We start from the raw sequence: 144,179 nt of genomic DNA, 5'->3' as shown, positions 1-144,179 counted from the left end.
CCTGTTCTTTTTCCTTCCTTTGTAATGTCTTCCTTCCCTTCCCTTCTTTTCCCTTCCCTTTCTTGCCCAATCCTGTCTCCGTTTTCCCCATCCTTTTATTCATTCATTTGTTCAAAACATATGGGCTTCTATACCATGCCAAGCCCTGTGCTAGAGGCCAGGATTCATCAGTGAACAAAACAGACAAGGGCCTTGACCTTATGTAGCTGAAAGTCTAGCAAACAAGAACAGAAATGTGTTCAAACGGAGACCAAGGGGCGTTGGGAGGCAGGCAGCAGGGAGGTAGCACGTACGGAAGGGGTGCGTGCTTCGTAGGGAGGATACCTAGTGTTTAAGTTGCCAGAGTAAGGAGTATAAAAGATTTCAACAAGCTGGAGCAGTGGACCCAAAGCCCTTGTTGAAATTAAACAGGAATAAATGTAAAGCCTTTCATTTATCAAGATATAATTACAGAATTGGGAGGACATGATTTAATAGGGTTTCGGGTAGGTTTGAAATCCCAGCAATATGAAGCAATGGTTTAAAAAGCATGTAGTCTTAGGCTCTATCTGGACCAGCATGGATTCCAAAACAAAGATGCTGGTTAATCCATGTCACATCCATAACTCTTAACAGGGCTTTTCTATTTTGAGGGCAACACTGATTACTGGATAATAATGGGGAACTTTTGGCTTTCTGTGTAAGAACTAGTGGGAGAAAATTAGTATCCCAAAGTAGCTGATTTTCCTTAATAATAGCCAGCAATGTCTACTGCTCGAATGTTGAGAAAATACTTTCCTAGGATTTTTCTTTTTTACTATTTTAGTCTGATTTAGTCTTTTAGTCTAATAACAAATAAGATAATTAGTTTATGAAGGCATTGGGAAGAAACAGAGAAGGGAGACTATGAGGAAGTGGAAAAATACTGGCATCAGAATTAAATGTATGGGTTTGAATACCAACTACGCTTATGTTTATTGTGATATAGACAGTTCACTTACCATCTCTGAGCCTTAATTTCCTCATGGTAAATTGGTGCTACGAATATCCACATCACAAAATTGTTGCAGTGATTAGAAATAATGTTAGTAAATCCCCTCCCCCCCCCACAAATTGTCTGGCACATTGTAGGTGGCTAAGTAAACCCCCGAGAAAAGAAAGCATTAAAGAAAATAGGAGAAGTGAACAAAGGATTCTTGGAAGAAATGCTTTTTGAGATTCATCCTTCAGAAATCGTGGGCATGGATTTAGTTTTAAGAAACCCATCACAAGCAGAAAAAAAATGACAAACTGCAAATATAAGGTCAAGAATTTGTATAGATGGTATTGTGTTTTCTCTTTGGTCAACCAGGCTGTTATTTGATAATGTGTTTTCTTGAGATTGAAATTCATTGACAGCTGGATGTGGCTGGTGATAATCCCTGGGTGTGTGTTGATTTCCCTGCTCCTAAATCCTCCCAACATTTGGGAAATGGTGTTATTTTGTTATTAACTTGTTTTTCTCATTTTAATTTATAAAACTGGCTATCATTTTAATGCCATGAAGAATGTCAAGTATTTTTCATGAGAATTTGCATGAAATACTCTTCATGAGTATTTAGGAAGCATTAGCTTCTTGTAATGCTTCCTGTAGCATTAATTTCTTCTCCTTTATCAGTAATATCTGACAAGAGGACAGAGAGTTTTATTTTGTATTCTTTTGTCAGAAATTACCGCCCCTGGATGCCTGGGTGGCTCAGTTGGTTAAGGATCTGCCTTCAGCTCAGGTGATGATCTCAGGGTCCTGGGATCTAGCCCCGCATCGGGCTCCCTGCTCAGTGGGGAGTCCACTTCTCCCTCTCCTGCTGCCCCTCCCCCTGCTTTTGCTCTCTCTCTCAAATAAATAAAATCTTAAAAAAAAAAAGAAATCACTGCCCCATTTATTAGTGAAGAGCAACTTAGTTTACATTTATTTTAAAGAGAGCTAGATCATATGTTCACTTTGGCACCCTAAAATCTAAGACTGGAGAACATCAAACTCATTTAATAAACACAACTAATAGTTTAAAATATTGTGTAATTCAAGTTTTTGGGTTAATTAAGAAGAGGGTATGGATGAGAACGAAAAGCGATTGGAAAGGTGGAGAGGAAGGGAAAGAAGAAGAAAGAACAAAATGTGGAGCAAAGAAGGGACAACAGGGGAGGGATGCAAAAAAAGAAGAGAAAAAAAAGCAAGAAAAGAGAGACAGAAGAAATAAGGAAGAGGAATAGAGGAGTGGGTGGGGACAGTGCAGAGTAGAGGTCACTAGACTTCCTGCCAGAGGCCCCGCTTCCCCTCCCCCATCCAAGTCTTGACCCCGGTTGGGGGTAAGTCAAGATCTGAAGGCCAGCGTCAGGGGTTTGTTGTATGAAGCCATGGTGCACAAATCTCTAACACATCACCGCATACCCAGAATTGCTCGGTTTTATGTATCACCTAAAAATTCCTTTGTCATTAACCATCTAGGCTATGTTCCCTTCCTGTGTTGCATTCTTCTTCCTTTTTTATCTTCCCCTTCTTCCTGATGATAGTCCTGACTCATTCAAAACCCAAGACCACAGTGGAAATCTAAATTTAAAATGTCATATGTCCTTTTATTAAAAATTAATATTTCTAGTCTGTTGGGTCTTGAAGTGCAATAATATAAGGACCCCTGAGAAGATCATTTAAATTGCCTGAATGAAAAATTTTTTGCATCAGTGGCCCCAACATTGTCAGCACATTTGAATCTCCTAGGGGCTATTAAAACTCAAGGTGGGGGGCGCCTGGGTGGCTCAGTCTTCGCTTGGGTCATGATCCTGGGGTTCTGGGATAGAGACCCGGTGGGGCTCCCTGCTCAGTGGGGAGCCTACTTCTCCCCCTGCCTGCCGCTCCCCCTGCTTGTGCGCTCTCTGTCTATCTCTCTCTGACAAATAAATGAATCTTTAAAAAAAAACAAAAACAAAAACCCAAGGTGTCTTGTCCCACCAGTTGAGGGCGGTCTGAGGTGTGGAGTCCTAACATTGTTTTTTAAGCACCTTGGTGATGGGATATGTAGCCAATACTGAGAATCATGCCTTTGAGGAGATGGCAACAGTGTGTGTGAATCATGGTTCCAGCACTTACTAGTATGGGATTATACAGTTATGGTTCATATAACTGAGATCGTGTGGTTTTGCTAATTGCTTTTATCTATCTATCTATCTATCTATCTATCTATCTATCTATCTATCTATTTATCTAGAATATATTATATTATATGTGGTAGAACCTTTGGGTCCCTTGAAAATGTTGCAAAAATACTAGCTCCCAATGAACGAGAGGGTACTGGTCATGTGGTACAATTGTCATGTAAACAGTGTTGGAGAAGCTTCCTGTTGAATTTGTACCTGCTTATCCAGCTGTCAGAGCACTCTGCTCATCATGTTGCCCCATTACCATCTAAGGTAAGCCCTGACTCCGTCCTTGGAGCTTTCCTCCATTTTAATTCTCTGCTTCCTGGAACCCTGGCTCCAGCCAAACTCAGCCATGGTGCACTTTCTCTTCTGGGCCTTTTTCCAGCTATTCCTTTAAACTGGAATAATCGATAACTCTCCCAAACCATGCCCCCATTATTTCATCATTGCCTATTGAAATTATAGCTGTCCTTTGAGGTTCTTCTTCCATAAAGCAATCTTAATTCTCTTGCCAACAGATGAATTCCTTCTTGTCTTCAAAACCCCACTGCATGTTGTTTTGTCCTCTCTCTCTCCTTTTTTCTCTCTCTTTCATTGTCTCTGCCTATCTGTGTTTGTTTTATGGTCATGAATATTTTTATCTTATCTGTCTAAAAAGCTGAGTGAAGTTTTAGAATATCTTATGTATCTTTGCATCCTTTGTTGTACCTACTTAGTCCTGTGTTTGTCACAGGAAGTGCTCAACAAATATTTATTCAGTAGAATTCAATAAAATCAAAAAAGTTGTTGATTGAGATATAAAACTAAAATTTAAATTTTATAAATAAAATTAAAATAAATCAGCAATTTTAGGAGTTGCTTTTCTGCTCCGAGACATCCAGACTTAGACAGAAACAGCCAGAAGAAGCTCATGATCTAATACATTCCAATCAACATTGACTAGAGATCTGTATGCATGTTTCTGGGTACATTAGGTACATACAAACTGAATGAATAGGTCATGTTTTATCCAACCCTAACTTAATGACTGCCACACATCTCTCTTTGTGAAACAAGACAGTTACTTATTCATCTTAAGTCATTTCCTCTTGGTTCACTCTGACACTCATGTCTTAAATTGTAACGCTGGGATTTATTGTCTTTTGTTTCAGAAGAAAGACAAAACATTTATGCCTGTGAATACAACAATTGCCCTTCTGCCCACACACAAAAAGGAATTATAATTTTTAAGAAATCTCCAAGCTCGAGCTCATTCTTTGTGATATTGCTTTGCATAACAGGCAGGCCTGCCCTTCCCCCTTTCTGCACCTTCCAAATACCCCCAGTTGTACAGTGAATAAAATATAATTGTTGTCCTTAGGCCATATCTCTCTCCTGCTGCATACGGTAACCACAAGTGTGCATTTAAAAGCAGAATCTAGCCTTGAGTTTACCAGTTAATTTAATCAACTCTTTAAATTACTTAAAAAAAAAAAAAAGAAGAAGGAATGAAAGAACAGAAATCTACTTTAGAAAAAAGAAGTGTATCTGTGCAGCTTCCTTTTCATGTGGAAGACAAAGAATCTTTCCAATAGGAGGAACAGAATGACAGTTCCACTTATCTTGGCTGCTCGGAAATTAGATCAGTGACATATTTTCTGTTGAAGAAGAAACCTTATCTCAGTGGCCAAATTTCAGAATCAATCATCTGAATTTCTGTCCTGCCTCTTCTCACAAGCAGGGAGCATTATGCAATTTGTACATTTCAATTAGGTTGCGATAAAAAATGAGTAGCTCAAGGGCATTAGTTTATTACTGGTATCCAGCCATGTTTTCCTTTGCTAAATGACATTCTGAAAGCCTCCATTCTGAGCATAATCACCTTAGGGTGCCCACAGAATGTGGCCCCGAATGATTCAATTATGGCTGAAAGTCATTCTCTTCCCAGAACACAAGACTCTAGAAGCACATCTGCAATCTTTTGCAATTGCAGGCTATTTTTTCTTTCATAAATGTTCCTGCAAGGATGTAAATGCAGAAGAGGATTGTGTTCTGTGTGATTTCTCACTATTCTCTCTTTTCTGTCTGATCTGCTTTTTTGAGGTGAAGTGTCACATCTTAGGATAAATAATCCTTAGTTTACCAACAAGTGAGTTTATAAATGAGTTGATTCAAATGAGGAACATTTCCCCCTAGAATCAACAGTCAAGCATGCTAAATTTCCTACTGACCCACAATAACCTGTTTAACTCACAGTGAAACTCAACTATACAGTATTACTAGTAATCTACGATTTTTAGGAAAAGGGAGCTGATGTTTCAAATAACTTGAAATGTCTGGAACTGCCTCTGACATATGACACTCTCTTCCTCTCTGCTAGTGATAAGGAGATTCCTTCTCTCATCAGAGACAGCTTGATGGGTGTAGAGATGTATCAGTTATCTTTTGCTATGTAACAAACCACTCCAAACTTAATGACTGAAAACAATAATCATTTATTGGTTCACAATTCTGTATGTTGGCAATTTGGGCAGGGCTCAGCTAATAGGTTCTTCTGCTGGTCTTTCTTGGGTTCAGCCATGTGCCAAGAGTCATCTGGAAGCTTGGCAGAGTCTAGTGACCGATGCTGCCATGTGCCTGGTGGTTCCTTTTGTTTGTCAGCTAGGCTTGTTTCCATGTGTTCTCTCATCCTCAGGGGAGCTAGCCTGGGCTTCTTGTCTCACAGTTCCAAAAGGGTCAGTATGGAACCTAAAAGACCTCTTCAACCCTAGGCTCATATGTTGCACAATATCACTTCTGCTTTGTTTGCTGGTCAGAGCAATTCACACCACCAAGCCCAGATTCAAGGGCTCTTTTGATAGAAGGAGTGGTCAGGTCAAATTGCAAAGGAGCATGCTTCACTGGGAGAAATTAATGCAGCCCTCTTCGTAAGTCTATGTAAAGAGTGGACTATAACGTATTGGAGTGGAGAGGCGAGAAGGTGAGGAGTGGCGGAAGGGGTGAGAGGGTGACTAATGACTTTGAAGTTCAGAGAACCTGGATTCAAATCCCACTTTACTGCTTCCTAGTAACATGATCTTGGAGAAATTATTAACCTATTCAAGCTTAAATTCCTCATCTCCTGAGAGTAATGCCTCCTTATCATGATTGTTATGAGTTAGAGGCAGCGCTTATAGACCCACTTAGCAAAGTGCCAATTATATAGCAGTTGTCAGTCAGTGATTATACTAATACCTCCTGTATTCTCTCCTCAACCCCAGAAGGGCAAGCAAAAAGGCATGGACTTCAGGTATCTTTATCTGGCTGCTCCTCAGGCATCTCAAAATCAGCTCATCCACAGAGAAATCACTAATTCTCCTCCCTCACCTCCCTCATCCCTATTAGCATCTTTCACTTTATCACCTTTCCCAGATAAAGGTATTACCATCCAAATAATTGCCGAAGTTAGGAGCCTTGGAGCTATGAACTCTATTTCTCTCTACCCCATATCTACCTTGTGGTTTCCTGCCTTCCTTCCCTAAACAGATGTCTCTTAGACCCCTGAGACGTCCTGGACTTCATGCCAGGTTTGGGTTTGACAGGTAAATGAGGTCAATGTGGTTCCCTGCTCCCAAAGAACTTAAAACCCATTGATAATATGAAAATCGACAAGCTCTGTGGAAGAAGATGTGAGAAAAATCAAGGGAACTGGGGAACCTGATTTTGCCCACCCTTCCACAGCACCCTGCCAAGTTTGGGCTGCCACTGCCCCTATGGCCTAGCTACTAGTGGCCCACCAATAAGGGTTTTCCCTTCTTTATGGTTCAGCCTCCACACTGTTGCTAGACATGTTTTAGAAGAAAACAATTCATCTCTAATTCTCTGGTCCATGGAATTAAAATACAAACTCCTCATGGTGGTCTAAAAGACCCTTCATTCCTGTCCTCAATCTAGCCATTCTCCCACACAGGACCCATCACCCTCGTAAGCTATGTTCCTCACAGCACCTTGAATTGGCCATACTCTTATGAATCTGTGACTTCACTTCAGAGAATGTCTCGACTCTGAAATATATCTCTTTGATGCTTACCTCTCCCTCAACGACACACACAAAGTTTCTATTTGATTTTGTACTTCAAAATTTTAGAACATAGGAAGTGCTCAATAAATGTTTGTTGAATGAATGTTTGTGGGTCTGGTCAAAGGTAGGAGATGGTGTGATTCAAATGAAGGATAACTGAGTATGGTCATGTCCATCAATGAGTACCATGAGGAAGAAGAGGAGGTGCTTAGCACTGTAGGGGTGGAGGTTAGGAATCGGATGACAGGGGGCATCATTCCATCTTATCTCTGTTGGCAAAATAGCAGTAGAGAGGAAACAGGAATTCCTATAAGCAGTAGATCAGAAAGAAGTGTTAAATGGTGAAGTATTTTCTGAGGCTCAATCCATGCTTCCAGAAACCAGCAGTTTGGAAGAAATTGGTGTAATTTTTGCTGTGCAGTGACTAGTAATATGCATCTTCTAACTTAGAGGGATTAATAGGTCTTGCAATATCCAACAACAGAAAAACAGACAGACATACCAATTAAACCTCTGAATACATCAGACCTAATACATAAAAAATAAAAGGTGTTTTTAAAATAGTTTTAGCCATAAAACTATTATTAATTTAACATATATAATTAATTTAATCTTATTTCTTTTCCATATATATATATATGTGTATATATATATATATATATATATTCAGATAGGAATCACCTAGAAAATGTGTCTGAGGCAGTACCCAAAGTTATTTTATTGCAAGTCAAAGCTTTGTTTTAGTTTAACATCAATACAAAGTTTAGTTTGCAGTTGTGTTCTATTACTCCACAATAACTCTGAAGGTCCAAGTTATTTCTAACCTAGATTTTAAACATTCAATAGATTCCTTTTACTCATTTTGTTGTTTTGTCTTTATCAGCCTCGACTAGTCCTAAGAACTAACTTAAAGTTTATTTACGATGAATGGCAGTCTGTTCATCGTCTGTAGAAATCAGTGGCCCTAAAGTAGTTTATAAAACAATTTTATACCCATAAGCCATGGAATCCTCACAATAATGTCATAAATCTGAAAGAACACAATTTCATCATTTGTAATATATTAATAATAGCACTCTACCAATGCATCCAAATTAGAAAGAAGTAAAAATATCTCTATTCACAGATGACATGTTCTTATATGTAGAAAACCCCAAGACTCCACACACACAAAAACATATTATAACTAATAAATAAATTCAGCCAAGTAACTGGATACAAAGGCAACACACAAAAATCAGTTGCATTTCTATACACTGTAGTATAATAATGAGCAATCCATACAGGAAATTAAGAAAACAGTTCTCCTTATAATAATATCAGGAAAGAATAAATGCCTAAGAATGAACTTAACCAAAGAGGCAAAAAATTTTGCACACTGAAAACTATTAAACATTGCTGAGAGAAATTAAGGAAGATATGAACAAATGGAAAGACATCCCATATTCATGGATTGTAAAACTTAATATTGCTAAAATGTCCACACTACCCAAAGCAATCTGCAGATTCAGTGCAATGTCTATCTTTCAAATATAGAAAAAAATCAGTCTGAAATTCACATGGAATCTCAAAGAACTCTGAATAGTTGAAACAGCCCTGAGAAAGAACAAAACTTGAGACCTCACACTTCCTGATTTCAAAACATAATACAAAGCTACAGTATTTAAAATGTATGGCACTAGCATAGAGACATATAGACCAGAAACAAACTCTCATGTGTATGGTCACAAATGATCTTCAGTGAGGGCACCAAGACTACACAACGGGGAAAGGATACTCTCTTCAACAAATAGTGCTGAAAAAAAACTGGATATCTGCATGCAAAAGAATGAAGTTGGACCCTTACCTTACAAAGTATACAAAAAAATAATTCAGAATGAATTAAAGACCTAAAAGTAAGACATGAAACTGTAAAACTAGAAGAAAACATAGGGGAAAATCTTCATAGCTTTGGATTTGACAATGATTTCTTGGATATGACACCAAAAGAGCAGGCAGCAAAAGCAAAAATAGACAAATGGGATTATATCAAACTGTTAAAACTTCTGCACAGCAAAGGAAACAGTCAACAGAATGAAAAGCTAACCCATGGAATGGGAGAAAATATTTGCAAACATGTATCTGTTATGGGGTTAACATCCAAAATATATAAAGGACTTCTACAACTCAGCAACAAAAACAACCCACCTGATTAAAAAATGGCAAAGGACTTGAATAGACATTTCTCAAAAGAAGATCTACAAATGACTAACAAGCATATGAAAAATGCTCAACATCACAAATCATCAGGAAATGCAAATTAATACTACAATGAGATATCACCTCACACCCATTAGGATTACCATTATAAAAAATAAAAAGGCAAAACAAAACCAGAAAACAGAAAATAACAGGTGTTGGTGAGGATGTAGAGAAATTAAAACCCTTGCACAATGTTGGTGGGAATGCAGAATAGTGTATCTACTATGGAAAACAGTATGGAGGTTCCTCAAAAAATTAAAAATAGAATTACCATATGATCCAGCAATCCCACTTCTTGGTATATATCCAAAAGAATTGAAAAAGGATATCCAAGAGATACGGCACACCCATGTTTATTGCAGCATTATTCACAATAGCCAGTAGGTGGAAGCAACCTACATGTCCATCAGCAGTTGAAAGGGTAAAGACAATGTAGTATATACATACAATGGAATATTATTCAGCCTCAAAAAAGAAGGAAATCCTGTCACATGCTATAACATGGAGAACCTTGAGGACATGATACTAAGTGAAATAAGCCAATCACAAAAAAAGAAATACTGCATGATTCCATTTGTGTGAGGTACCCAGAGTAGTTAAACTCACAGAAACAGAAAGTAGAATAGTGATTTCCAGGGGCTGGGGAGGGAGATAATAGGGAGTTGGTAAAGAGTTTCCAGTTTTACAAGATGAAGAGCTCTAGAGATGTGTTGCACAATAATGTTCATATAAGTAACATTCATATACTGTATACTTAAAATGTTTAAGATGATAAATTTTACGTTATTTTGTTTACCACAAGAAAAAAAAATTATCCTACCTCATGGGGTTATCATGGATATTAAAGTGCTTAGAACTGCACTTGGATCATAATATGCACTTATATGTTAGCCATTATTATTGCCACAGATTAATCAACTGAAGTCTAAGGATATTGAGGGCCATTCTCAAGGTCCCACAACTACTAAATGGCAGAACTGGACCTTTAATTCAGATTTTCTCACCCCAAAGTTCATGGACTTTCTACAATTTTTTTTTTTCTTCCTAAAACTGAAACTTCCCTCTTCATGGCAAAATTTAGGTCCTGGAATTCTAAGCCAAAAGTTCAAAACCACTAGTCTATTCCTTACTAAACATAAACATAAACATAATAATAATAATATTAATAGATGATTGATTTTAAGGGTATGCTCTTTTCCAATGTAAAAGTTTTTATCACTCACTTTACCTTCTGGGGGCAGTGTATTCATTTTCCCCAAATCATTTAAACCTCATCTGACCCCACCTATATTCTAATCTCTTGGGGAGGCTATCATAGTCCAATATAGTACCTCAGGACTATTCAGTCTTTAATCTTCAGCTAAATCTTTAGTCTTACCATCTGCTTTGCCTTTGTAACTAGCCAGGAGTTGAACCAACAAAGAAAAATTCCAGGGGAGCTGGGATTGTGTTTGTTGTATTCACTGTTGAGTTCCTAGGACTTTATGTGGTGCTATATTTGTATATGAGTGAGTAAGAAAAAGGTAAACGCTCTTTTAAACAGAAGCTTAGAATATCTGAACTGGAAATAATTCAGGGTTGCCCACAACTAGTCAGTGGTCTCAACATATTTCTACTTTCTACTGCTATGTTCGTAAATAATATTAATCAGTTACTCTGTATGGTTTACATAAGATATATTTCTGAAAGACCTTATTTGGTCTATTTCTTCTTGTGAAAATGCTGTCAGTGCTACTGCACGGTTCTCTAAGCCTGGCTTAGTCTGATTTTTATCTCCAGATAGGATGTTTCATTTTATTTTGAGCTACAAAAGATTCTTTTCTAACCCAATTAGTTAGTTTATGTTAAAGGCAAAATTTTTTTCAGAAAACATTCAGTGTCTCCCAAAGTATCAGTGGAGGTTGTGGCAGGCTTTTTCTTACAAGATTTTGACAAGAGTGATCAAGTGGGTCTTGCCAGGTTGGAGAGAAGAAGGGGAGATTGGGAATTTTTGACCAAAGGATCACACTGCTGAGTGGTGTGATCTAGGAACATTTATTTAGCACCAAGATATGGGATTGCCTGGAGAAGCAAGAAGTTGGAGATGGAAAGATCAGAAAAAGGTCCATTGCAATAGTTTAGGCAGGAAGTAAGGCCACTCCAAAATGTGTCAATGGTGGAAATGGAAAGGAGAAATAAGTTATTATAAAATGAGCCTTATTTACCCTCTAGAAGGCAAGGACCAAGTCTTACATGACCGACACTGATGCTGTGCCTTCACCTGGCAGGTATTCAATATATAGATGTGTTATGAATTTATGACCTGAGTGAAAGTGAGGGCCAAAAAAATAAGGATTACAAGATGGCCTCATTAGATATTTTGCTTGTTTTACCTAGTTAGCTGAGAATAGCAGTTCTAATAAGAATATCAAATATGTCAAGGAGACAAATGTAGCTCCTGGAAAAGACACTGAGTTCAGTTGGGGTAGGGGTCAATTTAATAGTCAGGTAGTAGTTGGAAATATGAGACTGGGACTCAGAAAATAGACAAAGGTGGAGTTTCGGGAGAGGTTCAGAGTTTAGAGAGGGATTAGGATATCCCCAGCAAGTGCAGGAAGTTGAATTCCTTGGGGTGGAATGACTCTATAGAAGGCTGGTGTGGGAAGAGAAGAGAAGAGGTCAAGGTGCAGATGTTTGGGGAAAGCATATACATGAGAAGATGGAGAAGGAAGAAGACGAAGCAGAGAAAATAAAAAGTGCTTTAATAAGAGTATATCCATGCAAAGAAAGACTTTCAGTCAGAAGATAGTAGTCCAAAAGTATTAAACTTTGCAAAAGAGACTGAAATGTTCAGGAGAAGCGAATGAAGTTGTGCTGATCTCAAAAGATGCCCATAAATTAATTTCTAAAAATTATCGCATTAAAAAATAAATAAATAAAATAAAAATAAAAATTATCGCATTGAGGAAGAATGCTGAAGAAATCTCTTTGGTAACTTCGGTGAGCCAGAGAGTTAGTAAGGCACTGGCCTTGAGAAATTGAGGCCCAGGTGGTCCTTGGTGGCCCTGGCTTCCTATCCCCTCAAAGTCAAGCACTAAAATATCACCAGTACTAGAGGATTCAAGTTAATAAAGATTCTTTTCTCCTGTATTCTAATAGATGCGACTTCCTGACTAGCTTCCTTATTATGCTCAGCATTGGACCAGCATATTGCTAAGGAAATAGGGGGCCTCCCAGAGAAGATCATTGCTGAAAGCTTCTGATTTAGTCCTCAAAAGTTTGGAAATCTCTGCCTGTGTACAAAGGCTTAATGGGATTAAATGGAATGAAATACTGAGATCTTTTACTCAGCAGAAGAGATTTTACTCAAAATCTCTAACACTCAAAAACCATGAGCTTTTACCACACCCAGCGGTCTTCACACCCCTCATCCCTTCCGACTCTTCTTCAGGGAAATACTGTCAGCTCGTGCGAGGTATTCCCTGCTCAGTGTGAATGCAAAGGAGAATGTAGATCAGAATGCTGCCAGGGATTTTGGGTTATGCTCTACTGGCCAGTCTTATATTTTGTCTTCTGAAAGAAATGATGTGATTCATTCTTAACAATCTGAAACACTGCATAATAGAATGATTCAGTGTTCAGAAATCAAAAGGCATTGTGTGCTCTCCATAGGGTAAAGAGAAAGCCCAAATTATTTACAGTTCAGTGTGTTTTCATCATTCTGAAATTATGGAATGACTGGAAGATCTATCTATCTATCTATATATATATATATATATATATGTAAACTGACTGGTTTGGGTTGGGTTTTTTTATTACCCGAGTTGGGCCATTTCTGTACTTTTTCATGTATACTGAGATTGGCCTGATGTTAATTTGGGAACTAAACATCCACATGCCCTAGCACAACTAGTTTTGCTTTTGGGTCATGCACTACCGAAGTGGTTCTCAAAGTTGAATGTGCATTAGAATCACCTGGAGGCCTGGCTAAAACACGAGTTATCATGCCCCACCCCCCGAGTTTCAGAGTCAGTAAGTCTGGGGTGGGGCCTAAAGATTTGCAGGTGTAGCAATTCTCATATCAGAGGTTTCCAAACCAGAACGCCTGGGTGGTTCAGTCGGTTAAGCGTCTGCCCTCGGCTCAGGTCATGATCCCAGGGTCCTGGGACTGAGTCCCACATCAGGCTCCTTGCTCAGCAGGGGAGTCTGCTTCTCCCTCTGCTGCTGCTTCCCCTGCTGGTGTGCACGCTCTCTCTCTCTCTCTCTCTCTCTCTGACAAATAAATAAAATCCTTAAAAAAAAAAAAAAGATTCCCAAACCTTTGGTTCATTGGACTCTCAATGTCTTAGTAATGTTTTCACTGTGCCCTTAGATACAGTGGTCTAAAGAAATACCTAACAGCTCTGTTTATTGAATAGTTAGATCCAAACAACTTAATAAGCATTTTGTCCTAACAACTCAATAGGTATTCAAACAACAATAACCTTTAAGTTGAAAAAAAAAAAAATTAGTTCATTAACAACCACAACTACTTAATAATGGGATGTGTGCACTAGTTGGTCAGTGCACAGATTTGCAAACCTTGGACTCAGATTGGATATCACCACCCTTATTTTCTGTTCCACATTGGTTTTCAACATGGCCTTTGCTTTTTTATCACAGCAAATGTTAAAAACCCGCCTTCGCAAGGATATGGCATTATAGAAAGGACTGCTGAGCTCATGTCAAAACTGTAGGCCACCTTGAACTAGTAATTTGCTCAGTGTCTGACAGGTGTCCAGTGTTGCCGGGAGTCCCTTGAAATTTTGAGATATTCCAAGGTGCCCCTGTGAGTTTACCACAGTGCCCCATTGCACCTTGGGGCACATTTTGGAAACTGGGTCTCAAGTGTTGTTGATAGCTCTAGTTTGAGGATTCCGCTTTGAGAACCATTGCACTGATGTCTCAGGGAGATCACAAGGAGGTGTTTTCCGAGCTTTTTCTCATTTTCTTTGGCAATACTTAACGTCCTTAAAATGTTGAAAAGCAAGAAATGCAGAAAAATACATACAAATTTACCATTAATGATTCATTTTTGTAGCAGAAGACTCGAGTAGAGCAGAAATCAGAGAATGAATAAAGGTTCCATGAAGAGAATTGTATTTTGAAGTTAGAAGCACTTAATGATTATGTACATTTGTTGTTATGGAGCATTTACAAAGCAGTTGTTTGTTTGTTTGTTTTATGGTGTTTTTCAGTCAGAATTAAACTGGGCAATCCCAGTAAGCTACGTAATGATTATTGTCCTTGCTTTACACACAGAAACTGATAGATGTATCAGATTAGGTGATTTACCTTAGGCCAAAGAGAGCTTAACTTGTTGGAGGCAGAATGCTATAATCCCAGTATTTTAGCGCTCCTTAAAAAACAAGTTATAAGAAACCAGCCTATCATTTCACTAATGATTCCCTCAAGCTTCATTGTTAATTTTCTCAAAAATCTTGTAAGGTGGGTGAATAACAAAGAGTCCCATTTGACTGACAAGAAATCCACGGCCAGTTGTGAAAGTGTGCATGGGAGATGAGTTACGGAAGCATTTGCCAGAATGAGTGAATTAAAGAGGAAGACCTTGTGATAAGTTTGAAGACATTCAGCTGTAGAGAGGGGAAAGCTGGGGGTTACCTTTGAAAATAACTGGGCCAGGTCCCTGTATATCCTGAGGAGCACTTTCTCAGAAGAACAAAATTCAAAGCTCCTCGAGGACAAAGGGGCAGAAAAATCAATTTATGGCAAGAAAAGCAGGTAATAGTCAATAGTACTTCATCTTGAGGGGTAGATATTCAGCTTCTGCTTGATGCAATCACTCCTTCAGCGGGGGCCCAGAACCAAGAGGTCAAAGAGAGTTTATTCAGATACACTCAGCCTAGCAAATTTTTCTGTGTGTACATATAATTTTAAGCCACGCATATGTATAAATGTGATTGGTCCTATCTTTGTTTGGCTCATTCACAATGCCTCAAAGAGCGCCTTGTGCATTCAGTGGTACTTGATATACATTGTGAAGGTTCTGGAGGAAAGGAGAAGAGACAAGTGGTTATAGATTGAGTGATTGCTTTTTTATCTGTCCTGGAGTCAATGAGATTTAATATACTAACCAGTGATCTAGATAATTGAACAGAATACACTTGCTAAGATGACACTGAATCATTAGGTTATTAAACTCTTTAAAGTTTCAGATACAGTCATCTTAAAAATCTAGAGAAATGGCCCTGGCTCTGGAGTCAGAAAGCACAACCGGCGATTTGAATCCCATTTGTGACTTCTGGCCATGTGAGCAAGGCCATTCTTTCCTCTTTCAGTGTCCTATGTCATGAGTCTGTATAAGGTTCAAAAGTGAGATAATAAATGCGAGAGCATGCTCTAAGTTTTTTATTAAGCTCCCTTCAATTCAAGATGCTTGCTCAGGGTCCAAAATACAAGTTCCCAACTCCCTAAATCTGCTCCTCCTTTAAGTCGCACGCGTGCATTTTTGGAGTCCCAGGACGGTAAAGTAGTAGGATACATGTCCGGTCTAAAGAGAGCTGCTCTGACCAGCATCTGTGTGCCAGGCCCTGAGCCTTGTCTCTGTGGTGACTTACACAATGTGCTGGGCAAAAAAATAGACACACCGTGAAAGGCTGGGTCTTGCTGCCCTGCCTGATTATCTTGACCCCCATCCCTAGGACCTTATGCATGCCACTGAGTCAGCTTGGCCAGCCCACTCATCACCACTCCCAGCCTACTGCTGTTGACACTACCCCTCACCATGTCTTACCCTTGAGATAAATGCTGAGTTCTGATTGTCCTTTATAGTTCAGTATCCAACTAAAGGATTTCAGGGGACCCAAGACTTTTGGTTTAAAACTGGATTGATAGATTACTCTACACATGACCAACTTAAATTCTGTCTTCATCAAAACTAATGTCCCAACCTTCCAGTAGGAATCAGGAATTATTTTTTTCTCTTCCTTATATGCCTACAGCATTCTGATTACACCTCTATCTTAAGTGTATTAGGATTAGGTATTAGAATTTTTTCCCAAGTGTTTCTGGTTTTTTTCACCAGATTTTTAGCATCTTACAGTTGTGGTCCTTGATTCCTCCATCGTGCCTAGCTGTTGCTTTGTACATCAGAGATACTTAAAAAAAGTACTTTGCTTGAACTGCAGAAATTAATCATTCAGATACAAAATGAGTAGAGGCTGACCCTGGGCATCATAATGAACTAAATAAACAATGCTTAGAAGAGATAAGGCGATTCTCAGATGAATCAACATGAAATGAACAGGAAATAGGCTGAGATTTCAGCAAAAGAGAATTCTGCATATCAAAAAGCAGGCAGTCCTTGACTGGAAGGATGGTGGGGAAAAAATAGTGGGTGTAGCTTACAAGAGGAAATTATAAATTCTCCACTCTCAAAATCATTCAATGCTGACCCACCGTCCATGTGTCTCAGTTTAAGATGAAGATTTTCTTGAAACAAGGGCCAGATGAGGTAGGATAGTATTCAGACGGGCATCTCCCTGAAACCCAGCGAGCCAGGACTAGTATTTGCCATATTTCTACCAGAGGCACCACATAGGTTTTTTACTGTGGTTAACACAGTAAGATGTGCAGGAACTGGCTGATTTCTGTGAAAGTTGTGATTTTTTTTAGGTTTAGAATTCAGGAGTGTGACAATAACGCTGTCAAGTTATCAAGATGATACTATCACATTATAGTTTAATACTTTTTACACAAAGGATTTATTTGGGCACACTAAGACTCAGTGAATTATCATTTGCCATGGTCTTCACTGAAGAACGATAGCTCTGAAATTCTTCCTCCACCGTGTGGACTGACCATCTGTTCACAATAATTGCAAATTCACTTCCAGGATTCATAAAGTCTCCCTGTGTTCTTGCACATCTTTGAAATGCCTCAGGCAACTGCTCTTCCCTCCGAGGGAGAAGCCACAACAGCTGTGGGATTCACCAGGGCTTGTCTCTGCTCAATTTCTGGCAGCCGGCAACACCCGCCAAGCCACTCTCCAAAAAAGCCAGCAAATTGTAAACCCATTAAGGCTTAACTCCTAGGGGACAACAAAGAGAGCTGCCTTTGAATGTGAGCTCTGTGTGGGATCACAGAGGCCTCTGGCACCTGGGCTTGTCCTCAGGGCCAGGGTGATCTGTAGGGAAAGTTACAAGCTGCTGAGGGACTATTTTCACAGGTTTTCCAAACAAAGAGTTCTTTCTTCAAACCTCATACAACTCCTTTCTGATTGCTAATTAACCAAACCTAGGGAAAAACAGGCCATTTCTGTAAATAGAATAGAAGCTGCGCGCGTGTGTGCGTTCTCGCGTGTTTCTGTTTCTGTTTTGGGGGGGATGCAATGACACGAGGCACTGTTTAGTTTGAGGAGATGGTAAGATGACTGTCCGAGGCATCTCATCTCTTCTAGCAATTTTTCCTGTGCGCAGTTTCGCAGCTGTGTTCGTATATCCAGTATGTTTCATTGTTTTGCTTTAACTCACCCTCTCTCCCCTGCAGCTGAGAGTTCTCACCTTTGGGTCTGCTTCACTCTGTGTCCTTACACCATACCTCATCTGTCTCCCCTGTTTACTTCCATGGAATCACTGTTTAGGAAGTCCTTTCTCGGCCCATCTGTCTTAAATTACTGCTTTGTTTACTTTCCCAGACGTTTTCCCACCCAGGAACCTTCCCTCTGAGTTGCCTGCCTTTTGTAGTTAGTATGCCCTTGAAGATCTGAAAGACCCCCTTTCCCCAGAAGCCCCTACTCCAGGCCCCTGGCAATTTTTATAAGAGCTGCTTCACCCCTTGGTGTACACTTCCACCTAGTCAGAGCCTGCCGGAGCCTGGTGGCCTTTTGGAATTGTTGCTGAAGCCTTCAAAACCCTACTTCCTTCAGCTCTGCTCTTCCCATGACATACGGAGTTTTACAAGCATCACAATTTCAGTATGTTGGCATTTTGTAAGACCATTGCATTGTGCTTATTTTATCCACAGTTTTGGTGCTTGTGGTGAGGTTACCTATCCATTCAATCTTTGCCTTACTGATGTTTGATCACCATTTCTTAAATTTGTGTTAATTCTGGCCTTTCTGGTTATGAGCCTGTGGATGGGGGAGAAAAGCTCTTCACAGGCCTCTAGTGGACACGCCGTGGAACTGCAGAGATCTTGTATTCAAATGTGTGAAACTGTGGTGTGACCTCGGAGAATTAGGCAGTCCCCAAAATATGCTCTTCATTTGATTTTTCATTTAATAGTATAATAGTGCGTTTGAAGGCAAGGGAATGAGGAACAGTCGTGAAATTTTCGTCTCCGTTGTTCAGTTTTACTGCCTTGTGCACGTTCAGTCACACATTCAAGTTGCTAGTACAAGTTGGCTCCCAAAGGGTCTGTTTCTGCCTCTGGCCTTGAGCTCCCAGGGAGCCCTGCGCGGTACTGTGTTTTGCAGAGTTACCATCATTTGACCCTCGCTCCCTGCCACAGCTCCTGGCACTTAGTCAAGACTTGTTGAATTGACAGCTGTTCTTTGTGGTGCTCGTCCTAGTTAAAACTGGGACTTGGGGAAATATGCCACGTTTTGTCTTTAGTATCTCGGTGTGTATCCAGCATCCTACCTCCCTTCCTGCTTCCTCCTGCATGGTCATTTCCAAATGAAAGTGATTTTAAGGCCTGGATTACCTTTTCCAGGGTACTTGAGATGTAAACCTTATCTTGATTCAAAAGGAAATGTTTTGCCCTGGTTAAATCAGAACAGAAATATCAGGCCACTGTGCTGATGAGAGAATTGGTTGGGGGGGGGGGGGTGGCATAGACAGAACTCTGTATTTGGAATTCTCTTCTCTTCTCCCTAAGAGTTAGGCCAGCTTCACTCTTTCACAGGGAGGCTTCCTTGCCATCTTTTGGATTAAACCTGCAAAGTATTTTCGGGGCATTGATGTGGAAAGTAATTCTGGGACAAATTAGCCCTGTGTTTCAATCTAGAGAGAGTTGTAGCAGCTGGGACCATATTTTGAGTTGTAGATGAGGACAGTGAGATGAGTATGATCCCTCACTACAAGACGGACCTCACACTAGGTTAGAGAGGACTGGTAATAAAACTTTAAAGAGGGTGACTTGACGGGTAGCTGTCTGATGTTACCTCAGTGAGACATCTGAGACTTCACATTGGAGGGTTGAGCAGAGCTCCCAGGTCGTGGTTGAGACGGACTAAAAGCAACTGGTCACCGAGGCATTTTCTTGTGGCCTTTTAAGGGTATTGAAGTGGATGGAGTTTGCTTTGCTGGAAGAGCCTGCTTAGTAGTTTTTGTTTCATTGGGGGTAGGTGGGGCGCTGGGGTTCTTTATCTGGTGACTTCTTTTCTCTTTAAAACTTCAGAAATTATAAGAAAAAATGTTTATACATATGCTTAATGTTCTGGAAGACCTGTGGCAAGATTCTTGAAAACCTAGAGAAGGTTAAGAATGACTAAGAGGTGGTTGAAAGGTAGTGTGTTTTATAGTATGGGTTAGATCAATAGACTTTTTGTCTAAACATTACCTGGACTAGGCTGGTATTACCTTTACACATATTGTCCAGTTGTTTGTTTACGGAATTCTCTTAGTTGAATAATAGAATCAAATTTCAAAACTAAATATCCTAACACTTTTAACAGTAACCTGGCAGTAGCCTTTTACTAAAGACTTTCTATACTTTTATGAGACAGAAGTGAAAAACTTGGAACAATTAGTTGGGTCGAAAGAATGGCTTATTTTTAAAAGAATGAAAGAGCACAAGTAAAATTCATCTCTAAGGATGAGTTGTTCAGAGATTGAACAAGCCATGTGGGGCAAGGACACCTTCAGTTGTGGTTTTCGAAATTTGTGATCAAATATTACCATTAGTCATAGAAAGATAAAAGGAAGGATACGATTAAGCTATAGATCTACACCTTTGAAAATACAAATTTTCTTGGCAAAATGAGGCTAGAAGGAGGACACATACTAATATGAAGGGATTTTTTTTTCATTAAGGAAAGGATTTAGAGAAGAACACAAGGCAGTATCTTATAAAACAATGAAAAGATCATCATGCTTAAGGAAATGAAAATGCTGCATGTTTAATACCTCTCAGCTCATAACACATTGATACTTCACTTATCCAAAATCCACTGATGTGTCCACATCAGCTATATGGAAAAGGCCGATAAGCAAAGCAGCATAAATATTATGCACCGAAGCTCTTGGGTTTTATTCATAGAATAATACCAGAGATCCTTCCAATGCTGCTTATTTACTCTCGTTTCACAAATAATTCTTTTTTAAAAGAAGATTTATTTATTTTTACTTTTAGAGAGACAGAGAGAGAGTGAGCATGGGGAGGAGCAGAGAGAGAGAGAGAGAGAGAGAGAGAATATCAAGCAGACTCCCCACTGAGTGCAGAGCCTGATGGGGGATTCAATCATATGACCCTGAGATCATGACCTAAGTCCAAATCAAGAGTCGGATGCTTAACCAACTGAGCCACCCAGGCACCCTTCATTTCACAAATAATTCTATTCATTTAGAATTCTATTCTAATTCATTTAATTTCCAGGATTTTGAAGGATTAAAAGCTAGAAATGGAAAACAGAAAAACTCTTTATGTATAAAAAAAATTTATTTTATAATAATAAAGAAAAAGCCCATTGAAAAGAAAACTCCAAAAAAAAAAAAGCTAGAAATTAGAAGGAAAAGGGGACTACTGATGTACAGACAGTAGATGGAAGTGATGGCTGATTTGTCGATAGCAATGAGAAGGAAGAAAGTGATTATCAAAAGCCCTACACAGCACTCTGAGATAAGGGCTATTCTTACTCCTCATGTGTTTCCAGTACTGACACGTATGTTTAATACATATTTACATGTGTATTTGTTGAATGAATTAACATTTTATTTGATAAAGGTATCACCATATTGTATCTGATATTTATACTGATGATCTTTAAGATTAAGAAAATGTTAAATTATATGTGCATATCCCGTTTAAAAAGAAGGAAAAATATGTAATCATTCAAAAAATGCTGTCATCCCAAAATGTTGGGTTTTTTAGAATTTTTTTAAGTTTAGAAGCTGTACTGTTAAGTCCTTAGGTTCGCACATGCAAAAGCCTCAGTTATCTTAAAATACCTAATTTCTGAAATTTTCAGCTTTTAATTCTCATTTGTTTTTCAGGAAAAGAGTAGGATGACTTAGATGACTGTCTAGGGAATCAAAGTTCCGTTAAGTTACATGTCTACACAGAATGGGGAAGATCTGCTTAAGAGATTCAGGAGAGCATAGTTTTGAGAAAAATATGCAGGAACAAGGATATTTTATATGTGTGCGTGTATTCCTAGCAATGTTATTTTCTGAAGAAACAGAGACTCATTTAAACTGGCCCAACCATAAAAGGAAGGATGCAGTACTCATTAGGGCCTATTTACAAGATATCATAATGTAACCCTCCTTCTAGGCACATGGTGGAATTGTACATCCTCTTTGAGGTCACATTGCTGATGAAATGTGGGGTAGAAATGATGTGGATCACTTCCAGGTAGAAGCTTTAAAAGCCCATGTGTGTCTCTTCTGTGTTCCCTTACTGCAACTGTGATGATTTTTCAGATGAAGTCTCCAGTAGTCTGTGTTTCTAAGGGACCAAGATGAACCAAACCCCATAGCCAATGCTTAGTGGACAGTTGGAATAAACAGTACACTTTTGTCGTCTTGAGCTGCTGAGATTGGGGGTTATTTGTTACTAAAGCATAACTTAGTCTATCCTGACTGATACAGAATTGACTATAAAGATTCAGAGCTATTCTCCAAATCTAAGACCAGGAAATAAGATATAGCCAGGGTTCATGGGAACTGAAATGAAGATCTAGAAAAATCAGAGTTCTCTCCATGCCATGGCTGCATGGTCTTTTCTGTCTTTGCTTTTCTCAACAGGTTGTGGGTTATTTTCAGTCAACTGGTCAAACAATGTCTTTTGCTTCCTCGTCCTAGACAGTATCAAGTATAACTGCTATCTTTTCTCCCTACCATGGACTCTGACTGTGCTTTGGGACACCCAGTTTAGTTTCCCTATTGTAGGAACATGATTGATTCAATGAAAGCTGTGTTATGACCTCTTGAGTCAGGTATCCTTCCCTATTTCAACCCACCATGGCCATTACTAAGCAAGCCTATGGTTTATATGATTTAGGAAATTCCTAAGTCTAGAAAAAATAATGGTTAGTATTTAGTGACCATATCGCATGTACCAGCAACAATTCTAAGTGCTTACATGTGTTAACTCATTTACTCCTTTAACAACCATATGACATCTGTAGTATTATCACGCTCCTCTTACAGACGTGTAAACTGAAGCACAGAGAACTGAGTAGCTTGCTCATGGAGTGTTCGAGGCAGGATTTGAATACAGGCACTATGGATCCAGAGCCCACATTTTTAACTACTCTATATGGCATTAAGGTTTTATTTTCCAAGTGTATTTGTCCTATATGGCCAGAAATGTGTTACATATAAGCTTTTAAAAAGTATCCAGGTTGTTTTTAGTTTTGATTTGTGACAGCAGTATAAAAATACTATCCTTGAAGAACCAAGATTAAAACAAGGTATTAACCTTGCAGTGTATTGTGTGCACCATTGTCCTCTGGTAACTCTTTTAACATCTTTCTTCAGATTCCCGGAACTGCCAATAAGTGCTGGGTAATCTAGGACAAGTTGGATGACTCCCACCTAAGTTGTTTTGTTGACTGTCAGATTTTAACTAAATTAATCTGTGGCCTGTTTTCAGAAATGAAATTCTGTAGTAATCCCAAAGTAGAAAATAGATTCCTAACCCCTCTTTCCCTTTGAAAATCATTGTATTTATCAATCATTTAATTATCAGTGTTTCACAGACCAGTGATCAACACAAAATTAATTCAGTCTTAAGAAGAGTCAACCTGGGAACAAATAAGAATTATGGCAGTTAGTCTCAGGACCCGGTTTCTTGAGATTACTGATGCGTTCTCTCTGTGATGTTATTCATTACCTAAGAGGAATTTCGAACATTTTCCTGGTTGCTAAAAATTTCAAATGGATGAGAATATTTAGGACTTTGCCATTTATATGTTATGTGGATAGCACATATAGGTAGCTTATTCCTTCTTCCTCCCTAACATAGAGAACTATGAAAAACAACAAAAACAGAAACCCAATAGAAATGGGCATTAAGTGTGCTGTGGGCAAAGGGAGCAGAAGGCACTTCTGGAAATGTTCTATATCTGCTAATATATATCGGTCTCATTATAAGTACTGGTAAGGTTTTTTTTTTTTTTTTAAGTCAAACATAATTTGTGAGTAATGTAATCTGTAGCAGGAATTAATTCAAGAGAAAGCATTGACTACTTTCTACTATCAAACACATGGGAGATGATGCAAGAAAATGAAAAATGAATAAAACTCTGTTCTCACGGAATTCACATTTTAGTGGGAGGACACCCCCACATGTAGATCAATAGCGATGAGTACTCTAGAACTGTGGTCAGATAAGTACCATGAGGACACAGAGGCAAGTCCCCATGCTTTGAAGGGGCTGGCCCTAGGTTTAATATTTGGCTGTGGCCATCTTGAGATTATTAATAATTTTTAAAATGTGATAAAATACACATAAAATTTGCCAGCTTAACCACTTTTAAGTGTGCATGCAGTTCAGTTGTGTTACATATATTCACATTCTTGTGCAACCGTCACTGTCATCCATCTCAAGAATACTTTTCGTCTTGCAAAACTGAAACTCTAGCCCCAGTAGACAACCCCCAGCCTCTGGCAACCACCATTCTACTTTGTCTCTATGAATTTGACTACCCAAGGTAGCTCATATTAAGTGGAGTCATGTAATATTTGTCCTTTTGAGACTGACTTATTTCACTCAGCATAATGTCCTCAAGCAAATGTTTTAGCATGTGATAGAATGTCACTACCTTTTAAGGCTGAATAATATTCTGTTGTATGTATTTACCACATTGTGTTTATCCATTCATCCAGCCATGTGCTAGGAGATGCTTCCACCTTTTGGCCACCGTTGAATAATGCTATTATGAATGTGGATGGACAGATATCTCTTTGAGGCTAAAATTATTAATAATTTTTGAGCAGGGAGCCCGCGCTTTCATTTTACACTGAGATCCACTATTTACATAGCCAGTCATGTGTGGGGAAGCTGAATGAGAGTGAGCTGGAGCTCCAAGGAAGAGTTGGATTGGCCAAGCAGAGGAGCAGAACGAGGGCTCTATTCAGAGGGAATAGGGTGGACCTGACCCAGAGGGAGGAAAAGCCAGATGTGCTGAAGGACAGTGGGGACACGCACCAAAGACAAGTTGATGAATCTCTGCTCCAAGATCAGTTTTCAGTCCTAATTAGTCACAAAAGTTGATGATGACATTATTCAGCCTTAAAAAAGAAGGAAACCATCACATGCTACAATATGGATGAACCTTGAAGACAATGTGCTAAGTGAAACAAGCCAGTCACAAAAGGATGAATAATGTATGATTCCACTTATCCAAGGTACCCTGGAGTAGTCAAACTCATAGAGACAGAAAGTTAGAATGGTGGTTGCTAGGGGCTGGGGGAGGAAAGGATGGGGAGTTGTTTAATGAGGACAGAGTTTGTTTTGCAAGATGAAAAGCATACTGGAGATGGGCGGTGGCATTGGTTGCACAACAGTATGGAAGTATTTAGTGCTACTGAATTGTATCCTTAAAACTGGTTAAAATGGTAATTTTTTGTGTATTCTACCACAGTTAATAAAGAAAAAAAGTTGATGATGAGTGTTTTCATGTTAGTAGTCCATATGCTGTTGCACATTCTTCCAGGGCCTAAATGGTTGGGGGAGGGGGAGTTTGCCATGTCAATGGATATGAAGACTACTGTGAATCCATCTAACTGTATCTCTGATATTCATTCAAATTTTTGTCTGTTCTTGCAGCCTCTATAAGAATTTTTATTCATAGAGGGCACTTTCTGTTAATATAAAAATGCTGTTCTTTTATATGTGTTGTTCATTGCAGAAGAGACGAATGATGGAGTAATCTGTTAGAATCAGAACCTAGATAACTTTCAGTCATCTGTTTTCTAAAGATACTATATTTTAAATACATTAATTTTTATAAGGGGTCATTTTCATTCTTATAGCTAATGCTCATTGTCCACAGCCAGCTAATACGCAGTATCTAGAACCAGCTAATACTCATTGTCTAGTATGTAAAATAATAAATAATTACAGATTTTTTTCCCTGAGTTTCAGATGGATATGTTTCATGACCTCGAGGAAGCTCATTTCCCTATTCTTTCTAAGCGTTTGCTGGCCAGTAAGTTTGTTCCCTCATCTAGTTTCCACATGTGTGCATCAGTTTTATGATTCATTTATCATTTGGCTTACATTTGAGGAACTACCGTGTGCTAGGCACTGTTCTAGCCACTAAAGATGTATCAGTGCACAAAAGAGAAAAACGAAGAATCCCTGCCTCATGGAGCTTTTATTCAGAGGAGAGATGGACATTAAACCAAATAAGTGTGCCAAGAGTGTGGCAGAAGGTGAAATGCGACCTAGAGGAAAAAAATTAAAGCTGGGGCAGGAGTCTGATGATAACTTGTTGATATGGTGCTACAGGTGTGTGATTTAAAGTGGTCCCTCTGCCCATCGGTATTTCAGTGTGGAATCTTGCAGCTGTTTCTTTTCTTAGTGGACCCTTTGCCAATTCCCTACCCTGCAGTCACACCCCTGAACTGGGATGTACCACGGGGTCATCATCTCCCTCACTCCATGGAGAGTTATTTTGAGGTTTCTTTTCATTTTTCTCATATCGCAGCCCTCTAGCTTCTTACATAGTACTCTGTTGTATTGTGTAATTTTATAATAGGCATGATAAACACATGTCTGCTATATTTTAAAAATTAGGGAAGGAACATATTCTGTGTATTTCTGATGCCCTTATTTTTAGAGCTATCCAACTTCTAGGTTTGCCTTTCTTTTTAAAGACATCACCCAAAACACATTCTCAGGTTTTTCACCACCATATTGTTTAGCACAACCAAGCATAGCGTGATGGGACCTAGTCCGTATTTATCACAAAGTGTCCTTCTCCGTCTTTTTAATATCAAAATCTCGAAGCCAGGTTTCAGGAATACAGAAACTGCCATCTGCTCTTCACAGACAACTAAATGGAAAATAAGTAGATATGTTACAATAATGCCATCCTGAATTTATATAGTGACTCTGTGGGTGTTAAGCTATTTGCAGCATTTTTTGTATTTTATTTAGCAAAGAGAATAAACAGGTTGCTGTAAGTCAGACAGTGAAAAACAGTATAGTGTAGGAACAGCACAAGCTTTGGAATTGCATGCTTTGGAATAAGACCTAGTTTTGAATAGAGTTGGCAATTTCTGTGTAGCCTTTGACCCACTCACATCTGAGCTTCAGTTTTGAGCTTCAGTTGCCTTATCTGTAAAATGGGGATAAAATGAGGGGCGTGTGTGTGTGTGTGTGTGTGTATACTATAGCCTGTTTCAAGCTTTGTCATTAAGTAGACAACTTCATAAATGTTCATCTCTTTTGGTCTTCTCTTTTGAAATAAGCACTTTCTTGATTTACCTGCCTTGCTAGGTGGAGTGCTTCCTTGCCTTATTAATCTTTGGCTACAGCATAGTTCCTGGGCTGGAAATTTTTCGGTAAAGCTGCATTTTGTAAAAAAGTAATGTTAAGCTTAACTTTGAAAATATTTTTTAATGAAAATGTTCCTTATTTCTTTTCTTTTTTAGAGAGAAAGAGAGAACGTGCATGAGTCGGGGGTGGGAGGAGGGGCAGAGAGAATTGAGCCCAACAGGGGGCTTGCTATGGGGCTGGATCTCACAACACTGAGATCATGACCTGAGCCAAAATCAAGAGTTGGATGCTTAACTGACTGAGCCACCAAGGTGCTCTGATGTTCCTTATTTTTGGCTCGGTGGTGTTCTTCTCAGCAGGGGCTGCACCGTCCTCCCTCACTCTCTCAGAGGTGTCCCCTTGAATCTTCTTGTTTTGGAAGAGCCATCAGATGATGGCCCTGTTACCTAGCATAGCAATGAGTGGAAAAGTCTTGATGGAGAGGCTTCTCCTTGATGTGGATGGCTCTGTGGTCTGCTGCTCCTCATGAATGTCATTGTGCCCTCACAGCGGCCACACTGGCTTCCTGCCCAGAAAATAAATGGTCCTTTTCTCCCTGTTGCTCAGCCTGATAAGAGGCACATTTGGCAGGAGCAGGCTGGAGAGAGAGAGCTTTGGAGAGACCAGACAATGGTGGTAGGAAGTAGGAGGCTCTAACGTCATGAGGGTGGGGGTGTCTCCGGTTTGCCCTCCCCTCCCCAAGTGCTATGTCTGTACTCAGTTTGCACATGTCACCAAAAATAACGAGCTGGGGGAGATGGGAGCTGTCTTTTCAAATCTCATGTTCCATGAGTTATGATGGATGGCATATGATCAGATCTTACTACCAATCATACTGTTCATCCCAAGAAGCTTTCTGATCCATCTCTGTTTTTGGAATGGTCTGCACTCACATACTTTAGGGAAATGGTACCTTATCTTCCTTTAAAGACACCTAGAAAATGAGATTCCTCAATTTCCCATAGTCTTCCAATCCCATAGGTCTTCAATCATGTCCAACCCATGAAGCAGCTACATCTCCAAGTGATGAAACTAACCTCAACTGTGATGAGCATTATTATGTCCAAACATTATGGCTCCAAACTCTGGCTGTGATACGATCAAAAAAAAAAAAAAACCACAGTGTCATCAGGTTCGGTATTTTAAAAAATCATGATAGAATACAAAGTGAATGTTTAGAAGTTACCTGGAAGACACCATCTGGAGAGTTGGCTGAGGATTGAAATAGAAGATGAGCCTTTACTGGTTTGGTTTGGTTTTTTAGAGGTAAAGCTAATACCAGCTTTGTGGCATTAAGATGAGCTAGGAAGAACAGAGGCCATGCTTCTGACATGGGAACTTCAGTATGACTCCAACAAAGAAAGCATAAGTAAGTCGGCTGATGAAGCATGTGGTCTTTTTAAGGAAGAGTCCCTTAAGTGAAAGCAACATTCCACCAATCAGAGACTAGCAGGGCTCAGCTTTAGGTACCCTCCCCCCTTTTTTCCCCCAGAATACTCATTCTATTCCTGAATTCTCTGATGCACTCAGATGCACTTCTGAGATGGCAAAGCATTTTCTTGTTCTCTAAGTATATTCTTTCCCAAGGAGCAATGCTTTGTGTGTCTTACGGGAAAAACTACAGTTAGACTAATGCTTCCAAAGGATTTAAGCAAGGTTTAGTTTCCCTGGAAACCAGGCTCTTCCTGATTGTTGTACACATTTTTCTTATGAGATCAGTAGCACCTGAGTCTCTTGACAGTAAAGGCCACCTCGAAAATCAAAATATGGGTGGTGTTTTAAAGAACATTCTATTGTTTAAACAACTTACACAGTGTACATCATTATGAATTTTTCATCTTAGCTACTGTCACAGGAGAAAGGGGTGTGTGTGTGTGTGTGTGTGTAAGGTGATAGAAAAGAAAATCTGGGATTTATTAAAAGCTAAAGTTTTTAATAAGGTCTGAAGTCATTGAAGGTCAGAGCTGGCTTAGGCAGTTATCACTCCATGCTGACGTTCCTGTGTTCGGATTATGGGGAGCATTACAGTAGAGTAGCTAATCTTTTGTGGCCAGTGCTGCTTGCCTGTGTTGATAAGTATGATTAACAACTTTAAAAGTCAAATACATTAGCAAATGCCTTATAGCCGCCAGGAATGCTCATGGCCACCCACACTTCACAGCAAAATGAAAAACAAGTTCAGGAGTCTAGGATTCCTGAACCTTTTAGATAAGTATGCCTCCAAATTTGGTTTTGAAGTTGGTTTCAATCAAATCATGTAGAGCTGTTGTTAGAAAGCAGTCAGATATGAACAAAAAAAAAAAAAATGAGGAATGTACTATTTAGTTTGGGAGGTTGTAAAATTATGATGTTCATTATAGTTTCAGAATCTACTTTAGGCCTGCTTTTTCCCTGAAATTTCCAAGTGAACTTTAAAAGAGATACTGGATTTTTTTTTTCAGAAAATGCATTGCATAATCCAATTTTTGATGGTAATCCCGAATAAAAGCCAAAAGTCTAGGCTACACATTGGATGAGGCAATGATAGGTGACATAATCTTCAAAATAGTGGGAGAAACTCAGTTTAGTTAAGTGCTCAGCCTGGCTTGCTGTGTGACCAGGGGCTTTGTTCCTCCCAACTGGGGATTCATTGTGGATGTCCATTAGCATCATAATTAAAGCAAGCCTCTGTGCTAAGTGTCTTACAAAGGAATTCTGGATTTCTCTGCCCAGAATTAAAGATAACGCCATTGAAATTGGAAACCAGTATAAGATTTGATGTTTACAGTTCAAGGGTTAGTAGATAGTCAGGGGTGAAAGGAGAGCTGGAGTAGGGAATTAGGGTAGACAATCCCCAAGAACAGCGGTGCCAGATTCCAAGAGGCAAATCCATTCTTGTCGAACTGTCATGAACACAGTGCATGAAATTGGCATCTCCCCAGCAGGTAGTTGATACTTTCTGCCTGGCTGTTGACTTTCTGTGGTCTGTAGCTGCTGAATGCCAGAACTTCACATACCTTCCCTACCACGAGAGAGCCAGAGTAGGTTTTGTTCCTTGGTAACAGAAACCTCAAGCCAACTAGCTCTCCAGAGCATCAGATTTGTAGGAAAGATGTCAATGTGATGGAGCTTCCTTTTTTTTTTTTTTTAACTTTTCATCATTTATCTCCTTCTGAGCCTATTGTGGACACAGTTATTCTTGCTCCATATAATTTTATTTTCTCTGTCTTTAATACAACTTCCCAATGTGCAGTTGACTTTTGCTGATGGAAATTTTCCCCCTATTTCTCTTTCTCTCTCTCTCTTCTTTTTTATAAGTAATGTAAGCCAGAAGGTTGTAACTTTTGGAATTTTACAAATACTGAAATAGAAATCCTATATATACGGTGGAACATCCACACAGATAACATGGTGCTGACATTTTGAAGCTGTACGTGATGTGGAATTAATTCCTATCATTTGAATTCCATGTACAGCGGTCATTACTCCTCCAGTTCATTTTGAGAGTCCTCATGGTGCAGATAACACTGTCAGATGTTTCTTATGTAATCTTTTTAGGTAAAGAAAGCTCAGAAAATCAGGGTCAGTAATCCAAGCAGCCAAGCCCATTACCTTGACTTGCTTCAGAAGAATATATCAGAGGTGGGGGTAGGTAGCTTCACTCTAAAAACCCAATGGCTTCACAAAACTTTGCATTTTAAACCACATTTACTAAAAGCAAAGTGACATTTTATAATTTTATAATTTTATAGTGAAAAGTAACATTCTTCTCTAGAAATAGAAAGGAGATTAAATATAGTAAACGTTATGTGATAGATTGTTATACCTGTTTAGGAATGTCAAATGCTGGAAAAGGGATTTGTGGAGAGTTTGTTTTTAGAGCACAGTAAAAACATGGGCTTGTTTGGTTTTCAACATTACCTGGAATGTTTGCTACTGAAGTTGTGTTGGAGGCATACACAGCATTCTGAGAACCTGAAAACCACAAGTTGCAACTTGAAAATGGGCTCCATGACACTAGAGACTGTCGGAAGTCACAAAGGCCTTATTGTGCACATTGCACCTGCCTCAACGTGTCTTGTGGGACCCCTGCAGATGAGTACCTGTCACTGCTCACTTATGCTTTCAGCACATGTGCAGTGTGAGCAACCCAATATGCAAATCTGGAAATTTGACATTTCCATTGCCATAAGGAAGACTAACTCAACAGTAGAAGGCGGTATTTATTTTCTGCTTAAAATGGGGTAGAAAAGAGGCAGACATACTCCAAATACCTGTGTGTATGCTAGAGGGACAGTCAATCACCTGAAACAAGTAAAGGAATTGAATTCTACTCAATTAATTGTTTCATTTATGAGTTCGTGTAGTTACTCATTTATCCATCTATTCTACTGTGCTGCTCAGGATGTAAAACTATTAGAGAAGAACAGGAGGGACAGATCTCTCAGGCTCAGGTGGACAAGTGACGCACCGAGAAAGGCCCTGGATGTTTCTGACTCCATTTTGGAGCCTTGCTATGTGGTCTAGCCTCCCTGGTACCAGACTTTTGACTAAATAGTCTTGGGTTCCATCGGATTCAGCTGGTAGCTTTATTTGTTCATTTGAAGATCCCCAAGACATATGATTAAGTAAACAAAACAAGGCTTTGAATAATACATCTAATATGCTTTTGTTTATATAAAAAGAATTACCTAGTGGGTGTTCAACATGTGTGTATATGTACATATATGTGTAGACATATATAGGTATGTTTTACTCATATAAAATATATGTATATATATGTGTGTATGTATAGGATGTATATATATAAAGATACCTATATAAAGTTTGGAAGATAGACACACAACTGTTAATAGTGATAACCTCTAGGAAGGGAAGCAGAATTAGGAGTTGTAAATAAAAATAGACTTTTGTTTGAATTTTTACAATGAGCAATATTTGGTGTAATTAAAATTATTTTAAAGAAAAATATTTTAAAAGTTTTTATTAGTTATTAAAATGTGTTAGACAGTCTTTGATTTCTTTCTGAAAATGAAAAAATAATTTATTAAAAAATGAATGAACCCATCTTATAGGATGAGAACCGTGTTTTCATATTTATAATTATATTCATAGCATAATACAAATAATGTGTTGTACCTTTCTGGGTTTTTTTCTGATTCCTTTTTTGCCAAGAAATTGGTAAGTTTCTTAGAATCCAATATCTAAAGCAGATGTGACCAAAATAAACATCTTTGTCCTCGGCTCTTTGGTCAAGCAAACTTTGGAACTTCTGTTGATCTTCTTAAATGTCCTACAGGTTCCATGTCTCATGCTGCCTTTATTAGTAAATAAAATGATCACATTGGTCATGTGCAACTGTTAGTTTCTTTTTGCTAGATAATAGTAGCCAAAGAAGAAATTTTGAAGCAAAGGAGGGTCAACCATTCTCCCCAAAACCTCATAAGCAAGTCCTATCAATAACCAAACATAGGACCAGGTTTGGCCGGATATACAGACATTTCTTAAGCAAACAAACACCCCCACATGTACATCAGTTTGCATAACTTGTGTACAGGTTGAAGTCCCAGTGTTTCGCTTTCCTTTTAGATGCTTCAACCACAGCCTTACATAAAGAGTCAAGAGAGGCTTGAGGCAAGCACCTAGATTCCAAAAATATATTCTGTCACTTTATAGCCAGCATCAGACAAATGGAACTCTCCAGAAATCATGGCTAAGTGAACTACAGTGATTACATTGGTCATGGATACCTCTTAGGTTCTTTTATGTAGATAATGGTAGCCAAATAAATACTTTTGGAGCTTAACAAGGTCATCTACTCTCCCCAGAACCTTACAACCAATCCATATCAGGTCATCTACTCTCTCCAGAACCTTACAACCAACCTATATTGATAACACATCTAGGACTATTTCAGGATTTAGGCTGGGGCTTTCTCACCAGAGATCCAGGTAAAGGCCTTACCAGATTTTACACTGCAATACTTTGAGCCAGTCCATATTTCTTGCATGCCTTAATTCCACCAAGCACACTAGTCAACGGTAACAATTTTCACCGGTTGATACCTCTTTTTGACACTCCGAATGCTAACAGGAGATTGTTGATGGAGAGCTGGTGCCAGCAGGGCTGATATCAGCAGATTTTGAAGTGCAGACTCCTCTTTAGAATACCAGCTAGACTGTCTCAGACTCGGAATCCTTGATTAGATGCTAGCAGCACCTGGCTTATAGCTGAACCTAAGCAGCACATAACATAACTTTGCGCCATATATGCTCAAGTATTTTAGAGTAAATTACAGACGAGTAGTGCAATTACCTATTCTCGCACAGAGTTCTGTTTCTTGAATTGAGATTAATCATATTCAGCCCTATCCATGTAGTCGCAATCACCTATATTTTAAAATCCTAACTATGGAATGGTAAGTAACACGTATTGAATGTTTATGCCAAGCTCCGTTCCCAGCATTTTACACGTATTAACCCACTTAATCTTCCTAACAACCCCAGGAGTACTATTATTTTCCGTTTAACAAAGAGAGAACTCAAGCAACTTGTCTAAACTCACGCAGCTTATATCTAGCAGAGTCCAGATGAGAAGCCAGGTATTTGGAACATAAAAGGCAGTTTTTTCACTGCATGAAAGAAAGAGTGCACTCTTATCCATGAAGCCATACTTCTCTCACCAGCCACGAAAGATTACTCTTAATTTGCTCGTGCACAGATTGCATGCACGAGCCATATTGTCCACACGTTGTTACCTCTGAGCCGCTCTTGCCTTGATGTGCAGTGTTCCTCTGCGGGGTTCCGGGTTCCTTGGTATGTTTTCCTCTCTACGGAGCTGACAAGAAACATCTAATAGTCAGGCCTGGCTCTCTGCGAGAAAGAGAAAGTCCCCAAGGAGCCTCTTGGATCCTTCCTATGGTGCCCTGTCAAACCACATGTGGCTGCTCCCGACCCCAGGGTTTGCTGTGCAATTTTTTCACCCCTTCTCTGAGGCTGGACTCTACCTTTTCTCTTTTTTAAGATGTCTTATCTCTGCAGAGAATGTGCTTCCGTATATAAAACTCCAGGGCTATAAGCCTGGTTTCTGCTGTCCCAGGGTTGATGAGAAGAAAGGGGATTGGGGGACCCGAACTACACAATTTGTGAAATATCACTTAATCTAGCCCTTGTGACTTTGCCCTACTCTGCAACGGGGTCCCTGAGTTTAGAGCCTATCCTCTGACATTTCCATAAACAATATATCTTACACCTTTTCCGGGTGTTGAGGAGAGAATGGAACCAAAGACTCTCAGATCTAGCTGCTCCCTAAACAAACGGAGCCAATCCACTGTATGTAGGCCCTCCCTTTCCTTGAATCTTTTATTAAACCTTTCTCTTTGTTAGCCCTAAGTTAGCTTTGTAAGCACTTAGCTTTGCTCCCCTCTCTGCCAAGCACTACCAAGTCTTCATCTGGTTCCGGTTTCTTGTTTCTTTTTTTTTTTTTAATCATTTTTGTTTTTGTTTTTGTTTTAATCACAACAAGTGTACTCTTTAGTCCACATTTCCTATTTCCCCATCCCCCCACCACCTCCCCTTTTGTAACCATTGTTTTGTTCTCTGTAGTTAAGAGTCTGTTTCTTGGTTTGTCTCTTTTTTCCCCTTTGCTCATTTGCTTTGTTTCTTAAATTACACGTATGAGTGAGATCATATGGTATTTGTCTTTCTCTGACTGACATATTTCACTCAGCTTCATGCTCTACCTCCATCCATGTTGTTGCAAATAGCAAGATTTCATTCTTTTTTATGACTGGATAATATTCCATTGTACGTATATACCACATCTTCTTTACCCATTCTTCAGTCGATGGACACTTGGGCCGCTTCCAAGTTTGGTTATTGTAGATAATGCTGTAATAAACATAGGGGTGCGTGTATCCCTTTGAATTAGTGTTTTTGTGTCTTGGGAGTAAATACCCAGTAGCATGATTCCTGGATTGTAGGGTAGTTCTATTTTTAATTTGTTGAGGAACCTCCATACTGTTTTCCACAATGGCTGCGCCAATTTGCATTCCTACCAACAGGGGAAAAGGATTCCTTTTTCTCCACATTGTCGCCAGCGCTTGTTGTTTCTTGTGTTTCTGACTTTAACCATTCTGACAGGTGTGAGATGATATCTCATTGTGGTTTTGATTTGCATTTCAGTGTATCAGTCCCAATTATTATTGCAGTGCGTGGTTTATGAATTTGCACTGCACTTAAACCTGGGTGTAGATGTGGCTTGTGATAGAGAACTGACTTCTTATGCTCAGAGTTTCATAAAAATGGGAAGCTTCAGATGCCAGACCATTTACTTTGCCATCTGGTATAATCCTGAAGAGTGTTTTTGTCCCAGACATGGATGGTGTTCCTTTTTCAGGTACTGATTTGCCCAGGCACATGGGTATTGGGCTTCTGACCATGAAAATGGTCAGGGCTGAGTTAGGCAGGCTTCTGGCACCTTTGAGTTGGTGGTCATGGGCAAAGCTGCCCAGTACATTTGGGTAGATTGTATACTGAACAACTCTAGGTTGTCCTGGTTCTGGGGAAGCCAGGTGCCAATGTGGGAGTAGAATCTGAACCCTGAGGTCTCCTCCCAATGTTTATTCCACTCCCCAATATTTTCCTTCCTCTGCCATGGTTAAGCACTGGCAATCCAGTGCCTATCACCAGCACTCTACAATGGCTTTCTTGCATATCTGTTTTCAATGGCTGTATAGTGTTTCATTATATGACTATACCATCATTTATTTGTAAGTTTGCTGTTGGTGGGCATCATGGAGTTTTCAACCCTTTGCAATGACAAATAATGCTGAAATAAAAACTTGTATATGTTTGTACATTTGTCTGCAAATATCTCCAGGAAAAATTCCTCCAGGTAGGATTTTCTTTGACTCATCTCCCTTGACAATCATATCTAAGCGGTTGCCACTGGCCCCTTACCTTTTCTTAACCTTCAGCCTCCCACGTTCGAGCCTTCATGACCTCTTGCTTAACCAACTGAGCCACCCAGGCGCCCCAATGACCTCTTGCTTAAATTATTGCAGTAGCCTCCTACATGGGTCAGTCTGCATACTGTCTCCTTTATAATGTATCCTAAACATGGTTACTAGATCTCACTGCTCAGATTATGTTACACCTGTGTTCCAAAACCTCCCAGGGTTCATGATTGCTGATTGAACCCAGTATTAACCCCCCACGCACCCCGCCCCGCATTCAAGGCCAAACCACAGAATATGGTTCCAGCCTGTCTTTGGAGTCTCCTCCCCCATGTTTCCCCCACATTCCCTCTGCTTCAGCAGAATCAGATACCTTGCTATTTCCTGAGCTTGCCTGGCCTCTTGTCTCTTTCTGTGCCCTAGAGCTCATTTTTTTACTCTAAGCATGTCCTTCTCTTACAAGTGTCCTCCCTCGTCTCTGCCTGTGCAAATCTTTCCCAGACCTTAATGCTACCACCCTAGTCATGTTTTCTGGAGTCTCCCACTCCGCAAACTAGATGTGATGCTTCTGGTTCGAAGCCCAGCTGTGTTCTTTCTATCCCCTGCTGGCCTCAGATCCTGTTTTTTTGATTGTAATCTTTTGTGCTGCTGGAAACCAGTGGTAGCTGGACAGCTGGAAGCCTGCATCCTCTGACGCGTCTAGTAGAGTGCCTTGTATAGATACGGCATTAAAAATATATTTATTAGCTTAGATCTTTGCAATTTGTAAGTTCACTTACCCCAAATTAGCATAGCCCTTCAGCTTTGGGGGAAGAGATCATACACCTGAAACCATGAATATGGAAGTAGATTACCTTTCCAGTGTGTTTAGTCAGAAACAAATTGGCAGTAAGGTGGCATTCAGGGTAGGAACAGGAGCCCATCACATCTGCCTTTCCTTCCCCTGGCATCCACTGCTGCCCCTACATAGCCCACACGGAGTAGGGTCCCACTGGACTTGGAAAGGTGACTTCTTGCCAGCCACAGCAAGCGAGGACTCGCATCCCCATTTAGGAGGAATTTCCCCTGACGATCCACGGACTTTCATTAAGGGGATGTTTGCAAACATCCTGGTTCTTGACTCACACTCATTGTCAGCAGGATGACATTCTCAGGAGAGGAATTGGGAGGCGGGGCAGTTGCTAGGGGAAGCTAGAAAGTGGAATCAGGTCAGGGGTCCCTGAACAAAATCTCCTCTCCTTTCAGTGACCCAGAAAGCCCCCACCTCACGTTTGAGGACACTAGAAGGACACACAGGTAGTCTCCCCCTTGAAGTACTGATTATCCACTTTCAAGCTCAGGCTTCTCATAATAATTATACTCTCTCCCTTGGGGGGAGTAACTCTCACCTAGTTCAAGTTCTCATTCATTCACTTATTCAACAAATGCCAGTTGTGTATGTCCCTGCCCTTAAGGGGCTTACGGACTAATGGCGGATGACAATTCCAGGATTCTTTTGCGAGGATGTGGAAAGAGAACCAAGATTTCAGACTTTTACTCCTCAACCCCACTCTGACCTCTGCTTACCACATAGTCTCTCTCACTGAAGAGTTCAAATATTCAAAGTCAGAGTTGCTGTTGTCCTCAGCCTGCACTTTATACCCTGCACATTATTCCTGGAATCCTTTTATCTCTAGTGCTTTTTATCACGGGCTGGTATTTATTTTGGTACCATCCTTTGCCAGATTAAATATTTATACTTATTTAATATTCTCTCTGTTGTTGAAAAGAACAATCCAAACGTTGAATAATAACAATAAAGTACTTTATTGTCTTAATTTAATCCTTCAGTCACCTGGGAGGTCTCCAGAGCTTACTCTGTGCCTTTCCTGTTCAAGGACACTGTCCAAGGAACAAAACTGAGACTTGAATCCAGACCTGCTGCTTCTGGATCCCAGTATAAGTCTTCAAATCCTTGTTTTGTTAAGACTCACAAAACGTATTTGCTCTAAATGTACAGTTCTCTACCTGATAAGGTTTGATTACCGTTGACTGTGCAGAATATGTCACTCTAAAAATATATTCTCTGTCCTACTGATTTACAAAGAAGACTGGCGTCACACATTCAGCTGCTCTACTCTTCTTGGTAGAGACAACCTTCTCTCAGCTAGAACCTGAAACGCATCTCGTATATTCTCTAGATGCACCAAGTTCATCAGGAGTATAAATACTAGCAAATCCTGTTGCTTAGGATATAATGTCATCTGAATATGAATGATTACGTGTGTTTTAGGATAGAAATTATTTGGTAGTGTACTATTTTGGCATTTTCTCCTTGGAATCGGTTTTCACAATTTTAACGTTAAAATATTATTCCATCGTGTGTATGTGTGTGGGTGTGTTTCAGTCATGGGCATCTTCTTTTGAGTCTCATTAGGCATGGAAAAGCATAAGCCTGCTTTAACCGCGCTTCCTCTGGTCCTGGGAAGTTTTCAGGCTAACTTAAAACGGGATTTGTTATATAACATACATGCTGGGCATTGGCGTGTGGGGAGGGGGGCCTAGGAGAGGATCGCCCCCTTGGTTTGTGACAGACTGGCAGCTTTTTCCTCTAGTATGTGCCATAGCCGCAGAGCCAGATTTAAAAGAGAGGATTTATAGGAAATCCAGCTGTGAGTTTTCGTTTTCTCTCTCAGAGCTGGAGGCGGGGCCAAACCCAACCTCAAACCAGGCACACCATTGATCAGGCTAGAATGATGTGGAACAGTGTCACAGACAACAGCTAAGCACAGAGGAAATATTAGCTGGCAGAGATAACGAAGAGGAAACTCTCAGTGACAGATGCACCATCTGTCAGTTCCGGAGGAGCAGTTTTCAAGAAAACAGAAAATGAAATGAAGAAGAGAGTGGCTTTGTTTCAAAAGTACAGCCCAGCCTAAGGACATTTTTCAACAAAGTAAGTTTGTATTCCATAGGAAAGGAGGTGGTGGTGGGTAAGACAACAGTGACTTCCTATTTGCACCGTGAGTTGTGTTACCGATATATAAAGTTTTCTTTGTGGTGTATTTGATCATTAGAAGGACATTCTTTTAACAAGAACTTTCCTTAAAATTTAAAGCAGTGCCTCTCGTGTTGACAACTCACTTGAAAACCATTTGAAAGCTACAATAAGGTTTGTTTTACTTTTATTTATTGTCTTTATCTCAGTTAGACTATAGATACTGACATAGGACTTTTTTTCCTTCTTTTTTTGAAATAGGAGCAAAATTATTTGTTATCTTTCCCTAAAGGCAGTTTAGTGAGAAAAATGCCCATCTCTCAGATTTAAGGGGCTGGCAGAAAGTGCTGTCTATTGGATGTTTAATTCCATGGGTCAGTTATGTAAATAGCCGTGAATACGACCTAGACTTCTACGCGCCTTCCAGATCATCGTATTGTGTTGACATCGTTTTTAAAGGAAGCTGCTTCTGGATCTTTTAGTTTGTCTTTCTCCCAAAGCCTTCTATCCTTTTCCAGAACACAAGCTGCCATATCAAACAGCCCTGTTACTTATGGTTAGCGTGTTTTTTTTAAAATACACTAGTTTTAAAACAAAGTTGGACTTGTGCTGTCTGTTGTTATGTGTTCCATCCAAGTGGTTTGCGTTTGATGTCCTGTGTCTCATGTTATATTAGGCTGGGATTTGTGTAAGTCCAAAGGGATCTTAAAGAGTGATTTGGAATGATAAGCTTATGTGAATGATAGCAAAGTTTTGAGGAGGATCACAGGAGCCCCCCTGTTGGAAAAAGGTGCTCCTCTTACGTTTCGCACGGGCAAGAGGGGACTTGGGATGCATTGGCGTTAGCAGGCTGCCTCGTCCAAACCAGAAGTAGACGCACTGGCTGTACACTCGCCAAAGCAGAAACCACTCCGTGTTATGGCCCAATATGGATGTCAGAACTCTGTAGCATGTGTGGGAAAATGGCTGCAGGCCAACGTCTGGAATCATTTATCTTCTGGTAGAGTCTAGAAGACAACTGTTGTATGCGTTTTACAGAAATCCCCGCTGATTGATTTCATTTACATAGAGCAAGCACAGTGACTGATGGTGGGGACGACTGCAAGTGGGGGAGAAGTATTGATCTATTTCTGCCTTGCCTGACATCCTCGTCTCATTAGTGTTCTTGGCACCTCTGAATGAGATCGTGCCGCTACTGACAACCATATGGTTTCTACGGGGCCCTTTCCACACGTTCCATAATAAATGCCACGTTTGTGTCTTTTCTTATTGAGGAAGTCATAAACTGAAGGTTGAGCGGTTTGTCTTGCTGTCTTTTTGGAGCTTAACCTGTTTCCTATGGTCTAGATTTGAAGAATGAGAAGCAGGAAAGTATTCAGAGGCAGAGTTCCCGGTGCGGCCTCAGTAGTTGTTGAGAGATGTATGCAGGATACGCTGAGAAATTCTGGAACATGCTCTTCTTGATGTTTAAACCCGTATCTGCATGTGAGGGTGTCAGCTGTGCCAGCCGGTGTATTCTGTGTGAGTTGAACTCACATGTGCTGACATACGCTGACATGTGACAGGGTAGCATCCAGATCTGTGTGTCAAATGTGTGAAAGAATATTTGCCAGTTTCTGACAGTACCCATGTCAGATCTCATGAAGACATTTTTAATTTATTGCAGGGACCAAGATAAGAGTCAAAAGCTTTGGATTTCAGCCACTACCCTTCTGCCACCTCACTTGGTGACCTTGAGGAAGATAACTAACCTTTTAATAAATCTGTTTCGCTGCTTAAAATGTCTCCCAGAGACATTTTAAATGTCAGTCGGATATTTATAATGTGTCTTATGCCGTTAAATTTTAGTATTTATGTCATTTATGAAGTTGCCTTCATTTTCTCAGACAGAACTACACTACACTAAAAAAGCCGAAAAACTCTGGGTCGCTAAAAACAAAATGCAGTAATCTCATATAAATAGTACTTTCGTTTGCAGAAGCCTACACTGAAAAGTACTTGCACCGGTCTTTTTTCTCTAGGTGGAATTATCCTTTGATTTTCTCACCACAGTTCTGGCATTGTGGAAAACCAGTCATCTCAAACAGGTAGAAGTTTTAGAAGTTGGGTTACAATTGGTGCAATACTGCTTTGATATAGTATGATTCAATATATATAATATTTTAAATTTCCAATGTTAAAGAAAATGGATGATAGTGCAAATTCAGGTACCTAATATTTTCTTTTACATTTGATATCTCCATATATGTCATATTGAAATAAATACATGCTAATATATATGCTTATCTTCATATAAGACACATATATGTGTGTATATATATATGTGTGTATATATATATATACACACATATATATATATATGCAAGAGAGAGAAAGAGAGAGAATCTTTCCAAATATTTCGATACAAGTAACAGTGTATAAAATATTAAAAGTAAAAGATAGGAGTCCCTAGGGTATTTTCATTTTAAACCATTTTCATTTTAAGTGATCAACATGATAGCAGCTTAGTATAATACAAAGGATATCAGAAGTCAGAAGTCAGACCTGCCAAGATCAGCTGCCAGTACCACCATGCTCCCAACAACACTATCCCCAGGAGCACCATTTACTGAATTGTGGAGCATGGCTGTGTGACCTCGGGCCAGTCACTTAATTCTGCTGATTCATAGTTCCTCTGTGGTGCTATGGGTAAGAATGTATGTATACCTTACCCCATTAAGTTGTTGTTAAGGTCACATGACACAAAAATGTACACGATAATGCTTTGAAAACTTTAAAGTCACTAATTGCTTCCTGAAATATTCCCTTTTTTCCCCCTGTCTTAACAAATCCTGCCCATGATTCAAAGGCTTCTCCTAACACTCTTCTGATCTCCTTAAGGTTGTGTTTTTCTCCCTCTTTTGAATCCCTAGAGCCCTTTTTGGAAGGACTAACCAGTTTGCTCGTTATGTCCCTCCCCCTTCCCCTCAATTTGACCCTGCTATTCCATGTGCTTTCACGTCTCCATGCCCTGCTTATTTCAGTCCCCAGGCCCTACTAAATGTTTTCTCTATACTTTTTATCATTCTCTTCATCCTCCAAAGCTACCTAAAACATTACCAGTCTTCAGAGCCTTACCCAGTATTTTTCCCCTATAGAGTCAAGGGCCTTCTTCATTCATAGTTCCATAGGATAAACTTGTAATAAAGTTCTTATCTTGTTCTACTAGGTTTCTATTTATATTTCTCTCTCCCTTGGTAAGCCTCTCAAAGACAGGCAAGGTGCCATGTTGCTTTGATTCCCTAGTGCTTACCCTAGTTTCTCATAACTGACTGGTTTTCAAGTCATGTTTGTTGAATGAATGAACAAGTCAATCTTTTCAAACCTTTCTGAAAATATTATCTTGTTTGTGGTACACTATAATCACATAACCTTTGGGACAGAATCCAGGTACCCATTTATTTATCTGGAATAATATGACCATTTTAGTGTATGTAATAGCATACAGACCAATTCAGAATGGGAACCCGAGGCTTCAATGACAGAGGCCCTATATGTAATCACCAGTAAGTAAGTGGTTACCCTACATAGTCATATCTGAGTCCTACTAATTATACTGAGGTAACCAAAGATTAAAACTATCAATCAGCGGTCTCTGTTTGGAAAGATCCTTGATGTATCTGTGGCTAGATATGGTGGTTGTTGCTGTTGTTTTTAGATTTTATTTATTTATCTTAGAGGAGAGAGTGAGCAGGGGAAGGAGCAGAGGGAGAGGGATAAGCAGACTCCCCGATGAGCACGGAGCCCTACGTGGGTCTTGATCTCACAACCCTGAGATCATGACCTGAGCCGAAATTAAGAGTTGGACGCTTAACCGACTGAGCCACGCAGGTGCCCTGCTAGATGTGTTTTAAAAGGAAAGTCTAAGCATTTTTCTGAAAAGCAGTTTGGCAGTATTTATCAAGACCCCCTGACCCAGTAATTCCCCTTCTAGGAAATCATCCTGAAGAAGTGGTAAACAAAATAAAACAAAACAAAAGAATGTAGACAAAGCTCTCTGAACCAAGATGTTTAACATATTATTCATAAATAATATGAAAAATGGCAAATAAGTGACCAGCATTATTTTTAATATTCCAAATAAAGTTCTTAATAATCCAAAGGTTGCCTGATCAATTATACACTAATAGCACTGACCTAAGGGCTGCCTTTTTTTAAGATACTTTGAAAAGAACCAGGGACATACCTAGAGCACAGTCAGGTTTAGCAACTTCATGCCAGGCTTCTAATTTTCTGCTCTCCCTTTTTTAAATTTAGAAAATGTTGAACATATGGTAACCTTTGAGGCCAAAGTTTGAAAACTCTTTGAGGGAACAATGATCTTAGTGTCAAGAGGGACCCAAGGGGCCTGTTTTACCCATTTCCATGAAAAAATAGACTATCCCTGAGAGATGGAAATCTAACTGGCCTAGCTTTTCTCTTGAGTTAAGGTTAAAAACAGTTAAAAAGGGGAAACTTGAGTCTACTTGTGAAATGACTATGAAAACTATGTAAATTGTGGAAGCTTTTTATAATCCCTTATTTAATCTCCTCTTACGTGGAATAACTGGCAGAGGGAAAGCCATTTTATCATAATAGTTTCTGCAAGTTATATCAGGATAAACCACAGGAATACTGGAAATAATCTATCAAACCAAGGTCGTGTGGTTAGTTGAACACTGAACTGAGTTGGAAGCTCCACTGTGTTTACAACCTCATTGATAAATGGGTCAGGGCCCTCACCACTGAGATACACTATCCATCACGTACTTCTTTGTTCAAGAAGGGAAGTTTTCTTTTTTCATTTCTTGGAATAATACTTTAAATGCATCCCCACTAAAAGTGCCACTCCTTGATGCTCTCAGTAAAGAGACTGGAGCGAAGGACTGTCAGTGAGCGGGAGCACTTCCTCAGTACACCTTTCCATCTTGGCTTAAAAGGGTAGAGAAGCAGGTGCCTTCTTTAAAAGCCTTTCTCCATGGTCCTGTTTGGGATGCTGCAGAATAAGTCCCTTGCTTCAGAAAGTTCACTCTTTTTACGGTGAAGGAATGCCAAGTTCAAAAATGAATACAAACCCAGTAATGAATAGACAGCTCAATGTGGCCCCAAATGAGCTACAACCAGGCCAACTTGCAATGTCAGTGCATCAGGCTGTGGGTAGAGGGAGCAAGAGAAAGTGGAGTCCTGAGGGGTTTATCCCACGGAAAACCTAAGTCTTCATAAGTACAAAAGCTCCTTGAAGTGATCTTGTTCTGATGGGACTGTGGAAGCCTGAAGAGACATGTCTTCACGGGGTGGGCATGGTAGCTTACACCTTGCTGGTGGCTTCCCCAAACAGAAATAGACAACACAAGGGTCAGGGTGGTCAGTTATGTAGCTTGAGCTGAGCCAAGGTGATTATCTGACCTAGAAGTAAATGAGAGAGCAAGCTGCTAGCCGAAGGAGGACTCAAAATCCTCCAGCCCAGGTAGCCCTTACAGGATACCAAGGAAGAGTGTAAGTACTGTCAGCAAACCAGGGGGAAGGAGTTCAAGAGGTGCATGCCATTACCCTTGAATCTCTGCACAGAGCCCTTGCAGGAGACCGATGGATTCTGCAGTCAGCAAAGGGCAAGATATGACTGTCTGAATTTGTTGCTCACGGGTCTAGAATTTAAACTGGCTCTACTGTCTCAGCAAAGATTGTGTTTCTTGGAATTATTGGTTCTCTACTTTCCATAAGAAAACAATGATTTAGAACAATCTCCTGAGAACTACTGTTCTTTCCATATGTGCTTATTATCCTGCATACTGGACCATTTGTACTGGGCCTGGCCAGTGACTACCGTGTATATTACGGGGACAAGCCTGGGGAGGAGAAACCAGCAAGCAGATGAGACACAGTTTCTTAAATTAATGCTAGATTACTCCATGAAAAGCACCCTTATGTAACATAGATGCATCCTGACTGGCGTTCTTCAGGCCTCGCAAGCACTTGAATAAACCACAACATGGTTAAGCAACAATAGCGAGCACTCAGTTTAAATAGAGCAGTTTGTGTTTAGCTGAGGATCAAACTCCTAATTAAGTGACTTCTCTGTGCCAGGCATTTCAGCAGAGGGAAAGAAGATATCTGTATCTTTAGAGCTTATTATCGAAGGCTCCTACTTTATGCTGGTTTAAGCTACGATTTTATTTTTCTTTTCAGTCCCACTGACATTTGCTTAATTGGTATTGGCGTATTACTTCTACAAAGGATCTAAATGCTTATTTTTTGGCAATCCCCTTGTCTCAAAATCCACAGCTATGGTGATATCACATATTTCATTGCAACAAATGTGTCAGTCACTTACCCATGTGCAAGGAACTGCGAAAAGGTGTAAACCTATGATGCCTGTTCAGGGATGGTATGGTCCCATCTTGGGGGCAGGTACAGATAAAACTCAGGGGAGAGTAACTTCTGTACTAGCTAGAGCATGTGGGGCTGTGCTTTGGAACACATGTCTAAAATCTCATTGGGAGAATGGAACAGCTCCATGGATGATAGGACATTTGAGTAGAGCCTAGAAACATCCATAGATTTCAGTAGAGAGCAAAGTAGACAATGGATATTCTGAGACAAAAGAATGTATGTCTAAAAACACAAAGTTTTTAAAGTGTTCAGCGTGTTCAGAATAAATGAGTGGTCCCCCAGTGTGACTAGACCTTAGAATGTATGGAGAGATGGCTGCATTGGGAGATGGAGCCTACATCTCTGAAGGCTTTTCATAAATTACATAATTACATAAACTCATAAATTTATGAAATGGCATTTCATAAATTACACATAGCTATTGATGGTTTAGGAGGAGAGTACTGATTTTAGGATGACTATTTTGGTAGAAGGGTGCATTGGAGAGGAAGCAATTATACCATTTATTTTAAAGATTTTATTTTTAAGTAATCTCTACACCCAACATGGGCCTCGAACACACGACCCTGAGATCAAGAGCCACATGCTCCACCGACTGAGCCAGCCAGGCGCTGCAGCAATGATACCGTTTGTAGATCTGTTGCAATAATCTATCCATCCACCTGTTCATTCACGCGACAAATATTGATTGGGTACCTGCTGAGCACCAGACCCAATTTTAGGCAGTAGAGAAACATCAGTAAGCAAAACAAAGTTCCCTGCCTTCGGGGAGCTTACATTCTAGTGGGGACGACCAACACTGAGCAACATAAATAAATAAACGATGTTTATTTTAGTGACAATGGATGAAGACAATGAATAAAACAGGCAAAGGTGGTGTGAATGTGAGCCAGAGGGATTAACTTTGCAAAGAAGTATCTAGGCAAGGCCTCTTGGAGAAGTGACTCGAGTGAGGACTTGAAGTGAATGAGGGGTTCCCCGAAGTCTGAGGCAAGAGTGTGTCCAACAGAGGAAGCAGAAAAGGCAGAGGCTCTGTTGCAGGGTGAGCCTGGGGCGCTCCTGAGTTGACTGTCCAGTTGAGGCAGGGTTGTGCAGAAGGAAGAGAGGAGCTATTTCAATGAAAGTATCCCCTCCCTGACTGGTGAGTTTGGTTAATAAGGAGTAAGACAAAAATGACTTGGGGGGTTTTACACTGAATGACTTCAGTCGATATATTTGGTGTTAAAACAGCTTTTGTAGGATGGTCTTGATCTCATCAAAGGAAGAGACGAGATCAGCTAAGAGTTAAGTAGCCTAGGCTTAGGGCTGGGATTTGAAACTAGGGGCAAAGTTTTGGACTAGCTGCCAGGAGGAACAGGTAAAGGATCTTACTGGACTTGAGTCTAAGGATTGATGAATGGTGTTTGTAGCTTCACTATGGCCTTGTCTGTTCAGCAAACATCTATTAGCACTGACTGTGTGAGTAACACTATGCTGAATGCTGACCATGCGGAAGTGGGGCGCGCTCACCAATAGAGAAGAAAGAGAATATTAGTAAATATATAAAATCTGTTCCTTTATCAGATTGGAGAATGAGATAGCATAAATATTTAACTTCTCACAACAAGCCCAGTTATGATACAAATACGTTTTACTGGGCTGATTCTTAAGAGGTCCATTTTTTTAAAAAAGCCTTTCTCTCTCCTTTTCTGTAGAGTTGACTCCATTAGGACCTAACAGCTGTGTTCTTTAATAATGAGCCCTGCCTAAGTCTGTCTGTAGGGCTGACTTTCCAAGCAGTATGCTCCTTGGGTGCCTCTCATGGGATGTGGGTGCGCTCTGAACGTGTGATAGGTCGGCTGAAGATTCGCATCCCCTCGGCCCTTGGGCTGGCTGAACAGGGCCTAGGGCAACCAAAGGCCTCGTCTGATGACCCTGGGCTTCCAGCAGCATGGTAGTTTACCCCCACATGCAGTACTAATACAGTGTTGCGCCATGCCATGGAGAGGTTGGGAAGTGTGCTGTCAGACATGATCCTACAGTATTCTCACTCTGTCCTCATGTTCCCTAGCACAGCGGCCCCACATTGCCTCGAATGTACAGTCCTCTTGGTACCACGCGCTTGAGCAGTGCTTGCAGTGGATTTGTTTGCATTTTAGAAGTCATGCGCATGTTCCACGCTCATTCACCGTCTCAAGTCTCTATGACCAAAGTTCATCAACAATTACTTCTATCCCTATTTCAAATAATCTTCTGGACAATTTTAAATGATTCTAGCTGACTTCTTGTCTGGTCTAAGTATGTTTTCATCGTTCTGACCTTGTAGATGTGACTGTTACAGGGCTAGGGGTAGGGAAATCTCAACTTCTTGTTGACTACTCCTGCTAGGAATGAATATCATCTTCTCTTCATGACATCTCTATAGAAATCTTTTTAAGTTGCTTCTCCATTTTGTGAGGGTTAGTTTATTTAAAAGTAAGCAACGTATTCCACATACCCTCTCAATCAGGTATGTGTAGACTTCAGTACATCATGATACGTGGCAGTACAGAAAATGAACGTGTACAGGGGATAGCCATTGCCAGCCCTCTCTATAGTACATGTATAGTACAACTAACTCTGACCCCCACCCCCAGATACCACCATGCAGGTGGGCACTGTAGGTGAGGGTACCTTGTATCAAATCCTGACACTGAATACTGGCATAACAATTTATTTCTCAAAATATCTGAATTACTGGGGCACCTGGGTGGCTCTTGGTTTCTGCTCAGGTCATGAGCTCAGGGTCGTGGGATCTGGGCTCTGTGCTCAGTGGGGAATCTGCTTGAGGAGTCTCTCCCTCTCCCTCCACCCCTCCTCCTGCTGTGCTCTCTCTCTCTCTCAAATAAATAAATAAATCTTAAAAAAAATACTTAAAATATTTAAACACAGGAATTTCTAATATACTCATCTGCATGCTGTTTTGGAGACCATTGGCCTTGTGTCCTGAAATATCCATCGCTTCCCTCCTTAACCTAATGATAAAAGCTATTGTTATTATATGCTTCCCATTTGCCAACCACAGTACAGATATCATCAGCCCATTTCATCCTCACTGCCACCCTTTGAAGGAGGGTGATTATCTCCATTTTACAGATGACAAAACTGAGGCCGCTCAGAGAGCTTCCTTAACTTATCCAAGGTGGCACTGCTTGTAAGAAATAGATTTGAAACACAAGCTCTTTTCAGTCTTAATTACTACCTTCCTTCTGTTAGGGTCTGGGGTAATTTCCATCCTTGTGTCTAAAGAACTTAGTTCCCCCAAATACTGAATTTTGAGTTCTTGGGACACTCTTTACAATAATACTATTGTGGGTGCTGCAGGTCTGCTTCCCACCTTAAACTGTAGCCCCACGATGCCTGGTTTGTATCCACGCCACAAATCTGGTTGCTATGGCATCCCTCATATTAGGAAAATATTTGTCAGCTCCAGGTGGCTGGAACACCAGACAGGCTTACTGATACTTCGGTGAACGATTTAGCGGGTTATGGGTTGGTATGCTGAGAGCAAAACATGGTCTCTGGGGATTTTGATGAGGGGGGCCAGGGATTTACACAGTGTATTTCTATTGCTACAAGCTTCAACTTTAGTCAGCTGAGTTACAGAGAGTGGCCAAATCTGCAGAGATGAAATAGGAGGTTACTGAAATAGCCGTTCTTGCCGTGGGGGAACGTAGACCACATTAGAATAAATGAATGTGTTGACCCAGTAGAATGAAGTTGCCATACCCAAAGTGGTGGCAGGATTAGGCATCTTAATTGGTCATTGATTTAAATCATCTTCATCAGAATGTATTCTTCAGCATGATTACATCCAGATAATGTTCTCTTCCAGGAAGAAGGGAAGAACAAAGGAAAATAAAACAGTTCACTAGAATCTCATAAAAGTTCTTGCACAAGAAGTAACAAAGCATGGGAAAATATGAGTTCTTTTATAAAAACAAATTTTTCCTTGAAGTCACTACAAGATTGCAGTTCACATAATATATTGGTATGCATATGTGTTTATACAAGAGGGGACTGTATCCCCAGGACAAATGTGAATCAAAGTCTCTATAGTAGCTATGGTCATTTTTTAAGATGACTAACAGCATGCATAATTTCCTTTTTAAAGAGTACTTTATCATTCATTTATCATTAAAAAAATAATAATCCATTTTCACTTTCTCCAAAAGAAGCCCAGATCTGGGAATTGAGAACCATTTTTTTTTTCCATCTTAATTCTTCACAATTTTGAATTTGTCCTATGATCTGCCCCAAACGAACAAAACATTATGGACTTTTGAAAAGTTTTCTATTAACAACCAGACAGATTATATCTAGTTTATGTTAAAGCAATTTCACTCTGTGCTAAATACTTTAAAATATGATGCTTAAATATAAATATACTTCCAAGCCTAAAACAAATGCTGGTTAACCTACTTTATGTATTCTTACCATGAAAGAATCTGCATTCACAAGATCCATAAGTCAGGGTTGTTTGTTAAGATTCAGCCAACACACTTTTTTAAAGCGAAAAGGCTAGTCTCCATAGTAAACTGGATTTCATAGCAGAGTATTCCCAAAATGAAGTATTAACTAGCCGCCCATATTTAAATTCAGATCTATTTACAAAAATTCATTTAACACGCAATTTTAAGGTAATACCTGTTTTTACAAGTGAAGTATATTTATGGTTCGAAAGTCATTAAATTTTTATTTATTTATCTATTCAGTTATTAGGCATGGGCTGTGTTCATGGCCCCATTCCTGTGGCTTTTCTGCTGAGTTGAGTTCATTGAATGTTAAGTCCAGACTGAGGCAAGAACAGCCAGCGCGTTTCTGTGTTCTTGCTTCTACCAAGCAAGAATTCTCTTTTTCCCTAAATAAGTGAAAAGGAGCTCTAACAATCTTTGAGGTCTCTGGGATAATTCTGGACTGCTTACTAATAGAAAAACAACAACAACATGAAAACCTCAGCTGAAAGGAACTTTTTTGCTTCAGTTCGGAGAGGAAAAAAAGCATAATCCTATTAAATTTAGTAATCAGGTCCCAGTTGAGATTCTGACTGGCTTGATAATCACCATGGAACCACAGAGTACTTAGCTGATAGATAGCTAAATTTAATTAACAGTTCATTTTGCTGGATAAACCTCCCTATTCATTTTCCTGATCTATGCCTGTTGTCTCTCTTCCCCGCCCCCTACCCCCCACGCGCGGGTCCTCTCTTGGTTTCCTGTTTCCTACCAAAAGCTCTGTGCAACGGTGGAGGACACCCTGCAGCAGGAGGACTTTGAGCCGCGTGGGGTCCTGGAAAGGTGGAAGGCTCAGGCTCCGAAGGATCCGGGTGTGAACGCCAACCCTGTCACTGGTTGTGTGTGCGCTTTCTTACTGTTCCTCTCCAAAATGGCGGGAGGCGTGAGATCAGAGGGTGAAGGGCTTAGTGCTGCGCTTCGTCTGGGTTATGTCCCACAACAACACTGTTACTACACTGTCCTCATTTTACTGCTCCCCACCTCTTCCACAGCTCTTAGAGCCCTCGCTTTGCCAGGAACCTAGAGTTTCCACCTAGAACATTCCACAAGGAATCAAGACCTTTGGGAAAATATTGCTTGATGATAATCCATTTTTTCTCCTCTTTTTTATCACTAACCAACCCTCATTTTCATCAGAGTTTAAGCACTGCCTCTGTTGACCTCTGTTTCTCTCTCTCATGTTGTCTGGTGCAGTGGTGACATACACATTTAATGGCTGATTAAGGTATGAATGAATAAATGGGGAAATTATCTGAGTAGATATTTTTGTCTTCTTTAGTTGCTTATTTATGTATAATTTACACCCGACCTTCTTGCAAAAAGATGTGGAAACGCTTTGCTTTCTTTTTCTACATATTCCCATATGGTTGTCAGTGAGGACTAGAACTGGAGCAGAAACCCTTGGTTTGACATATAGCATCGCTACTGTGTGACTGTGACACCTTATTTAACCTCCCTGAGCCTTAGTTTCTTCCTCCATAAAATGGGGAAGATAATATCTTTTTAGAGGTTGTTATGAGGATTAAATGAGTCACTGTATATAAAAGCCTAACACATTTAGCATCATGGCTAGCACATGATATTAACAATGACAGTGCAGTTATTTTCTAGCAGAATATTTGAATGGCATATGAGAGAATTAAAACAAGAATCAAATGGACTTTTGGGGCCCTATAAGCCTTCCTTATGCAATTTATATCAGGGAGAACATTTCTGAATGTGCTTCCAAAAAAAACAAACAAAAAAGAAACCCCTACAGTATTCTAGTGATAATATTTATTTCTAGGAAAACAAATTCCAATAACAAGTATACATGATTATGATTAACAAATTAAAGAATAATGGAAGCAAATTAGCCTCTAAGTAGCTTATTCCCTGTTTAGTAAATATTCCTGTTATAGCAAATGTTTATCTCTAGTCAAACTACAAAATGCCTGAGGCTTTCACATGGTCTAGAATTTTTTTTTTCCCTTTTCCATAATAGTTATTTAGCAAATTGCCAACAAACCTTACCCTGCCGATACGTGCCTGACACTGTGTCAGGTGCTGTGGAAACTGCTGGAAAAAAGGACTTCAGTTCACAGATTCCTATAACTTGATTTCAGAGAAAGCAGTCCAAAGCCATATGCAGCAAGGGCCGATTGCCCGGCTGATTTGCAGGCTGAGTGCAGTATGAGGTCATTTACCCAGACATTTTAATAATTGTCTTATAATAACTGGCTGCCTTAAAAAGTGCACTTTTATTCATCTCCCTCCAGTCAGAATCCTGTCTTCTTGTCTTTGTTAGAATTGGATTATAAAAAAGGGAGCAATCAAAAATGTTGCATTTAAGAATAAAATTGAAAAAAAGGAGCCAGTTGGGGAAGATGCCTGGGACAAAGACACAGCAGCTGAGACTGTGTTTTCTCGGGATGTTTCTCTTGCTATGTCAGAGACCACAATATGAAATCATATAAACCATTTGGATTAGAGCTCGTCAACAATGCTTTCCTAGCAACAAAGTGTAGACTGACCTTAACTTTCCTACAACATTCATATGGGTTTCTTGGATTCAGTGAGCATGGGTGTGGCTCTTGTCTACAATCATGTAGCCAGAACCTAGGTACGGTTTATCTTCTCTGGAGTCCTGTGACATTGTTCCAAAATGGCATTGCTCTCACAGATTTCAGAGTGTCAACATAACATTTTATCTTTCAAATCATGGGATTTTAGAGCATTAAAAGACTCTAAAAGAGGCCTCGTTTTACTGGCGAAAAGCCTGGGATCGGGGAGGTTAAAGTGCTGCTCGGGGTCACACAGCTAGCTGGTCACTTTGATGGTTTCACTGGGCATCTCTTGACTCTCCTTTGGAGCAACAGATTGTTCTATAAAAGCCTCTGCCCTCTGCAGGCTCTCTTTTCTCCCCCCTAATTTCTAATATATTTCTAATATGTACATTTCTTTCCTGTTTTTTTCCTGAAAAAAAAAAATTAAAAGGGAATATGTATAAACCTCTTGGTAACAGCAATAGATGGACTATAACCAAGCAAATAGTTTGTTAAATTAAAAGCATTCAGAAATGACTTTGCTTACTATCTAATAACCCACTGTGGGCCAATCATTAAAGCTTCCCCTAGAAAAATACACTTAAAAAGCTGAAAATCGTGTGAACAGTTTGTTTTTTGGGAGGTTTTGGTTTTTTTGTTTTGTTTTTACGTGGTGACTTCACTTTAGTACCTGTTTGTGTCATAACTTACTAAAATAAATATACCTTTCGAATTGTTTACAAAGTTCCAAAGTCTTTTTGGAAACCTGACTTTCTTAGTGTTGAAACTTAGCAGTTAACAGTCCTTTCTCTGCAGTCTTGATGGTGTGTACAGAGGTGACTGTACAATCCAAGTTCAATTCCCCCTCCTCTCCTTTTTCATGTTAGAAGCCAGGGGGTTTTAGGTATGATCCTAGCCATATTTGTGTGTGAGGAGAAATTGTTATATTATTCCTACTAATTTCATTACTAAGGCAGTGAAGCCATTTTCTTCTGCCAATAGCTGAATACCCTCTGCCATGGTATTAGGGGATCGTTTTCTGCCTGTTTGGAAGGTTTGACATGCTGTTTCCCATTGAAAATTGTATTCAAATGAGCATTGGGACATGTTGGGAGAAGAGTCTGAGGGATAAAATAAAAATATTCTAGAAAAAAATGCATAGGAGTAACACTGCTTTTTTGTTTGTTTCTTTTGAATTCTTGGATTTTTTTTTTTTAAAGAGTATATAATTTATAGTGGGCACATGGAGAAATGGGTGCAGTGTTTCAACTGTATGCCCTTTGTTTTTGGTCTATCACGGTGGTGGTGCTAAGAGCCACAGGCTTAAAAGCATTTAGAGTTTTGCTTTCATGCCTATCTCAGTAAATCCTTAAGATATTTTTGAAATAAACCAGGTTCAGGACAAAATAAAGCCCAAACAGGCATTCATTAACCATAATGAACTTTAGCCAAATATTTATTCATCAGTTAATGTGAACTTGCTAGGTGATCACATGGTACCTAGTACAGTGAGAAGGTTGTTTTTCCCCAGAGGGGTTTAGGAAGCTAAGTTTTAAAATAAACATAAATCTAGAGTTAGATTTGGGATCATCATCTGTGCAATAGTAGTTCAAATGATTTAAGGTGGATTCAAGTTGAAAGTGAGGTGAGACTTCCATCAGTGACTTTTCTTGAACTCCTGCTAGAAATCCAGAATACCCAGGCCAGGACAACGACCAGGAGTAAAGGGTGCAGAGAACCGTCTTGTAGATGGGAGATGGATTGAGCCAAGCAAAAAGAATGTATTTAGAAAGGTGAAACTGAGAAATGTGTCCAAGTTTCTGATTTGAGAAACAGCTACAAACTGGGCACTGTCCATCATAAGGGCGCCAACATACAGCAGGAAAGGTGAGCAGCAGGTTCCTTCTTTGTTAGAAGGAAGTTCATATATAGCAACCAGATAACCAAATAGAAGTGTCCTGGAGTACTAGTGCTAGATTAACTCTATGGGCACCAGCCAGAGATTTGTTTAGGTAATCTGACAAGATGACTTATTGTTGGAGTCCATCCTATCTCCATCCCTCCCTTTCTCCCTCCCTCTCTTCCTTCCTTCCTTCCTTCCTTCCTTCCTTCTTTCCACCTTCCTTCCTTCCCTCCTTCTTCCTTCCTTCCATTCGCACTTCCTCCTTGCCTCTTTCTTATAACTAGCCTTTTAATACTAGTGTTAGAAGATACAGCCACCTTGGAGATTTCAACCACTTTATATATCAATTCTTGCCAATATACAAAAGAATTTTCTAAAGTTTTGATTTGTAACTCTTATGATTTTATTTCAAGCTATCCCTCATGTTACTTTTTAGACCGTAAAAAGAAAGGAAACAAAACATTTTTAAATGACAAAAAGAAGTATAAATACAAGGTGTGGAATTGTTATTGACTTACCCCAACAGACACTAAGCATATAGTTCCAGGATCTAGCCACAATTAGTTTAAAAAGGAAACAACAAATGCCACTTCATAGCCTTTAGCCTAGAAATCAACTTTAGTCAGAAAATAAGTACAAATGGGGGCGCCTGGGTGGCTCAGTCGTTAAGCGTCTGCCTTCAGCTCAGGTCATGATCCCAGGGTCCTGGGATGGAGCCCTGCATCTGGCTCCCTGCTTCTCCCTCTCCCACTCCCCCTGCTTGTGTTCCCTCTCTTGCTATCTCTGTCAAATAAATAAATAAAATCTTAAAAAAAAAAAGAAAAGAAATACAAATGTATAAGGGACTTGTGGGTTCTGTTATCAAGGCAAAGTATCCAACCATTTGTCATTTTCACAGAGGAGTCTGATAGGGGCAAGAAGTTTCTTCATGAAGGGAACTCTGAACAAGGAAACCCACCCACCAGTCAGTATCCCCTTGGGGGATCTGCCATTAAAGTCTGGATAACTCCAAACTGTTTTTGAAACATATTTGATTCTCTAAAACTGATGAGCAGTGAAATAAACCTGTTGGGTCAACTGGGATGGGCTTTATTTTCAGGGGCAGGGGTGAGGGGGCTGGAATTGAATCTTTTTCAAAAGAAACTGTTTCACAATGTATCTTAGTGTGGTGTGTATTGAAAGTTGGATGGTTTCCATGAAAACAAAAGTGGACAAAAAAACTACAAGAGCTTTGAGTATGTTTAGAGGGAGATTGAGTGTGTGTGTTCATGTGCACGTGCACGTGTGTGTGCGCGCACATAATAGCAAAGGATCCTCAGAAATTTTTCTCAGAATTAACTCTCTGTGTGCACTTTGATTTCTCATGTGCATATTCTTAGGACTCATTCAACATTCATTATTCCATAAATATTGGCTATGTACCTACTCTTTTCTGGGCCTAAGGTGGCCATTGCGATTCAACATCAAATAAGGCAGAAGTCCCTGTCCTCAAAATATTATCATGACAACCAGCTAAAAGTTTGTTTCCCATTCACACCGGGACAAGATGCTCTACTCCCAGATCTAGACCGACTGATCTCCCCCCACCTCAACATGGAGCTTCTGAGGTCCTGAGGTCACCTGGCCATTGGCACAACCACTCATGGATAGAGAAGGTGAAGGGGTGATAGATCATAGGGCATGTGAGTGATCACATATCTTTGCACAGAACTTCTCCCCATGGCCTCCCTCCAAGGGAGGCTGGCATTCATAGGCCACCCACAGGTTTGTGAAATACATACTTAGTGTCCCTCCACAATGTTATTTTTAAAAAACTTAATTTAAAAAATATCATAGTAAAAATATCCTTTTATTAAAAACTGACCTGGAAAGCTAAGACTCATGTACTAGATCCAATTTATTAATATTAGTGACAAATAAGGATGCCAGCCTCAATGAAATATATGCCCGTCTGACCACTTATTTTTAATTAGGTCCCAGATTTGCCCAGTCACACTTTCCAGGAATATAAGGTTGAGGAAGTTGCTTTTTATTTATTTTACCCGCCTTCCTTTCTGAAGTTGCAAATAAGCAGTGGAGAGGTGAAGAGTGGAATCAGGAGATAAATAAACTCTTAAAAAAATGCCCAAGTCAGGTCAATACTGTGATGCTAGTAATTATCTCCTAAAAAAAAAAATTGAGAGTTAGCAGTCCTCAGCAACTCACTCTCTAATATGGACAGGGTGGGACTCTTGTCTCCCTTCTGCCTGCCTTCCAGGCAACCCCCTTCCTCCCAGTGCCCCTTATCACACCCCCAGGCCAAGGCTCAGAAGGGGAAGTTTAGCCACAAGCTTAAAGGACAGGAAGTGACTCATGGTTCCCCCAGGAGTCAGGTGAGTGGGTAGTGAGGGAAGGCTGGGAGAGAGAATTCCAGATTAGAAAAATAGCCCAGATGGGAGAGTGGCCAGGCCTGGAATTTCAGAAATGACCATGACATCAGCAAGAGTGAGACTCCCCCACTTTCCCAGACAAGCATCTCAAAGCTCTGCTGTGAATTCTTCCCCGTCTGTTTTCACAGCCTGACTGGGAACAAAGAGTTATCAATATGAAGCCTAAGGAGAATGGTTGTAAATCCCTGAAGCAGAATTTCATAGAGGAGGCTTCTGGCAGAGTTTATCCGCAATTTAGTGCAATCTGGGTTTTGCTAATAGAAACCATTATGCCAAAGAGAATTACAAAACCTAGAATTCAATAAACTGAAGACGTATAGTTTTTTTGTTTTTGTTTTTGCTCTTTGGGGATTTTAATTTTAAATACTCTAAATTTGATGATACCATTATTGTGTTAGGAAATAAGTGAGGTGGTAGGCTATCTAAATAATATACTGTTTAGACTATAAATAGAAACCACACTTGACAAAGAAGAAAGGAGTAAAATTTGAACAAGGTTATGAACATGGGTCCATCACTACCTGCATGGTGCTATGAGGGTACTCTGCACCAAGAAGGAGGAAGTCCTTTAGAAACATCGTCTTTGCTATTTGTAGTCAACTGTGGAATGTTTCAAAAACACAGTTCATCTTCTTAAAGGGCATGTAAGGAAAGATTTGGAAATTTCAAATAAAAGATTAACCATGGGAATCATAATGTAACTCTTGAGCCGGTTCTTTATGGGTAGAGAGTTGTGTTTGCTACTCAAAGACTCTGTTGATAATGTGAGTAAGTGGGACACGCTCCACCTTACATTTCAGTTATATTGAGGGGTTTGATACTTTAGAAAATGGGCGGTTCTTTCTGTTCCAAATGGAATCCTTTCTCCCCGTGACTTTATTTTGAGGCGGTGATGCAAATCCATGGTGTTCCTTTTTAATGTGAATGAAAACAATGAGCAAAGGAAGTGTGGAGGTTTGGAATCTTCCCTGATGCTTCACAGGTCACTGGGGAGCAGTGAGGTTCTTCTCTACTGTCAGTGGCCGGAAGCATTAGAGAGGACTATTTTTTACTCCTTGCTCTATAAAGTTCTTTGAGCCTCTGTACTGGAAGCTTCCTCCGTTTGCCACGCAAACGTTCACCGAGCCCCTTGGTTGGTGCGGGATATGCGAAGACAATGCTGGCGGAGGGAAACAGGAGAGCAGAGTAAAGTGAAAATCCCAGCGACGGGTAAGTGCTGGGCGGGAAGCACAGGGTGGGTGCAGACACGTGATGGGGCCAGCCTTTCTCACGTGGGTGCCAGGAGCAGATGGTCTTCGCAGGAAGGACTTTGCAGAGAAGGTAAAACTAGAGCTGAGAATTACAGAGATAGAGGGGGGAAGAAGAATTAGCTAGTCAGATTAAGGGGGAGAAAATCATGCCAAACACAGGCCAAGTTCCTACAGGGAGCAGCAGATGGGAGTGGGGTGAGGTGGCTGTTTTAGGGAGCCACGAGGTGTTCAGTACCCCTGGTGTCTCTGGCACTGTTGCCAGTTGAGACACAGACAGACATGCCAGGGACCCACGTGGAACTCAAGAACTGTAGACTGTCCCCAGACATTGGGATTTTATTTTGGGGCCATCTGAGAGCCACGCCAATTTTTAGATGAGGGATGAAGTCTGGGTTCCATCTCTGAGGCTACCTTTGCAGGACGTGGGGTGCGTTCCTGAATAAAATGCACAAGTTGCCATCAGAACATAAGATCTCCTGCTGTATAATGGAAATATAGCTAAGGAGGTCCTTTTGTTTCTAAGCCAGCACTTTATGTCGCCGAGCAGAGACTCTGCCTCCATCCTGTGATCTTAAACCTGGCCGACAGTCAGCTCTGCGTGGCCTGTGCGTCTCCTGTGCCTTTCAGTCAGGCTCCGGGTCCAACTTCACCTTCCTGTAGCTTGAGTGCACTTGGAATTGCCCGAACCTCACATTTTCTAATGTTCAGGGGGGTTGTTAGTAAACAGTAATAATAAACCACCTCTCTAAAAATGAGATTTCTCTTTTTAAATGTACACCCAAGCCTCTGCAGCCTGGCAGAATGTCCAGCAGGGTAAGAAGCCAGAGGGTGGTACATATTCTTAGGGCATCAGTTTTCTTAAAATTTGAGCGAAGGTTTTATTGTTTTAAAACAAGTATGGGCATGTTATGTTCTTCCTCTCTATGGGCGGAAATGTCAAATAAATCCATTGGGGGTATCTGTTTTATTTTTTTCTGCCATTGGAGTGCATCAGTGGAAAAAACGTGAAAACTGTTCATTTTAGTCAATAATAATAGCTCCAGTTTTTAAGTGCCTGCTCCTGGACAAGTCACATAGTTCATTTTGTTCAGCAAATGTAAACACAACGTGAAATCCAAAGCCCTGTGCCAGGGGCCAGGATTGCAGCAGTAAAGGAATTGGCCTTGCTTGTTGGGGAGTTTCTGTTCATAGCCTTAACAGCTGCTCTGAAGGGTATAGATGACGTTGTGCACATTTCGCAGATGGGAAACTGAGACTTTAAGATGGCAACACAGTTTGCTCAGGGACCGCTCCAGTAAGCCTGTCCTCTCCATGCGGCTCTCCACTGCCACACTGCCTTTCTGAAAAGCTTTTGGTCTCGGCTTGCTGTCTCCTTTCCCTTACCTGTTCCTGCCTTCCCTTTATCCATTAAAGACATTCATTGCTTTCCGCCAGGTCTGTCTACTCTCCTAGCTCTAGAAATGAATGAGGTCTTTCAATCATCAGCAGCAGCCCATATACAGGCTTATTTTTATGTTAATTATTAACAGTAGCCCTAACAGCCACAATCATCACAAACCTATATTGAGCCCCTACTATTTACAAATTCACTCTGCTGAGACTGTAAGTCTATAAATAGATGGAAGTCATGGTTACATTCGACAGGTCAAATAACAATTCAAGATGGCCAGGAATCGTGGAGTAGTGGAGACCATAAGTGTTAGAAATGTTCAGGGAAGACTTCTTGGAGGAGGTGCCCAACAAGCTACACCTTCAAGGAAAGAGAACCTTGAAGAATAGTAAAGGGGAGGGCTTTCTAGCAGACCCAACTAAATCTAATGCCCAAAGGAAGTCACCCCAGTATGTCACACATTTTCCCTCTGCCCCTGAGAACCAAAGTCGTCATCAGAGCTGAGTGTGGTGATGCTTCAAGAGAGGCATTAATCTACCCTAATTAAAAGTGGACCCACTTCCCCAGGGGTGCCATTAAGGACTAGCTGGATGATTCCTTTGGAGGTGTGATTGGGGTAGCCTCGGGGAGTTGGGTTTCCTCCGGGGCATATCCAGGGAAATTTGGGTGGTCCAGACTGAACGAGATCTCAGATCTGTTCGTGAGGAGACCTAACCCTTTTTGCTCATTAGCAGAACATCTCCGTCCCCTCCCAGAGTCTTCCAGATTGAAAGTGACTCTGGACCAAATCTGACTTCCCAACACGATTCCAAATCCACATCTGGAAGGCCTCTAAGCTGCGTGAGATTTCCTGTCATTGATTTGTTACTGATTGAGACTAGGGCTGGCACTCAGCCCACCCTCTGCCCCAGGAATAAGAGCAGCAGACTTCTCAAATGGAGTGGAACAGAAAGCCATGAAAACCCAGCGTGTGCCCCTCGGCCTCCTTCAGTCAAGCCAGGAAAGGAAGAAGAAAGCAGGAAAGCGTTTTCAGGGGGCACAGGTACCTTCGCCAGAGACCTCTGACCAGCGCTAATCTGGAGGTCCTGTGCTGGGAATAAATAGGAGCCTCGGACCATCCTGGTTGGGGATTAATGCAGAGCAAGGTCAGTGAAAGATGGCCACCCCGGGGGTACGTGAAGCAGAAGCGGCACTTCTCGCTTCCCTGCAGTTGGGCATGCCCTGAGCACAGGGTTCCAAGGGTTTGGCCAGACTCTAGAGATGCCCAAAAATGAATCGGGCTACCTCTGCTCTTGAAGAGCTTGTACTCTCATGGGGAGACAGATGTGTAACAGGAACATTTTAGGCTAATCTCGTAAGAATCATAAGAGATTAACAAAGTCCAGAGAAGAGCAGGCTAACCTGGGATTCAGAAGGTGAGGTCCTAGCTGAATCTTGATAGAAGACAAGTCAAAGTAAGGCAGGAGAACAAGAAAGAGGAGGAACGTGAAAGGCGAAGGGAGGAAACAGCCTCAGCACAGCGTGGGAAGTGAACCAGCACCGTGGGACCGGCCAGCCCAGGCACTTCCGCACAACTGAGCCTAACGTGGGCCATCGGCCCCCAGAAGCAGGCAGAGGCCAGGTGAGGCAGGGCACCGTGGCCGGAAGAGTGGGAGGGTGGGCGGCTACTTTATTCTGTGGGTGACAGGGAGGCACAAAGGAGTCTTAAGGGGAATGACCGGGCTTACATCGAAGAGAGATTTTGGAAGGCAAGAACTGAAGGAGTGAGATCCTTTAGGAGGTCTGTTGCAGTAGATCCTAGGGGTGTGATAAGGCTCTCCACCAAGGCGGAAGGAACGCAAGTGGGAGAATAGGAATTAGAAAAACACATTTAAGAAAGAAATTGAGCCAGTCTTGAGATTTTGTTGTGAAAATATGGGGGATGCAGGAGGGGAAGGAGTCTAGAAGACCTCAGGGTGTCAGATTCTTCGAACTGTGTTCAATTTATTCATTTATTTAACCAGATGCTTCTCAAATAACAGAGTGTCATCTAAGACCGTGTTCTTTAAATGGAGGGGTGTCATGAAGTCAGTTAGTGGGTATCCCCAGCAGTTTTCAATAAAAGAAAACCAGAAAAGAAAATGTCAGATGGCATTGCATGTATATAAAGTATAACTACTGTTTTGTGAAACTTTGTTTCAGTCTCTGTGTGTGTTCACACATGCAAGTGTGTTCATGTTAACAACTATATAAAGTATATTTCTTACTAAAGATAGCTGTAAAACATTTGAAAGTCCTATGATATTCATTTCCTGTGGTTGTGTCTGATTCTTCTCAAGTATGAATATGTACCAGTCAGGTTTGATGATCTTAAAAAGGGAGAGTCATTCCTCTGGGAGAAAACAGGAAGATCTTTTCTTGATGTTAATTTTTCAAGACCAAATCTTGCAGTCATCTGTGCCCTTGGGATTCCCAAGGATTCCATACAGAGGGAAGGGAAAGGGGGTCAGAGCCGGCAGAAAGGGCTCTTCCTGTTAGGAATGGGACAACATCAAATGTCCTGTCCTTCAGAAAACACAGGCACCATCAAAAGCTACAGAGACCTTGCTCCCCAAGGGTATCTGGGGACTGGCCTCCCAGGGGCAGAATCACAGCTAGAAGAATAATATTACCTTATTTTATTTTTATTTATTTTTTTATTTGAGAGAGAACGAGAGAGCACTCACGAGTGTGAGCATGCAGGGTGGGGGAGGGGTAGAAGGCGAGGAAGGGGAATCTCAAGGAGACTGTGCTGAGCAGCAGCACTCAGGGCTCAGTCTCACAACCCTGAGATCAGGACCTGAGCCAAAACCAAGACTCGGACGTTTAACCAACCGAGTCGTCCAGGTGCCCCTTACCTTATTTTCATATAGGGATTTACAGTTTGCAAGCTACTTCCACAATATATCTTCCCATGTTTACAATAGCCTGGGGAGTTTGGAGGGGCCTGAATATCCAAATGTATTTTAGGTGTTTATTGGCCTATAAATATTAAAAGCTATAAATATTTTCCTCTTCGTATACCCATTCGCTCTTTCAGCCAACATTCATTTGCAAGGCTCTGGGCTAAGAACTGGACAGGCAAAGATGCAACCTGTTTTCCAATCTGGAGATGTGTACCTGCAATGTCATAATTTCAGAGGATACAAAAATCTACATATTTATTTAAGGATACTTGCAGTTTTACCTATGACATGTTTACAGAATGTATATGCACCTGTATATATATTTGTGTGCCTGTGTGTGTTGGGGGGTGGGGTAGAGAGAGAGAGAGAGGTCATTTATCTCTTTAAGTGCCAAAATCAAAAATTGATTGCCCACAGGGAACAAGGCAGGAAAAACCTGACCCTTTTATAAACCCAGTGCATAAAGTTTTCTCCTTGGGCTAAATGTGAATACCTTAGTGAGAGAATAAGTGAATCAGAGAACTTAATAAAAGCTACATAATCTCAGCAAGTAAAGCACCTATATAACAATATTTGCCTTCAAGGGAGTTCCCATGCCTCTGAGTTCTATCTAAAAACCCCAGGTGAAGAACCCCTACTTCATGCATTAGTCTAGGCAAGACAAACTTCATCTCAATTAAAACACACACACACATATTTTAATGGTATTTTGATTATTTTCCTGATTGCCTCCTCACAAAGTGGATCCCTGTGTAGACACCTGGGATGTTTTTAATAATGGGAATGACCTTGACAGGAAGCCTATCTGGGAGACTCCTGACCTCTTGAGGTCAATGACCTTGGGATCCACTTTAACCCTCAACTTTTCCCAGATATTACTCCCCAGAAAGCCTATATCCCTTGCTAACAATTTACTTATTTGTTCAGTTTATTTCTCATAACATGGAAAAATAATCTTCTGAAGGCATTTCCTTCAGAAGACTTAGTGAAGACTACACATCTGATACAGATTTCTTTCCCAAGGTTCTGATGTGGTTGGTATGTTTAAACACGTCTTTGCCCTTGAAATCCTCCCATATCAAGCAAGTTATTGCTAATATTTTACTTATTAACTGGTAAGCACCTCATAAAGTCTAATCACCAGACTGTCTTCCCCAACCTGGTGTTGATATCCTAAAAGAAACAGCCTGAGGAAGCCCTTAGTTCCATTTTCAAAGTGTCAGATTTCATTTGTGACTCTCATTACCTCTTGTTAAACAGCATCATATTGTGTGAAGCATGGCTTCCTGCGATACAGCATTATTTAACCGAAAGAGTAGAACAAAATCTTTCACAGAATGTAAAAAACTAATTGCCTATTAGATTCCTGTCATAAAGAGGATCTGGATGTAGGGGACAGGGCTGCATTTGGCCCCAAAGCCCTCCTGCAGACACAGATGAAGGAGCGTAAGCTTCTATTCCAGAAAAACCCAAATTCACAGGAATCCCGGCTTCAAAAGCAGTTGGTGGGCAGAAGAGGGATTGCTATGGGCAGAACCAGTTAGCCAACCATCTTCTGCCTCAAATCTCATCTGATCTGCTAAGTTTGTCCCGGTCACTTTATCTGAAATACTCCCTCTTGCTCTGAGCCTTGTAGGACTTTATCCTGCTCCGGGAGGCTTTTGCTTTTTGGGGAGTAGTGATTCCTGGATGTGTCTTTGTCTTCTCTGCTTGGCTTTGGGGCAGGACGCTGCCTACAGTGCCTAACCGCAAGCTTTTCAAATCCTGGGCACCCCGCAGATGTCTACTGAATAAACCGGTAACACAAACATCTTCTACTTCTGAAGGCCAAATGAAAAAGCTGAGTGGAGAGCATCAGAAGCCATTGGAACCACTATTTTCTATTGTAGGAAAGGAACAATAAGCAACTCCACTGTACTAGTAGCAAACACGGCTAACAATTCATTTCACCCTTGCAACAACACTCTGAAGTAGGTACTGTTGTTTATTCCCATTTTATAGATGAGGAAACTGGGGCATGCTGAAGTTAACCTATCGAAGGCCGTGAAGGTAATCAGAGGTAGAGCTAGGACTTGAACTCAGCCCTTGCCTCTAGAACTTTATGCCATAGTACTGTTACTATAACAGTCCCTGTATGCCCTCAAATAAAGGGATGTTTTCTAAACAAATCGACAGGCTCTTTTTAGAAAGTTAATTCATAAAACAGTATACGTACTCAACAGAAGACGAAATGAGTTTTGTTTAATAGATATGCCATTAGAACAAAACGAAATTAGAATATATCTTCATTTTTTTTTAAAAGATTTTATTTGAGAGAGAGAGTGCACACGAGCAGGGGTGGGCAGCGGGGGGAGGGGATGGGCAGAGGGAGAGGGAGAAGCAGGCTCTCCACTGAGCAGGGACCCCGATTCAGGACTCCATCTCAGGACCCTGGGATCATGACCTGAGCCAAAGGAAGACATTTAACCGACTGAGCCACCCAGGCGCCCCTGTGTCTTCATTTTAAACTCCCCTTTAAAGAAATAACATTAACCCTGCACAAAAATAAACCTGTTTTGTTCTAAAGAGAGGCACTCTTAGTGGATTTGCTAGTTTAGAAATTTGGGTCACATTTTGCTCTTGATTATTTAAAGGATTGGGACAGTCATGTGGACTCCAAATATTCATCTAGTCATTAAAACAAGAGGGGGAGTTTTGCTCTATTTGGTCTAGTGTATTTGTCTTGTTTTATTTTGTTTTGTAAGTGTAACCTCGAAACTTCAGCAACACCCTTTTGAAAATACCAGTTTATGACATAAAGTTTTGAAAAGCATCTTTGAAATTATCTAAATACATATGCAGAGGTCAAAGACAAATGGAACAGCCGTTTCATAAAATCTCCACTCTCCAAATACCAAGAAGGAAGAGGTGGGAACATGGTCCAAGATCTAACCTTAACTTTGAACTTCCTGACTTGTGTTAGTTTAAGACATCCCTGTAGCATCATTTAAACATAGTTCTGGTGTATGAATAAACTTCCACTTGGAATTTCCTTTTTGAAGTCTGCTGAGAATATAAATCAAAACCATATGAGATGGGTCTTAATCCAGAATGTAAAATAACATGAGAAATGTCAACCCAGAAGTACTCCCTGAAATACATTCACCAGGATGCACGTTCTGGCAAAATTCTTTCTTTAGAGCAAAAGCCTCCAGAGAACTGAATTTATTATTTTTAACCCATGATTATGACATCTGAATTGATACAAGAAGATGCTTTTTAAAGTTATGGCAGGGGGGATGTTTTTCAGCCATCTAGAATGATTGAAAAGGAAATCAGTTGGCTTGGAAAGAGGTTCAAAAGACGTTGTCAAGTGGAAATGCAGATTATAATTTTATTTAAAGATTATGTAAAATATATAGTATATTTAGCCTAGATACACATACACATCTTCATAATAAAAGAAGGAGAGACTATTTGCCAGCAAAATGTTCATCAATATCTAGATGATAGAACTGTGGTGATTTTTCTTTTTTTTTCCTTCCTTTTTTTCTTTCAGGTGTTTCAAATCTTACATTTAGATTTTGCTGCTTTTCTGTTAGGTTTCATTTAAGAGGGGATTTTTGGTCACATTAATTTCTTATTCAAGTCTGTTCATAAGGGAAATAACCCTTTTATACCTTAATTCAGTGACTATTTGGGCAAGCATCTAGGTCAAGACCATATTATTGACTACAATTAATAAAAATTGTTATATGCCCAGAGCTAGTCAGGTAATTAAATTATATTTATATTTTATAAGGTAGAACTACCTGAACCCGTATTTAGAAGTGCTTGTGTGTTTGCATGACACATTCTTCTGCTATTTCCTACTGTGTTCTTAAACTTAAAATCTGAAGTTTAAGGTTTTGTGACAAAAATTATTAAGGCCCAGAGTTCTTTAAAATTACAAGTTATTTGCTATACATAGTAAACTATTCAAGATTTTATTTTATTTTTTTAAAAGATTTTATTTATTTGTTTGACAGAGACAGCGAGAGCAGGAACACAAGCAGGAGGAGTGGGAGAGGGAGAAGCAGGCTTCCCGCCGAGCAGGGAGCCTGATGTGGGACTCGATCCCAGGACTCTGGGATCATGATCTGAGCCGAAGGCAGCTGCTTAACGACTGAGCCACCCAGGCGCCCCTATTCAAGATTTTAAAACTTTTGTTATGTTTTAAACTTTTAAAACTCTTTATAGTTTATATAACTTCTTTTTAAATCTATTTGATTGCATTTGTGGTATATTTATGGGATGCTTTGATTGACTTTAATATCAGTATGCCATGTGGTTGGACAGTCATTAATGTATCACTGTATCTGATGGAAAAGGGGGGCTCCAGTATATAAGTTTTTTCCCACCCCTTCAGTGTAAATCTTAATCCCTTCCCTCCCAAATCAGTAAAGCTATTTTAATGACCTAACCTGTTTTAAATTGCTTTCTGTAGGAGATATGTAATGTTAGTGTCTACTAATGACTTGCAAAATTAAAATCCCAATGCTTAAAGAGCAAACCTCTGAGCTCAGTGCTCCCTTTGGCTTTGAAGAACACGGAGGGGGGAGAAAATGAATCCATAGCTGAAAACCTAATAAAAACATAATTTCTTAAATCTGGCCCTAATTTTCTGAGACAGGTGATGTATGTTTAGAAAATCATTCACAGAATGAATGCCATTGCAGACAAGTAGAAAACGTTCCAGAAAACTGGCAAAGACGCTTTGAAAAATTCTCAGTAAATATTTCATCCCAGTGAATATTTCCTGATAAATATTTAAAAATAAAAAGTACACACACGCATACACTCTCAAGTTTTTTTATATAGTCAGATAATAAAATCACGCTTGAGTTGTACACAGCTTTTCCTGGGACTAAATGAAGCAAAAACACTAGTTTCAATTGATCCACGTGTTACAATTGCTGAGAAATTAAATGCACAAAGCCTTGAACTGGTAGTCATTAGCTTTGGTGATTATATCATTCATGCCATGCCCAGCCTTATAAGGAGTGAAAGACTCGAAAAGAATCTGTCCAGTTCTTGGAGTTATTTTATCAGGACAGTTTCCATGCCCCTTCTGATGCCTGCATGGTAGAATTTTCCCTGATACCCGGAGAGCTGCTGGTGTAATTGGAGTACCCAGAGCTATAAGAGTTGGACTAAGAAACTAAAATAGCAGATAAGCCTTTACACGTATAGACTTTCAGATATGTCTGAAAATAGAGAAGGGGTTTGAGTCCCTAAAGACATGCATATTTTTTAACATTAAAAAAAAATAAAACTTTTAAAGCAATATAGGATAGAAGAGTACCCATCCAAAGCCAAGAAACCTGACTTCCTAGCAGTGGTGGGACTTGTCCAAAGCAGTTGCTCCTCCCCAGGCAGGAGCTCATCAGCGTAACAGTGAATACACAGGGACCCCTCGGAAACTGCCAGTTTGGCTGACCTTGAGGAATTTCGAGCTTCTGCTCCTGAGAACCACCAAGTCGGCTCCCAGGGACTCCTGTTCTTCACCTTTCCTAGAGAAGCCCAAGAAGCCAAGATAGAAAAAAATCATCTCCAGAATCTCATTCCCTTGTCCCAAGAAAGGCTACTCAAGACTTCATTATCTTGGTGGGTCAATATGGAGATACATTGGCCAAGGCCTGTGGATGATGACCTTCTTCCTAATTTTCTGAGTCAACATTCTGTCCCCCTACCTTGCATTTCAGTTGCTTAACTGACTCCACCATGAAGAATCTCTTGGGATTTCGTGGTAGGCAGTGGCTCCGCAACTTCAAAAAGCTGGGGATGTTCATATGCTTGTGTCTGCATGCAGCCTCCCTGAGAAATACCACAAGCGCCTGATGGGAACAATCTGTACAAAATGAAAGGAGAGAATAAAGACCTACTTTGCCTCATGGAAAACTTGAGTCAAAACAATCTGGTCAGAAACTATTTGGCTGGCAGAGCATATACTTTCTGCTTTCTTTTTCTCTGAGATTCATCGGGGTGGGATTGTAAATATTTTTTTCTTTTCTTTTATACTATGAGGAATATGAGCATAAGGAATAGCATTTATATTCCTGATGACTTTCCTTGTTCAGTTGCAACTGAACTTTTGATTTTCTGTTGTGTGTGTATGTGAGAGAGAAAAACTGTGAACGTGTGTGCACTCACACACTCACACATGTGGCTGCATGTGACAGAGGATTGTGAAAGGATTGTTTACCTTTTTTTAAGGTTTTATTTATTTGAGAGAGAGAGAGAAAGAACGAGTGGTGGGGAGGGGCAGAGGGAGAGAGAAGCAGATTCCCTGCCAAGCAGGAAGCCCGATGTGGGGCTCGATCCCAGGACCATGGGATCCTGAGCTGAGCCAAAGGCAGATGCTAACTGACTGAGCCACCCAGGCGCCCCTACATTTTTTTAATTCATAGAGGCCATGCACCATAGGCAGGGAAGCAGAATTCCAAGCAGAAATGATTACTGAGACTGATTATGTTCATTTCTAGGGCACGCTAACAGATACCCAGCAACAGCTTCAAGTTGAAATAAAGGTCCATAGTCTTTCTTTCTAGAATGACTATCTGGTCCTGAGTTAAATTAGTTTATGCTAGATTATGCCACTGTAACAAATTGTCCCCCAAGTTGTAGTGGCATAAAACAACAGAAGCTTATTTCTTGCTCACATTATATGTCTGCAGCTGGTCTGTTGTGGCTTTGTTCCCTGTGTCGTCATTCCAGGACCGAGGCTGAAGGAACAGCCTCTGTCTGAGACATACTAGCCTTGTGGTACAGGGAAAAGAGAAGGAAAACTGGAAGAACTTGGTGATGGCTCCTGAAGAGTTTTGCTCGAAACTAGCATACATTGCTTTCTGTTCACATTTCGTTGGCCAAAGTGGGTCATAGGCAAAGCCAGATTATCAGTGGGATGGGAAGTATATGCTTCCCAGTTGGAGAAGATCTTGAAGTTCCATGACAACTGGAAAGAGGGGGGAATCATGGCAAGCATGTAAGGAAATGTATTTTGTGTGTGTGTGTGTGTGTGTGTGTGTGTGTGTGTGTGTGTGTGTGTGTGCGCATGCGCACGCGCGCGCACGCAAGAATGCGTACGTTTTCATTATAAATTTAATAGTTAAATAAGTTGGTGACAAATTAATGATAAATTACATAAAAATGATTGCCCCAACAAAGCTGAAAAGAATGATGAGAAACAACCCTTGAGTGACTAGGAATAGACCTACCACTCAGGTGTTGAATTTGCTTGATCCTCTTTCACTCTGATAGAAATTATTTTTAAATGACTATATTTGTATGAATCCAGCTTGCACAAGATCATTCAAGGCCTGAGAAATAAGACGAGTGTTAAGAATTAGTGATGGATTAGGGGCGCCTGGGTACCTCAGTTGTTAAGCATCTGCTTTTGGCTCAGGTCATGATCCCAGGGTCCTGGAATCCAGCCTCGCGTCTGGCTCCCTACTCAGCAGGAAGCCTGCTTCTCCTTCTCCCACTCCCCCTGCTTGTGTTACCTCTCTTGCTGTCTCTCTCTCTGTCAAATAAATAAAATCTTAAAAAAAAAAATTAGTGATGGAGTAATATGTCTCAACATGAATGTGATCCTTGCTTTCAGGAGAATAGTACACATAAACACAGCCATGAATCCCCACCTTAACTGAGTACAACTCACAGATATAGATATAGAAATATCTATATCTATATCTATATCTATATATATATATGTCTTCCTTCTATAGTTCTGTATTACCTGACAGCAAGATACTTTGCTACACATTAAGGGAAAAGTTGCCTTTAAAAAAGTTGCCTTACGTTATGGAGAGATAAAATGGGTGTTTATCAGTTGGTTCACTGATTTAAATACTCAGTGATAGATAATCTTAAATTTATTCTAAATAACCTGTATTTTAACTCTACTAGTAACTTAGAATATAATGGAAAGAAAAGGTTATGCATATTAGAAAAAAAGTGTCCTTGGTAAACATTTAAGACTTCTTCAGGCCTTTTACAAATCGCAATAAACTTACTATAATAATTCGAAGAGTGCAAATAAGAGGTATCCTGTCGCCATGATGCAGAATGTAAATCAGTCTCTTATTACTACAAAACTTGGATGTTTCGTCCCCCACCTGTGATTGGGGTTATAAAGCACTCTTGGGAGAAGGATTGTGGTGTAATGTATAGTTCTATATAATGTTAATTATTGCATCATTTATATCTATCTATAGTTGGGATGGGTACTCTGGCATAGGTTTTAACAAAACTAGCCTAGTGTGTGGCCAACTAAATACACCTTCAATAAATAGGGACTTCACTTGAGAAATTCTATCTGAAGACAAAAGAGTCATTCGTCTAAAGTAGTACACTAATAATGAATCTAACTCAGCCATATAAATTATCCTAAGCCAACAACCATGAGTGTGTTGAAATGTTAATACCATTGATATACTTTAATAGTGTTAATTGCATCCACTGCAGACATCTTGTGGTGGTTGAGTCACCCATAATCTTTCAGAAACAGGGTGCCCACCATGTTAGCCAGTTTAAGTGAAAAAACAAAGCACCTACTCTTCTAAATCACATGGAGACCCATGATGTCTTTCCCCCCCACTTCTCTTGAGTATTTTAATGAACACTTAAGAAAGAAGACCTACTCAAATTGGAGCCAGTGTGACCATTGAAATTCCCAGAGATTTGTAAGAACAACATAAATACATATGCCTCTATATAATGATTTCATAAACTTCTCACAGCAGACCAGGTTCCTTCTGGCCAGCTAACTTTCTGATACTAATAACATTTAATTTGGCCCTAATTTGAATTTTTGGTCATTTAAAAAGAATAGTATTCCTTTGAGGAGTTAGATATGGAAAAAGTATTTGCTGCACTGAGAATAATGGAAACCAAAAAACGTACTTAAAATGTTTAGCTGGGAGAACACACTGTTCCCAAGCACTCAAGAAACACCAGTTTAAAAATTCAATGAGATTGTAACATGAGAGGAGGCCTGCCAACCTGGGCGGCAAATTTGCTGTGCTCAAAATATCCCCTTACTTGACTGGAGCCCTCCAGAACCTTATCCACCTGACTATCCGAACATCACTACATGATATTTCTTTAAAGAAACAGCTTGTAAATCTCTTAACTCACAAAGACTTCCGGCCTTTTCCACAACCAGTCTGTGTTGGTGAAGTCCTACTGAACTGTTTTCTCTTGGCTACCTTGATTTTATAACCTCCCAGCAGTGATTAACAATTGGCAGTAATCAAAAATTAAGTATTTAAAAAATAAGCATCCTTCTCAAATCAAAGTAAATTTCTCATTTTTACCAACAATAGCATTATATGGGGAAATATTCATAATGTATTATTCTGTGAAAAAGGTAGTCAACCAAAGATATCACAATGATTACTATTTTGATAAGTAACATGTATTGAATTATGTGTTGGTAATGGGACAAGAGTTGACTGTTTTCTTTCATTGTGCATTTTGTGTTTTTTTTAATAGTTTTTCAACACTGAGTATGTATAATTAAGAAATAATATAATGCTCTTGAAAACCAGTGTACAAGCTGTAGTTAGTTTCCACAATGACTTTGTTCCCATGCCCATTGGTGTGCGGCTCCTGAGGCACCCAGGGAGACAGCCTCCCTGTATACGTCTGTCTCTCAACAGAGGCCATATCATGTTCTAAGCATGTAGGAAAGGCAACTGAGGCAAAGTGAGTGACTTTCCCTGAAGTAGAGTCACAGATATGTGGCAGAAGAACATGCCTAGCACCAAACCATCTTCTGGATTTATTGAGTGAAAAAGTTTGCTTGGATTTTGTGCAGAAATTGAAAAACTGGGTATCTCCCTCTTCAACTAGTAGATTTCAGCCTCCAAACAACTGTTGACTTAAGATCCCAAAGCTCCTTGGTCTCCCTGAACCACGGGGAATCAGGTGTTCTTGAGGAGTAGGTCATGCCCATTTGGGTGGTGGTGGTAGGGCCACGGAATGTGATGAGGGTGACCAGGAGTGTCAACCCACCTAACCTATATAGAAGAGGCTTTGAACATAAAAAGGTTCTATTATCTGAAGTGGGGAAGGATGTTGGGCAGGCAAAAATAGGCACCCACTACAGAGTTTAAGAGAAATGATTTTTACATGTAATAATTACAGAATTTCTAATGAAATCCTATCATGTCTATGGAACCAAACGGATTGAATTTTCTCGGGTAACGTAATGTGGTAACCACAGTAGAGATCAGTAGGCCAGTCTGTCCAAGGGCATTCTCTCCTGTTCTGCCCCACACAGGTTTTCTACAGACTTGCAGCAACTTGATGCTTTGCCTTGTGGCCCTGGAGCTGCTATAGGGGCAGGTATGGGCTGCAAACAGAGAACAAATAAAACTGTAGAGATGTGATTTGAATGGCCCTTAAAGTTTTCACAGAATATTATGCTAGCCAGCAAGAGCTCAGTAAAAAAGAGATTTTCACACTCTCCTTAAATGATGGATGGATCTTGGTGAAATGATGACACCGGCAATAATGATTCCTTTTTAATTCTGTGGGCATTTTGGCCATTCCAAGGGTAATATGCTGTGGGGAAAACAGTAGCATTTATTTGATGGGTGTTAGTTGGGGCTGTGGGGACTCACTCAATAGAAACTGTAAGGCTCTTTTTTTCCCTCCAAATCAATGTGATGATCAAAGTTAAATTTAAGAGCAGTTAGGTATGTGTGATTACTTTGTTTGATTGCTTTGTCAGCAGGTGGTAAACAAGAGTTGATTTTGCCCTGAGATTGAGATATCAAGGTGCTGGGCCTACCGCTAGAGCACGAGGAGTATTTGAGAGATTTTCAGAAATAGAATAGCAAGTTGAGTGAGGGAGAGTGATGTCAAGGAACCATCCCCCACGGCTGGGATGTGGTTTCTTCTCCTTTATTATTTACTAATTGCAGTTTTTGTTGTATTTGACTCTGAGACTTAAAAGCTAAATGCCTACCCATTTTAAAAATCAGCCTATTTGACGTTTGATTTAGCTGGATTCTGGTTAAGATTTGATTATTCATGTTTACGTGTGCATAGAATTTCAGTTCATTATCTTTGTTGCTCTTGTGAAAAAATAAAATGAAGTTATCTAGAAAAGCTTTTATTTTTTTTTTTTAAGATTTTATTTATTTATTTGAGAGAGAGAGTGCAGGCATGCACAAAGGGGGGGGGCACAAAGAGAGAAAGAGAGAGAGAGAGAGAAAATTTCAAGCAGACTCAGTGCCAAGTGCAGAGTCTGACACAGCCTCTGCCATTCCCCCTGCTTGAACTCTCTCTTTCTCAAATAAATAAAACCTTTAAAACAAAAAAAAGACTTGTTGGCTCATAATTAAGTTTGGAGAATACCCAGAAATTAGATATTTCCTCCTTACTAATCACTGCATTATATTGAAAGAGAAAGCAAATCTGAAGCTTGAAAATTTAGAAGGCAACAGTCTGTCTATGACTCAGTAGAAACTCGCCACATTTTCCACATGTTAAGGTCAGAATGTGCATTTCCTACTTCCCCTGAAATATGTGTGTGATTTTCAAAGTGGAAGCCTTTGTATAAGGACTCTCAGAGGAGTACTAAATAGGACTGTTAGACCATACAGTAATTGTCCTTCATACCCTCACAGAGACGGCCCACACTAGCCAATTCGGTACAGTCTGTTTTGAACTGTACTTGTGGATCTCAGAGACACCCCTTCCTAAGAGACATGCTTTCCAGAGCTTTTCTTTCCAGCTTGGTGCCCCAGGTATTTCTGAATGATGCCTACATGGCAGGCATGAGTATGTATTAGGTCTGTGCTAGTACCAATGTAAAAAACCCTCATGCCAGACAAAAAACTCAAGATTTACAAATTGTCGATCACAGGAATGACCGTGGATCAGGGGTTGCCAGAGGAAGCAGACACTCTGGGGAAGGGACCAGCACAGGCTCTGCTTCCGTGAATTCAATGACAAATCTCAATCCATGTCCAGCTGGGTCAGTGAGATGGGGCTGAAAGTGTTTGCTCTTCCCTTTGGGGCCTGTGCAAGATCTGGCCTTTGGTCTGTTTCCCTAACACATAGCAGATAACTCTGTCACACTGAACATTATTTTGCACGGACACTGATTCCCTGAATTCAATGCACGGACGTTGTGCTTTCAAAGTAGGTATACAGGGTCAGGTCCGCAGCCCATGTCAGAGTGGGTCGTTTTTTTGCAGTTGTCCCAAGAACACCCTGTACTCTCGGCTTTTGCTATGGGGAGAAATGAACGTCCGAGTAAATGGAAATACAGTGATCGGAGCGGGCTCCATCCCAACAGCAGAGGAAGGGGACTGGGTAGAAACCCATTATAATAGGCTGTTTAGTTTTGTTTGGAGAAACTGGACTTTTGACAGATGAACTTTTTTCCCCTTGCATTCGTATTTATCTAAGAGAGTTGTGGATGGGAAATGATCCAGGATTCACAAGGTCAAAAAGTGACCTGGTTCACATACTGTAGACTCCTCCCATCTCACTCCACAGCTTCTCCAGGCAGGTGGTCCCATGTGTTGTTGGTACGTCCACACCGAAATGGTCACCCAAAGGACATATCGACCTTTTGGGTTCAGCCCTCACAGATTCTAGCAGCCCCATCAAACTTGCCTCAGTTCCAGATAACCAGCTCTGCTTTTCCATGCTGTATTCTGCAGCTTGAAACCATTCTAATGTGCTTGATGAATGAACATCTTGTTAGAAGGCATTGGGAATTAAAGCCATTAGAAAAATTAAAGAAATAACAATACATTGGATTTTTGTAATACCTTTCTTCATGAGAAAATACATTTTCATAGACCATCCAGTTGTATTCTTTCTTTCATTATCCCAAGAGTGAAAGAATAAAAGAATTTTGGATAAGTATTCTTAGCCTTATCTTTGAAAGCTAAAAAGAAATTCGTTAAAAAAAAAAAAAAAAGGATCATAAGGAAGTATTTCCTCCTTCTCTGTATCCCCCTGGTTCCCTGGTATATAAATAAGACATTTTTCCCTGAGTGAAACCCAGCCTTTGTGATCTGTGGTTTTGTTATTATCCAAATACTTGTGGATCGACGTTGAAGATAATCTTAATAGACACCTAAGTACCTTTGTGAGACCTGCTCATTTTACCCCCATTTCTGGTAGGCCTACTTTTGCAGACTTACCTGAGAACAATTTTGCTTTGTAATAACTTGTACAATGCTCACCAGTTTCTCCTTGATTAAGGTAGAGTGCTGGTGTGTGCCCATTGGACTCATGCGTTTCCCTTTCTTGTATTTTTCAGAAATTGAGGCGAAGGAAGCATGTGACTGGCTCCGTGCTGCTGGGTTCCCACAATACGCTCAGTTGTATGAGGGTAAGTTGGCCTTCCCTTCACTCTTTATAAAGAGCATTAATTCAGAATGAACCTCACATATCCTATGGTGTATTTTGACTTCCAAGTCTCTTCTCAACCATTTTTCTTTGCTGTCTCTTTTCCTCAGCCTTTGCAATCCCAGCGCTTACACTGATGCCAATTTAGACATGAGTATTGCTTCCCAGGCCTACCTGACTTTCTGCTCGACCCTGCTTCTCACTTCTTTGCTTTTTGCTTCTCCTCTCTTCACCACCAATCCCAACTCTGCCTTTTCCTTCCAGCCTTCTACCGTCGGCAGCTTTCATGATTGCTATTATTGTGGAAGTGTAACTGACATACAGTGTTACATTGGTTTCAGGTGTAGACCACAGTGATTCGACAATTCTGTCCATTGCCAGGGGCTCGCCACACTAAGTGTAGTCCCCAGCACCACCATGTAATGTTATTATCGTATTATTCACTGTATTCCCTATGCTGTTCTGTGCTGTCCCAAGTTATAATCAATTCTGCCTCCTTCTTGGATAGTCCTTATCTATAGTGAATCAGGATCCCAACAGTAAGCAGACAGCACACTCAAGATAATCTGAGGATTTATTTCTAAAAATGTTTATTACAAAGGTGTGGACAGGACATGAGAAACCATGAAGAACAGTTCAGCGGCCCAGAGTTCATAGCAGCAGAGCTACCACTGCTGCAGGCCCAAAGGGATGGGCAGAGGGAGAGGGTGCCAGAACCCAGAACGAGAGAGAATCCTTCGAGCAGAGGACACAGCTGGCGGTGGGGGAGAACCAGGAGGGCAAATGCCCTGACCTCGCACTCCTTCCTCTCTCCATCTTCAGCGAGGGAGTCCCATTGGCCTAACACGAAAGGAAGCCAAAGGACATGAATCGCCTTGAATGCCATCCACACGGGTGATCCTTGGGGTACAAGGCAGGGTGTAGAAAAGTGGAGAATGGATCTGTAGGACTCAAAAAGGATATCTAGCACACGAAGCAGCATCGAGTTCTCTTCCTGATGGCATAAAATGTATGTAAGATAGAAAGAATCAACAAAATTCACCTGTAGTTCCTGGGGAATCTCACTCACTCACCTGGAAGCTCAGTTTTATATTTTAAAAAACAAAACACTTATTCTGCTTCTCTAACTTAAATTCCCTGAGGGTGAAGGAAAGCACATCTCAGAATATGCTTTGAAGTCTAGAATCTCTGATACAAGTTTTTTATAAACCATAGCCTTGTAGGCAAGGAGGGTTTTATAATTTTCGTCTAAGCAACCCTACTCCCATGCCCCACCACCAATTTCCTGAGTATGAGGGAGAGGTCCGAAGAGGTTACATGACTTCCAACATTAAAAGGTGGAGGAATCAGAATTAAAATCAGTCCTGTGAGCCATAACGCAGTGGCTTTTCTCCTATAATGTGAACTCTCTCTGTAAGCTCACGATAATATGCAATTTAAACTGACCTGCCTACAGATGGCTAAGAAGTAAAGTAAATGTCTTCTCTCTAGATAGTTTCAATTGTTTGAATATTTTGCTGATACTCTAAAGTGACTCAAAATTTTGCTATAAAAGAAAACACTTGAGGCCATTGAGCTTGGGTTATTTTTGGAAATTTCTTCCCAAAGGAAAAAAAAATCTGCTGTTAGTAAAAGGTGCCTGTCAAATTGTGTTTAAGCCATATGCATTGACTAAACATAATAAGAAAGAGCAAATAGTATAGAGCATACAGTGTGCCAGGTTCTGTTGAAAGTACTTTAGCTATGCTATTCATCTAATATTCTCAATACCACAAGGTAAATATTATGATTCACATCATCCCCATTTTACAGATGGGGAAACACAGGCCCAAAAGACGTTAGCTAAGTTGCCCTCAGTTGTACAGCTAGAGATTAGCAGTGCCAAGATTCAAAGCCAAGGCAGCTGGGCTTCGGTTGTCTCTGTTTTTCATTATTACACGTGCTCCCTCTCTAGCAGAACAAGACAGTCCTCATTCTGGCACCATCTGGAATGCACTCACATTGCTTTTATCACCAGAAGAGATTGTTTCTATTTCCAACTCACATTAAGGTTTAGATACCTTTAGACTGATTATGACTGGCAAGGTGGAGGCAATGCAAAATATAAAATGAGAAAGAGAAAGGATGGCAGGATGGTGATAATGAATTGACATTGTCTGTTAGATTCGACTGTGGCCTCTATGAGAAAGATCTCTAAATTTTTCCCTCTGTGAATAAGGTACCTAAAATTAACACTGCATCTTGAGGATTGCTCTTGACCTCCAAAGTTGGCATGAAGAGTCTGTGGGAGAAAAGTCATGATGTCGGAATCTATTCTCTTTGGATGGAATCAGTTGTTTGAGTATTTTGCTGATAGTCTAAAGTAACTCAAGATTTTGCTACAAAAGGACACATTCGAGGCCATTGGGCTTTAGGTATTTTGGGAAATTTCCTTTCTGAAGAAAACAAAATCTGCCAAACTAAGTATTTCATGAACTGATCAAGATAAAAGTCAGTGACATTAGGTGGATGGTGAGAGTATAAAAGCTCTTCATATAGGCAAATGTCTGCAATTATAATGAACTACAACAATACAGGCACATAGCATTCGATCCTATCCAAGGGCAAGCACTTGGTTATTCTCATATTTCACACTTCCGTTGTATCCTTAAAAGCATTTATTTGATAAAAATAGAACTGCCTACTATCTTAAACATTACCAACATATCCATCAATGGGGGAGTAACTGCCAGGATCGGTCATGTGTACTGAAATGTGGTGGTCAAAAGATATTGGTGCCCATTCAGATAAAAACAGTATGCAAAAACTTCTGTTTCTCTCTCCTTTTCAGATTCTCAATTTCCCATCAACATTGTGGCTGTCAAGAATGATCATGATTTTCTTGAAAAGGACCTTGTAGAACCTCTTTACAGGTAAAACGTGTGATTTTGTTCCTTTCAATTGTGCGGTCTCCAATAGGTATCACTGTATTGAGGGGCAAGTTCAACAGCTCCATAAGTATTTATTGAGTGCCTACCATGTGCCAGGCCTGGGTCCAGGTTCTGAATACCACAGTGAGCATGATTGGACCCTGGTTTTATGGAGCTTAAATCCTAGTCGGAGTCTTCAGAAAATAGATTGAGGAAAAAGAGAGAGTCAGTGAGAGAAAAAGAGAAGGAGAGGGAAAAGTTATCTCAGAGAGTGTTCAGTGCTATGAACAAACTAGATTAAAATGAAGCCATAGACTTTGGTGATTGGGGTCAGGGGTGAGTTAGTGGAAGGAGGCAGCAGGGGAGGCCACAGCATGAGTGGCCAGAGAAGGCCCTGAACAACTCCATGAGTATGTCTAACTTGGCTGTTATTTTTTGCAAAGGCAAGCGATTATATCAGCAAACTAGAATATGTAAGCTCAAGTCATTATATTGGCAACCTAGAATATTTAAGCCTTTACTATGTGATAGATGCTGGATGGAAACAAAGATGTATATGAGTACTTCTCTCCTCTCAAAGAATTTATAATCTGGTTGGAGAAATCTAGTTGAAGAAATAAAGCATGAATACATGAACAAATAACTAACAATTATAATTTGAGTGATAGGAAAAGATGCCAATGTAACCAATATCCAGGAACAATTAAATGCTGCATGAGAGGCTGTATGTGTCTGTAGGAATTTGAAGTTTCCTAACTAAAGCCCTGGAGAGAGGTCAGGGTTGGAGACAAATATTATTTACAGGAGGTGAGTCATTTTTCCATGGCCACACAGCTAGTTATGGGCTGAACTGACCTTAAAATGCAGCACTTCGGGGCACCTGGCTAACTCAGTTGGTGGAGCGTGCAACTCTTGATCTTGGGGGTGTGAGTTCAAACCCCACAATGGGTGTAGAGATTCCTTAAAAATAAAAAAATCTTTAAAAAGATGCAGTACTTAAAATTTACAATCCAGTGTTCTCTCTAGCACATTCTGCATTGACATAGAAGGATGGTAGTTTAACTGGAAAGTAATGATGAGCAAAACTTTTGTCAAGATAGGAGAGATCAGTGTATGTTAGGATAGTATGCAAATAATCTTAGTCTTCCTGAATCTCCAGACATATATATTTTTGTGTTCATTCTGTGGTTCCTATATGAAGAGAAGATAGATTTGCATTAAGAAGTGATATCTGAATATTTAAGGAAAACGGTACTGTGGGTTTGCTCAAGTGGGTAGAAATGCAAAAAACTCTTAAAATCACAAATTATAGGAACAGGCTATTTGGGCTAGAAAACAAATAAGCACAAAATGCCATTTGCAAGCATTTATGAGAGGAACGGATGGTTTGATTGTGACTCTTTAAAGGTAGTGAATTGGAAAAGCAATGTTTTCAGGATGTCTGGGATACACCCCAAGCAGGAGCAGGAGCAGGAGCATTTTCTCCTTTATTTTCTTCTAGAAATTTCAGACTTACGTTTTATATTTATTCGATGGTCCGTCTAAAGTTAATTTTTTACAAGGTACAAAGTATGGGTCAAGATTCATTCTTGGCACATCAACATCCCATTGGTTTGGCACCATGTTGAAAAGGTTAACTTTCTTCATTGAATTGCCATTGCACCTGTATTGTAAATCAATTGATCGTGTATGTAAAAGTCTATTTCTGGACTGTCTATTCTGTTCCATTTATCTGTATGTCTAATCTTTCATCAACATGACACATGATTACTTAGCTTTATGTATGTCTTGGAATCAGATAGTACATGTCCTCCAACTTTCTTCTTTTTCTCCAGAATTGTTTTGGCTATTCTAGTTCCTCTGCCTTTTCATATAAATTTTAATATCTATTTTAAAAATGCTCTAGAGTATTGATTTGGATTATGTTGAATCCATAGACCAGTTTGGGCAGAATTGACAGCTTAACAGTACTGAATCTTGTGATTCATAAATACAGTGTATGTTTCTTTTTATTGAGGTCTCCTTTGATTTTTTTTCAAAACCTGACTCAGTTTTCAGCATATGGATACTACACATCCTCAAAAGTACTTAAGAATCTCATGTTTTGTGGTACTATTGCCAGATAGTACAGATTTTTTTATCATTTCAATTTCCAGTTGCTCATTAATAGTATGTAAATTTTTTTATATGTTGTCCTTGTATCCTACAGTCTTTCTAAATTCACTCATTAGTTCCTAGTAGCTTCACCATAGAGTTCTAAAATTTTATTTCTAATAAATAAAGGATTACATTGTAAACCAAGAATAAAAATTATAGTACATATTTTCAAGTCAGGATTGCAGAGGCAAACACTGTCTCTGTGCAGTTATGTTCACTGGTGACATGGCTGACAAGCTTTGAATCTCACACCTGTGGGTGGTAGATCCTTATCTATCCACTGCTGTTTGTGATCTGAGCGCCTTGACTAAGTTCCGGACTTTTCCATCAAAGTCTACTCTTTTTTTGAAGATTTTTTTTTATTTATTTAAGAGAGAGAGGGAGAGGGAGAGAGCATGAGCAGAGGGAAAGGCCGAGGGAAAGGGAGAAGCAGGCTCCCTCCCAAGCAGGGAGCCCGACTTGGGGCTTGATCCCAGGACCCTGGGATCATGACCTGAGCCCAAGGCAGACCCCTAACCGACTGAGCCACCCAGGTGCGTGCCGCCCCAAAGTCTACTATTAAAAAAAAAAAAAAAAAAAGCCTCTCAGACATGTTATAGAGATGACCCAGTACAATGAATGCGAAATCATTTAGAGATATAAAGTTCTGAATAATACTATTAGTGTCAGCCAGAAAAATCAGGAAGCCTTCTTTTGCAGAGCTTGTGCCCCCTCTCTGATACAGCCCACAGCAAGATCCATGCAAACCTACCCCTAAAGGTATGGCTGCATAAACATGTAGAAGTGTGACGATGCCATACACCACAGTGTTCTTCACAGGGGCCCAGCTCCTGTAAGAATGGGGAAAGGGGCAGGAGATTGTTATAATTGGAATAATTCTTATGATAGCTGTGTCTCCAAAAACATTATTAAGTAAGAAAAGTGTTTGGCCGGAAGTGTGGGAGCTGAGATTCTTGGGGTGTAGGAGGGGTGGGTGAAACAGAGGCCAAAGGAGTAGTCACAGCAGGGTGGATCAAAGGAAGCAGGCACGGTACGCAGGCAGAGATGGAGGTGGCTTGGCTAAGGGGACCCATATGCAGTTTCTTTCCCTCCATTACAAGTCCCACCAGGGCACTGATGTCCCATGTAGCAAACAGTAGAAAGCAAGCAGAAGAAAGACCTCCAGCCTGAGGGGAATGACCGCACTTATAAAACTTTGAGATCGATGAGTGGTTAATGAGACACTCACCCACTCACATGGTATATAATGATTGATGCCTGGAGAGCAGCAAGGGGTTGGGATTTTATTCCTTTTCTCGTGGGTACATTGCAGATGCAGTGATAGAGTTGGTCTCCTGTTTTATTTTGAAGCTTTGTGGGCTCCGCATTTCTCATGCATATTTGAAGTGCTGAGCTAATGCAGAATCATAAAGGGAACCATAGCCAGAGGGCAGGTAGCTTCTGCCAGGTAGACAAACGAAGAAAAGAGGGCTGAATGTCTTCTGCAAATGTTACTCGCCACAAGAATTTCACTCACCTTTGTTTTGTGGAAGTGTCTCACCTACGTAGACAGTTAGTGTCCTAGGTCCTAATTACATGTAGCGGGTTGCGGAGCAACGTTAACTTTTTGATTGGCTGGAAAAATGTAGCGTACTGAGGATGTTGATGACAAGGAAGACCCACACCTGGTCTGGAATACGTAGAGGTGTACCCCCTGTTTTTAGATCTTGAACACTAGACAGGCGTGCTGTTTTTGCTGAAGGTGTGAACTTCCAGACCGGCAACCAGGTTCTTATCATTGCTTCTGCGACTCTGACAGCGCCAGCACATAGTAGGTGCTCTGCAAACATTTGTAATTGCAAGTCAGAGTCGTGCAGTTGCTTATTTTAGCAACCTCAATTATAATTTTGTTTTGATGTTCTTTGATTGAATTCTTAATTGAAAAATATTTTTCCCTCTGAGTAATGAAAAGCTAATTGCAAATCTAAGTACCTAGATGAGCTAATTGAAACTGTTAACTGTATCAGAACATAAGAATAGCCAAGGTATCAAAATAGCTTGCAAAGTTTGTCACCTTTCAGGCAAATTGCAGCAAGTCAAAGCCCCTAAATGAGATTTTTTAAGGATAAGTAATGTGTTCTATTCACATTTTGATTTGCGATATTCACTCAGATTGATAGTATAGGGCCTTGATGTTCAAGGTGATCTGTGAATTTCTAATTTAATATTAGGCCAGTAAACCATCCACATAGCTTATGTTGTTAATAACTACCAGTTAATTGTATTGTGTTTAAAAGTAGGGCATTACCTTGTTCAGTACCGTTTCAGGGAGATATGGAATTGATTAGGATTCTAGAGTGCATCTATCATTGCCCTTTATATTTAAAAGGATAATTAATGACCATGGTTTTCATCTGGGGCAGGGGAGCTGGTGGAGGAGAGTGCTGACAAAAATGATATTTATGATTTACCTCTGCACACAAACGCACATCTTTGAGTATGTTAAATAACATTAATAATATTAAATAACGGCAGTCTTTATGAATATTGATATATATTTTAGGTATTTTCTCTTTTAGAATATTTATCACAGAAAATGAACAGTATTATATATTATGTTCTGTCATATAATGATATATGACAACTGGACTGAAACCTTGGACACATCATTGAGGGAAAGGTATAGGGGGTTATATAATAATCATGGTCACTTCCAACTTTAAAATTCTGAGCTATAAAAAAAATACAGATCCAGTAAGTGGTGATTTTATTTTTTTTAAAAACACAAAGTGCTTGTTATCTACTGAGTACCACTCTAAGCATTCTACAAATATTTAGTTATTTACTTCTCATAACAACCTTATAAAATAGGCTCTAACTAATGTGATTCCCATTTTACAGACAATGAACCTGAGGAACAGAGGTTTAAAATAATTGGCCCACTTACAGCTAGTGAATGGCGTTGCTAGGACATGCTGTGTCTGGAGTTTCCATGGAAAGCTTAGGTCTTCTTGTGAAATGCAATTTGGAGTGTTTTCCATTTCTTTTTTTGAGGTTAATTTTTCCAAAGATGTTTCTGTTGCCCTGTGAATTCCTGCCTTTGACTTATAAATCCCAAGAATAGAAATTATGGTTGTATTTCTACCTTATTCTCCATGGAACTCCATATTTAAAAATAATAATAATTAAAATAAGAGTTGAAAGCACATGGTTCTTTTGTGAAGAGATTAGATCTGGTTTACTCTCAGGAGAGTAGCAGCCCCTTCTCTTTGGCTCCTTCAGCTAGGTTCACCAAGGCTATCTCTTCAGGCCTCTCTGCTACAGAGACCAATAAGCCAGAATCCTCACCCGAGGTCTCAGGCTAATGAAGTGGTCTCAGCCTGGAAGGGGAGGAGCCTTTTGTTACCCTCTCAACATCCGGGGACATATTTTTGCTTGTCACAACTGGGCCATGCTACCAACATCTAGTGGATGGAGGTCAGGGATCCCGCCAAGCCTCCTACAATACGCAGGGTAGCCCCCACAGCCAAGAATTGTCTGGCCTCAAATACCAGTTGTGCCAGGGTTGAGAAATGAGTAAATTATGATTTACTTGAGCAAATGATATGATCACTAGAAGTACAGATGCAGGGGAAGGGGTTTCAGAGAGGGCTTCTTGGAAAAATGACCCTAAAAGGCCAGTAGGGATTACCCAGACAAGAACACATGAAATTTTGATACGCCTCTTTTGAACTTTTAGCTTTTTTTTTTTTTAAACTAAGTTAATGTGCAGGAAAGACATCTTTATCCTTACCCCCACATCTACTATGAACCTTACTACAATGTAGCTTATATAGTATAGGGCAGCCCCGGGATACAGACAGGTACAGACATGGCAGAGTCAGAGATAGGGGATTTCACACACACACACACACACACACACACACACATGAAAAAATATATATGGTCTTTGTATTTTATAATGGCCTCTTATGTAACCTTTTCCAACCAGCTACTCAAAATGCCTTCTATGTGTATAAACTTTCAGAAAGAATACACAAGAAACTACAAATAAGACAGCAATTTGAGGGGAGAGTTTATATTTTTAATTACGTATATATTAGATCTATATTAGATATTTTGTATTGCATTATTAAAAACACTAATGTTTTTAAAAGTGCCTTCCTTTGCCAGATAAATAATAGATGACAATGGCTAACATTTAGTGAGTGCTTACCATTGCCTTAGTAGCATACTAAGCTCTTTACATTGGTCTCATTTCATCTTCACAAGGCCCTAAGAATAAGAGGTGTTATTAGTATTGCTGTAGTTCAGAAGTAAGGGTGATCAGACTCCCCTTGGTTTGAGCAGCTGGGGGTGGTGATGCCCCTTTCTGAGGCAGGAGGCAGCTATGGAGTCTGGCCTGGGTCTGAGCAGGAGAAGATGTGTTGAGCTGAGGTGCCTGGGGGCCTGGGACCCGGAGGAGATGTCCAATGTGAGGCAGGTGTGCAGGTCTGGCCAGGGACCTCAGCTGGAGACAGAGATACAGAGTCATCCACATAGGGTAGGAAGGTCCTGAGAGGGTGTGAGGTCACCCAGGGACAGTAGGGAGAGCAGAAGAGGACCACGACTGGACAGTAAGAGTCCCTATCCAGGAGGCAGGTAGGGAAGGAGCCCAGAGACAACCCCAGGGCCCGGAGTGAGCGCTCCAACCTTTCAGTTACCCCGGCCTGTTTGTGTTTTGCTTTTCACCTTTGAACCTCTCAGAGAAATCTCTGGTTGTGACCCTTGCTTCAACTTGGACCAGTTCTCACTAGAGAAATTATCTGGATTAGATGCAGTCGTTGTAAACAGTTAAAGGCTAAGGACACCCCATCTGGTTTTTCCAATGCAAGTGTATGTGAATTTAAAATGTGTGTGAAATCCTGCAAACTAAGGAAGTCCAAGAGAACCTGCACTTTTTTTTTTTAAGTTCTTTACTCTTGGGCCACTGTGGCCATTGAAGCTTATTGATTTTCCAGTGGGTCTCACACTCTTCCTTGAAACCTTGCTCAATAGAACCTATAGCTTATTTAAAATTATTTTTCTGGGGAGGTAGTGTGCAACCTGGTGACCAGAGTCAACGATACTGTATTGTATATTTGAAAGTTGCTGAGACTAAATCTTAAAAAGTTCTCATTACAAGATGAACAAAGTAATGATGTGTGGCTGTGGATGTTGACTAGACTTATCCTGGTGATCATTTTGCAATATACACAGACATCAAATCATTAGGTCGCACACCTAAAACGAACACAATGTTACATGTCAGTTATATCTCAATTAAAAAAAAATATTTTACAAATCCCACCATTCCACACACACGTACACATACTTCATTTTCTTCCTGTAGCTAGAATAAGTCTGTGCTTAACTGTTTTCCTCCCACACGCCAGCTAATATCCAGGCAGAGTTGCTTGTGCGTTTCTGGTCTGGGAGAAAAGTCAGTCTTTCCTCAGTAGCGTGACCTCTTGGTCGGAGAACAGCTAGAGTGAAAAGCTCAGCAGAGCAGAGGCACGGCCTTCACGGACTCAGCGGTGGCTCAGGGACAGCCACTTGTGGGCTTCTGACTACACTCTTTTTTACCCCCAGGCACCATAAGCCCTCCTGCTGGATGGCCTGTGATTTCTGAAAGGCCCTGCCCTTGCCGAGTTACATACCAGAGTTGTTGGACCCGCATAGCTCTCCATCCAGCTCTGCAGTCTGTTTTGTAAACTCCCCGGGCAGCAGGGAGAACTTTCCCAGGCCCTGCGCCCCTGTCTGCTGAGGAGGAGCTCGCGCTCCCCTTGCCTTTGATCCCTGGGTCAGGAGGAGTCTCCCGAGTCTCCGGTGACTTTGTTTCTGAAGGCCTTTGAGCGCCACGCCCAGAACACTCCTTAGCAGACAGGGCCAGATACCGTTAGCCCCTGATACTTGAGTGGAGGGTGAGAAGTTCAGGCTGCAGGCTTTAATCAGAATCGCATGTTGGAGATGAATGTGTACCTTTGCTTGTTACCCTTCTTGTGGCTTTGGCAGGAATATTAGAAATATCACAGGAAACTGGCTGTTAAATCAGCACGGGAGACCTCAGGACCAGTCTAAGTCTGGTAGTTGAACTGTAAAATCAGAATCTAAAATGTGAGGACGGGAAGGGTTTTGTTGCTTTGTCCACAGGCAGAGGGCCTCCTGTGTCTCCCAGACAGGCCTCCGTTACAGTAGAAGTGGAAGAGTCCTCTAAGACACGCCCAGACCACCGTCCTGTCACCCTAAGATCCTCCTGGCGCATGTTCTGCTCACAGATCCCCAGCCCTCCCAGCAAGCACGCCGCTATGCCTTTTCCTGCTCCTTCGGCGTGGCCCCTGGGTCCTGTCCTTCTGCGAGCTCTCTGTTGGGGTCTCCCTCCTGTGCGCTCAGAGCAGTCTGTGCACCCCTCGATTTGGTGCTGACCACCGCCCCATTCTGGTTCTGGTTAGCTGGGGATTGATGCATTCTACCAGCTTCTAGATGCTCCATAGTAAGGACTGAATTTCACTCAGTGGTGTAGCGTGGGTGCTTTGTGGCCTTGTGCTGAGCAGGAATTCAATAAATGTGTGTTAATTTGAACTGGAACCTGGAAGAGAATAACCTGTCTGTCCACGAATTATTTTATTGCTTCTACGTGTAAAGAAAATATTCTGTGATGATAGATTACTCCTTTTCTCCACAAAATACCCCACATTCTCTCTTTCTCAGCTAGACTTCTTAAAAGAACACTCTATATCCATGGCCTAACTTTATCAGGGTCCGCTGGCCCCTCAGCTCTCTTCCCTCAGGCTTCTCTCAAACTGCCCTGGCTAACTGCTAAATCTAAAAGGCACGTTTTAGGTTGTGTATTATATCACTTACTTTTCCATAAATACTTGGCACAGCTGACCATCTACTCCCTCCTTTCCATAGTGCTCATTCTATGGCTTCTCGGATGCGGCCTTCAGCTAGTTCTGTTGACCCTTACCTTCTCTGCGCTTGGCTTCTCCTCGTTGGCCCATGCCTTACACACTGGAGCTTCCAGGGTTTGAATTCTCTCTGGACGGTTGGCTCAATTACTGTATATCTTCTGTGTATATCCTCTCTCTGCCGACCACTCCCAAGTGGGTCTGGATGTCATAAAGGCCCTAAAATTTAACACCAGCTCTCTACCAACTTCCCTAAGTGACTATTGTTCCTGTTGTTCGGTGGCACAATGACAAAGCCCGAAATCTGAGAGTCGTCCTCTCTTCCCACCCTCTGCAGCTTCCACATCGAAGACCAAAGTCTTCATCGGCTCTGACTCCCTTCTTCTCATTGCCATCTCTCACCCACACTATCGTAAACGTGTCCTAATTGTTCTTCAGCTCATTCTCCATCTCCCGCCACCACTTACGTTTGTAACGTGCGATGTAACTACGTTACTCTCCTGTCAAAGATCCTTCAGGAGCTCCCGCTTGCCGAGATTGCTCTTGCCATATTCATTTTGGTCCTTTGTGATCTAGCCCCTGCCTTTCTCTGCAGACATTCCCACTCACATACTTGCAATTCCTAGACTAAAGCATGCTATTTAGTGTCTGTCTGCTTTGCCTGTAATTCTTTTAGCCTAGGCAGCAAATTTCTCTTAGTCCTTCACAGGCTTGCTCAAATATTCTCTCCTCTGGGAGGTTTTGTCCTTATGCACTCAGGAAGTGAGTTGCTTCTCCCCCTATGTGTCATATTTATATCGCACACAGGACTGTAAGGTCTGCAAGGGCAAGGACCACATCCTGGTCACCTCTGCATGCCCAGCACCTCCCCTTGTTCCTGGTTACATAGTACACCATTGGATGAACGAGTCTTGACTTCTTTTTTTTTTTTCATACTGACTTTACCATCAGAACCTCAGGTTTCACGCTTAAAATGAGATTTCTATTTCCCCATCCTAATGGATTAGCCCTTCTTAAGGATTCTGAAGACAACAGTAGAAAGTAACAGGTTCTGGCAGCGATATTGTTGTGATATTTCTTCTAAAAGATCAAACCGCTTTGCTTATGTTGACACAGAAATCCAGTTTGCTCAAAGCGCAGAGTGGACAGGCTTCATCATGTGTACTGGATTTTCTCTTTCCATGAAGAAAAAGGACAGGGGAAGGAAACTGCCGTTTTTGATTAGCCTGTGTTGGCAACAGGGCTATGCTCTCATTTTCCAGGCCCCACTACAATTCTTCTTGGGTAGGCAGGAGCAGAGAAATTACTAGCAGGAAGAAGTCCTAGCTCCACTGCTACTAATGTGTGGCTCCCTCTAGCAGGTGGTCCTCTCAGATACTTATTCTCTTCATCCGAAAATCTCTTCATCAGACCAAATTGTCCCTAGAGTCTGCCAAGCTCTAAAGTTTCTTTAGCAAACATTTACTGAGAGGACTCACTCTAGCCAGGGCCTGTGCGAGGCATTAAGGATGCAAATAAGATGCAGTCCCTAGCCTGTCGTATTCAGTGGGGGAGAATAATTCTGTTATTCTGACTGTACAAAGTCTATTACGACCACGTAAAATCCATCACTGATTGGACCTGTATAAACAAAGTATGTTCGGTTAAGAAAGAAAAACCTACTGAAACTACCATGTATGAAATCTCCTGCTAGGCCTAAGGTGGATTAGAAGAATAAATTATAGTTTCTGCCTCAAAAGAGGCTCTAATGCAGTGGAAGACACACTGTTCATGCAGCAAATAAAATAAATTTTATAATCAAAATTATTCATGCACGACTAGTTTTTCAGGAAACCAGTGCTAGACCAACTCAGATTATCTGAAGTGTTTTCTATTATTTAACAATAAGTTAGAGGTAAACAAATACCAATGCTGAATACTTGTCCTGAATGCAGACTGGTTCTATTCATAGCAGAATTTCACAGGGGTTTTGATAAAGTGCTCTGAATACTTCTGTTATTTGACATGTTCTTTTACCTGAAGCAGCCAGTCCTTAAAAAGGCATTTACATCTCTTCGGGATGTGTGCTTCATCCATTTTGTATTCTTGCAGAGTTTAGCCATTGTTTATTTTACCTTGTGCAAGATAAATCACAGGCTGATGCTACACCATGCTGAAACTGTCTACCTAGTTTCAGGCCACCATAAAGAGTATCTTCTCTCTTTGTGTCTTTTTTTTCTTTTCATCTTAGCAAATCAGCTATTTTTTTCCCAGCGTTATTGAGGCATATTTGACAAATAAAATTGTAAGATATTTAAAGTGTACAACATGTTGATCTGATACACATATACGTTTTGAAAGGAGGAGTTGAATGGTGTGTGTATGATATTTGAAATTGTACCCAGAATTTTTACGATGTCTTCGATGATGATAGTTTTGTAGATAGGATTGAGAACTAATGGACAAGTGGATGGAGAGCAAAAGAAATGGGATCACTTTACATCAGTAATTTCAAAGTTGGATAAATAAAATGATTTTTAAGTGAATAAAACAAAACAATGTCTTTTAAAAATAGACTTTTTAAAGAGCCATTTTAGGTTCACGGAAAAATAGAGCACAAGGTAGAGAGAGTTCCTCTCTACCCCTGTACCTACACATACACAGCCCCCTCCACTAGCAACACCCCACGCAGAGTGGGACATTGCAGCTGATGACCCTACACCGACACCCCGTCATCACCCAAAGTCCGTAATTTGCGTTAGGTTTTACTCTCGGTCTTACACATTCTCTGGGTTTGATAAATGTATCATGATTTGTATTCACCATTATAGTACTATACAAAATAGATGCACAGCCTGAAAATCCTTTATGCCCTGACTATTCAGCCCTCCTTCCCTCCTAATTCCAGACAACCACTGATCTTTTTAATGTCTCCATAGTTTTGCCTTTTCCAGAGTGTCTTATAGTTGGAATCACACAGTATGTAGCCTTCTCAGATTGGCTTCTTTCATTAGTAACCTGTCTTTTCGTTGCTTGATGGCTCAATTCTTTTTAGCGCTGGATAATATTCCATTGTCTGAATGTACTACAGTTAATTTATCCATTCATCTACTAAAGGACATCTGGTTGTTTCCAAGTTTTTGCAGTTATGAATAAAGCTGCTAGAAACATTCCTGTGCGGGTTTTTATGTGTACATAAGTTTTCAACTCATTTGGATAAATATCAAGGAGTGTGATTGCTCAATCCTATGATAAGAGTATGTTTGGCAGTAAGAAACTACCAAACTATCTTCCAAAGTGCTGTACCATTTTGCATTCCCAACAGCAGTGAATTAGCATTCCTGTTGTTCGCATTCTTGTTGGCATTTGGTGTGGTCAGTGTTTGAGAATTTTGTTGTTCTAATAGGTGTACCATGTTTATCTCATGGCTATTTTAATGTGCAGTTCTATAATGACATACGATGGTAAGCATCCTTTTATATGCTTATTTGTCATCTGTGTATCTTTGGTGAAGTGTCTGTTCAGACTGCCTCTTTTTTAAATGGATTGTTTTCTTACTGAGTTTTAAGAGTTCTTTGTATATATTAGATAATAGTCCTTTTTCAGATATGTTTTTTGCAAATATTTTCCCCAAGTCTATAGCTTTTCTTCTCACACATTTGACATTGTCTCTCATAGAGCAGGAGTTTTTAATTTTAATGAAGTTCAGTTTATCAGTTATTTATTTTATAGATCATACCTTTGGTGTTGCATCTAAAAAGTTACCACCAAACCTATGGTCATTTAGATGTCCTTCTATGTTGTCTTCTAGGAGTTTTATAATTTTGTGTTTACATGTAGGTCTGTGATTCATTTTCAGTTAATTTTTGTGAAGGGTATAGAGTCTATGTCTAGATGGATTTTTTTTTTTTTTGGTGTGTAGATGTTCAGTTGTTTCAATACAATTTGTTGAAAGACTATCAGTTCTCTTCTGTATTACTTTTGCTCCTTCGTCACAGATCAGTTGACCACACTTGTTTGGGTCTATTTCTGGGCTCTTCATTTTATTTTATTGATATACTTGTATATTCTTTTACCAATATCATACTGTCTGGATTACTTCAGCTTTATAGTAAATCTTGAAGTTGGATAGTATCAATCCTCCAACTTTCTTTTTCTGCCTCAATATTACATTGGCTTTTCTGGGTCTTTTGCCTCTCCATCTAAACTTTAGAGTCGGTTTGTTGTCTGGTAATTTTTCACTTAATATCAGACATTTTTAACGTTATAATATAGCAACTCTCAAAATCAAACCCCCTTCTCCCCAAGGTTTGTTGTTATTGCTGTTATTTAGTAACTTTCCCCAACTAATTCTCTAAAATCTGAATCCTTTGCAATATATTACCACTGAAGTCTCTACTTGGTTACAGTAGAGGGTCAGCAAATGATTAGACAGAGATTTCCTTAAGTGCCTTGAACCAGTACGTCTCCCAACTTTGCCAAGGGCTTTTTGTGCATATTTGGCTATGGTTTCAGTGCTCTAGCAGGAAGTTGATAACTCTGCCTTAGCCTTTATTTCCTGCTTGTGCAGATCACCAATGCCAGACAGAGGTGAGAAATTAGGACCTTCTCATGCCTTTTCCAGGTATGCACACAGTTCTGCATATGTGCTTGCCCTTCTAGATTCCTAAGAATATGTTAGAACTTTTCTAAGTCCCCTATTGACATCTCATTCCTACAGCAATTCTTTTTATTTCTTTTGATTCATATCTTGTTTGGCCCAAATGTTATCACTATTTCAGGCAGACGTGTTGTTAAATAATTGCCACTGATTGTTTTTGACAAACACCCTAGGGAAAAAAAAAAACTGTTCTCAGTGATGAGCTCAGAGTCAGGTTAAATGAAGATAAGTCCTATGAATGGGGGCATTCAGGGAATTGCCAGACAGCTCAGATAATGACAGTTCTTTTGATAATGGAGCTTTTGGGGAGCCAAACCCATTCTGCCCTCTCCAGTGGCTTCTAGGCTGTCAGTTTTCACAGCTACTCTGATTGTGATGCTGTTGTTTTTCAAAGCTTCTGAAGAACTGAGAAAAGAAACATGAGAATAGGACAAGTTCAGATGCCTCAGATCTCACTGTTCTTACATAGATTCAGCCACTTTTTTAAATGGAGAGTACTTGGATTGTCTCAAGCCTTTTTTAATTTCCAGAGTTCTTCAAAAGTTGATTTTGACAATTATTGCCAATATTCTTCTTGCTTTTATAGAGGCCCAGAGTGTTAGAGATTTTTATTCCACCATTCCCACTGATGTTACTCACAGTACTTTTTATTCAGCTTTATTGAAGTATAATATACATTCAAAAAAAATTGCCAACTTAAAATATACAGCTTGAGGAGTTTTGTCAAATATATAGTTATGTAACTATCACCACAATCATGATATAGAACATTTCCATTATCTCAAAAAGTTCTATATTGCTGGCATTTGGCAACCACTGAACTGTTTTCTGTCACTACAGGTCTACCTTCTCTTAAATTTTGTATAAATGCAATTATATGGTATATGCTCTTTGTGTCTGTCTTCTTTCACTTAACATAATGCCTCTGAGACTCATCCATTTTGTTGCATGTATCAGTAATCAGTGCCTTTGTATTGTTGAATATTTCAGTATATGTATGTACCACAATTTCTATTTCCATTTGCCAGTTAAGGGACCTTTGGGTTATTTCCACTTTTTGGTTATTTTCTGAACACATCTGCTATGAACATTCAAGTACAGGTCTTTGTATGGATGTATGATTTATTTTATCTTGGCTATAAATAACTAAGAGTAGAATTGCTAGGTCCAATGCTTAGAATAATTTATAAGAAATTTCCAAATTATTTTTCAAAGAGGCTGTATCCTTTGGAAGTTTCAGTGGTTCTATGTCTTTGCTAAAACTTAGTATTGTCAGTGTTTTTAATTTAGGCATTCCAGTGTATGTAGTGGTGTCTTATTATTTTAATTTGCATTTCTTCCATGATTACTGATGTTAAGCATCTTTTCATGTGCTTATTAGCCATTTGAATATCTTCTTTTAGAACTGTATGTTCAAATATTTTGCACATTTTTAAAATCAGATTGTTTGACTTATTATGGACTTTGTTATGGAGTTCTTTATTCTGGATACAAGTCCTTTATGAGCTGCAGGTTTTGCAAATATTTTCTCCAAGTAGAGGAGCAATTCTTAAGGTGCCAGCAAATATCTGAGTTTAGGGGAGATAAAAGGACCTAAAGCTACATAGTCAAATTTAGTTTGAGTCTCTAGCTTTAAAAAAATGATAAATGAACTTCCTATTTGTGTCAGAAAGTAAAAAGCATATTCAGGAATGTGGCATATAAAGGATGAACCCTTTGATGGCTTTTGTATATGTAGTAGATCAAAAACTTTTGCATAGAATAAAAAGGTTTGTTTGTGCTTCCAAAGTATAATGGAAGAACAAGTTTATTAGCAAAGTAAATTTTATAAATAATGGGTAATCCTTACCTAAACAAACTGGTTACAGAGCTGCCAAATGAGCTACATGGACTTATTTAAGCTCTTACATATCACATGTTTATTTAAGCTCTTATATATCTCATTATATATCCAAGTGAGAATGTATATATAAAATTTACCTCACATACCACTCTTAGCTCTTAGGCAGTGATGTTAACACATGGGGAACTGGCCAAAAAGATAGGCTGTCAGTTATAAGAGCAAAGGCCAAGCCCATGCTAAAGATAGCTTCAGACTAAATGATCAGTTTCTAATCTAGGGTTGCTTATTATATTTGACACTAATGAATGTGTAGTCAGTGGGTAAACTGGAGATGGCTGAAAATGAGGGGAGTCATCAAATATTTTTAAATAAATGAGTGACATGAGAAAAAGTTGAGAAATAGAACTGGTTTCAATGTGAAGCAGTTGAAGTGGTAGTGAAACCAGTTAAGAGGCTATTGCCTGACTTTAGGTAAAAGATGAGAAAGCACCAAAGGAGGGCCAAAGGAGAGGCAAGACTTCAAAAATGTCAAGGAAGTATAATTGACAGGACTTGGTGATCAAATGAATACAGATCTTAAAGAGGAGTGTCAAGATGACTCCATTTTCCAGTTTGGGTGGCCTACTTGCTCTTAATCAAGATAAGACATTCAGTAGCAGAAACAGGTTTTAAAGAGAATATAATGAGCTCAGTTCTGAAAGTTGAGTTTGAAGGGCCAGCAGGACCCCACCAATGGGCGAGACTAGTAAGTATTTAGAAATGTAACTCTGGGGCTCAAGTGAGGTGTTCGGGCTAGAGAAAGAGGATTGGGCATCATCATAGTCTAATTTATTTAAGCTGAGATGAGATAGCTCAGTGTCCTCATGCAGAGTAAAAAGCAAAGACTACAGTCTAAATTCTAAAAAATATTAATAGTTAAGGGGCAAGTACTGCTTGGTAAGAGGAAGGAGACAGTGTTTAGAGAGATGAGAGAATTCATGATCTTGAAGGCCAAAGAGAAGAGTTTCAAGGAATGGAGAGTGGCAACTAGTGTCTACTGCTACAAATAGGCCTTTGCTAAAAAGAAGATATGAAATTTGATGAACAAAAAGTCATTGGTCAAAACTGGAAACAGCCTAAATGTCCATCAGCAAAAGAGTATGCAAAGCCAGTTGTGTAACTTCATACCATGGAAAACTGCTCAGCAATTCTAAGGAATGATTACTGCTATACTCAACAAAATGGATCAATCTCAAAAACACTGTGTTGACTGAGAAAAAGCCAGACACACGAAAATGCATACCCCGTGATTCCATTTTTATGATAATCAAGAATTGGCAAGATCATTCTACGGGGCGACAGAAATCAGAAAGAGGATGTCCCTGGGGGTGATGGGAGGGGATGTGGTGGTGAGGAGAACTGATGGTAAAGGAGTACAAGAGAACTTTCTTACGGGGAAAAAAACGTTCTTTACTTTGTTTGAGGGTAGTTAAAATTGCCAAAACTCATTGAGCTGAAAATTTAAAGCTGATGCATAGCCAGAATACCAAAAAAAAAAAAAAAAAAAAGTCATCGGTCAAAGATGGGAATTGAACGTCTGAATTTTCTTGCTTTCTAAATTCCTACTGATTTAGAGAGACATGCCTTTACAAAAGCAAAGGAGAGAGACACCACAACTACAAAATTTTCCCCAAAGCAGAAAAACAGAAATAATGTAGTAGAGAACTTGGCAAGCCCAAGAAATAAAAGCTAAGTGGTCAGTGAAGTAAGTTATAAACTCAGTCTGTTCCACAATAATCCTAAAAAGCTCCAAAATGGTGAATGATGTTTAAGGTAGGTTAAAAAGAAGAGGGTTGTTTGAAATTCTACTTTGAAGTAGCTAGAGCCCTTAATTTACTCCCCCCAGTTTATACCAAGGAGACTTTTCTTGCCCACCATCAGCACAAGATAAGAAGTTTCTTTCCTGGAGAGGCTAAGACAGAAGTCCCTAGGCTGGGGGACACCAGGCATAGTTGAAGGTGGGACATTCAATTAAAAATGGGGGCTTCATTGACAGTCTACTTATGTTCCAAATATTGAGTCTCTCGGGCCTCTTTCATAACTCAGCTCCAGAATATTAGAAAACATACTCCAAAAGAATCTGCGAATCTGAGTGCTGAGAAATCTGATCAGCACATGATAATAAAATAAAGTAAAATAAAATAAAATAGAATAAAATAAGAAGGGCAGCAAACCCCAGCTAGAACAGGTCAGAAGCCTCTGAGAGAGACATCACCAAGAAATTCGATTAATAGATATTAATAGATTAATGCACTTAGGGAGTTAGATAGCTGAGAAAGCATTTGAGTTTGAATTTAAGAATAAATACATTGAAAATTAAGGAAACAAACAGGATGCGTATTAACTCCTGGGATAATGAAAAGTTGAGAATAGAAGACAAAGCAATCAGAGTATGATATACATGTGAACAGTGTTTACATGGTCAATAATAAATGTAATAAACAGTGAATCTTGATTTATCAAAAAATTATGAGATTATGACATAACTATAAGATAAAGGGTATGAATGTGGGGAAGGTGAGGGATAGGAATAAGTAGTAAAAAATAAAAATATCTTCATCATTCATAGAACAGAGTCAATAAATAATGATTTGAACTGAAAAATCAAGAACTAACAGCATAAACAATGTTGTCAGAGGTAAACACCAAAAAAAGAAACAGGTGAAAGGGTTGCCTCCAAAGAGAGGTAAACGGTAAAGGACAGGAGGGGTAACGTTTGACTCTTTAAACCATGTGCATTCAATATGTATGATGTTTATTTTTTTTTAAGATTTTATTTATTTATTTGACAGAGAGAGACACAGCGAGAGCAGGAACACAAGCAGGGGGAGTAGGGGAGGGAGAAGCAGGCTTCCCCCGGAGCAGGGAGCCCGATGCGGGGCTCGATCCCAGGACCCTGGGATCATGACCTGAGCCGAAGGCAGATGCTTAACGACTGAGCCACCCAGGCGCCCCATGAATATGTATGATGTTTAAAAAGTAATCAGATAAAACAAAACAGTAAAGGTATTTGCAAAGAGCATGCCATGAAATTGGATTGTAATGGATTGAAGACTGAATGAATGAAAATTGAGACTGTTCTCAGCAGACTGAGTAGCATAAGGAAGGATATATTGGGGTAGGTAGCATGGTTGCTCGATGAAAAACTTAGGGTTGAAGGGAAAATTAATATTTTGTGTGATAATGGTTATTTAGGTAGCTAATTAATTGGTTAGTCAATTTGTTCAAGACAGGGATACGCTTAAAGAGAAGAACGCAGTTGAGAGAATCTGCTGAGATAAGGGAATGAATGAGGTATCATGGTCCCAGATGAAGCGGTGGATGTTGAAATCAAAAACAAGGTTAAATAAAGGGTTAGCTTTGACAAAGAAGAGTAACATCCTTTTTGTGTGTGTGATGAAAGAAAGGATTTTTACAAGAATTCATGTCCAATAGCTTATACTCAGCTATACTTTCTCATCGGCAGCAGCAGCTCAGTCCTCTGTTGTGGAACTGGGATATTTTTCACAATCTGAGATTGGGAGCCAACCAGAGAAAAAAATGAAAGGAATGCTGGGTAGCAATTTTGGGAGCCCAGCTGAGGCTGAAAATCAGAATGTATTTATTCGTCAGCACGGGCTGCCTTAACAAAATACCATGGACTGGGTGTCTTAAACAACAGACATTTATTTTCTCACAGTTCTGGAGGCTGGAAAGTCCAAGATTAAGGTGCCAGCAGGGCTTGGTTCCTGGTAAGCACTCTCTTTCTGACTAGCAGACAGCCACCTTCTCACTGCGTTCTCACTTGGCAGACAGAGAGAGCAAACCCTCTGGTGTCTCCCCTTATAAGGAACCAATTCTGTTGGATCAGGGCTCTTTCCTATGACCTCATTTAACCTCAATTACTTCTTAGTCCACATACAGTCACATGGGGTTAGGGTTGCAACATACAAGTTTTGGTGGGGACACAATTTAGTCTATAGCACATATAATTCAGCACTGAGTTATTTTTCCATTTATACCCAACAGACCAAGAGCAGGGGAGAAGACAGATGGTTGAGTTGACCCGAATTTAGGGACTAACCTGTTCGAGGTGGCAAATGAATGGAGGGGCTGATGAGAGCAGGGCTAAAATGACTGCTCATGGGTTCCAGCAATGGTGGAAAGGGAAGCCAGGAAAAGACTGGGTTTAGATTAGGGACTGGGCAGGGATTGGTAGGCTCCATGGCAGAGTCCTCTCAAGTCTGAGGGCTGGAGAACCAATGGGAGCGATTCTATAGTGCATCTTGAGGAGGTGCAGTACTTTCTTGGGATATAACTTCTTGTTTCTGCACTTTCAACTTCATTGGCAATAAATGAGAATTATCAAACTGAAAAGAAAATTTAGGTTTCTTAGTGGTAGCAATCATCACCTTTTTCTTTCTTTTTAGACGACTAAATACATTGAACAAGTGTGCCTCAATGAAACTTGATGTGAACTTCCAAAGGAAAAAGGTAGGTGTCTCCACCTTGCTAAGATCATGGCTATATTAACAAAAGAAGCTTGCATTTATAGATTAAAGACAACGTGAACCCAAGTGAAATTCTGAAATGCCTGACCATCAATGTTTGCTCTCCAAATATCTCTTCTTATCATAACCATCATAAATATGTCCATTGGAAACCCAGGCCAAGGTCCGTTCATTTCACCATTTCATTTTGCTGTAGTTTTGACTAAAGGGTTTGCATAAAGATAAAACATGTCTTCTTTATGGTCATCTTTTAGAAGTTTCTTTAGTTGGGGCGCCTGGGTGGCTCAGCTGGTTAAGCGACTGCCTTCGGCTCAGGTCATGGTCCTGGAGTCCCGGGATCGAGTCCCGCATCGGGCTCCCTGCTCAGCAGGGAGTCTGCTTCTCCCTCTGACCCTCCCCCCTCTCATGTGCTCTCTCTCTCTCTCTCTCATTCTCTCTCTCAAGTAAATAAATAAAAATCTTTAAAAAAAAAAGAAGTTTCTTTAGTTGTAAATATCCACTCCATATCAGACTCACGGCGATTCGTAGATTAAGAGGATGCAGAGACGAACCCCTGGGTCCATGCCAGATGTCTTCTGCTTCGTCCTTTCCAATGGCATTTCGTTTCCAAGTACGCTTGAAGATGTGCTCATCCTCGGGCAGGATCATTTCATAATGGGTTTGGGAGGGGGGGTGGCAGGGAGTGTAGCAACAAGATGCTGAGCCTGCCTCCTCCTCACCCTTCCTGCCCACGTGCACTTTTCTCTAGTCACAAGGAATTTCATTCCATTTTAAGAGTCACTATGCTCCCTCCCTGTTCCAGGACTCGCATGTGTTATTCTGTCTGTATGAATGAGACTGGAGAGTTCGGTTCTGAAACAAAGCTGACCTTTATTGAGCTCTTACTGTTTTCTAGGAGCTACGTTATGTACTGACCACATGTGATCTCATTTAATCCACTGAGATAGGGATCCTCTGTTTCCTAGAGAAGGGAAGTAAAACTTGAGCATGCTGTCATTTGTTCATGATCTTTCAGCTAGCGGCAGAGCCGGGTTTCAAACTCAGGCATGCCTAACTCCAAAACCCAAGCTCCTCATAGCCACCACCGTGCTGAAAGACCTCTCTCTCTCACTGAATTGATCCTTTTGGGAAATTCAGAATTAAGATCATTAACTACTTTTTTCATTTCACCTCTCCAGTATGTAACAAGTCAAGCCTCAGTATATTTTGAAGAAGCAGAGAAAACATCTTTGAGTCAAAAGAAAGTGCTCTTTATCCTGGTCTACACAGAGAAATCATTAAATCCAATGGATTTTAAGTCACTCCTGAGTAACCTAATCTTTAAAAATAACTTTAACTTGAATTTCTGTACTAAAATAGCACCCAAAGGGGGTGGGGGGAGCAAATGAATTTTGGTTGACCTCACCTTATAAACAATTTGGGGTTTAAGTTAGAAACCAAAAGATTTAAGCTAATGAGGCAAAACAGCGAAAAACAATATCCAGAGAAATATTAAAATATGAGCAATTTGTCTAGGCCGAAGACAAATTAAAAATGTGGGAATAAATGTCCCAGCAGCTGCCTGGCTGAATAGACCCCTTGAGAAGCACACATACTATTTGAAGCATGAGGGTCAGATGTTGTTTTGGCTGTAACACATGGTTCTTATTAAAACTAACACAGCCACGCCTGTGTGTCTCGAGCGTGGCTGCTCTATATGGCTTCCTATACAGATCTGTAGCTACAGTGTATTACAGAAGACACAAACTAATGACATGATTTGTCTTCAACCAAGTGGAGTGATTGGATTCTCACCCTATCACCAGCTTTTCAGAAACCCGTATGTGAGATGGGCCCAAATGCCATTTGTTGGGCTCCTTATGGGTTACCTTCACAAAAGCTCCTCTGTGAATTGGTCACTTCAGTCTTTCTGACATTCTTAATTTATTCCTGATGTTGGATGTAGTGGCACACACCCAGACAGCCCCTGCTTAGCTAGAGGCCTCACAAGTGCATGCACCCGAATAAAATACTGCTTTTCACATTGTAAATTGAGAAGACATGGCCTGAATTTTCAAATAAATAATTTCAACATGTGGTCTCCACCGCCCTGTGGATCTCAGTAATGACCCGCATCTGGGGCTGTGGTCGAAGCAATTATTCAGGAGACCCTGTGTGGGGGCATGCATTCCTGTCATCTGTCCCTTTCACAAGTCATAGGCTCATCCTTTATTTTACTGCAAAAAAAAAAAAAAATTACAAAAAAATAAATACAGACTAGGAATAGGCCAAGTGTTTCAAATATAGAAAGTGAAACTTGAGGAAAGCACCCTGTAACACTGCAATCATTCCGGAATTAGTTTATTTGGAAGAAAAAAAAATCAGCATTTCCTCTAGGTACGTCCCCATTTTAGGCAATCCAAGAAATAAAAATATAATCCTCATCTCTCATCTGCAGAGGCCCAGACATGCGTAATTCTGCAGAAGGTCATCCCCACATTGCCTAACTGTCCAGAGCCACAATCCTTCTTTCTCCCTTTGGGGCCTCTGCAGGGGCTGCGTGTGCTGGCTTCACCGTTGGGGGTCGGGGGTGGTGGGGGGGGGCAACAAACACTCACACGGAGCATGTCAGACCCTGTTCCTCATCACGGACTCCCATGTCACAGACGCAGAGGTAGTAACTTGCTCAAAGTCACGCAGAAATAGGCACGGTTTGACCTCAGATATTCGGGCACCAGACTACCCCTCTTTGCCTTTCAAAGAATTCAGAAACGTACTGGAATCTGAGTGAGCTCCTGGTGCTTGGCCTGAGACAGTTTCCCCAGCAATATATACGGTTATATGTTTTTATTGTTGTTTTTTAGAAGAGGGGTATTTCTTGCCATCTGTACAGAAGGCCACGATTTATTTAATGTCTTTGTGGAAATGTATCTCTGGATCTCTCTCAGTGAATCTCATTACTCTGCTTGGCATTTCCTTCTTGTATGATTTTTTTTTTTTTAATTCTGAAGTTTGGTGGGTTCACCCAAGAGAGAAAAACGAGTCCACAAATTGATGAAGATAGTGAAGCCTCCTTCATCCTTAGTTAGGCATGCACTTTTCTTGTGCATCAAATGCTACTTGTAAAGCCCCAAGAAAAATGAAATCACACCTGCCCCCCCCCCCCCCGCCCAAGATAGTACCACAAGATTTTCTCTTTGCAGAAGAGAAACACTGTTCTTCAGAGATTCAAGGTAACCTTCCCTGTCTCTGGGAGAGTCAGGTAGAAAAGAGCATTCTCAATCTTGGCCACACACCTCACTGAAAGACTTACTAAAACCCAGCCAAGAGGCATTCCAGCAGCCCCCACCCTGCCTCTGGCTTCAGGCTCCCCTCCCCCGCCCCGTGCAGCACTGCAAGTGGCACATTCCAGCTTCTGAACAGGTGCACTTAGCCACTCAGCTCCAGTTAACTCTAATGGAAGATAGACTTCTAAATTTCTATGTAACCATGGATTAGCTGCCTCTTGCAGCTGTGGACTTGTGTGGGCTCCTGTTTCCAGTGTAAAGATATGGCCAAATTCCATCAGGAAAAAAAAAATTTCTTTTGCAGCGTCTGGCTGGCATTTGTCTCTGAGGAATATATAATTTCAACTAAGAATGTTCTCATTTTTTAGAAGAAGCCAAATATCAGCGCTCCATCTAAAATTAAAAACTCCAAAGCACAGGCAGACCTACTTGTTCTCCGAAAAGTGTTTCCTCCCCATTATTAACTACACAGTTCACCCTTGCTTCATGATGACTTTAAAATCCCCCAAATATGGTGAGTGTTTATGTGGTATGACTTCTATTCAAAGTTAAAGTCAGAGGCTGAAGACTCCAATAAGGCTATCTGTTAAATGAGGAAAGAGAAGGGCACGTAGGCACGCAAGACTCTTCCCCTAAGATTTCCCAAGAGAGAAAGAGTGGCTTCAAAAGGTTCTGGTTAAAGTTATAGTTTTAATAAAGCTCTTTGAAATCACAACCAAAGGTGGAAAGCAACCCAGAAACCATGACTAATAGCCACCTTGCAGGCAGCTTCTCCTGGCCTGGACGCCCGTCAGCATTTCAGGGGAGCGGCAGGGCTGCCCAGGGGCCCGCTCTCTGTTCCACTCCACCCACTGCGCCTTTCACACAAGCCCCCGTCGCTCCCACCGAATTGGACACCTCTCTGCATCTCCAAACAGCAGAGTCAAATGAGAGAAAAATTACATCTTATTCCAGCATTCACTTAGCTGGAGAGTATTACAGTCTTGAATTGAAGATAATTGCATGGGAATATCCTAGAACCGTAGGATCTTTGAGTTGGAAGGGATGTTCTGTCATCTCCTCCAGCCTCTCGTCCGCCACAGAATTTACCTCTGAGAGCATCGCTCATAGGTCACTCAGCCTCAGTTTGTAAGCATCCAGACATGATGAGTTCACTGCATTGCAAGGCAATTTATTTTATTTCTAATTACTAGAAGTCTTCCAAATAATAAGCTAAAAGCTGATTTGATGTAAACTTGCCGATTGGATTCTAGCTGTTTCCTCTGAAGAAGCACTGAAATACAGATTTCGCTTTTCATACGGCAACCCTTCAGCTCTATCCTCTAGATTGGGGGTGGGCAAACCACTGTTCCTGTTTTTGTAAAGAAAGTGATAGTTGTATTAGAACAAAGCCGTGATCGTTCTGGCTATAACAGCAGAGTTGAGTGGTGTGGCAGAAACTGCGTGCCCCAGAAACCTGTAATATTTACTATCTGACCCTTTACAGAAAGTTTTCTGCCCTCTGCTCAATCTAGAACAAAGTTTCTCAGACTGTCTACTGAGTGACTTGGGGTTCTGTTTGTTTTATTTTTAATTTCCAGCCTGCCACTGACCAAGATATTTTTTGTAAAATTCAGTACAAATGAATTATTAGAAATATGAAATGAAAAAATTATAGAAAATCTAAGCCTCATTGTTTTATTATTAGCCTCAACTAACACAAAAGTTGCATTCCAATGAATATAATCAAACCAAATATAATGGGAAATAGAAAAGAGTTAATAAAAACTGTTCACAATTTTATTAAAAGAATATGTTTAATTAATATGAAGAATCATGATTGTACTCATAGCCTTTTTGTTGTTCAGCTGTCATAACCAAACAAAAAGTTTACTTTGACATAGCAGTTGCCCGTATTAAATGCCTATTCACACACTTTGTTCAAATGCTAAGACTATGAGTATTCATGACTATGAATACTCTGGCTAAGACTATGAGTTTCCTGTTTGTTACCTAATTTAGGCTGGATTGCCAACAACACTATACTCACGGGGAAGAATGTATATCTAGAATGTTTCTTTGTTTTAATACTAGTCATCATAAAGAAACCAGTCTCACAGAGTATATTGACTACAAATAAAGAAGAGGTTTTAAGTAATTTTTAAAAGCTTAAGGTATTCCTTTTTACCTTCTATTCAAGATGAAGTAAGTGAAGCTGTATTTTCAAAACTCATCTTCAGTCCTTCATCACCAGCCAATTCCTATGATTATCTTCTGTGAAACATTGGATCCTGTACATGATATACTTTGTGTTATGATAGATGAACTAATCTTGAAATATCACATGTTGCAATATTTGTGTGACACCCAAACTGGTCTCTACCCTGTTTAGTAAGACAGAGCCCCTGTTAATTAACTTGGATAACACAGCCTTGCCAAATGGTGACAGACTGTTTTAATGCTTACTCCTAAGGTCTGTACTTATCTCACTGAAGATTGCTAAGTCTGGGGACTGGCAGCCCCTTGACCACACTTTGAATAGCACTGCTGTAGAATTTCTCATTTCTAAACCAAGCTCTTAGTTCTTTCAATCATCGTTCACAGGAAGTTGTGGTTCCTAGATCCTTGGCCATCCTGATTACTGTTCTCTAGAAATACAGGAAAATCCTTTCGATGTGCCTCTTAAAATGTGTTTCTGATGTATATGACCAGGGCACAACACAGTGGGGCTGCAACCTTCAGAGTCTTGAGATTCATGCTTCTGGTCAGGCATCCTGAAGTTGGTGTCTCAGTCTGGCAACCACATTACATGGTTAACTCACATTAAGCTGAAATCTACTACAACTCTCCCAAAGCTATGAATAGGAACTGCTATTAAACTAAATGTATTCCATCCTGCATGCTCTATAGTTGATGATTGAAGTTAGGGTCTTTATATTTTACTTCACAAAAATTTCATCTTATTAACAGGCCATCCTTCAGTTCTGTTAAGATTGTTATACACCTCAATATCACCAGTCTCTAACAGCAATAATTAGCTTTATCTTGCCCTTTAAGGCTTATGTGGCATTTTCACACTTAATCTCTTTTGGTTGTGTGGACAAATAATGCTAGATGTGAATTATTATCATTCCCATTTATAGCTGAGAAAATTGACTCTCAAGAAAGAGTACCTTGTTCAAGGTCTCTTAGTGAATTACCTTGTGCCATATTCATATTTGGAAAACGTGAGTTCTCCTGGCTCATTCAAGTTATTCTTAAAATGGACATAACTTTGAGGCATCCTTCAGACATTTCTCCTTTAGTTGCATTCAGCCTTTTGATCACACTCTTTGGTGTGAGCTACTCAACCAGTTACCAACAAAACTCGCTGTAGCATCAAACACAATTAGCCATCTTGGCCACAACAATATCATGAGAACCTTTTGTCAGTTCTTTTGATAGAATCCAGACCCTCTGTGTCTGGATTTCCATGGTCTACTAAACCGTTGAGATGGGAGATTAAAGTTTATTTGGTGTGTCTTTTTCTCATAAATACATCTGACTCCTAGCGATTTCCATTTTGCATTTCTAAGTAATCAAACTATTTGTTTTAAGCCTCAAAAAATGTATCAAACGGGGCACCTGGGTGGCTCAGTCGTTGAGCGTCTGCCGTCAGCTCAGGTAATGATCCCAGGGTCCTGGGATCGAGCCCCGCATTGGGCTCTCTGCTCAGCAGGAAGCCTGCTTCTCCCTCTCCCACTCCCCCTGCTTGTGTTCCCTCTCTCGCTGTGTGTCTCTCTGTCAAATAAATAAAATCTTTAAAAAAAAATTATCAAACAGATGAAATCTCAACCTCTCCTAATCAGTACACTCCCACAATTATTACTGGAGAGTCTGCTCTATGCATGATAGTCTGCTGGGCCCTGATGTATTAAAAAAAAAAAAAAAAAAAAAACTTTAGTGCAGTGTGGTTTTTATATGGTGGATCATGACCCCTTGGTGGGTTGTGAAATCAGTTGGGTGGGTAAGAAACAATGTTTTTAAAAAATGAAACAGACTAAACTAGATTATAAAATATCAGAGTACAAACAAGGATAACTATTATAGCATTAGCTTGTTTGTTTTTTTTATTGTTATATATATGTGCCTTAAGCTGTGATGGAAAATTTTTATTGTATGTCACTATCAATAGCTTGAAAGATCCTGCACTGGCAAAAAAAAAAAACCAAACCAGAATCATGTCATAGCCCTTGGGACATACTATGATAATTATATGCACAAGGTGCAAAAGGAGAATGGGTGTTTTTTTTCTTTTTTCTTTGTGCTTTTTTTTTTTTTTATTGCTTTGGTTTTAATTTGTTTGTTTTGTTTCAAAAGACCTAAATACTGCAAAATTTCCCTGAACTGTTGGCCTTTTTTTCCAGGAGTTTGCCACCGTTTCACATGACTTGGTTGGGTTGTAAATACCTTCCTATTGTTCAAAGCTAGTATAATAAGCTCTTAGAGTCTAGCAGACAGGGACAGACTTTCCAGTCCCAGTCCACAGTGCCCAGCTTGGCATCTTTTCTTGACCAAAATAAAGGAATCTGTATCCAACTAGTATGTGGTTTGCTAGTATCAGTTACCGAGTTTGGGCTAGCTTGAGAGAGAATTCATTGGAGCCCACACTAAACATCATAGTTTCAATTTAAAATATCTACACTTTCTTTTAAAAGTATATCCTTTTCTGGCCTTCTCAAAAGGTATTTGCTGAAAGGGGTCTTTCAGAATGATAATGTAATATCAACTCCTTTTCACTACCTTCCTGAAATGTGATATGAAAATCCAGTGAGCTCAAGCTTCAACCTATTATGGTGCCTGATATATAAATAGCCCTCAAATGTCATGTCTTGTATCAATCACAGGGAAAGAGAAATTGAAAATGCTACAGAGAAAGTATAACTTTGATTCATCATCCTAGAATCTTTCCTTTTTTCCACTTGTACCAAGTGCATCTTTTTAAACTCTTTTGCCAAAGCTTTATATAACTTTTTTTTTAACTCAAAGCTAATTTCCCAGTGTGATCCCAAAGCTATGTAATTCTCCATTAGTACCTTAGTTTACTTTTACTTTCTTCCACCTTCTACCGTACATGAATGTTTGAATTTGTCACTTAGTCCATCCCGTATGAATCTAGATTTTCAAGAAATAAGCAAGAATGGGGACATGCCAATATTTATTGACTGAACATCTGTTTACTTTTCTTTGAGACCAGAATATATTAAAAATTAAGGGGAGTTAAGGTGGGCATTAGATATGTAAAAAGATAGGTAAGCAATCTTCTTAGATAGGCAACAAATAGATAAGCATTTGAGTCAACACTGGAAAATAACAAACACTCCTCAGTGAGGGCCTACTAAATGCATTATTTCATTTAACTCCCGCAGCAAACCTATGAGGCAGGGCCTGTTTTTAGTCCCATTTCATGAGTAATAGAAACCTACTTTGGAGAGAGTAAGCAATTTGCAAACAATCATCAAAGCTCTTAGCTGGAGCTACCAGAATTTGGAACCAGGTCTTAGAACCAGATGCCAAAGTAAAATAAAATAAACTTGATTCAAATAACAAACAAACAAACAAAAATATGGAGCAGTTACTATGTGCTTGGCGTTGGGGAGGTTATAAATACGAATAAGACCCTGAAATACAAGCCCTTCTCTTGATGAGCTTACCTCTAAGGATTGACAGTGGATGTGAGTGGCGTGAGCTTCAATTATCCTTAGAATAAATGCTACAACAAAGATCTAATACAAATGGTATGGAGCTCAGAGTAGAAAGTGTTCATGGCCTTGGAGCCAGAGAGCAGAGTGCAGTGAACTTGAGAGACACAACTGAAATGAGGCAAGAACAGTACATGGCAGGCAGGTTGAAAGGGCTTTGAATGCCATGCTGAAGCCTTCTAGGAAGGCCAAAGGAAGCTGAGGGCTTTGAAGCTGGAAAATGACATGATCATATTTGGATTACACTGTGGAAAGCTGTTTAGATGTGGGAGATGCTGGCGACAAGAATTCTAGCCAGGCTTTTAACTGTAGTAGACCCAGACAGGTGCCAAGGGCCTACACAAAGGGAATGGGAATGAAGATATGAATGAGGGAACAGATCTGGAAGTCATTTCAGGATTGGATCTGGGTAAATATGCATGACAAGGAGGGGGAAGAAGCCGATGAATCCACTCACCTTGGAAGGAGATTATTTTTTGCCCTAGGCCACGGTCTGTCCTGGGCCATAAAGATTTGCAAAGATCAATGAGGCCGTCTCTGGCCACGGGGAGCCCAGACTGGCATCTCTCAGGGGATTCATACTCAGGCACCACCCAGATAGGGCAAAGAAATGTGTGAGGTACAGAGTGGGAGACCGGGCAGAGCAGTGGGGGCTGCAGCAGCCCAGAGATGCGTGTCCTGCCAAAAGGCATTTCGATGCAGAGTTGATTAAAAACAAGAAGGCTGGCCAAGCAGAGCAGGCTGGATTGGACTCTCCTCAACTAGTGATGTCTAGAATGGCTCCCAAGTTTCTACTTAGAGGAATTCAGTGGGTAATTTTGCCATTAATTTGTACAGGGGAATACACGGTAAGAATCAGGTTTGGGAGACTAAAGTAAGGAGTGTTAGCTTTGAGACAGATTGATGCTCAGGTTCAGAAGAGGGAAGCTGGAAATAGGGTCCTGGGGCTCAGTGAAGAGGTTTCAGGAAAGAAGTAAGTGCCTTTTATGGCAGGATTAAGTTTCTGAACAAGGGAGCTGCAGGTGTTTTATATTTAGACGTCTAGTCAGATGGTAATTATACCTCTTTGTAATCAATCAAGGAAAACTTCTTAGGAAGGAAGGATTCAGAAACTCTATGAAAACTGAAAGGAAGAAAGCTTGGCAGGTTGAGAAGAGATCCTCTAGCCATGAGGGAGGAGAGGGAGGAGGGCGTACGGGCCAAGGGAAAGATGGTGGAAGGACCGAGGGGCGGCCAGAGGGCACTCGTGGAAGGGAGGAAGGAAGGGAAGGGGGGGTAACTCGCCTCGTGTTCACCCGGTTTCCCATTGCCTCCGAGCTGCCTGGAAATGAGCATTATCTTTAATGTTTTTCAGGGTGACGACTCAGATGAGGAAGATCTCTGCATCAGCAACAAATGGACTTTCCAAAGAACCAGCCGCCGGTGGTCTCGCGTGGACGACCTACATACACTGTTCCCCGGAGGAGACAGACATGGGTCATCGGGAGACATTAGGATGAGAAACACCACGAGCAGTGAAAGCGTCCTCACCGACCTGAGCGAGCCCGAGGTCTGCTCCATTCACAGTGAAAGCAGCGGAGGGAGTGACGGCCGCAGCCGGCCAGGCAGTGGCCACAGCACCGGCCGGGCGCCCTTTGACTGCCCCGGCCAGCCCTGCCCCGACAGCCCGGTCATGCTGGACGCCACATTCGTCAGCGGCGGCCTCCCGCAGTCCCCCAGAGACTCTCTTAGCTACCCAAAGAATGAGAAACACACTAGGGCCAGAGCCAAGTCATTTTTGAAGCGCATGGAGACTCTCAGAGGGAAGGGGGCACACGGAAGGCCCAAGGGGCCGGGGCGGACCGGGGGCTTGGTGATCAGCGGGCCTGTGCTGCAGCAGGAGCCGGAGGCCTTCAAGGCCATGCAGTGCGTCCCCATAACGAACGGAGATCTCCGGAGCTCGCCCCCCACTGCCTGCCCCAAAGGGCTCCTGAGCACCAGCAAATGGAGCGGGGCGAGCAGCCAGTCGGAAAAGAGTAGCAGTGGCGTGAGCATGCCCGGCCTGAAGGAACGAAAATGCCAGGAGGCCAACAAGCGCGGGGGCATGTACTTGGAAGACCTGGACGTGCTGGCCGGGACAGCACTGCGGGATGCCGGTGACCAAAACCACACACACGAGTTCCATTCCCAGGAGAACTTGGTGGTGCACATCCCCAAGGATCACAAACCGGGAACGTTCCCCAAGGCACTCTCTATCGAAAGCCTCTCACCAACAGACAGTAGCAATGGGGTTAACTGGAGGACCGGCAGCATCTCCCTGGGCAGACAGCAGGGCTCCGGGGCCAGGGAGCCCAGGCTCATGGCGTCCTGCCACAGAGCAAGCAGAGTCAGTATCTACGACAACGTCCCGGGCTCCCATTTGTACGCCAGCACAGGAGACCTTTTGGACTTGGAGAAAGATGACCTCTTCCCCCATTTAGATGACATTTTGCACCATGTCAATGGGCTCCAAGAGGTAGTGGATGACTGGTCAAAAAATGTCTTGCCTGAACTGCAAACACATGATGCACTGGTTGGAGAACCCGGCTTATGCCCTTTCCCATCTCCTAATCAGATCACCTTAGACTTTGAAGGCAACTCTGTCTCGGAAGGTCGGACAACACCCAGTGATGTGGAAAGAGATGGAACATCTCTTAATGAGTCGGAGGCCACTGGGGTCCGAGAGAGGAGGGACTCTGGTGTAGGGGCCTCTCTGACTAGGCCAAACAGGTTGGTGGCATGATTTTCTGAAATGATTTTTAATCCATTTCCATGATAATTAGGGTCTATTTATCTAACAAACATTTATAGTGCACTTCCTAAGTGCCTGACACTGTCTGAAGTGATACATGTGGTTAGGAATTATTTGAACGGAAGTGTATCTTTTCTGCAGCTGTTATGGTGATTGAATCCATGTTAACTCACATTCATTTCTCTGAGTCTTTGTCCTTTAATTCAATCTTACGATCACTCAAAAAAATGTTGAGTCTATGTGCAAAGCACTGTGCTAGGCACCGTCAGGGATCACTGGAAATGGACGCTCCGTGCCGGTTCACAGGTGCTTCCCATGACCTTGTTGCCATATCAATTAAAATGTCCCTATCTCAATTTTTTTAACTTTTTTTTTTAATCCTATGAGAAATTTCTGAGACCCAAGGTGTATACTTCACAAGTTTATTTTGGCTTTAAACTGCCAATTACAAAGTACATAAAGCCATTCTACAAAGACCACTTCAGAAGCACCGGAGAGAAATGGCCCCGAAAGAGATGAACTAGTGGAAACAGTAATACTGTACACGCTGCCGTGCTCTTGTTGAGGCAGAGATGTCCCTTGGGGTTCACTGACGTGTCATCTCTTCAGGAGCTCTCCTTCCTCTGTGCCTGCCACCCTCAGGTTCCATGTCAACAGAAGGAGAATTCGAATGCAGACAGGAAGGCAGTACGAAAATGGTCTACGGGTCCAGAACATTCCAGATCTCACTCTCCATCTCGAGCTCTCTCTCTCTCTGTCTCTCTCTCTTTCTGTCTGTCTGTCTCTCTCTCTCTCTCTCTCTCTCTCTCTCTCTCTCTCTCTCGACACACACACATACACCGTCTCCGCTGCTTTCAACAGTTCGGGAGCAAACTTAGCAATAAACAAATAAAATGTATTAGGTCCCTTATTAAAACCTTCCCCAGATGTATCAGACTTGAAAGCAATAGTTTCTTAGGTTTACTGTCTGCATTGGTGTCTTCTGTTGCACTTGCTTTGTGATTTCTCTTGGCTCAGAAGCTCTGTTGATTAGCTCCTTAGAAATCAGTGACGTCGTGTGTTTTCCAATAATACGGCCACGTTGTGACTGGCTTCTCTGACGGTCTTTCTGGTAAAGGCGACTCCGATGGAACAGTTTCCAGCTCTCGCACCAGCCTCAGGCGTCCACCGCGCCGCACATCAGCAACCAGACGGCCGGCCAGCTGAACCTGCTCCAGCGCTTCTCACTGCTTCGCCTCACGGCCATCATGGAGAAGTACTCCATGTCCAATAAACACGGCTGGACGTGGTACGTAGCATGTCCACTTAGGAGGGGATCGTTTGTTCTAGTGCTAAGTATACGGTTGCAAAAGCCTCAGTAGTGAGGTTCTGACTTCTGAAGAAGCCACTCATGGCCTTCACTGCCGATGTCCTGAAAATCAGGCGGCAGCCCCTGCCGCCCCCTGCCCCTGGTCTGCCTTCTGTGCTGCCGCCCCTGGGAGCCGATGCAGCCCGCTGAGTTTTATCTGCAGCTCTCGGCTGGTTTCCAGGGAAAGCAGTCAGGTTCCAAGAAGGAAAAAAAAAGACAAGGAAAGGGTGATGAATGGTGAACAGAGGCATTAAAAATAAACTGGCCAGAAAATAATTCTGGCAGTTTGCCGAGAAATAGCTGTTGCTTGTACCTTCTGGCTCAACGCGGGGCTCACCACTTAGAGCACTGATTCATTCCAAGAGCATTTAATTCTTCAGGTGCGTTCTGGCTTTGGCTTCAGTGGCAAATAAAAACAGGAATATGCAGTAAACCTTTGTCGTAAGGAATTGACAAAAGCATGTGTTGGAACCTAAATATGGAGCTGTTTTTAGACGAGCTGGTGGATTTGAAAAAATACAAAGTGGGTCATTAATTGTCCTATGTTATAAATTATGTATAGAGAAAAATCTCCCCCAACCCCAACCAAATTTCTTCTTACCGTTTTTAAATTTGTTTTGTTTCGTCTCATTGGGGACAAGTGTTTATCCCTTGAGAGGTGTGGCCGTCACAATTAAATTGCAAAGTTGTCCCCTTGACTTGAAAACAGAGCCATAAATCCGTTCCGCTAAATCGTGCTGTTTAATAGTCAGAGATCTAACATAGGCAAGGGGCACACATAGCACTTCCTGTCATGTGATTAATTAAGAGAGATGTTGAATTTGCCCTGTGCCTGTTGGTTGTTCCAACAAAAGCTTGGCTTTGCTCTTGCTTGCTTTCACAGCCTCTCCCCACAGGCTGCCCCAGGAGGTTTGCATGACCTGGTTTCTGTGAATTCTAGGTCAGTTCCAAAGTTCATGAAGAGGATGAAAGTTCCTGATTACAAAGACAAGACTGTCTTTGGTGTTCCTCTCATAGTTCACGTCCAGAGAACGGGACAGCCCCTGCCTCAGAGTATTCAGCAAGCACTCAGATACCTGCGTAGCAACTGCCTCGATCAGGTATGGTTGTAAATCCCAAACACGGGCCTGCATTCATGGGGAACGCTGGACAAAGTCACATCTCCTCAGTGTTGCCTAAGACGTGCCTCACTAAAAATAAAAGGCGTTGTGATCTTTATATGTCAGTATTTAATTTGCCCAGGCTACATCTCGGTCAAGCTGCTTGAGGGTGTTCCCTCACTGGCAACTTGAATGACGTTCTGAGTGAAAATTCATGTTAATAGTTTGTGTGTTAATAGTCTGTACCTGTGCTGTCAAATTTGCATTCCCTAGAAACTGGGAGTTATACTTTACACTGCATTTCCTTTTTAAATATTGCCCCATTGCCATCATTGATTTCATAGCATTCTTTCATCCCTGTTTTATTATTTTTTGAGAAAAGAATTAGGTTTTTATATCTTTTTTTAAAAGATTTTATTTATTTATCTGAGAGAGAGAGAGAACAAGCGGGAGGGGCAGAGGCCCGAGAGAGAATTTCACGTAGACTCTGCATTGAGTGGGGAGCCCAATCTGGGGCTCGATCTCATGACCCTGAGGTCGTGATCTGAGCCAAAACCCAGAGTCCGACGCTTAACTGACTATGCCACCCAGGAGCCTATTAATTCTTTTCTTTCTTTCTTTTTTTTTTTTTTTTTTGAAGCAGCACCATGACCAGGAAAACTTAAACCAAAGATAAATTTCTTTACATCTTTTCAAAATGTGCAAGTAAACTATGCAAACAATACCCGCTAAATCAACTCTCCCTTCATCTTGTACATTAAAATCTCAAGCCAAACAAAATAGTCAGAGATCATTTTCTGTCTCCACGACTGTTTGGGGACCACCGTAATGGTGGCCAGTGACCAGACCCAGAGTGCCACCCATTCTGTAATTTACTAGGTAGGCCCAGCCTTCACTCCTCCAAATTAACACCCATTCATTTCTTAGACATTCTGCCCCCAAAAAGCCATATTCCCACTTGATAAATTGCAACCTTGAGTAGTGGGGGTATTTTCAGGCAAATATTCTACAATGACTTTTGTGCATCATATTCTCTAATGCCATATGAATAATCCAGGCCCACCTAAAATTACTTGCACTTTTTATTGATTCACCCTTGGCCTTGGGCTCAGTGAATAGGAATGAGCTGAGCTACATGAACTCACAGACCCTGGCTACTGATGCTTGTATCTACCCCAATACTGAGATCGCACTTAGAATCAGGATGGTCTCTTGACGAATCAGACACCACTTTTCGATGGAGAATAGGAGTAACTTCATTTGATGCCATCTTTGATTGAACTGCATGTGTGATCCCTTTTTGCCTTCCCACTCCTAATCTAGAGAATATACAGGTATACATTTTCCCCCATTTCTTCAGATGCCATAGTGGAGGGCAGGAGTGGTTGCTGTTACTGTTGTGGTGGTGGGGACTATTTCGTTTTGAGAAATGGCCTTTGTAGCTTGCCTGTTATTTCTCAGAAAGAAGGGCAACAGACCACTTTTCTAAAACTATAGACTTTAGCAGATGCCTCAACACTGACCTGTGAATAACATCCACACAGACCAAACCAATGAATCCAGTTACTTAAGCATTATTTTTTTGTTGTTTTAGAGCTTTTACCAAAATTGCACATTAATCAAAGGTAGATGATCTATGGATATCTTATTGAGAAAACTTGTTGGAGAGGCGAACTTAGGTGAATATATGGAAATGCCCACTCTGATCTCTTTTACAACCCTAATAGTATTGCAATCACGCCCTTACGCATAGGACTTTGTGGCCTCAGTTGTACTTTTGTTGTTTTGTTAGCACAGACCCAAGATTGTGTTTTGTGGAGGGTAACCTTTTATTCAGACACGTGGTTTTCCAAGCTTCTCAATTTTCCTAAGGGTATATAAGACTCATCCCTCCTCTTGGCTAACTCTCTTAGTCTTTGGCTCTGCCTTTTACCAAGAACAAAAAATATTTTGTTCTAAACATTATAATGTGTGGCCAGCGAATGCTTATCAACAAAAGCTCTATTAAGAGAAAACAGTATTTGTTCAGAAATACCTAAAGGAAATGCAGTCCATCTGTGCCATTAGCTCAGTAGTGATAACGTTTCTCGAGGGCCCAGCATGTTTTAGGCATTGTCCTGACTGTTTTACATTCACTGTCTCATTTAAGACCATATCCACCTTGGGTGGTGGTATTCCCCCAGGTGGCAATGGTAGAGCCAACACTTGCTTGAAAAGCTAACTCCAGAGTCCAGGTTTTTAAAAGCTACACTGTACTGCCACCTGTTAGAATTGCTTGTCCCAGTGGACTCGGGCTGATACCTTCCCTAGCATTGAGGGACACGTGGAAAAATGGCCCTAAAAACTCACTGATGAACCTACTGTCAGGATTTTGTCAATAATGTTGACTCTTACGTGAGGTGGGTGTCCTTGCTGTGATCATGGAAGAGTTTTTCTCTAGCCCCAACACCTGAAAGCATGGTGTTTCTTTTAGACAACTAGTCTGTTTCTTATATTAAGAACAACTGGTATGTTTTCCTCTCTATATTAGCTGCTTAGAAAGACTAGAGCCAAATGTGTGTTCTTCCTGTGGTAAATATATGTAAATTTTTGGTATGAATTTTGTACATCATTCCTAGTTTCAGCTACTTATTTTATCTTGATTTCCCTTTTGCTCAAATGTTCTTATCTATGATCTTTAACTGTATCTTATACATTTTATAGATCATTGAATTCTTTCTTGAACACAGTTGGGTGGAAATAAATGAATTGGAATCCCACTATTCTACTCACCACATAGTGTTTAGTGTAGACTGGAAACCACTCAGAACCCCTGCAGATTCTGAATAATGGGTAGCGCCGGTAAGACCACTGTTACTAGGTCCAGTCTCCTGTCCGAAGCAAAAGTCCTACGAATCGAGAGAAGGACAGTGGGCACCAAAATCTCCTCAGTCCTGGCTCGCTGGCTTATTCTCAGTCTCCACATCAAGCCTCTCACAGGTTTTTTCAACCTGGAAGAATGCCTTACTGAAAAAACATGTGCTGGCAAAGCCTGGTAGGCAAAAGACTTATTTTCGAGGACATAGATATGGATTCTAAATGTAACCAAAACGAATAAGGCAACCCTCTCTTGTATCGGTCAAAAGTAAGAATCTGTAAGATGTCCAGGGGACTTTCACCAGAGTCCGTTTCTCCCTTATGAAGCACTCCATATCTGCGGGGCTTCCCACCTGGGAAGTCACAGAGTGTGGGAAGCACACAGAGAACCCCCTCTGGTCCCTGTGAAAAGGAAGGTGGTAATAAGAAGGGAGCAAGGGAAAACGGGACAAACACAAGGGAGAATTAAAACCAGGCTCGAAAGGAAGACTGTTCTAGAGCTTTAAGAGTGAACAGGAGCAAATAAAAGTGAATGAATCAGTAAAGAAGGAGGGGACAAGAGCAAGAGGGAAGGAACATACATCACACTAGACTGTTCTTTCTTTGCCAGTAGCACCTCCTTGGAACTAAAAAGTTTCAGGTCTGCACAGGATCTTGAGATCTCAGCCCCGGGGTTGTAGAAGACCAGAACATCCCAGAACACCTTTCCTCCAAACTACGCTGACTGGCCTCTGTGTTGCCTCCCTTTGCACGGTGTCCTTGACCCACCATCTCAGACTCTTCCATGGGGCTTTGCCCTGATCTCAGGGGAGGAGGCTTCCTGCAATGAGCTGGCCCCCTTTTCCTCCTGCTAAGCGTTCACCTCCAACATAAACATTCATCACAGTTGAATGCAGCCCCACAGGGCCCTGAAACATGGCCAACGTTTGGCCTCCTACACTCCCCAGTTGCAGAACAGTTTATATATGATGAAACACAGTGTAGCCATTCTCCCCCTCACAGCTGGCCCTAGCTGAAATAAGGAAGTTTAGCCCTCTGTTATGAACCATTTGTATTCAGACATAGCCGTGTGTGAGAGGAGCCTTGCTCTGTTGGCTCAGCTTTTATTTCTGCCCTAAATCAGCGGCGTACAGAGGCACAGGTGATGCTTGTCCTGACGAAGGTGGAGTCACGCAGGGAGAGGCCAAGCCTGCAGGGCTCAGAATCAGAACCCGCCGCACGCGGTACTTCAGACCCTTTCTCTTTCTGAATAAAACCAACCTTTCTTCATTAGCCGAGCCCATTTCTGAAGAAGAGCAAAGGGAAGTCCCGACAAACATCGTCAAGGACTGAAAGGATTAGCATAAAAGGGATGCCAAGTAGGAGGTTTAATATTATTTAGATGAAATTTGAATTCTAACGCAGCTCTCGTGTGCCCGATCTCTCCGTCTGATAGAACAGTAAGTTTCAGAAGCCCGATTATGCTGGGAAGACGCTTCCTGCTCAGTACAAGTGTCCGCTACCCGCTGGCTCTTCCTCACAGTCCTCTTGCCTCCCTCATATGAGCTAAGTGATGCTCTGGGACCTTTTCAGATCATACTCCGAGCCCTTGCTTTTTCAGAGCTGGGCTTTTGGGTGGAAGACAAAAGAGAGGAAAGGAAAAACAAGATCAAGGGAACACTCACCCCTCACCTTTTGACCTGTAAAATGAGCGATCACGTGCAAGATGCTTATAAAATGAACGCTGCGTTGCTGACCACCAGGCTCCCCTTTTCAGAGAGGGTGTCTGAGCCGGACTTCAGAGGTACGTGAGCACAGGACCTGCTAGGGAGTTTGCAGTTTGCAAGGCCTCGTGCAAAATGAAAATGTGAGATTCTCTGTTCATACATTATGAAGAATTTCAAAACGGTGACAGCAGAGAATTAAACCAAGCGTGGAGCCCTGTGTGACTACCAGCAGGGGCAGACACAGAGGCATAGGAAAGACATGTCACACCCCTTGGGGCTTCCTCGTAATGAAGCTGAGGGATCTGGGGCAGCCTCCCACCCATGGTGATGACAAGGCTGCCCTCAGAAGCAACAGTTTTAAAATGGTTTCTTCAGGGCGCCTGGGTGGCTCACTTGGTTAAGTGACTGCCTTTGGCTCAGGTCATGGTCCTGGAGTCCCGGGATCGAGTCCTGCAGCGGGCTCCCTGCTCAGCGGGGAGTCTGCTTCTCCCTCTGACCCTCTTCCCTCTCGTGCTCTCTCTCTCTCAAATAAATAAATAAATTCTTTAAAAAAAATAAAAAAATAAAATGGTTTCTTCAGCTCTCTTTCACTTGGAAAAACATTTTTGCCAGAAGTGCCAATTTCATCACTGCTTTGAAAACTCTTTCTAAAGAAGAAATGATGATTGGCAATCACTCAGGCCACCCCCCCGTGATTGTTCAGTGAAGGTAGGTCGACTTCTCCCTGTTCTCGGGATCTCTGCACCATTGGAAGAATCTTCTGCTTACTGTGTCTGGGGAGTTTTCCACTGCAAGGAACAGAAGGTTGTCCCAAGATGGCTTCAACAACAGGAAATTCATGAGCTCATGTGACAAGAAGTCAGGAAGTAGGGTCGTTCCGGCGTGCTTTTTTTCATCAGCTCAGGGCCACTTTTGAAGACTAGGGTTTCTCTCCTTCTTTCCCTTCTACCTTCCTTAGCTACTATGTCTGGAATCTGGTCTGAGTTCAGACCACCTTTTCTTTATTAGGTTCAGGAAAGAAATTTCCTTCTGTGCTTCCAACAAAAATCCACAGATCCCACAGATATTTCCCACGTCCCTGGAAGATAAGGGTGGGACGGGAAGGTTACTGTCAGAATCTGAGGCAGAACAAATAAATACCTGACAGCCCTCTGGACATCCTGTGAGATCTAAGTCAGAACAAGCAGCTCAGAGCCCGCAGCTGGAGAGCTCCCGACATCGAAAATAATTAAAATAACAATATTTGCTGAAACTAGAAAGAAACTTGGAAAACAGACAATACAAAGAAAACACTGCTGGGATGTGTTTGCACACGCACACCAGTGTGCACCCAAAATGAAGCCAGCAAGACACAGTGGATGCTCTGCAGTTTATACACAAACACTTGTCTGCTTTATTCTCTTGACAGATTCCAATCAGTATTTCTCTGCTACTGAGAAAATAACAGGAATTCTCAAAGGGAATAACACCGACTCACAGGAGGATAAATGTTTGTGAGTCACCCTTAGGAATTCACCTTCCGGGCCCTGGGATTCTGAGAACTCCCGTGTAGCACAGCCCTGTGGCACTGTCCTGGGCCTCCTTCCAGAACTAGAGGAGTCAAGAAAATGTAAACACATTGAGGATGGATCTCACTTTAGTAATCATTCATTTGACGTCTTGAATTTTTCCTTTGACAGTACATGCTTTCTTCTCGTGCACTTTGGTGACGTTTGGAATAGTTGGCAGAGGATGACACGTGTTCCTTAGACTCTTGAGGAGACATCTAAGTACAGCAAAGTTATACATTTTCTAGATGTTCCAAACTTTCAGGATAAAAAAGAGAGCAATTAACGTTTTAAGTGACAATATCCCTGAATATCCCCATCTGTGGAATTAGAGTGATAGATAAGCCTTGGAATGCAAAAAAAGTATTACCAAGAATTCTGGTTTTTATTGCCACAAAGAGTACCAGTGGATCATTTCCCCTGCGACCTATTCAGGTGACATATAGAAATCCCTGAGTATTCTCTAATTGCTTGGAGTTCTTCCCTTGCTGTCACTGTACTTAAAAGGAATTAGTACTGCTCTCCATTTATAGCAATAACCAAGAGAGCTCTCCTCAGACACCTGAACTTGGGTCAAGGCCGGCCTGGCACGCGGAGCCGCCTCGGACACGGCCCGGCACCTCTCCCCAAGCGTAGGGAGGAGGCGGCATGGCTCACTGGTGTGCCGCCGCTTACCTGGCTGACCACTCGGAATGGTCCTACCTTGCTCTTTGGAAATGGGCCAACCTGTGAGCCCTTGAGGAATGAGAAAAGGAGAGATTGAGGTTGGTTGAATGAAGGACCAAGGTGGAACAACTCAATGCCCTACAGGCATTTAAGAATAGCAGATATGCAAATTCACTGTAAGCCCGTGGGGGTGGGGGCAGGTGTCAGAGACACTCAGCCCTTTCTTGGGTAGAGGCAAGTCTAGAGTGCAGAGCCTCTAGAGGGGCCTGGAGTGTAAGCTGCCGACCGACCCTTGCAGGAATCTGTTCTTCTAGGGCTCCTCTCCACCTCACTCATTCCTACTAGGAGCATTATCTCCTGGGTGCCTTATTGCTCCATTTATTTGTCAAGCAGAAGAGGAGTCTAAGCCCTAGGGATGAAAAAGGCATAAGACAATGTCTTGAAAGTCTGAAAAAAATGCCACCCAGGAATCCTCACTAGAGCCACGGCTTATGCACATAGTATCTAATCAGGCAGAGTAATAAGTGCCAAGCATCATATGAGAAACACACATAGGGAGTATTATAAGGATTCCAAAGAAGGACAAGAAATAGGACTTTTAAATCAAAATACATGCTTATAGTATTATTATGTTTCAGGAGCATATTCCCTACACCTCTCCCCCAAAGGTGCACTGGATATGGTTGCTTATCTGGGATCCACCAAACCTCCCATTGACCAAAATTTCTCAAAACCCCTACTAGAGTGTAGACACTAGAGGGCAGGGAATTTTGTCTGGTCTGCTAATGATGCCTAGCAAGTGTAAGTATGCCTGAGATAGAGTGGTATTGAATCACTGCTTGTTGGATAAATGAATGCCATGATAGCATCTAGTCAAGCAGACTGCAGGTTACAAAGCACAGCCATACCTATTTTCTCACTTAGTCTCCACAATAGCCCTGTGAGGTGGGCTGTTAGTCTTAATCTTCATTTTATAGGAGAGGGAGTCAGCGTTCAACTACTGCCCAAAGTAACTCACCTACTAATTTACATTTTACTAGTTTGGAGGCAGTTGCTGCTCATCCAGCCCTGACTCCATGCCTTCTTACCACTCCCAAAGTGCCTGCCTTAGGAAGAGGATGGCTGGGGGGAGGGTGGCCTCACTAACATGTCCTTGTGACTTGTTTCAGGTGGGTCTTTTTCGAAAATCGGGCGTGAAATCTCGAATCCATGCGTTACGTCAGATGAATGAGAACTTCCCCGAGAATGTCAGCTATGAGGACCAGTCTGCGTATGACGTGGCGGATATGGTCAAACAGTTCTTCCGGGACCTCCCAGAGCCTCTTTTCACCAACAAGCTCAGCGAGACCTTCCTCCACATCTATCAGTGTAAGTGGAAGGAATGGAGAGCAGTGTTCTCATGTGCACTCATCCACTTAAAAAGCATTCTATAGACTGAGGTCTAGTTACACAAGTAGTACATGAATCCATAAAGAAATGTATAAAAGTTATCATTCTCTGCTTCTTTCCAGAAGTAAACTTTGTTCCCAGTTTGACATGGAAATCTCCAGGCCATTTGTTATGCGTTTGAAAATACCTTTTTGACATCAAAGTTTTCCTTCTCAGTAGGGTTTTGCGTAAGGTCTAAAACTAACGTTCAGTGTAATTTTAATAACTTTAAAATGAGAAGGGGACACTATAGAATTTATTTTGTATATAAATGTTTTTTAAAACTTAAATTTAAGTTTTTAAAGATTAAGCATTGCCTTGGGATATATGAAATTCAAAGCCAAATGTGTTAAGATGACCAGAAATGAAAAGCAAATGTATTTTAATACAGTGTATTTTAATTGGCAAAAAGTAGGCAAACCAAATCAAGCTTATGTTTAATGCAACGAATTTATATCTTCACTTGGAATTTTTTAAGTGATATTAAATTGAAAATTCTCAGCAAAGCCTCTATAATTAAAATAATCATTGAATAAAACAATTGCTGATTAAAAAGCGTATCCTTCCAAAGGTAGCTACAAGGGGGGTGGTAGAAATGAACACGTGACTCTTTTCTAGATGCAATAATGTTATGATTATAAATTATTTCAGTGGTCCAAGTCCTGATTCTTTATAAAAATATAAAAATATTTGGCCTGTGGACTTTGAGTTTTCAGGAAAATATGACTGAAATGGGAATCAACAAATGGAATTGATCCAATTTGAAGAAGATCCTTGCTATAGAGAATTCTGTGCTGTGTTTAAGGAGACTATAATATTGCAAATCCAAAAAGGATTATAATAAATACCACTTGTAAAAACAGGATAAAGTGATGACCCACTAAGTAAACATTATTTTGTCAAAGTGAATAGGCTAAGTTAAATTAATGATACATGTCACGTGAGCCCAAACACAGAGAGTTCAGGACTTTGTTGCCTTAAGAGGTCGAGCTGCATTCTCCAGTTAAGCCTCCTTCATGGTTTGGAACTATCATATATGATTCTTTACATTTAATCAGTTCTCAGGTTAGGGTCGACACTAGTCTAAGGTTAAAGTCAGATTGTTTCTAAGAAATAAATCTCTTTGGCCCTTTCTGAGACTCACCAACAAGAAACCAGATCAAAGCAGTGTTTATTTTAGCTGAGCAAACATTTACTGAGTTCCGCTTACGCGCAGGGCAGTGCAGTGTGCTGCAGATGATATGGATGGGTAAGACTTACTCTCTGCTCTTAAGGATCTTACAACTGAGGGAGATGAGACATGTACATATATAACTGCCATACAGCAAGATTGGAGAAATGCCATAATAAGGTTACAAAGAAAATCCAAGGAGGTTGAGATGAGGACTAGGACTTGGTGGGGAACTGGCAGCTGAAGGTGGAGAAATGGAAGGAACACGTCTTGAGTGACTCACATAGCATGAGCATGGTCCAGGAGGTTCCAGGGTATTCTTCTGGCTTGCGTGAATGGTAACTGTATGACACAGTACCAGTGACACTGAAAAATTAGACCGGGGCCATCCCAAGGAAGGCCATTGAATGTCAAGGCAAAGAGTTTATATTTGATTCATTAAGCACCGAGGAACCCTTGGGTGTTGTTGAGGGGGTTACCAGTTACAGTACTCTCAGCTGTAAAGACAGAACCAGAAATCCAACAAATAGTTTAAACAATAAGGAAATTTTATAATCACACATGACAAGAAATCTGGACAAAAGAAATTCCAAAGTCAGTTAATTTCATAGCTCAGTGATGCCAGGGCTGAAGTCAGCCTCTCTCGGTTACACCCTCAAGGTCACAATATGATTGCCACAACTTACAATGATTGTGTCTTCCTAAAATCACACTCAAAGGCAAGAAGAGAGCAGAAGGGCTTCTCCTGGGGCATATGTCTCTTTTTATCAAGGAGATAAATTTATAGAAGCTCCTAGCATTTATCTTGGTCACATAGGCCAGAAATGGTCTACATGTTCTCCCTTAAATCAATCACTGGAAAGAGGACTGGGATTACCACTTTGGGTTTAGGCCAACATGGTTATGCCCAGAGTATGAGGGAAGGAAAGGGCCCGTCTTCCCTGAGCATATTCCAGATGGCAGCCGAACAGAAAGTGTATTTTTTTATAGAGGGGGAAGGAGGGAATAGGTATTCAGTAGGTAGCCAAGTCTGTGTCTGCCACAAGGGTAAATGTGCATCAGGACTGCTCTTGTGATCCGTGAATCTGGGAGTGCTGAACAAGAGATATTGGGTTGTGCAAGAACGGAGGGTTAGTGAGTGAGCTAACACATTAACTGAGGCGCTGGATTACCTGCCGTGACTTCCAGCAGTGAGACTGGAAATTCAGTGTTCCATGGATAGACTCTGGAGTCAAAGAGGACTGGTCTTCCTCCCCTTCTCCAGAGCAGTTCTAGTTTTAGCTGTGTTACTTCTTGGACTTTCTTCAAATGATTAGAGTTTGGATGGGTAATGAAAATAGTTGAAACCCACTGGTCTCCTGGAGGGAGAAGGATGGAGGGATCAGATACTTTAAGACAGTAGTCTTAAAGTTTGGTGACTGGGAGAATACTGGAAAAAAGAGGGGAAGGCGAGCTGGTGTGAGGGCAGGGAGAGGAGAGGTGTTCAGAATCAATTGGATGTTGTGTTTGAGGTGCTGATAGCCATCCGCATGGTCGCTATTATCAACACTTAGATATGCAGATCTAGAATAGTCTCCTGAGAGCTGAGAAAGAGGCAGGAACCATAGGAATGTCAAGTGTGACAAAGGTCCAAGAGGATAAGATCCAAAATGAATGCTGAATTTAGGGATTAATGGTTGACCTTCACAATCATTTTTAGTAGAAAATATTAGAGGATACTTTCTGATGGATAAAGGAATACGTGAGTGAAGGGAAAGTTGAGACAGCATGTAGCCATGACAAGATGACTCTTAAAAATGTTGTTAAGAGAAGGTTAGCCATCTAAAGTTAAACAATGTACACACTAGACATCTTAGCTAAAGCAGCATATTAAAAGCAGTTCAGTGGCTCAACTGAATTTCTACACTTCAGTGACAAGCTTGAAATCGTTAGTGGTATCTCCTGTTTCAGCACAAGCAAGAAAAAAGAACAAGGTTCTGCTATAATTTGAACAAAATGGCTCTTTTCTACTCAACCCAAGTCTATCCTGTGCCACACACTGGACGTGGTGGGGGTAGAGATGGGTTCTAGAACATTGAATGTAGTCAGGCTTTTCCAGAAATGTGGATTTGCTGGCTGAACGGGGCCAGGAGTGTGCCCAGCGCTGGGATGTATGATGGTGGGGAGGCGCAGGACCCGGGGAGAGGGTCACACACAGCCCCTCTGGGGCAGCAGGCTCCAGATGTCTTTATCATGTACCCTACAAATAGTAAATATCTGAGCATGTTTACTTATTTCTTTCTCATAATAGAAATATACTGTGATCTACTGTGATCTACTGTGCATGTTATAAAATATACCCAATCAGTATTTTTAAAGCGTGAGAGAAAACATAAACACCATTGGAAGTCCTGATGCTTTCTTCTCACAAGTCAAGGATTGTCACAGGCACATTCCCCCACCCCTTCAGAGGACAGACAGCCTACTGCAGAGACCTGCTCTAGAACATGGTATTTTAAGAAAGACAGTGTAACCAAAGTGAGCTCCTGATGGTATCTTTTGGAGTGAGAAGAATAAGGGCGGTGAGTCAGATCAGTAATAAACCCAGCCAGGGGGCATCAAAATGTAGTGCCTAGCACCCATCTGCCATGATTTTCCCTATCAGTTCACAGCATATATTCGGGGCCAGTGCCCTTCTAAGTCGGCATGACCAGCACCCACCACCACCACCCCACAAGGACCACCCTGAAGGGGAATGGCCTGACAGGGCCAGACTCGCTCCATAACCTTAGCGAGCCTGGTTCCTCTTCCCCAAGTACAACCTCAATTTCCATTCTCCCCAAGATTATGAAATGCATGTCATTGGGTCACCACATGAAGCCAATAACGCACCTCCTCTGCACCAAGCCCTGGGTGACTAGCAGGAAAAAGAAAGATGCGTCCGGCTGATGCTTAAGGAGCTGACCCACTAGGAGTCATTCCAGAGGGCCAACCAGCTGGATCCCACTGTGGTTAATTGTGCCAAACTGGCATCAAGGCCTGGCGGCTCCACTAGGGGTGGGGAGAGGCGAGGCTGCCGTCCCCTAACACAGTGGTGTCCAAACACGCCCCACAGAGCCCTGGGCATCCCAAAAGGTGCTTCCCAAGCTGTCTGGTGGGAGGGTGGGTGTGAGGGAAGCCAGGCTGACAGTGCCCCAGCCTATCGCCAACTTCAGGCAGAGCAGAAAACCAGTCTGGACACAGCTGAGCAGGTGGATGGCTCAGAGACCATGAAAGGCCAGGATGGTGACGTTCCTTGCCAAACAGCATCTCATTGTAAAGGCACAGGGGGGTTCAGAGGTGGACGGCTGGGGTTCCAGTCCCAGCTGTGCCTCTCACCAGCTGTGGGTCCTGAGCAGTGACTGACTTCTTTGTGCCATGAGTGGCCATCGCCATGGTTGTGGATGATGGTTGTCTCTCTGAGTGTGTCTTCACACAGGGAAGGTGGACCTTACTCACTGTGTCCCAGCTCTTCCTGCGGCTGTCCCTCTCATGACCTGGCACCCACTTTTCCGTAGATGTCCCCAAGGAGCAGCGGCTGCAGGCAGTGCAGGCTGCCATCCTACTTCTGGCCGATGAGAGCAGGGAGGTCTTGCAGACGCTGCTGTGCTTTCTCAATGACGTGGTCAACTTGGTGGAGGAGAACCAGATGACACCCATGAATCTTGCTGTGTGTCTGGCCCCCTCCCTCTTCCATCTTAATTTACTGAAGAAGGAAAGCTCCCCCAGGTGCGTTTTTCTCATCAACAACCATAATCCTAAACCGGGTATTTCCCATAGTTGATTAAAAAAAAAAAAAAATTCTTGTGTTGTATTTCAACTTAAGGATTTGTCAGCATTTAGTTTATGATCAGAAAGTGTTTCGAGGTGACCATAATTCATGGGCTAGATATGAATCCAACTAGTCTTGGAGGATGCCCACTACGATCCAAAAGCCTGAGGATCTGTGGGTAGTGTGTGGGTGGGAAGGAGGAAGAAGTACAAAAATCCCTGTTTACAATCTTTAATGAAAAAGGGGGGACTTCACAGCACCTGCAGTGACGTGGTTTCAAACTCGGGGGAAGAAATAGACGAATTTCTCCCCCAGCAGTCATTCCTGCCCTTGTATTTTTACAAGGCTTTTCATTATGAACTGTCAGACTCTTAGCCTGACTCAGAGTATCTAGGCCATGTGGTCACTGTTTTTATTTGGAAATGAGAAAGTCTGGGATCTGGATCAGCATCCGGCCGTGAAGCGACAACGAAAGGGTTGGGCTCTGTGTTGCGCAAAGCTCTCGAGTGAAGGATCTGCTTGTGACTCTGCCCTTCAATTACAGAGTCATACAGAAGAAATACGCCACCGGGAAGCCAGATCAAAAGGACCTCAGTGAGAACCTGGCCGCCGCGCAGGGGCTTGCCCACATGATCACAGAATGCGACAGACTGTTTGAGGTGAGCGAAAGGTTCCAGCAGCCTTCCTCTAGCTCCTGGAGCCAGATAAGATGCTTGGGATGGTGGCTGCATTTTCGGCTCATCGGGGTTTGCTCCTGATTTTACAATGACAATAGTACCCTCTGTAGCTCTGGTCTTTGCCTCCAAGAAATGTGAGGAGCTGGCTGAGTAATTGAGACTCTGCCGGTTAGACACCTGGAGTTACTATGCTGATGGTTTTCAAGAAAACGGTCACATTACCTTCCGTTCAGGTTCAAGGCCAGCCAGCCAACTCTGCTGCATTTGTTAACTTGGACTTGATGAAGTTCAACATCTGTGTATGCGTGATATTCAGCAATCCCTGTTAACTAAGAGTCCATGACAGCTTATGAGTTTAGCCACAGATAGGTTCAAGAAGGAACTCAACTAGACTTCTGGCATACTTTTTGTGGTAAAGTTGGCATTTGTAAATGGGGAAAGTGTGCTAAAAAGGTAAAGCTATTTCTAAGTCATATTTGATATTTCCCTTAAGTCTGTGTGCTTTAAGTTTCCTGAGGCCATATTTTGCCAAACTGAATAAAAACACATTAAAGATAAAATAAAAGGAAAACGGAAAGACTGAAAGGGAAGTCATTGCAATGTTTTGAATAATAACTGTAGTCTCAGAAACGTATTTGTTTTTCCTGACTTTAGGAAACTCCCCCACCCCAGCCTTGCCGCTGATCTTGGAAAAACATCCCTTGCCCCATGGCACTAGGCCCATTGCCCATACTGTGGTTTTTGACGAAATTACTTTGCTTTCTCTAACTATGAGTCTCAGCATCTCTTTAGCTCAGTATGTTGCTCTTTCGTGCATCTGTTCGTTCAGGTCCCGCATGAGTTGGTAGCCCAGTCCCACAACTCATACATGGAGGCTGAGATCCACGCTCCAACTCTGGAAGACCTGGGGACCCAGCTGGAGGAGAGCGGGGCAACTTTCCATACGTACCTGGAACATCTTGTCCAGGGCCTCCAAAAAGAAGCCAAGGAGAAGTTCAAAGCCTGGGTCACGTGCTCTAGCACAGACAACACAGATCTTGCTTTCAAAAAGGTAATCTCAAGAGGTTGGAAAAAATTACCCCCAAAGAGTCCGGTGCGGTTAAGAAGCAGGGATTTGTTTCCAGGGGCACCTGGGTGGCTCAGTCAGTTAAGCATCTGACTCTTGATTTCGGTTCAGGTCATGATCTCGGGGTCGTGAGATTGAGCCCCGAGTCGTGCTCTGCACTGGGTGTAGAGCCTGCTTAGGATTCTCTCTCTCCCTCTCCCTCTGCCACTCCCCTCCCCACCACCCTCTAAAAATATATAAATAAATAAAATAGATAAATAAAAATGGCCGCTCTGTCCATGGGGCTTGGTACGCACATGAATGGGTCAAAAATCCACTCTGGAGACTTGCCGAGCTGTCCCTGTTGCACATAATCCGAGTGTGTGTGAAGCTAGGCTGCTGGCTGCCAGTCTTATCCCTGTCCCTTATCTGTGTGACGTTGGGCAAGTCGCATGCCTCTCTGTGCCTGGCTTCTCATTTGCATAATGGACATCATCCCACCATGGTCAGAGGACGGCTATTTACAAATCAAATGCGTTAGAATCTTTCCCGGCACGCAGTACATACTGTATGGGTTGGTGGTTACTATTTGTCTTATCGTTATTTTTCTTCTAAGCCTAAAGATGAACATCCTAAAATTTTAACCCTGAGGTGTGCAGAATCACTCTTTCCAGTTACACCATCAGTGATGTTTTGTGAAGGTCCAGTGGAGAATGATAGGTGTGGGTTGGGACTAGTTGACCTCTTCAGCCTTCGATGGTGTCTTTCCTAAGGTGGGAGACGGGCACCCGCTGAAGCTGTGGAAGGCCTCTGTGGAGGTAGAAGCGCCCCCCTCCGTGGTTTTGAACCGTGTGCTGAGAGAGCGCCACCTGTGGGATGAGGATTTTGTGCAGTGGAAGGTTGTGGAAACCCTGGACAAGCAAACAGAAATCTATCAGTATGTGTTGAACAGCATGGCCCCCCACCCTTCCCGAGACTTCGTGGTTCTCAGGTAAGCCTGACTCTAGGGTTTAAGGTATTTTTTTTTTTCCCAAAAGCAGATGAAGAGCTGCATATTTAAGCATTTCACAGCGTTCTACCACCGAAGTTCAGCCTCCACTGGGAACACTAGGCTGGCACGCATTTCCCTCCGTGAAACCTGACTTCGCTGTATTTATGCCCGACTTCCTGCTTCCTTCACCCAATTTACGGCTCTGCCGGCCTCCCTTCTGGCCCTTTTTGCTATGGAGCATACGGTTTATTAGGCCGTAAATATTGTTCATTTCCTCAGAACAAAGTCCCAAGAATAGCTGCTGTTTGTCCAGTTGCACTTTCTGCCAAATTATGCAAATCGAATCGGACTTGTCTCCTGATTTTGCCTTCCTCCCTGGGGAAAGCAAGTCTTGGGTTTGTGTAACTCCCACGGCGGAAGCGTGTGTAACTTCAAAACCCATCTGTATAACTTCGGATTTTCACAACTCATTGCCACGTAGGGAAAGCTTGGCACAACCCTGAAGGTCCAACTATGCAGAGAAGGTCAGATGTCCAGTCAGATTTCAGGGCTGGACAAGGCCTGCAAGTGTTTTGTCTACTGTTGAAGCATTGCTTCTGATCGGTTTGTGGGCTGAGTTCTGGCCCCCTGCCCTCTGGGTTTGGAAGGGGGAGCTCAACCCGTGACAGGAGGTGTGCAGCTGTGCCCATGAGCTGGTGAGTCAGCAGTGAATCCGAAAGAACATGGATTGAGGAAACTAAGAAAGCAAATAAAATATAATTAAATCAGTGTATTCTCTTTTATTGAGAACTGATGGCAAACACTGTCTCTTCCCATAATTAGCAGGGTCAAAGGAATCGCTAGTGAAATTTCCAAATGTCTATTTCAAATAGTTTCTTTATGAAAATCGTTTTGATGGCACACTCCAGGTTACTTTTCACGTGGGCCTTCGGAATTGGTCCTTGGGACCCTGAATTTGGAGGGCCATTTTTCCCTAAATACATGGGTTTGTCTTAGCAACCTGGGGATCCTGGTGGAGAATGTGGTCAGTCTTAAGGGTGGCTTATTACCACGGTTATGGGGACATTTGTCATCTCATGGAATTTAAACTGCACACCTTCATTCTTGTAAGCAGCAAATCAAATAGTTCTTCTGGGATGGCAGCCATGTGGATGGAGCCATGCCGTAGCCTGCCTCTTCCTTCCCCCTGGAGGGGGCTGAGGGTCGGAGTCCATGCATGGAACCTCCCTCCTTCGATCCACCCGGCAGTCCCACCAGCCTATTGCTCAGTGCAGAGCATCATTCCAGCCCCGTGGGGAGGCTGTGGGGATGTTGCAGTGAATACAACAGACCTGTGGGCTCTCGGGGTTTACATTTTATCAGGGAGGGAGGGTCAATAAATAGTAATTAAGGGGATAATGTTACCCATCCTATGGGGGGGGGGCAGGAGGAGGATAAGTAAGATAGGAGGATGGCAAGGGTTGAATTTTAAATATAGCGGTTAAGGCAGAGTCTCACAGCATTGATAGTTGACCCACAACTAGGAGGAGAAAGTGGGTGGGTCATGAGTCTCTGATACGGAAGAGCGCAACACTCGAGAATATTAACTATGCACCAGACATGGTCCCTGCAACAAGGGATGCCTGTGGTTATGATACCAGAAGGTAGAAAGTGACAAGTACGGTGGGGAAATCGCAGAGCCGAAACACTTCCTGTCTTCCGAGTGCCGCCCTATTAGACTAGCAATCCCTTCAGGATTGCCACTTGTACTTGCGTTATCTCCTTCTCTAAATCCCCAGGAGCTTCCGGTGATGGTTACGGCAGCTTTTTCCATTTTGTCCCCACGAATCTGTACAACTCCCCGTCTTTATTGCTAATCATATCATCCGGCATGAGGAGAATGGTCGCACCCGTGGAGAAGCTGCTAGGCATTTGTGTAGGGCTTGCTTCTTCCCAGGTTCTTGTGGGGCACGTATAATAGTTTCTCTTTCTGGTGTGGTAGGGTGGGACGGACGAAGTTATAGATGACGTGGCCAAGCCGGGGGTAGGGTTTGTGACGTAAATAACTGGGATTATGATAATGAAACCTATGTCCTGTGATAGAAATGTTCGTTATGCAGATGCCCTCATGGTTCCCGACTTCCATCTACAGCATTTTCCCAAGGGGTAGCCCCATCTCGGCTGGAATAGCTCCTGTAACAGGGAGCTTACTACTCCTCATACCACCTGGTTCGTTTTTGGAGAGTGCACTTTGTGAGTCAGGTCTTCCCTCTCCTGAGCTGACACATGCCGTCCCATGTCTGCCGGCTGGGGTCAGATCAGCTGTGCTTTTGTCATTCCACTCGGGAGCCACTCAGGTATTTGAAAACAGTTAGCAGGCCACATGGGTTTAGTTACTTCAGGCTAAGCACCCCCAGCTCACTTTTTCCTTTAGGACTGAGTTGAGCATCGCCTTCTCCTGTAGGCCCCCCTTCCCTTCCACAGGGTTGCAGAGCACTGTGTACACAGCCCCATCACCCCACTTTCCTTGGTCTTTTATGGGTCTCTTTGTACGTCTGTTCCCTCTTCCTCGGCTGTATATCTTTGTGTCCTTAGTGGCTTCTCCTGTGCCCAGCAGATGTTTGCTGAACGAATGGAATGGGCAAGTCCTAATTCTAAAACTCTAAGACCAGCCCTTCAGGAGTGGCCAGGAACCTCTGCAGCCTCGATTTGGGGGTTCCAAAGGCAGACTGGGAAGCTGCAAGACCGTCGCTAGCCTCTGGGTCAGGGGGCTGAGGGCCTTGCTTTGAACAGCACTGTAAAAATTTTACACACCCTTATGGAAGCCATTAGTTTAATCTAAGTAAGTAGGATGGGGATTTGAGCAGGAAAATGTAGGTGTAACCCTCAGCACAGGGTCCAGGTTTTTCTTTCTCTCTTAGTCCTAGTTTTAATGTGCCGGTTGTTTTGCTACAGGACCTGGAAGACTGATTTGCCCAAAGGCATGTGTACCCTGGTGTCCCTCTCTGTGGAGCACGAGGAAGCCCAGCTCATGGGCGGTGTGCGGGCCGTGGTGATGGATTCTCAGTACTTGATAGAACCCTGCGGCTCTGGCAAATCGAGACTGACCCACATCTGCAGGATAGACCTGAAGTAAGTGTGCACTACCCAGGATGGCAGGCTCGCTCTGGGAGCCTCAGTTCAAGTGGCGGAGTCGCCAGGGCCCTGTTTGTCGTCCTGACTTCTTGTTTCACTGTACTTTGTTTTTTCACTGCCACTAGCATGCTTTCATCGATGATTACTGACACCTCCCCCTCTCTGCTTTCCTTTTCGTCATCTTTCCTAAAACTCTGACATTCTCCTGCAGCCCTCTGCTCGTTTTTCTTTTCAGCACCGTTCCCGCTTACCTATGTGTGCTTCTCATACAGAGCAAACACACCACGTGGTGGCTTCTCAGTCACTGCGAGTCCCCTTCTCTTGTGCTGCTGCCGTGCCTGCTCTCCCTGTGTGGTCCCTTCCTGTTGCCCTGCTTGCAGAAGTAGCTACCTGAAATCCAACCCCATCAGGGCAGTCATGATGCAGAACAAGCTCTTCGTCTGGGTACAGAGACACTGAGATTCCTCAGTGAGTTCCAGAATTCAGTCTGAATCTTAGCGCTGAAAAGACAGACTGAATCCTTGGCCAGAAAAGCATTTTCCAGGCACCTGATGACAGAATGAGGTTCTCGGGTCCTTCAGGGGTCAGCCCCCAGTTGTAGGCAAGCGCACTCATGAGCAGGGCACAGGACAGCCCTGTCTACCGTGATAAAGTGCTGAGATTTGGAAAAAGCTTTTCCCACTTCCTTTCTGATTTTTGTCCCCACAGAGGTCACTCCCCAGAGTGGTACAATAAAGGCTTCGGACATCTGTGTGCAGCGGAAGTTGCCAGGATTAGAAACTCTTTTCAGCCCCTCATTGCTGAGGGTCCAGAAACTAAAATCTGAGTTTTCCCCAGTGTGACATCAAACTCAGGGAAGAGGAAGTGAACGGAAACACTTGTGGGAGAGAGAGTGCTTGTGAGAAAGCAAGAGAGAGAGAGAGAGAGAGAGAGAGAGACTGAGTGACATGGTTAATGCTTTTAAAGATGGAAACACTGAGGAGTCAGAATGTTGAAGATGCAAGAATTTCTGAGAACTTTCCTAGCCCTCCTGGAGATGGCTACATCCCTACTAATATAATATTTTTAAAAATCAGAACATTTATCTATGTTACTTAAAATTAAATGGATTATTCCTTGTGCATTGCCTAATTTGCTATTTAAAGGCTTCTAAGAAGCGTATTCTTAACTGTAAATAAATGTATGTATAGCATATGTACATATGTGTGTATATCTCTATCTTTATTGTATATATGTACAATACCAATTTTATATATATTTGCGTCTTTTGAAAAGGAACGCGTCTGACTCAGTGAGTCCCTTCCTCACTCACGTGGTTCTTTCCAAGTTGCTCTGGGCCCATCCCCCCACTGTCCTGTAAACGGAGCAGAATCTGCTGCTAACACCGAGGTGTGAAAATGTGTAGTCTGTCAGTCTGCCCTGATGTTTAACCAAAGATCAGCGAACCAAAGGAAAACAACATTCAGAGGTTCTTATGTGTTGTCAGTTTGTGTTATTCAAAAACGGAGCGTGGAGTGTTGGATAAAGCCAGGAAAAGAATACTTACTCCTCTTAAAAGCACAGAAGTGAGGAAGAAGTTGTGACCAAAGGGAAGGCTGCGGGACCAGTTGCCCATGGACCCAGCCAGATGCAGCTTCAGGGACATGTCAGATGCCCACGGGCCACTGGAGTCAGCACAAGCTGACTGAAAGAAACTTTATTTCCCTGCTGGTTAGAGCCAACTAGCGTAGCCTTTGCATATTCACAGCCAAAGGGAGCCTCTGTGTTTTATCAGGTTTTCATAGATACATTTCATCATGTTCTTAAATGTCATTCTATATGACCAGTGCCCTGTTTGGTCACAGTTAATTGGCATTTTCTTACCAATATATTGCACTGAATTGAACTCTGGAAGCCAGGCAAGGGGAGGCGATGTCATTCGAGAGTCCTGGACCATCGCAGTTTCAGGGAATTCTTATTTTGCTCTATACGATGCTCTTCATTCAAGTTTTGCAATTTGAAAGACAGAGTTTTAAACTAACAGTAAGACCAAAACTATGCTCTGCAATTAGTGTTAGAAAACATAAACAGGTTTCTTAATTTCATATTTCTTCATTAGCCAGTCAAGCTTACCTAGGTGTTTGACCCAACCTTATTTATTATTGTATAGACTAAGTTGATTGACTCTCCTTAACCAATTGCTGATGGATTTAAGTTGTGGGGGGTTTTTTATTGTAATTCCACAACTGTAGAGAGGAAGATAAGTTATTATGTTCGGTTTCAGGGAGAGATTTTCTTTGGTAATCCATGAGAGATTGGTATCATAATTTAGCAACTGGTGTGGGAGGAAAAAAAAAATAAGTGTTTTCCCCTTTTCTGTATTGTGTGCATTTATGTTATTAGTAATGTTTCTTCCTATCAGCAATGTGCAATTCTTTTATTGAGAGAAATAAAAAATGCTATATATGAATTCTGCATGGTGCAAGGGAAATCATACTATTTGAATTATGGCCCAGGAATTTTTCATTTCCTTGCCTACACAAGAAGGTGCCAGCAAACCCATAATTTTCAATTTGGGCAGGGTTCTGTGAACAAAACAAATTCACTTCTGCCATGCATCTTAAATTTAACCATATAGGATGGATTACTTGCCTATGCAAAGACAAGATTAACGAAGTTTAGTCTCGTTTAATTCCTGTCCAGAGATGGAATCCTAGGTGTTTGGAAAATATGATAGACACACAAGGAAGAATCGAATTGTATCACCGAGCTTAGCATACACACGAATCACCTGGAGATCTGGTTCAAATGCAGACTCTGATTCAGGCAGTCTGGAGTAAGAGTCTCCATTTCTAACAAGTCTCGGGGATGCTCGTGCTGCTGGCCCTAAGATCACACACTCTGGGAAGCAAGAGGATACTGAAAACAAATGTGATTGTATTTCTGACTCCTCCTCTCTTCAAATTATCTGACTGGCTTTTCTGTTTTTACGCACGTACTAATCACATCACTGCTGCATAACACAGTGCGTCTACAAAAAAAAAAAAAAAAAGGAAAAAGGAGGGAAACGATGCATCAAGCTTGTTTGTCAAATACCACAGTGTTTTATTCGTTGTTATCTTGCCAATGGAAATAAAATATGATATTGCATTTAAATATTATATTTATACCTCATGTATATTCTTACCTCAATTGTTGGTATCAATCATCAATTGTAAATAAATAATTGCCAAGGCAAATAAATTTATATACATTAAATATTTCCTATTTTCTATAAAATATATGTTGATTTTCATGCCTCATCCTGTAAGTGGAAAACCTGTATTCAGTATCTCTCCCAAATACAAGGATGTTGTTACCAACATTCACTAACAGTCTGGGTGCCTTAATTTGTGTGTAAGGCATTAAAGTGATGGGAAGGGCTTATTTTTTTACATTTCATTGTTCTTAAGTCTGGAAGTTATAAAAACACATGGTACTTTTTATCAAAGAGTCAGTAAATTCTAGCTACATTTCATTTTCACTGAGTAGACAACAAATTGAGGTGTGATGAGGAGACTTCTGGCTGCACCACTAGACCAAGAAGAGCAGCCACATCTCACTCTAAACCTCTTGCCTTCATTCTTTTTGTTCTCTGCTTTACTTCTAAAAGATAACAAAAGTAGCTCCAAATTAAGTAAGCAGGCTCTCCCTAGCATTCTCAGCTACAGGCTGCAAAAGCCACTAGCCCAAAAGACCATATGCCCCCATAAAAATGTTCCAAACTTTGCTCTCTGCGTGTCTGTCTCCCTCATGCCTTCCCCCTTTACTTGAAAGTTTTGCCTTTCAGAGGCCAAGGAGGAATTTCAGCTGCCCCCTTTGTCCTTCCATGTGAAAGAAGAGAACATGGTGGTCATTCTAGCAGCCACTGGCTACGAATGTCCCGAGACCCCAGACCATATGAATTCAAATTCGATTGCAAGCATACTTGAAATTCTTAGGTCTGACATTGTTCTACTTCTGTCTTTTGATATTTGGCTACAGAAAAACTGGTTCTATGTCTTCTCAGGAAAATAACATAGAGGGTTAAAATAGACCCCAGCAAAGGGGAGTGTCACTCACAACACAAAAACAAAATTTGTGGGGGCTGACTGCACAAGGGATTAAGAAATAAACACTTGAAGGTACAGCATTGTAACACTGTAAAGCCACGGAGTTTGAACAACTGACAACATGCTGCGTTGGACATGCCTTGGGCAGACTACATCCTTTGTACATTGAATGTTGACTTCCATTCTAGCAATCCCACCCAACAGGCCACCCAGATGCCTCCCAACCCACATCCTCCTTGTGCACAGATGAGACTCAAAATCCCAAGTAATGCTGTTCCTTTGAAGCAAAACTTCCTGCATCGTTTGTTCATGCAGAACGCGTTCACCGAACACTGAGTGAGGGTGGGACACTGGGCAGGCAGAGGTGTGGATACAAAGAAGATAGTGTGGTATAGAAATAGTGAGAAGCAGCAGTCCCTTCTTGTCACAAGGTAGCAGTTCTGAACCACTGCTCCCAGCAGAAAAATAGGGCTAGGTTCCTATGAGCCTCGACTCACAACATTTTTGTCAACCAATCAATATACAACTTTGTTCTATGTCCATTTCTGTTTAGACATGCCTTACTTAATACAAGTTTCTTACAATTAATTATTTATCCACAGTATTTCTTTATAGTAAAACAACAGTCAAAAAGGCTTCATATTGGGGCGCCTGGGTGGCTCAGATGGTTAAGCGTCTGCCTTCAGCTCAGGTCATTGTCCCAGGGTCCTAGGATCAAGCCCCTCTTCGGGCTCCCTGCTCAGCGGGGGGCCTGCTTCTCCCCCTCCCTCTGCTTCTCCCCCTGCTCATATTCTCTCTCTCTGTATCTCTGTGTCTCGAATGAATAAATTAAAAAAAAAAGGCAATATTTTCTGGACCCTGAGTAATGTGACTATAAATCTCTTTGGCTTTCACCCTCACTACAATGTTTTATTTTTTAATACCTTTTTTTATGGGCCATCATTTCATGAATCCACAAATTTAGTCACTTTCCATCTTTTCCACAGCTTCGTCATGCATCATTCGAGTTACTTTCCAGAGTAGCCTCACTTACAGATCAGTGCATTTCCCCTTCCTTTTTCTAGATGTACCATACTGTCAATTCATTAACATTGAACTTACAGCCAACAGCACTAAAACTCTTGGCTAAACAAAGCTTATCTAATGCACATATTTCCTCTCTAAGGCATATTCCAGCCTTCTTGCTTTCAAGAACACTAGACAACACTTAGCGCTGTACCTGGGGGCCATTTTAAACAGCAAAATCATTGACAAAAAGCACAAAAATGGAAAAAAAGAATGTGGTACTAAATACACCTTGAAAAGGATACTTCTTTATGGTATGAGGGCTGAAACAGGAAGGCAGAGGTCACATTTGCTTGATCTTGGCTGGGAATGTGCATGAATATCAGTGACCATTTTTATGCCATTCTGCACATACCCAAGAATGACCAGGAAAGAACAATGAGTATTGACTTGAGGATTACAAATAAGTTTTAGAAAGTTGGCAAATTTGCAAATACAGAATCTGAAAGTAATGAGGATGAATATGTATACACACACACACACACACACACACACACACACACAATATCCAGTAGTAAGTTACTGGGTAACAAGACATGGCGGTGACCCCCAGGGACTTGGGAAGAGTGACAGACCAGCACAGGGCAAACCTACAGTGTGAAGGGAAAAGATGTGCTTGGACATCAGGTGGAGGTTGGGTGTGGCTAAAGCAGAGTTTCAAAGGGTACAGAGGATGGGAGTGAGTGGGGGCAGGAGATAAAGCTGGATGGTCACAAGCCAGGAATTTTTAAGCTGCAGCAGGGATTTTGGACATTATCTATTGAGCCAAAAAGCAGAGAAGTGAATTGACATTTGTTTTGATGGCAAAGACTTAAAATGGGTTAAAAGAGAATTGGCATATCCTTATATGCAGGAGCAAGGGTACAAAGACACCCCCATCTTTGCCTTTTCCTCTCCCTTTGGTTTCTACATAGATAGAAACAAATAAAGTGATTGATACCACGGGCCTTCCTGAGCTGATACTACTCCATGATAACTTGCCTTTCCTTTCATTCTGGAACATGTTGCTTTCCCCTATTTCCTCTTACACGTGTAGTTATCTATGTAAATTTGGTATTCATCTGACAACCTCAGAGAAGACACCTTCAAACCAAAATGCCAAGACACAGGGAGCTCCAGATCATTCTAGGTGCTATATGATCTGAAGATGTCAAGAACTGGTATAATGAGCTTACTGTGTGTGGTGAGTCCTTTAACTGATATAGGGAGAAAGAAGAGGAAGAACAGGTTTCAGATGGGACCAGGGAAGGAAGGGAACCATGGCGGAAAGGGTGGTCGGTTGGGCTCTGATCACATAGTGCTTGCAATGGCCTGGAACCATCCAGGTGGAGGTCCCCAGCAGCCAGCTGGACACACAAGGTCTGAAACTCAAGCTAACGCTGTGTTCCTTAGGTCACTTCCGTTTCGTCATTCCTGCCTCCTCTGACCATACACTTAAAGGCCCAGTGACACCACTGTTTCACATCTCTGTGTCTTTGCATTGACCTTCTCTCCATTTTGTTGGTCATGTGATAGCCTATTTATTCCTCAAAGCCCTATTCAGTCATGGAATTTCCTGACCATCCCTCTCAAATCCACCTGTTTCTTTCCATATTTCTCTTACTGCATGAATCACATTGCAGTTCATTATTTAGCAATAAATCTAACTCTCCTGCTAGATTATAAACTCTTGAGGGCATGGGCCATGTCTTGCCTCCCTTTGAAACTCCTGATCTTAGACTTTCTGCTACATCACTTCATAAATATTGTCAAAATGAAAAGGGCATATAAAACCTGGATGTTAGAATGACAGAAGCCATAGACATGGAAGTCATAACCTAGGGACATTGTGTAAAGTTTTCCGAAGCTATTGAAATAACTTACATTTTGTGCTTTGACTACTTCGCCTCTTCAAGAGTACAAAGAATAGAGAATTCACTGGTTCCCCAAGACGTTAAATGTGGCTGTTTCTGAAATTAGCAAATGCTAACCACCTGCTTACAGCAAATAAAACAGTTTTGATTAGTTCATTCATTCAATAAACATGTACGGAGCACTCAATCCATGCCAGACTCTGTTCTATGCTTTAAGTAAATGAAACAGTGGATAAAATCAGTGAACAAAAAGACAAAAATCCCTGTCCTTGTGGAGCTTACGGTCTAGTGGGAAAAATAGCCAAGAAACAAGATAAATAATTGGCCAGGTAAGTTCTACAAAGAAAAATAAAAACAGAGGTAGGAGATAGATTAGGTAGTCAGGAAAAACCTTACTGAGTGAGGGCTGGGTGATGAACTGCTCCAACTGATACCATGACCATTTTTCTCTCCAGTTCCTGTAGAGTTTCTAAAATTACAGTGATGGGAATGATCAAATAATTAATCAACTTGCAGAGAACTATTTCCTGTGAAGAAAAAGAAGTACACCACCACCAGACAAACAAATCCCCTGAGAACGACCCTTGCTGATACATGATGGCTGCATCTTCCAAGCCAGTCAGAAAGTGGGGCAAGCTGGGATGAACGGATGTTAGAAATCCACATGTCCCAGACTGTAACATTTTGTTTTTATGCCTACATGATCGAGTCCCCTGCTGTTATGGTTTCCAGATATTAACATATCTCAAAGGTCCCCAGGTACTTCAGGGAGTTCTGGAGACCAGGTCTCTGGTGTGCTCAGGTGCAGCCTCCCTTTCTTCAGTTTTGACATCCTCATCACAACCCAAACAGTAGCCACACCTGCTGACAATGACCTCCTCAGCTCACTGTTGGGCTCCACACATTTCCTTTCTGCTCTTGTCACACTGACCTTCAGGGGTCCTCGGGGGGTGGGGGAGAGACCCACTTCTCCCCTGATATCTCTGTAGGGAGCTGCCCCAGTTCCTCCCTAAATATCCTCAGCACACCTGGCTGAGACCAGGGTGTCACCTGTAGTAAGACTCAACCAATATATTGGGGAGAAGTTCAAAATAAAGTATAATTAAAGCTGCGCCTAAAAGTGGCTCATTGGGCGCCTGGGTGGCTCAGTCGTTAAGCATCTGCCTTCAGCTCAGGTCATGATCCCAGGGTCCTGGGATGGAGTCCCACGTCGGGCTCCCTGCTCAGCGGGAAGCCTGCTTCTCCCTCTCCCACTCCCCCTGCTTGTGTTCCCTCTCTCGCTGTCTCTCTCTCTGTCAAGTGAATAAATAAAATCTTAAAAATAAAATAAAATAAAAGTGGCTCATCTTCCAGCCTACCAACCCAAGTCTGACCTTAGAGGCCCCCAACTCTCCAGCCTGCCCTGCTTTACCCCCGCCGGCTGAGCCTCTACTCTGGCACAGGTGAACATATTCTCCTGCCAGGAAAGGCCTGCCTGAGCCCAAGCCCACATTTCTCTAAGACCCTTCCCCCGAGTCTTCATGATGTGATGAGCTAGCACTGATGGGCAAAAGGAATGAGTACCAATTCACCTCACAGAAGATCCAGTTCCATCTATTCATCAAAGGGCGGGACTCAACCCTCTGGATTACAGACAATAATCACACATCAGAACTTCATTGCTTCACCACCCTAAATCTGGGTTATCTCAGAGGAAACACCACCACGTTGACTCCGTTGGGCATGGCAGAAGAGCCGGCCGCAAAATGGGGCTTCGGCCTTCCCTTCCCTGTGCCCGCTGTCACATCCAGGCTCTAGTGCCACCTTGTTGCAGACAGCCTTCACCACCCCCCCTTATGTATCAGTCATCCCACATGCTACAAAGCTGATTGATGGCATCTTTTTTTAAAGATTTTATTTATTTATTTGACAGAGGCAGAGCAGGACCACAAGCAGCGGGAGTAGCAGAGGGAGAAGCAGGCTTCCCGCCGAGCAGGGAGCCCGATGCGGGGCTCAATCCCAGGACCCTGGGATCATGACCTGAGCCGAAGGCAGATGCTCAACGACTGAGCCACCCAGGCGCCCCAATTGATGACATTTTAATATGAATGAGTTTCAGACAGAACTACTCCACCATAGATTTGCATAATTAAACCTTTTATCTCTTTATTGGGAATCAGAGGGCACATGGATTTCAGGCATCAGCAGGTTGGTGTGAGCTATTTTTGGAGTTCGGAAGAATCTGAAATTACACTACCATATAAAATAAAGCCTAAACCTGAAAGTCAACCTGGTGTTGTTGTTCCAAAATGACTGGGGTGGGCAAGATCATTGTTCTCCTGCGTGGTCCCTACTTCCCTGGGAGGCTGGGGCGCTGCGCCTGCCCTGGGCCTTGGAGGGTGGGGGAGCTTGCCTTGAATTCAGAAGATCTCTTCTTGGTAGCCTCCTCCCACCTGACCCTTCCCAACGGCCTTGTCCCTCTCCTCTTCCACCACTTAAAAGCATCTAAATCTGATCTTTCTTCTCTGAAAATCTCCAATGCCTTTGGTTTCTAAGCCCCTGGGGCATTTCCTGAAGAATTCTCAAAAGATGGTACAAGGTGTCCATGTTGTCTACAGTGTGTAATGCACAGCTTGGTCAGGAAATTTGTGCCCAAGGAGAACCCAAGAGGATTGCCCACATCCCATGTTAGATTGGCAGCCAAGGGGCAAAGCCTTTCCCGGGGCTGGTGGGGCAACAGGAGGTAGGACATGCTCCACACGATAGGAGTTGATGGCATCAAGTAAGGAAGTGCCAAACTGGGGAGCATTGCATAAAAAAGATGGCTGGATTTGGGAGTATTCATTGGTTTTCCTCATGATCCTTCAGTTTCTGTGTTGCTCCTCATCTTAAGGGGAAAATAAAAAAGAAAGAGGCATAGCTGTCAATTCAGAGCCACAGAGAGAGCGTGCTGCCTTCCATGGAGATGCGCAGTTCAAAGTATTTTGGAAAAATCAAACTAGCCAATGATCTGAAACTAAACGTGCTCTCTGAAGAGCAGCTACTGGGGGTGACACCATCCATCACTGGGATCTGCTGGAGCCGCCCTCCGGACGCCAAGCAAAAGGAACACATGCTCCAGAGCAGTGCCTCTCTTCTAGGAACTGCACGAAACAAGAATGTTCAACTCAAAAGCAACTTGCAAGTGGCAAAGGAGAGCAAATTTCTTCTTGGCTTTCCACCAGTTTGTGGTGGGTCCAGTATAAAATCAACATTATATGTACAAAGCAGGAAAACTATCAGCTGGCTCAATGGAAACATCAAACCAGAGATAAAGCATTTCAAATAAATGCAGCAGTGGTCTGGTTGCATGGCTCACTTTCCAGAGCCTATATGTCCATCCTAATCTTCCCCAGAGAGCCCCACATGCATATTTAACAGAGCCCCGTTCCCTATAGTTCTGATGAGTAGATTACCGTTCCGGGCTCCGATTATTAGAGCAGGGGCAGTTTTTCCCTGAGAAGACCAACGAACATTGTGTAAGTTTTGTTCAAGGATTTGGGAGTTCAAGAACAAACAGCTCCTCTTGTTCCCACGTTCCAGTGGCGAGGTGTTATGCAGAGATTGGAGATAGGGTGTTCAAGGGGCCATCGTGAGTGGTAGAGATCAGGAAGAAAGCCTCCCAGCGGCAGTTTAGGCCCAGGACAGGGTTAAGGCCACAACACAGTGAAGGGAGTCGAGGCCAGACGAGGGATCCAAGTCCTGAAGAAGACTTGTACCTTACTCGACAGAAAGAAAACCTCACGGAGCGGTAAGCCGGCGAACGTTCTCCAAGGGGAATCATGAAGCCTAATGGTGGGGCACCACCGGGAACTGGAACTTCAGACCTAAAAAAGTACAAACAGCAGGGGAGCTTTCTGATGCCCTGTATGGTATGTGGTCTTTGTCTTCCTAACCCTGATCATCACCGACCACGCATGGAATAAAGTCCCGGGCAAGGAAAAAGTGAGAAGCCCCCAACAACTGTATGCCTTGAGGTCTTGCTGTATGCCAAGGAATCTTCATACACATTCACATATATGCACAGATGTGTGTGGAATTTACGTATCCATCCTCACAACAATTCAATGAAACAGATACAATTATTTCTACTTCTAAAAAGAGCAAGTTGAGGCACAGAAAGGACAGGTGACTTTCCTGACATCACCCAACGAGGACTGGATTTCAAATCCAGGCAATCTGATCTTTGCCTGACCGCTTCCCTTAATGAGAAGGGGGGTTCCTCTGTAATGGGGATGAGGAAGTCAGCAGTCGGGTGTGGAAGTCAGGAAGCTCTGCTGGTGTAGAGAGCAAGATGGAGTCACTCATGTTGACCAGTGGCCTGTTTGTGCCAAGGGCAGTGAGCTAAGACCAGCACTGGCCGATGACACACTCAAACTGATAACCAGCAGAAACAGAGGAGGTCTGCAAAGGCCTAAGACGGACTAAACCCCTTTAATTAATTTTTTGCCACAGACTGTTGACTCCTCAGACCCTGACCCCTCAAAGCCTGACCACTTCTCTGCCCGATGGATCTCAGAACAGAACCGAGATCCTGCACAGCTTGAACATCAGAAGCAGTAGGTACCGAGAGCTGACGCGGACCAGAGAGGGTCTTATCTCAACGGGGTTCAGACTGACTTCGCATTCGGTTCCTTAGCTACCCATTCCTTTTCATATCTTGTCCTGTGGCTTGTAACAAGCCAAGTTAAACACGTAGTGAAATGTCATTGCATTTGGAATCCTGAACCTGCTTTATAATTGTGTTCACCTTGCTTTATGACTGAGTAAAGCTGACGTCGTGGAGAGACACAACTCTGTGTGCACCTTCATAGCGCGCTCATGACAGCGGGCCAGGGCGGGCGTAGGCTGAACAGATCTTCTGAAGGACGGCATTTTGAATATAACTGCCAGTAATCTCCATAATGAAGAAGACAGAAAGCTGGTGAGGCTGCACAGCCAGCCCTCCAGAGAGGCCAGCTTTTAACAAGACAAGGGCACACATTAGGGAGGGGGAACAGCATTCCCCTCCATCTCCAGCCGGGCGGCGTCTGCCCAGCCCTTTGCGGCCTTGGCTGGCAGAGGACAGATTCTGCTGTGATTCATCGAGGTCAGCCACCTTGTTGGGACGTGCGCGGTCCCCGCATTGTCAGGTGGTACACCTTCTCTCTTCCGAATATGCAGCCGGGCCAGGAGGCTCAGCCTGACACACAGATGAC

At 41.6% G+C, this 144,179-nt stretch overlaps 1 protein-coding gene across 1 annotated transcript; it reads left to right on the top strand.

The window, feature by feature from the left end:
• The first annotated feature begins 38,987 nt into the window (after window positions 1-38,987).
• On the top strand, window positions 38,988-135,146 carry STARD13 (StAR related lipid transfer domain containing 13). Its single transcript, XM_088021799.1, has 14 exons — window positions 38,988-38,994; window positions 75,707-75,778; window positions 78,626-78,707; window positions 98,700-98,763; window positions 109,121-110,514; window positions 111,654-111,824; window positions 112,825-112,984; window positions 120,929-121,127; window positions 125,895-126,105; window positions 126,693-126,807; window positions 127,655-127,876; window positions 128,644-128,861; window positions 131,796-131,972; window positions 132,684-135,146. The coding sequence occupies exons 4-14, from the start codon at window positions 98,731-98,733 to the stop codon at window positions 132,799-132,801; spliced, it is 3,018 nt and encodes a 1,005-aa protein (XP_087877925.1). The 5' UTR covers window positions 38,988-38,994; window positions 75,707-75,778; window positions 78,626-78,707; window positions 98,700-98,730; the 3' UTR covers window positions 132,802-135,146.
• The last annotated feature ends 9,033 nt before the right edge of the window (window positions 135,147-144,179 follow it).

Source organism: Eumetopias jubatus, unplaced genomic scaffold (genome assembly GCF_037043125.1).
Source record: "Eumetopias jubatus isolate StellerSeaLion01/CBP00866 unplaced genomic scaffold, mEumJub1_p1.0 scaffold_3, whole genome shotgun sequence".
In the NCBI taxonomy this organism is placed as follows: Eukaryota; Metazoa; Chordata; class Mammalia; order Carnivora; family Otariidae; genus Eumetopias; species Eumetopias jubatus.
This window is presented reverse-complemented; position numbering and strand designations above follow the sequence as displayed.

Coding starts and splice junctions, on each gene's coding strand:
- STARD13 (XM_088021799.1), top strand. CDS start 98,731: ATGAAACTTGATGTGAACTTCCAAAGGAAAAAG. Junction 126,106..126,692: donor AAGAAGGAAAGCTCCCCCAG/GTGCGTTTTTCT, acceptor CTTCAATTACAG/AGTCATACAGAAGAAATACG. Junction 127,877..128,643: donor CAGATCTTGCTTTCAAAAAG/GTAATCTCAAGA, acceptor GTCTTTCCTAAG/GTGGGAGACGGGCACCCGCT.